The 109,465-nt window shown below is 43.1% G+C and overlaps 15 protein-coding genes and 1 pseudogene across 23 annotated transcripts; 9 read left to right on the forward strand and 7 right to left on the reverse strand.

The window, feature by feature from the left end:
- The first annotated feature begins 7,864 nt into the window (after positions 1–7,864).
- dock6 (dedicator of cytokinesis 6) lies at positions 7,865–40,599 on the forward strand. 5 transcript variants are annotated; one of them, XM_085783730.1, is made up of 50 exons: positions 7,865–8,120; positions 10,288–10,375; positions 11,303–11,481; positions 11,723–11,791; positions 11,928–12,054; positions 12,506–12,718; positions 13,671–13,756; positions 13,888–13,954; positions 14,228–14,377; positions 14,532–14,612; positions 14,834–14,990; positions 15,113–15,243; positions 15,355–15,448; positions 16,038–16,200; positions 20,566–20,683; positions 21,569–21,639; positions 21,735–21,873; positions 22,026–22,127; positions 22,230–22,316; positions 23,488–23,719; positions 23,897–24,061; positions 24,746–24,921; positions 25,663–25,764; positions 26,204–26,290; positions 26,769–26,864; positions 26,962–27,102; positions 27,852–27,965; positions 28,080–28,247; positions 28,347–28,486; positions 29,767–29,936; positions 30,066–30,217; positions 30,552–30,734; positions 30,945–31,071; positions 31,204–31,288; positions 31,778–31,874; positions 31,995–32,129; positions 32,704–32,856; positions 32,979–33,137; positions 33,225–33,325; positions 33,946–34,138; positions 34,446–34,589; positions 34,736–34,867; positions 34,989–35,003; positions 35,495–35,620; positions 35,708–35,797; positions 35,893–36,129; positions 36,839–36,982; positions 37,163–37,269; positions 37,386–37,559; positions 38,447–40,599. In XM_085783730.1, the coding sequence occupies exons 1-50, from the start codon at positions 8,071–8,073 to the stop codon at positions 38,487–38,489; spliced, it is 6,360 nt and encodes a 2,119-aa protein (XP_085639856.1). In that variant the 5' UTR covers positions 7,865–8,070; the 3' UTR covers positions 38,490–40,599. The 5 variants fall into 5 exon arrangements, with proteins under 5 accessions (XP_085639856.1, XP_085639855.1, XP_085639857.1 ...); XM_085783729.1 differs by having other exon boundaries at positions 7,872–8,120; positions 28,077–28,247; XM_085783731.1 differs by lacking the exon at positions 26,204–26,290 and having other exon boundaries at positions 7,872–8,120; positions 28,077–28,247.
- Positions 17,244–19,747, reverse strand: angptl8 (angiopoietin like 8). The gene is made up of 4 exons (XM_085783759.1): positions 19,293–19,747; positions 18,643–18,792; positions 17,961–18,071; positions 17,244–17,865 (listed from the first exon to the last, which is right to left on the reverse strand). Exons 1-4 carry the CDS (start codon positions 19,572–19,574, stop codon positions 17,848–17,850), a joined length of 561 nt encoding a protein of 186 aa, XP_085639885.1. The 5' UTR covers positions 19,575–19,747; the 3' UTR covers positions 17,244–17,847.
- A 1,684-nt stretch (positions 40,600–42,283) lies between the features above and the next one.
- kank2 (KN motif and ankyrin repeat domains 2) lies at positions 42,284–64,920 on the forward strand. Of its 3 annotated transcripts, none has more exons than XM_085783760.1 (13): positions 42,284–42,345; positions 49,482–49,569; positions 52,564–52,646; positions 52,965–54,401; positions 55,674–55,883; positions 56,309–56,414; positions 56,670–57,338; positions 58,432–58,519; positions 59,580–59,799; positions 60,940–61,082; positions 62,136–62,336; positions 62,427–62,525; positions 63,303–64,920. In XM_085783760.1, the coding sequence occupies exons 3-13, from the start codon at positions 52,610–52,612 to the stop codon at positions 63,357–63,359; spliced, it is 3,267 nt and encodes a 1,088-aa protein (XP_085639886.1). In that variant the 5' UTR covers positions 42,284–42,345; positions 49,482–49,569; positions 52,564–52,609; the 3' UTR covers positions 63,360–64,920. The 3 variants fall into 3 exon arrangements, with proteins under 3 accessions (XP_085639886.1, XP_085639887.1, XP_085639888.1); XM_085783761.1 differs by having other exon boundaries at positions 52,965–54,356; XM_085783762.1 differs by having other exon boundaries at positions 52,965–54,341.
- An 11,215-nt stretch (positions 64,921–76,135) lies between these two features.
- Positions 76,136–76,908, forward strand: LOC146982665 (hemoglobin subunit alpha-1 pseudogene; annotated as a pseudogene). The gene is made up of 3 exons (XR_015036375.1): positions 76,136–76,155; positions 76,304–76,519; positions 76,745–76,908. The product of XR_015036375.1 is annotated as a hemoglobin subunit alpha-1 pseudogene (transcript).
- A 1,898-nt stretch (positions 76,909–78,806) lies between these two features.
- LOC146982666 (hemoglobin subunit beta-2-like) lies at positions 78,807–79,626 on the reverse strand. Its single transcript, XM_085783768.1, has 3 exons — positions 79,479–79,626; positions 79,098–79,320; positions 78,807–79,001 (listed from the first exon to the last, which is right to left on the reverse strand). The coding sequence occupies exons 1-3, from the start codon at positions 79,568–79,570 to the stop codon at positions 78,873–78,875; spliced, it is 444 nt and encodes a 147-aa protein (XP_085639894.1). The 5' UTR covers positions 79,571–79,626; the 3' UTR covers positions 78,807–78,872.
- Positions 79,627–81,222: 1,596 nt separating this feature from the next.
- Positions 81,223–82,066, forward strand: LOC146982667 (hemoglobin subunit alpha-1-like). The gene is made up of 3 exons (XM_085783777.1): positions 81,223–81,356; positions 81,442–81,649; positions 81,891–82,066. Exons 1-3 carry the CDS (start codon positions 81,259–81,261, stop codon positions 82,017–82,019), a joined length of 435 nt encoding a protein of 144 aa, XP_085639903.1. The 5' UTR covers positions 81,223–81,258; the 3' UTR covers positions 82,020–82,066.
- A 922-nt stretch (positions 82,067–82,988) lies between these two features.
- LOC146982668 (hemoglobin subunit beta-2-like) lies at positions 82,989–83,756 on the reverse strand. The gene is made up of 3 exons (XM_085783771.1): positions 83,610–83,756; positions 83,270–83,492; positions 82,989–83,142 (listed from the first exon to the last, which is right to left on the reverse strand). The coding sequence occupies exons 1-3, from the start codon at positions 83,699–83,701 to the stop codon at positions 83,014–83,016; spliced, it is 444 nt and encodes a 147-aa protein (XP_085639897.1). The 5' UTR covers positions 83,702–83,756; the 3' UTR covers positions 82,989–83,013.
- A 2,075-nt stretch (positions 83,757–85,831) lies between these two features.
- Positions 85,832–86,770, forward strand: LOC146982669 (hemoglobin subunit alpha-1-like). Its single transcript, XM_085783763.1, has 3 exons — positions 85,832–85,961; positions 86,047–86,254; positions 86,608–86,770. The coding sequence occupies exons 1-3, from the start codon at positions 85,864–85,866 to the stop codon at positions 86,734–86,736; spliced, it is 435 nt and encodes a 144-aa protein (XP_085639889.1). The 5' UTR covers positions 85,832–85,863; the 3' UTR covers positions 86,737–86,770.
- A 1,154-nt stretch (positions 86,771–87,924) lies between these two features.
- LOC146982670 (hemoglobin subunit beta-2-like) lies at positions 87,925–88,756 on the reverse strand. Its single transcript, XM_085783774.1, has 3 exons — positions 88,611–88,756; positions 88,230–88,452; positions 87,925–88,090 (listed from the first exon to the last, which is right to left on the reverse strand). Exons 1-3 carry the CDS (start codon positions 88,700–88,702, stop codon positions 87,962–87,964), a joined length of 444 nt encoding a protein of 147 aa, XP_085639900.1. The 5' UTR covers positions 88,703–88,756; the 3' UTR covers positions 87,925–87,961.
- A 1,793-nt stretch (positions 88,757–90,549) lies between these two features.
- Positions 90,550–91,458, forward strand: LOC146982671 (hemoglobin subunit alpha-1-like). The gene is made up of 3 exons (XM_085783764.1): positions 90,550–90,662; positions 90,748–90,955; positions 91,306–91,458. Exons 1-3 carry the CDS (start codon positions 90,565–90,567, stop codon positions 91,432–91,434), a joined length of 435 nt encoding a protein of 144 aa, XP_085639890.1. The 5' UTR covers positions 90,550–90,564; the 3' UTR covers positions 91,435–91,458.
- Positions 91,459–92,599: 1,141 nt separating this feature from the next.
- On the reverse strand, positions 92,600–93,420 carry LOC146982672 (hemoglobin subunit beta-2-like). The gene is made up of 3 exons (XM_085783765.1): positions 93,273–93,420; positions 92,892–93,114; positions 92,600–92,759 (listed from the first exon to the last, which is right to left on the reverse strand). Exons 1-3 carry the CDS (start codon positions 93,362–93,364, stop codon positions 92,631–92,633), a joined length of 444 nt encoding a protein of 147 aa, XP_085639891.1. The 5' UTR covers positions 93,365–93,420; the 3' UTR covers positions 92,600–92,630.
- Positions 93,421–95,213: 1,793 nt separating this feature from the next.
- LOC146982673 (hemoglobin subunit alpha-1-like) lies at positions 95,214–96,170 on the forward strand. The gene is made up of 3 exons (XM_085783778.1): positions 95,214–95,330; positions 95,416–95,623; positions 95,977–96,170. The coding sequence occupies exons 1-3, from the start codon at positions 95,233–95,235 to the stop codon at positions 96,103–96,105; spliced, it is 435 nt and encodes a 144-aa protein (XP_085639904.1). The 5' UTR covers positions 95,214–95,232; the 3' UTR covers positions 96,106–96,170.
- Positions 96,171–97,347: 1,177 nt separating this feature from the next.
- Positions 97,348–98,160, reverse strand: LOC146982674 (hemoglobin subunit beta-2-like). Its single transcript, XM_085783766.1, has 3 exons — positions 98,043–98,160; positions 97,662–97,884; positions 97,348–97,514 (listed from the first exon to the last, which is right to left on the reverse strand). Exons 1-3 carry the CDS (start codon positions 98,132–98,134, stop codon positions 97,386–97,388), a joined length of 444 nt encoding a protein of 147 aa, XP_085639892.1. The 5' UTR covers positions 98,135–98,160; the 3' UTR covers positions 97,348–97,385.
- Positions 98,161–101,699: 3,539 nt separating this feature from the next.
- On the reverse strand, positions 101,700–102,660 carry LOC146982675 (hemoglobin subunit alpha-B-like). Its single transcript, XM_085783776.1, has 3 exons — positions 102,426–102,660; positions 102,115–102,325; positions 101,700–101,929 (listed from the first exon to the last, which is right to left on the reverse strand). Exons 1-3 carry the CDS (start codon positions 102,518–102,520, stop codon positions 101,801–101,803), a joined length of 435 nt encoding a protein of 144 aa, XP_085639902.1. The 5' UTR covers positions 102,521–102,660; the 3' UTR covers positions 101,700–101,800.
- Positions 102,661–103,272: 612 nt separating this feature from the next.
- On the forward strand, positions 103,273–104,205 carry LOC146982676 (hemoglobin subunit beta-like). The gene is made up of 3 exons (XM_085783770.1): positions 103,273–103,428; positions 103,629–103,851; positions 103,950–104,205. The coding sequence occupies exons 1-3, from the start codon at positions 103,337–103,339 to the stop codon at positions 104,079–104,081; spliced, it is 447 nt and encodes a 148-aa protein (XP_085639896.1). The 5' UTR covers positions 103,273–103,336; the 3' UTR covers positions 104,082–104,205.
- A 996-nt stretch (positions 104,206–105,201) lies between these two features.
- LOC146982677 (hemoglobin cathodic subunit beta-like) lies at positions 105,202–106,228 on the forward strand. 2 transcript variants are annotated; one of them, XM_085783773.1, is made up of 3 exons: positions 105,202–105,463; positions 105,748–105,949; positions 106,071–106,228. In XM_085783773.1, the coding sequence occupies exons 1-3, from the start codon at positions 105,372–105,374 to the stop codon at positions 106,197–106,199; spliced, it is 423 nt and encodes a 140-aa protein (XP_085639899.1). In that variant the 5' UTR covers positions 105,202–105,371; the 3' UTR covers positions 106,200–106,228. The 2 variants fall into 2 exon arrangements, with proteins under 2 accessions (XP_085639899.1, XP_085639898.1); XM_085783772.1 differs by having other exon boundaries at positions 105,203–105,463; positions 105,748–105,970.
- The last annotated feature ends 3,237 nt before the right edge of the window (positions 106,229–109,465 follow it).

The following is a 109,465-nucleotide window of genomic DNA, read 5'->3' on the forward strand; positions in this document are numbered from 1 at the left end:
GCAGTGTGTTGTTTTGTCTCACTTTTTATGACATCCCAGGACCCAGTGTATCCTCTTCCTGAGGAGTTCTCATCCCTCTCTGCCCACCTCCTGCTGCTGCCTCCTGTGTGCCTAGCTGTGTGGTGAGTGCTCACTGAGACATGCTGTTTGGGCTCATCTATAATGCATCCCCTGCCCCGGGACATCATGTGTGACAAATGACCTATTTCTGTGCAGACCCCCATAGGGCCTTGACCTGAGGGGAGGGGGGGGGGCTGGAGGAGGTAGAGAGGTGGAGTTGGGGTGGGGGGGGTGCGATGGGCGTGCGTGCAAGTGTGCGTAAATCAGTGTATGTTTGTTTATTTGCGTATGTTTGTCTGGGGCTGCCGAAAGGAGGGAAGGAAGGAAGAGGTGGTGAAGTGTTTTTGTTTGTTTATTTATTTATTTATTTAGCTCTGTATAGGATGAAAGCCTCATGTCTGTGTGTTTTTCATCTGTTGAAGAGTGGACAAGTGGTGCTGATGCTAGTCCTCCTCCTCTCCCCGCAACAAACAAATCAGCTGCTCCGCTCCCCCCCGACTGACCTTGACGAGTCCTCAGATGTCTCGGGCGGGCTGGAAGGAGTGATGGTGCGAGGGAGGAAAGTGTTTGCATTATTGACACCGAGCACTTGCCTTTTTGAAGGATGTTGGCCTATAATCAGATGAAGACACAGCACAGGACACCGAAGTAACCAATTTCCTCGTCCTGTGTGTCTGTGTGTTGGTGTCTTATTGTTTCTCCCACCGGCCAATCACTCCTGTAAAACCCCCTCGTCTCCTTTTCTGTCATTGTCCTGCAGTTCTTTTCTAGTCAGAATCTGAACATGGGCCCTGTCTGATATTTTACATAATTGCCTTACATAAGTAGCGAGCTCAACTCGGAGCTTGGATGATATTAGTAGAGATGAATATTGCATGAGGAAAGCACTCGTTAAGCGTTAATAAGAGGATAGAGATGGAGCCCCACTGTCAGTCTGTCTTAACCCCGCCCCCACCGTTCTGTCAAGCGGTGACTCAACTGAGCTTGGATGCGTTGGAGCCTTTGAGTCAGTTTGTTAGAGAGGGAGGAATAGTGTGTCCGTGTGCAATGCATGCGTACATGTGTGTTTGAGTGTATGTGTGTGTGTGTGCGCCGCTGCTGTGTTTGGATGTCTGAGAAGAGACGGTGAGATTCGGTCATTAGGTGCTTGTGTTTTTTCCGTCTTTGTTTGCCGGATAAAAGCGGCTCTTGTAACACAAAGGCACCCAGGTCCGTCAACTGACTGCAGCCCCACTCACAGTTCACACTTAATGTGAATAAATGGGCTTAATTGTGGCCCCTCATTAGAGCCCTGGTTAGTAGCACGGCAGCTGAATCCTCCCTGTGTGTAAGAGGGCATTTGAAGCGCCAATTGTACATTACTGAATCAAAAGGATCAAGCATTGGTTTTGCTTAAAAGCCTTTTTGTTATTCTACTGATTATTTTCTTATTGTCAAAGGTTCCTCCACTAGTGGTGATTAGGAGTCTTGTTGCAGTGGCCCTTTTCTTTTCGCCGTATCGTGGAATGCTCCTTGGTGCCAGAGGGCATCGAACCCACAGAGGAAACGCACTACCTGTACACTTCCACTACAAGACACGGTAGAAATGCATAGGTTCAACACGGCCCCTCTTGGTTTTAATTGTACAATTTTATCTATAAAGCATTTCCATAAAATCCATATGCCAGTAGGGTGTGAATTTCTAATTTATTATGTATTTGAACTCGGGCTAGTGCGAGCTATAATGATACAAAACCTCGTAAATTGCAAAACCCCTTTAGGTCTGAATTCCTTAGCCTCATCTCCATTATTCTCGTAGTCTCACATCAAAATGAATGCCTGTTGCCATTGCCCTGCGGTAAGTTAGTGGCCTGTGAGTGTGTGAGGGAGAGAGGGGGTAGAGAGAGAGAGAGAGACGGAGAGTGAGAGAGTGACACTATGACAGTGTATCTGGGGGATGGGGAGGATGAATCAGCCTCAGGTCTGGTTAATTCAGTGGTCTCTCTCTCTCTCTCTCTCTCTCTGTCTCTGTCTCTGTCTCTCTCTCTCTGCACTGGGCCTGGCTCTCGGCGGTTCAGGGTTTTGTGGCAGCAGCAGTGAAGCAGTTATTGCTTTCAGGAAGAGATCCAAAATTAAATTAGCCTCTTTTTAAAAGGACATTTGTTGATAATGGCAACTGGCCTAATTCAACCCCCTTTATGTACAATTTTGGCAATTTTCTTGTGGTCTCCCTCATGGGCTCACTCTTGCACTTTCTCTCCGTCTCTCTCCTCTCTCTTTCTCTCTATATCTTTCTCTCCCTCTGTCTGCCTGGATGTGTTGTCTCAGGGCTATTATTAGAGTAGACAGGCTGGTGGGAGGAAGTCTCTGAAGTAGACGCTCTTGTCATCTTTTTATTTATGGATTATATTTTGCTTTCCGTGTGCCTGTTTAATTCTTTGTGTACGTTAACGTGTCTTTTTTTTTTGTGTTCGTTTTGTTTGTATGTATTCGTCGCAGAACGGGATGTTTAAACTTTCAGGCAGGAGCGCTCCACATTTTTATTATTTAAAATAAAGGTAAACACACCACGCGCGTGCTGAGTCGTATTAATACGTTGTGTTAACGATAAGATTATCTCTGCCACATCGTGTGGCTCTGAGGTGCGGTGACGTGGGACTATAGCCTCCTTTTCAGAGACCATGTTTTACTTAAAACCTTTTTAAATATAAAGCCGCGGTTATTAATCTTTCATTTTGTCCTGTCTGAGTTGGTATCTAGGGAGAGACCTTAAATACACAAAAGCTCTTAGACATTCTCTTTGTTTTTCCTCTCGCTCCTTTTTCCTGCCGCTCTCTTTCTATCTGACATGAAAAAAACACACAAGTGAAGTGACAGACACAAAACGAACACATGAGGTGCAAGTGTGCTTGTTCCTGTTAAGCTGAGCTGTTTTTAGCTTCACGATTCGAACTCCGCTCGACTTTTAATGAACAACAAATAATGTAAAAACACATTTCCTGCCCGAGCCTGAAACGCTCCTATTGTACTGTCATGTACAGTGGAACGTCCCTTATTAACCGGGCAGAGGGAAAGTGGATTATTAGACAGATAACGCCGGCCGTCCAAAGGGGATATGATAATGTTTCCTCGAAAAACTCTGGTTTATCCATTACACTCTATTTTATCCCCCTCCATCTTCCTCCTTCCTCCTCTCCTCTTTCAATCTCTTGCTCTCTCTCCCTGTAGTCCACCCCCCCCCCCCCCCCCCCCATGGCCCTCCCCTGCTTCAGTAATAGGAGACTTGAAATCAATAGCACATTAGTCTGGCCGGAAACTCTTGTGGAATTAAATATGAATGACTGAGATTGCAGCTCTACCTGCTGCTGAGAGAGATGCATGATGGCTCTTGGGGGATATGGGATTTTTTTTTTTTTTTTCTTCTTCTTCTTCTTCGTTCCTCCCTCCAGTAAATAGTCAGGCCATTTTGTGCTTTTCCTTACAGCTTTCTGGATCACTGGGTTACCTTGTTTTGTCGGAGACCAGTGCATGCGGCGCTATACGGCCTCTGATAGGTGCTGCTGTCGGTGTGCCGTTGTCATTTTCGTCTTCGGCACCGCCGGAGAGAGTGACCAGTCCGATATGAGCATAATTCGATAGAGCAAATGCGATGGTGGACGTCACAAAGCCGCGACAGCTCAGGAGGCAAGAAGAATCAAGCGGCCACACCCATCCTCCTAACACAGCAGCAGCAGCAGCAGCAGCAGCAGCAGCAGCAGCAGCAGCAGCAGCATTTGAATATGAAAGAGCTCTCTGGTTATTAGCAGATTGCATCTTACTTTTTCACTATTTCCTCCGAATACACTGTGCGTCTTCTCTTTCATTGAGCGTTCATACTCCACGCTCTGTACTACATTCAATCTGGAACTTTTTACATGCAAATTTCGTTACTTGGTCTCCCTACCATTTTCATTTACTGGTTCACTGTGTAAAGTGGAATGATTTCTTTTAACGTGCTCTTCGGCTTAAAAGCGTAATTTGCAAGGTGGTTGGAGAGTGCTGGCTTGGTGGGAGGGAAGGTAATACGAGACAAAAAGCCACTGCGTATGCTTCTGGGAATTGGCGGAGGCTTGGGCAGCCAGTAAGCTAATACACGTAGATGATATAGAGGTAGATGTATTTGCGAGCTATATTTCATCCCATCAGAGATGAAACGGTTTGTGACAGATGGAGTGATATTGTTCCCCTGTACGGCCCGTGAGTGCAGCCCCTCCTGCTTTCCCTCCCTGACAGATGTAGGGGGAGGACCACACTGCACTCTTCTTTCTTTCAATTGATTTGGGTGCTTGAACCCTTAGGGACTGCAGGGTGGTGTTAGGATGGGGGTGGTAGTAATGGTGATGGGGGGTTTTAGTCATTTCCTGAAGCACAGAACCTGTAAAAAAAAAAAAAAAGTCTCCTGCAAGTGCCGTAAAGAACTCATAAACATATTATATGCATATATCTGCATATACTCTGCTGGTGGAGCACACTAATGGCAGAGTGTGAGTGGAGCTTGAAGGGAATATTTCCATAAATCTTGGTTAGTGAGTGGCAGCGAAAGCAGGCATCCATGCATGTAATGTAGGCAGAGGAGAAAGTGTGGTGGTTTTTTTGTTTTGTTTGATTAGCTGAAACTGTTTCAAGGACGGCGGAGAGGTGAATGCTAAGAGCTGTAGCTCGCCGTGCAATTAAGGCAGACTTTTAGTGATTCAGCAAAGATCACTATTAACCCCCCCCCCCCAAAAACCCTAACCCCAACCCCAACCCCCACCTCACCCCTTGTCTCCCAAAAATCTGACTGTAGGAGCAACATTAAGAGACTAAAGCAGCTGTCTTCTCTTGTAGCAGATGTGTCCTGTTGCTGCTGCAGCTCGCTCTCTGTCCCGGGAGGGGAAAGGTCAAACCCGGGGTGGAAGGTGAAGCTGAGATTCTCCTGAAGAAGCTACGTGTTGATGCTTTGAGGGAAACAAACAAATGAGCATCTGCTTGCCCCCTTCTGTACAGCGCGCCACCACAGGACACAGATTACAATCAGCATTATTGATTACAATTCTCATTCTGGTGTAATTCCTCCATTGTGCTTTAAGAGCAGCTAAACACGCAACATTGAGAAAAACCTATGCAATTTTTTTTTTTTACCATTAAAGTTTTATACACATTATTTACCAGGGAGAAACATTATGTTTTATCTTGCGTTTAAGTAATAATTGCATGTGTCGTTTCCCTCCCCTTGTTTTGGTAATTGTTTTTTTTCTCCTTCTGTGGAAGATAAATTGTGGGTTTGTGCTTCCTTTTTTTTTTTTTTAGACTTAATGTGGTTAAAGTTTGCACTGCTGGCGGAGTAATATCCTGGAAGCAGACCCCAGTAAAAAGTGGTTAATGATTTTAATAGGACTCCCTGGTGGGGTGGGATAGAGAGGGGACGTGCCCTGGCCACGGGCGCGTGGCGGTGGAGCAGGTGGATGACGGGCAGCTGAGTAGTGGGCTCCGGGGGGGAGGGGAGGGGAGGGGAGTGGGGGAGTGGGGGTGCATCCATTTTGGAGGACTCTTGGGGTTGAGAGAAACCCTGAAAAAAAAAAAAGGCAACCCCATCTGGAACTGAGGTGGGGGCTCTGGTGTGAAAGAGATCTAGTGGGTGGTGTCTGACACTCTCTCTTTTGTTCTTTGGTAACACAGCAGTGATGGTGGTGGTGGTGGGTGAGGAGGAGGAGGTGGAGGAGGAGGTGGGGAGGGGGGCTCTGGCTGCCGTGGGGGCTGGGCGCTCAAACAATAGTGCCGAATCTAGGAATTGAAAGCCTTCGATGAACAGAAAGGCAAAGGAAGCAGGCAGGGAAGGTGCGGACAGAAGGATAAAGCCAGCATGGGTTCAGCCCACTTATAGTACATGGGCTTTCCAAGTATGCAAGGACACTGCAATGTCACACAAACACCCAGCGTATCTCCTCTCTAGATTTATACTCAAATGTTTAAATGACAAATATTTAGACTTATATAGTATATCTTCAGGTTGGTTCGATGACATAATGTCTGAGATGAATGTGCAATATGAATGCAGAGAGAAGAAAAATATTATATTTCATTACTAAGCGAATCAATTATAGAAAGCACCACCACCACGGCCGCAATGAATTAGAATTTGCTGAACCTTGGAGCAGCGGAGAAAGAACGATGAGTTTTGGCATTATGGTGGAAGAGTGCCTGTATGGCTTCATTTATTTTCATTAGCAGCGTCTATAGGCCTCCAAGACCCACGCCCGCTCTGATGCTGCTGCTGCTGCTCTGACTGCTGCTGCTGCTGCTGCTGCTCCATGCATAAACATATATCCCCGAGACGTCTGTCCTTGCTCTGCTTCAGCCAAGCCTCTGTCACGCAAGGTTAATTTTTCCTCCATCTCTCCCCTCCCTCCATTTTTCATATCCCCCCCCCACCCCACCCTCCCCTATACAATTCATGCCATTCATCAGCCGTCTCACAGAGGACGGGCCGAGTACCTGCAGCAGCTCTCCAGGGTGCTGAATAGGACGACTGTGGGCTAGCAGGAGTGAGCGGTGGGAGGAAGGGAGGGCTGCAGCACTGAGAATGGCTATATTAATTCTTCTTAGTAGGAATGGGGGGGTTATATAGTGTGATTTCAGGCTTCAGGCAGGGAGGAGGGAGATGTAGTCATGCCATTACAATTAACTGACAAGTCCTCCATCAGCGATATGGGAGTCACTGACGATGTCATTCTCATCTGGTCAAACAGGACAGAGAGAGGACACTGGGAAATGTAGCATAGTGTCATTTCAGATGTATTTGTTTTATCCACCTTAAAGAATCCACAGCATCCATTTATAATTGTTTATTTGTCTGAGAAATGTATGATATTTCTGCATGTGTAGGCTCACAAATGTGACTTTTCCCTCACTGTTGACCAGAAGACAGCTGTAGCTATTCCTCATCTCCTTGTAGAGGTCAAATTTGAAGACTGAATCTTAAACAATCAGTCATGAGGCAAGGCTTTCTTTCTTCTCCAATCACGGTGAACAGCCCCACCTGCTGGTGTGATTACAGTGCAACACGCACTGTGTTGTCTACTTCGAGCCATGACACAGTGCCAACAGTCCTCTAGATGCTGCTATTGTGCGCTTTTACTTATTATCCTTATGAGATTAAAAACTTGGCAGCAACAACAGGATCGCCCTTGGGAAAAGAAAGTAGCGGATTAAGCGTGGATCAGACAAATATCAAATCATGTTCCTCTCAGATAGGACAGATCATGCTACTAAGTAGTTATATGACTCATGAAATCAAAGCAAAAGAAAAAAAATCTATAAAGAAAAACATTGTGAGAATATTTGTGCTCTTTAAACTCCTTTGTCCTGCTTCCTAAATTTTATAGAGAAGTGAAACCTTAAACTGAGGTGGTGGAGGGGGGGATATGTGCCATTATCAGGTCTCTGTAAACCGGTCAGGTGAGATTTCTGCATGAACAGATGGCAGATACAGTCACCTAGGACAAGCTGGTTACATTAGTGAGGACAAACAAAAAGACCGGAAGTGAAGTGATAGTAGCTCTGAGGGTGTTAGAAATTAGAAAAGGATTACAATCACTGTATGAAACAAGTGTAAATATATCAAATTGGAGTATGGGTGAGATATTTTTGAAGAAATTGTGTGGTATTGAGATAGGGGAGGGGGGTCGTAATTTTTTTTTAAGGATACTTTTATTTTGAAAAGTCACCGGAAGTAGCGCCGCGTTTCTTCATCCGACTTGACAGTAATGGCCGCCGCGGCGCGGTTCAGCTCCCGGCCGCTAGGAGGAAACAAGGAGGGATCCCTGCTCCGCTCCGCTGCCCCGGTCCCAGCGTGGAGAAGGAAGCAGCAAGAGTGTCCGCATCTCCCTACACACAAGACGGGACAGAGGAGCCGAAGAGGAGGAGGAGGAGGAGGGACAGATAGAGAGAGAGAGAGTGAGCTTTCAGTTTGGCTTCTTCTCCGAGGAGTTTCTTTTACATGGCGACGAGAGAATGACATCCACGGCCAGCGAGAGGAGGGCGTTCGCTCACAAAATCAACCGGTGAGTTGAGGGCGAAGTTATTGTTTAACGGCTGTGGCGGTTGGTTGTGTGTATGTGTGTGTGTGTGTGTGTGTGTGTGTGAGTGACTTGCTGGACACACGGTCCATATAGCAAGTAAGCTAGTAACGTTATTTCTAACGTATCTCTTATAACCATTAACTTGTTAATATCTAAACATATTTAAAGTTAACGGAAGATTTTTGTTAACAGTTCACACTTTGAAGAGTTTATTAGCTTCAGCGTAGCATCGTAGGTAGGAGCATTATTGTGTTATCACCGACAATGGTTATTGAGCTACTTATGAAGCTGCTGTGCTGTGCTGTGCTGGGGGCTAATCTAGTAGTTGTTGTGACTGACTGACTGACTGACTGACTGACTGGGATGTGTCATTTATTTAGGGAGTGTTATAGTTTGATTCATAAACACCCAAATGGCATCTAATGACACAAGGATATGTGTGTGTGTGTTTTTTTTTGTGTGTCGTGTGAACGCCTTGCAGCATTAGCAGTTAATGAATTGACCTGTTTCCACATGTTGTAAACTGGTTCTCCCTCCCTATCACAACAAGGCAAGCTGTGGCTCTGCATAGGAAATCCTAACATACTTAACTAACCAGTAGAAGTGTGGGACAATTTGCAGACAAGTCTTTCCCCTTGTTCAACATTGTGTTTAACTGTTTTCCTGCAACATCTTTTGCAGCATCTATCCCTGAGATTTCTCATTTTTTTCCCCTGTTAAAATGGTTTTCTTGGGAGTTTTTCCTCAGTTGATGTGAGGGTCTAAGGGCAGAGGAGGTTGGCATGATGCTTTGAGACAAACTGTTTGTAAAAATGGGCTATACAAATAAAATAGCCTTGCCTTGACCTTTATTTTTGTCTACAGCTGTGGTGCTGCTAGTACTGCAACTACACTACACTGAATCATCACCCTCATCTTCACAGTTCATTTGACTGTCAAGAAACTGCTTAGCCTTGCAACTCCAGAAGCCTGTGAGAGAAAACAAACAGGACCACAGATTCTTATCACTGACCCCGCCACAAGTGGATATCTCTCCCACTTTCACTTAAGCATGCCTGGATTGTGCTGTTTTGGAAACTTTGGACTATGCTCCAAACCCAAAGTCATCTTCTTCTTTCTTTTTTTTTAAAGATTTAATTATATGTATGTTCATCAGCATTAATATGTGACAGCCCCCTCTCTCTTGCAGCATTCCCCAAGTCCTGCCTCTCCTCTCCTAAGAGGGACCCAGACCATTGTTTAGTGCCGGATGCAGGAAGGGGTGGGAAGGGGAGTTCTAGCTATGGCAGTCGATAGCTTTCCTTTTTCCTGTTTGAAATACACTAGAGGTGTATAGAGCTGCAGAAACATTTCATCATTGCCTAAGGATATGGTATAAAGTTAGAGTCAGCATGCACAAACAGGCAACTTTCCATTAAGGCTGTGTAACTATATGTTTGGGATGGGTAGTAGAGAGAGGACATCAGTCTTTATGCACTGCTGTAATCATGACAGATATTGTTTGGGAAACGTTAAAGCTTCTGCAGCTGTGTATATGAAAGAAACAGACATTTTGTGGTTGTAGAGCAGCAGCTGCTTGCTTGTTTCTGTGAGAGAATTGTTTTGTTTTTTTCCCCCCCTCTTCATTGTCTCACTTTAAGCCTCCCCATTTGCCGTTAGTCCATAAAGGCCACGGACAGAGCTCTGGCTCGGTGCCTGCTCCCTGGAGCCAGCTCGCCACCTCTCTGTGGGATCCGCTCAAGTCCCTATTCAGAACAGCTGCTGGCCTTCAGCATCACTACCAGCACCAGTAGCTGAACACTGCGACAGGGGGAGGGCTTTGTAGATTGTAAAGGCATCTCTCTGAAACGTCGAAAGCTGAACTGTGACGGTGCAGTTGAACTTTGTGCTTCTGCAAACTGAAAAACTAGATGAGCAGGAGAGAGACTGTGTGACAGAATTAGAACGGTTTTGTTTATACACATTTCTCTTGTATGTTTAGAGTGATTATCGTTTTGGGATTTGCATTTAAATGGAATTAAACACCCATAAAATAAAGTACTTTTTATTTTAGTTATCTTAATCCTCCTCCCTCTTGTTATGGGCTTTGCAGCCAGTTTTCACAGAGTTGTCTCGCTAATATCTTTTATTATCTTTCTCTCTCTCTCAGGACGGTTGCTGCCGAAGTCCGAAAACAAGTGTCCAGAGATTATGGCTCTCCTCAGCTGTCAAAGAAGAGAGGAGGCGCGCACCACCCTGTGAGTCACCCTGTGTTTAGCCTTCCTAGGTTTTTAAATCCTCACTTCACAAAGTGGGTCTAAATATGTGAGAAAGATCCAAGTTTAGATATAAATAAAGTTAGGCGAGTGCAGCTTTAATTTGTGTTGACAACTGGCACAAAGGGAGCTGGTTCTGAAACATGATATACCTGCTCTTGATCACCTGTGTAGTTTGACTGCCAGGAAGTTCCTGCTTTGATGTTCATCAAGTTGTCAGTGTCCATACAAGAGATATTACATTTACTACATGTCTGTCACATTACAGTAAAGACAACTGAATTTACAAATACTCTGGACTCTGCTGAGGAACAGAAATCCCCTGGGAAACCACACATAGGTTGTGGGACAGAGTCTGTTTACTCATTGTTCTTTAAAAGTTCCTCATATGGGCAAAAGAGACGAGCGAAAAAGAGGTTTTAGGTTACAAATAATGAGGCTGTTTATTGAACTTAAATTCATGTAAAACTTCAGTGTTTTTACAAACAGTGTGTGACTGCGTGGCTGTGGCTGTGGCTTATTCTGGTTTGGTTGTAACCCAAACAAAGGGAAAGAAAGTTGAATATGAAGAAGTGAGAACTGAAAATGAAATGTTATCAACTCTCACTCAACATTTAAACACAACATTAACCTTTAGTAACTTGTGAGAGTGGAAGTTTCTGTCAGCTGATGCAGTAGTTCTTCAGTTTAGTGAGAAATGCCCATACTGAAATGACTAACACATGTTCTCAAGAAGGACCTGTAATAAATAGATATATATACATCTACCGTACTTTAAGTCTTTTATATCATACATACATATCAGAAATCCCATATCACTCTGTTCTAATAACCTCCTGTCAAGCTAGGAGCTTTCATTATGGCCGTATAATAGTAATTGTAATATAATACTTTACTGTTGATTGACAGTTGCCCCTAACGGAGGTGGTGGAGCCGGTGGACTTTGAGGAGTATGTGAACAGTCATGCCCCCGCCGTGGAGCCTGGCCCTCTCCGACAGCTCACGGAGTTCCCCCAGGACGACCTGGAGCTCCTCCACCTGGACAAAGACTGCACTACACTGGAGCCCCCGCTGCCGGAGGAGGAGGAGTGAGTCCGTCCAGCTGCTAACGGCCAAACAACAACCCCTCATACTGTAGCACACACATCACTCTGTGTGGTTTTTTTTGCTCTGCCACACACACACAGGATTAATAATATTACTATAATGGAGGACAAACATCCCTACAGACAAGAACAAAGCCTTCCTCACTGTGACACGGAGTGAACATTAATATTAAAAAGCCAGTTTTGCTCAATTATTAATGTGTTTTTTTTTCTTTCTATGTAGCTCATTTGATCCCAGGGTGAGAGATGCATTGGCAGTCTACACAGATGACTGGCTTGTCATTCAGAGAAAGTAAGTGGTACCAGTTGAATTAACCCACTTCTTCAATATTCTTTAATAATGTGCACCACTTTCCCGTGTTCACGCTTCAGCTGATTGACAGTTACATTATCACTGAGACAACTTTTTTACCCTTTTTTTCTTGTAGGTATCAGCGCTACAGCACGATATACACCCCTCACAACTCGGAGCGGCAGAGGGAGAGGCAGCGAGGGCTGGTCAAACAGACCTTTGAACTGGACGTGGCCGCTGCCGCCGAGCGCCAGGATGACCAGGTAGCTGATGGTGACGGTGCTATTAAAAGGACTCGGTATCTCAAACTATAAAAGGCGCATGGTTTTCGGTTCATTAGACAGTTGTTCCTGATGTGTTGTGCATACAGCGTTGCCAGGAGTAAAAGCTTAAAAGTTTTATCACGCTCCTGAGACCCCATCGTTTACGGCCTTCTATAAAGAGATAGAGAGACCAGCCAGCCGATGAGGCGCCTATGAGTTATATGGTATATTATGCATACATCCCACTCAGCTAGGTCATCATATCCAGATTCAGTAATGGATAAATGGATATATCTTGTCGATTATGCGCTGCACATTCTCCATATGAATCATATTAAGTAGTTAATGGTAATAAGGGAGTAGGATCTATAATCCATTGTTCTCATCTTTCTAAAACATCTTGGCCTGGAGGGAAAAAATAACAGGTGACCTCACCGGTGTGTGTTTCCAGGATGACGCAAAGCGGCGGTCAGTGAGCCTCGATGAGACCCCTCGGGGCAGCTGGGCCTCCAGCATCTTCGACCTGAAGAACTCCTCCCCGGACGCCCTCCTGCCCTCCGTGCTGGAGCGCACAGCTGCAGAGGACATGGACCGCCGCAACACAGAGGCCCGCCAGCAGGGGCGCCACTGTGACCTGCTGGGCCTCTACCCTCCCCCTGACGAGGTCTGTGTTATATCACAGTCACACACTTCCCTCTGCTGTTAAAAGTGATAAACATGAGGATTTATAACATAGATACGTTTTCTATTGCAGTTCTAGATCATCAGTTTGTTTAATTTTTTTTTTTATTGTGCAAGTTGGCTGATTACCAAACAACACATATGACACAGGACAGGAGAAACAAGAGGAGCAACATAACAATAAAACAACATGGACAAAACCAAACACACAAACAAACAAACCAAAAAATAAATAAGTAAGAAATAATAATAGAATACAGTTCATCAAGCTTAACCCACTTAATCCAGGAGAGTATTTTGGCTCAGTCCAAAATCAATAGAGCTGATTACACTGTTATTGAATACAGATTTAATATGCTCGTGGGAAAATGAGCTGTGGCACTTTTTTACAAGTGAGGGAACTAATCCACTAACTACATTCACACTGAACTCTTATTGTACAGTGTACCAAGTATGGTACAGTCAGTGATCGATTTAAAACAAACAATGGTTCATTTCAAATAAGTTAAAGAACAACTTTGTAGCATTAATCACTAAATAAAAGATCACAGTCTGAAGGAAGCCAAACAGTTTCAGTCTTAGCTGCGCATTGATTGCAGCTTAATGCTATAGATCACTGTCTGCTTCACGCAGCAGCAGAGCACTCTGATGGAAATATAAGTACACGCAGCTGCCATTTGTTTCTACTCAGACGTGATGGTATTGAATGTTCCCATAAAGTGAACTTGCTGGATGCGTAGAAACGCTGAGGCCTCCTCCTCCCTGGAACTGTTTGCTTTTCCTTCCTCTGTGCTCTCCTTGTCTCGCTCTATCTCCTTTTCTTTCTGTCTGTGTGTACACACCATCACTTTCCGACCGCGCTGCTATGTTGCCATGGCATCTGTGTAATTGTTATTCTTGTGTGTGTGGCTTTTTTTTTTGTGTGTGTGTGGTAGGACGAAGCAGTAGAGAGGTGCTCGGTTCCTGAAGTGCCCAAAGATCATTGTGGCCAGAGGATCATGGTCAAGTGTCTGTCTCTGAAGTGAGAGCTGTTTTATTTATATACATGTATATAAATGTCACATTCATGTCTTCATGCACTGATTCATTTTTAGAAATGTCCCCTTATGTTTTCCTTATTTGAGAACCACTCTATATTTTTTATCTCCTCAGATTTGAAATAGAGATTGAGCCAATATTTGGATCTCTTGCCCTCTATGATGTCAAGGAAAAGAAAAAGGTATTTTATTTGATATTACAATAGGTCAGATTTTTTATTTGGAACAATGAGTAACTCTTCCATTGACTCTCACTGTGTAAAACCACTTACGTAATGCTGAGCTCATGCTCGACTAATTGAATTTCCCTCGTCTCAAAAAAGGTCTAAGTGGTCTTGCGGTTTAGATCACTGAGTCATAACTGAATTAAAATCCCTGGACGTGCATTTCCATTATCATCTTTCCTTTCCCCTCCCTCTCCCGCTTCCCGCCTATCTCAATCTTCCCTCCAACAGATCTCGGAGAATTTCTACTTTGACCTGAACTCGGATCAGATGAAAGGGCTGCTCAAACCCCACACACCTCACATAGCCATCTCCACACAGGCCCGCTCGGCCATTTTCTCCATCACATACCCGTCCGCCGATATCTTCCTAGTCATTAAGGTACCGACAAACTCCTATTTCACACTTGATTCATTCACTTTCCCTTTAATCCATTATTTTAAGTGCCACTTATACTGTATAATTACATTTAATCAAATGCCCAGTCTCTAGATAAATCAAGTATTAACACTAATGAGCGTTTTCTACTTTTCAGCTTGAGAAAGTCCTTCAACAAGGAGACATCGGAGAATGCTGCGAACCCTACATGGTTATGAAAGAGTCAGATTCCTCTAAGGTAATGGAGCCAAAATTTGTTTTAAACTGTTGCAACGCTCAGGGCTGTGAGCCAGCATGACATGGGACCTTTTTATAGTCACAAGCATTTCTCAACTCTGTCTGCAAACCTGCAATATTTACTATCCTCTTTCACCCCTTTAGATATGCTGGTGGTTGCAGATATTTTTTTTTGCAGATAATGTTCTTTATTACATCTTGTCTTGTCTTGTCCCACTGCAGCACAAGGAGAAGCTGGAGAAGCTGCGCCTGCAGGCAGAGCAGGCGTGCGGCCGTCTTGGTCAGTATCGCATGCCCTTTGCCTGGACGGCCATTCACCTCCTCAACATCGTCAGCAGTGTGGGAGGTCTGGATCGGTCAGACCCGGACTCGGACTCTGGTACTGCTGACTCCAGATGCACTCTCACCAGTGTACCGTTGGCAAATAAATGTGATATAATTGCATCGATAATATTCATACCCGTGCTTCTCTAACACAGTAGGATTTTGTCGTCCTTCCAGAGAGAAAAAGTCATGGAACATGGAATGAGAGGAAGAAGAAGGGCTTTGAGAGGATGAGCGTTGGGGACGACATGTGTAACTTTGCTACTTTCCGCCCTGCAACACTTACTGTCACCAACTTCTTCAAGCAGGTCAGACTCTTGTCATGGCCACAGCCTCTCATATTTATTGAACAATACATGATATACTGTAATAAGGAATAGAACTGGTATTGAGCTGCTCTCCTGCTTGTGTGCATGAAGGAGGGGGACAGACTGAGTGATGAGGACCTCTACAAGTTTCTGGCAGATATGCGCAGACCCTCGTCCGTTCTGCGCAGACTCAGACCTGTCACAGGTAAACACAACCTGCACACTCTGTTAAGACACTACAGGCGCATCTCAATGAATTAGAATATCATGTAGAAGTTAATTTATGTCAGTAATACAATTCAAAAATTGAAATTAATACATTATATAGATCAATTACACACAGAATGAAACATTTTATATCTTTATTTATTTAATTTCTTTAAATTGTAATGATTACAGCTTACATTTAATGAAGACCTATAATTCAGTATCTCAAAAAATTGAAAATGATAGAAGACCAATAAAAAAAAGAATAGAAGAAGCATTTTTAATATGGAAATGTCGGCCTTCTGAAAAATATGTCCATCTATATTATGCACTCAATACTTGGTTAGGGCTGTATAACTACTGCAAATTGACTTTTCCATGATATTCTAATTTATTGAGATGCACCTGTATATTCTGTTGAAAATCTGCCTTTTAAAGTGTGCAACACTAAAAACAGTGCAGCCCAAGTGAAACTCTTGTCGTCTTGTTCTGATTTATTGAGATGCATCTGTATTGTACTGTGTCTGTGAACATGAACTCATGTACATATGTGTATCATGACCATGACTCGTTTGTTTCTCCAACAGCCCAGTTGAAGATCGACATCTCTCCAGCTCCGGACCAGCCTCATTACTGTCTGTCCCCAGAGCTGCTGCACGTGAAGCCGTACCCTGACCTGCGTGTTCGCCCAACCAAAGAGGTGCAGGAGTTCCCTGCTCGCCATGTGTACACTCCACACACCACCTACAGGTGAGCGCTCATCCTCCAAACACACACACACGCACGCACACTGTGAGTTGACCTGTAGAACATGAGTTCAGCCTGTCACTGCACACATGGCTCGCTGTTTTTATTCTGGGTTTATTCTAGGTTGAAAGAAAAAGAGGAGAGCAGCATCTGAATTTTAAATTAAAACACATCACGTTCTTATTTTATAAAATGTATAAATTAGCGCTGATCTTTTGTCTTTATCGATATACAGTATATTAATGGGCAACTTCGGGCTTTTTCAACCTGGGCCGTGTTTTCATATGTTTTTCTGTATATGTGAGTGATGGATAATACTTTTATTGAGGTCGCTCCAGTATTGAGCCGGGCAGGCAGCCTGCAGCCCAGCTAACGCTCTTCCACGGGGCAAGTGGCTCCCGTCAAAGTTCGCCCTATAAACGGGCATTTGTTTCACACTGACAGGCTCAGATAGTTACAGTGAGTGTCCGACAACATACTAGAAAGGAGAAATTAACGTATGTCTCTACCTTTAGCACGTCTCTTCTTCTTCTGACTGGCAGTAGTCATCCCCGGTCAAAGTGGTCACAGCAGACCCTGTGGTCGGCACGGCGCAGTGCATCGACAGGAGTGTCAGCATCCATTAGCACAGCTAGCTGTTAGCCCTAACTTGTGAAAGCTCTGTGAAAGCTGCGCGGTCGTCTCTCTTCACCTCAGTCAGGTAACAGTATTCCCCACCGGTGTTTTGTCGCGAGTTATTGCGAGATTTCAGAACGAGATTTCTGGCGTGGTGAGATTTGGACACAGATCACAGCAAACAGCGACCTCCAGCTAAAGGTAGAGACTATTACGTTCATTTCTCCTTTCTAGTTTGTTGTCGGACACTCAATGTAACTATCCGAACCTGTCAGTTTGAAAGAAATGCCCGTTTATAGGGCAAACTTTGACGAGAGCCACTTGCCCCGTGGAAGAGCGTTAGCTGGGCTGCAGGCTGCCTGCCCGGCACATATGAAAACATGGCCCAGGTTGAAAAAAACCGAAGTTGCCCTTTAAGAAATAACCCATGATACTGATGATTCAATACATTTATTTGAAAACAAAATTTACAAAGCATATCAAAGTCAAGACAACAAATATTACATTAGAAATACACTCAGTTAGCACCTTATTAGGTACATGTAGCTAAAAGTAATACAGTACAGAAAACCTACAATAAATCCTCCATTCAGGAAGGTTATAATGTTCACATCTAGAATGTCGTCAAATCATTTGAGTGAGGTGTTGATTCAGCCGAATGGCCATTTTGGGGAATGTAGTTTGTGGTGCTGTTGAACTGTATCATCTGTTATTCAGCCACTTTCAACCATGTAACTCAGTTTGACATCCAGTCACAAACTACAGCCTACAACATGGCCATAAAGTTGAGTCAACACAAACTTGTAATTATTGCTGTCATGAGGCGAGAGCTTATTGCAGGACTGCTTCAGCTACATCCCACAAAAATATGGACACAATCATAAAGGTGTGAGCAAAAAAAAAAAGTATTTTCTTCCATATGAGTAGATCTGTTATATACATATCAGGGTTGGAAGGGAGTGCGGTGAGTCGAGATCTGGATGGACCCGTCTCGTTCAAAGAGCTGCATGGACTGGGAGCTGAATCTTAAAACAGCTATGTCATAGCTTCACTCTGGAGGAAGGAAATAGGATGAGGAAATTAATGAAAGAAAAACATGAAAAGGACAAAACCATCATCAAAAGGAGGTTAAAAAACAAGTACCTCACCTTGCTCAGCAGTTTGGAGAGCTGCTCATTTAGAGTCTCAATGTTGTCCTTGTGAAACCGGGTGAAATACTGTAAACCTCTCAAAACGCCAGAGTGCTCCGCTGCTCTCTCCTAACAGCAGGAAAAAGTCAGTAGACATTGGTCAGCCATCTCTATCAATGTCGAGACATCAGTGAGTGGTTTTCAGACATGTCAAGTTTTCAGGTGTCTTTGCTTTAAAGGGATAGTTCAACATTTTGGCAAATTGGCCCATTGCCATAATCCCTATAGTCATAGCAGTAGGTTTGTTACCTTAACTTGTCGGTGCAAGCTGTTTTTATAACGGTGGAGCAGAGCCACGAGCTGCTCAGAGCTACAACTTGTCCACCAGAGCGTTTTGGAGTTGTTGGATTGTGTGTTTGATGAGTTTGATGAGGGAACACCAATCCAACAACCCATGAGCCTCCGTGGACAGCGTAGCTCTGAGCAGCTTGCGGCTCTGCTCCGCCGTTCTAAAAATAGCTTGCACTGACAACTAAAGGTAACGAACCTACTCCTAAAACTATAGGGATTATGGCAATGGGCCAATTTGCCAAAATGTTGAACTATCCCTTTAACCAGCGGTAGATGAAGACAGACAGTGAGATACGGAGTGAGGGTGGTCTGGTCTGTATCTACACCGAGGCCTCGAGCTTCCTGTTACCTGCAGCTCTTTGATGCTGGTGGGTGCCGAGTTGTTGACGAGCATCTCCAACCTTCTCACTTTTGTCTCCAGCTCCGCCTCTTCCTGCTCCACGCCGGCCAGCCAGTCTTTAGTCATCTTGGTCTGAGCTTGTTGCTTTACCATCTGGTCCTGTCAAAAGAGCATCTGTCCAGATTATCCTCTTCCCCCTCACCAATGATCCCAGTGCAGCTGGCAGCAGCCTGCCCACAGTCCAACATGCAGCTTTCTAATGACACTCTCACTCTCTCATCTCAGATAAAAGAGTTTGATTTATCCATATACATCAGGAAAGTAAGTTAAAGAACCAGATGAGAACTTTTGGTCTTAGGAAAAAGACGATTAAAGTGCTTAAATAATAGAAGAGGTACTTAGGATTTTATGTAGACATAGTACAGGCTTTGTTATGTTGCTCGCTATTTTTTCAAATCACTAAAGACCTGCTTTGTTGTGTCTGCTGAGCTGTACACACAGATAAACACTGAAGTTTAATCTGATAAACTGCCTCCACGTTCCCCTGCTCCTCCGAGTTACAGCTTTAATCCTCAGTGGGTATCTCGCTTGTAACAACACAGCCATGCAACATCAAACGGGACTTCATTTGTTTGCATATTTCTTTGCTGTTTTCTTACCTGCAGCAGCTGCACGACTTCTTTTAGCTGTTTCTCCACCTCAGCAACCTGCTCGGTCTCCTCTCCCAGCTTTTGCAGAGTCCCCTCGCGGGTCTTCAGCGTTTTGCTGATCCTCGCTAACTTTGCATCGGTGGTTTCGTAAGCGTAGTTCAGGGATTCGCTGAACTGTATGACACCGAACATGAGCACGTTGACGTCCTCCTGTGGCGCCTTGGGCTTGATGAGCGGAGCTGCGTTGACTGCTCCGGCGGCCATACAGAGGAAACAAAGGCCCCAGATCATCTTGATAATGGCCGTTGCTTACAAACTGACTTGGAGTCTAGTCACGCGTTTACTTTTCAGCAATTTAGAAAGTTTGGACGAAAGTTTGTTTGATGCAAGACCACCAGAAAGAGGACGGAGAGCAGTCGAAATAGTATTTGTCTGTCACAGCTGTGCAGAGGCTGGTATCATCAGAATAGACTTGTAGGGCGGCCACTCTGCCTTATATTGGATGTGTACATGCAAACACCTTGGTAAAACATTAGCTCAGCCGTGGTTCGATCCCTGCTCCTCTCTGTGATCTCAGTGACCTTGCCTTGAAGTTTAACCTTAAATGACATTGTATGATTTAGGTCACAAACACATGTGACATACATAGGTATGTTATGTTGTGTCCTTGGCTTTGAACACGAGAGTTTTTGCTCTCCAACGAGCAGAAACACAACAATGTGAAGTAAATGCAATGTAATAACATGTAATTCTGCGGTGAATGGTGGATAAAAATCAGCTGTTTCAAAATTAATGAACAAATATTACCTCTGATGTTTGACTTGGAAGGCGTTGAGGTGACTTTTACCGTGCAAACCCAGACACCGGTCACATTTTTACCACATGCGCACGCACACACACGTTGATGTCTTCCCTGAGAAGATTTTTATCACTGTGTCCTTGTCTCTTTTTGTCTCATTTCCAAGCCAACTATGGTCACAGTGTAAAACATGATATGATGACATAGCATTTATCAAACAGTGACTAGTGGATGCAGCTACTGACTTGAAGTTGTTTTAGAAATGGTGACATCTTCTAAATGAAAAGAACATGGTTATTGTTTGTACTCAGCACCTGCCCCCGTTGGTGTGATGTGCGTGTCTAGTCTACTTTGGTTTTTTCTGTATCTTCCAAATGAATCACTAAGTGCACGGCTCACATATACTGTAGAGTTTAGAGAGTGTGCAGCTAACAGCCCTGTGAATGAGACATTTAATGTGCCTTACATCATTTTGCCTTCCAGGAATCTGCTATACATATACCCACAATCCCTGAACTTCAGCAGTCGTCAGGGCTCAGTGAGAAACATCGCCGTGAAGGTTCAGTACATGGCGGCAGAGGACCCCAGTCAAGCTTTGCCGGTGAGTCACTCACAGTCGAGGTCGATCCAGTGACACGACCGCAGCGAAAATGAAATTCCAGTCACAAAGAACAGCTTGAGGCGGTGAAACGTGATATGACATCTTCTTGGAAACGCACACTTCTTCAAAGCAGCGTTTGTTATGAGCAACAGCGTCGGCTAATCTGGTTTCACTTAGCGAGCTACAGTAAATAGTTGTCACGACTCTGATTTATTCTTTTGCATCAAATATTTGGCTTGGAGTTGGCTGATTTGCAGAATACGGTACTTGCTTAAAAGTGCCACTCCTGCTAAATTCACCTTTGTTGATACACACCACTCACCCTCCTGTTGACCTGAGGGGTCATGGTTTAGAAAGCTGAAGTTTGCTCCTTCACAGATAACAAGGCAGATTGAATTTACAGTAACAATGGATTAAAGCTGCAGAACTAGTGTCAAAATGTTCACAGAAACTTCTCAAACTACTTCTCCATTATGATCCATTTCTTATTCATTTATTATCTGCATGCCAAGTATAAAGCACCAGAACTGATATGAGTGCTGCGTCTCATTTTCTAACCATTGGCTCAGATAAACTGTAGTAATAGTGCTTAATATAATTGATGATATTGATTTAAATGTGCCTATGTAAATAGATTATTTAGTTTCATAGAAGATTGTATTAATGTAAGAAACACTTGGATGTCAAACAATAGGATTAGAAAAGTATTTTTGAAAGTTTTCCAGTATCAGTTAAGGTGTGGTGTCTTTGCAAAGACAACATGCAGGCTGTGAAATTCTTGGATGTAGTGGTGTGATTGTTTTCTCAGAGAGAGAGAGAGAGAGAAAGCGAATGCCTCCCATTAGTCATAGAGCGGTGTTGTTTGTACTCTGTCATCCTGACCAGGTCATCTTTGGAAAGTCGAGCTGCGCTGAGTTCATGAAAGAGGCCTACACCCCTGTCATCTACCACAACAAGTAAGGCTCCGTCAACCTGTCCACCCTCTGCTCAGCTCCACCCACTCTTTTCTTTTTTCTCTAAACGTTCTCTCTCTTCACCTCTTGACCCGAAGGTCTCCTGAGTTCTACGAGGAGATGAAATTGAAGATCCCTGCCAACCTGACAGACAACCACCACCTGCTGTTCACCTTCCACCACATCAGCTGCCAACCCAAACAGAACACTCCTCTGGAGACCCCTGTGGGCTACACTGTGAGCACACTCCTTCAGCTTGCACGCATTTAACACACCCACCCACACACATATACACAAACACACACGTTTGTTTGAAAGCTCCCTTTGTTGTCTTGCCATCGGTAAGAGATCACGCGTGTGTGTGTGTGTGTCTGTCTTTCTGCCTTCAGTGGATCCCTCTGATGCAGCATGGCCGACTGCGCACCGGCTCCTTCAGTCTGCCCGTCTCCGTGGAGAAACCTCCGCCCAGCTACTCGGTGCTCACCCCCGACGTGAGTGTGTTTCAAAGAGATTATGTGAATATCGGTTTTGCCTGCCATCACCTGCTCCTGCGTGTGCAAGTGTTAAACGAGTTGGTTGTCTCTCTGTGGCAGGTTCAGCTCCCAGGCATGAAGTGGGTGGATAATCACAAAGGGGTGTTCAACGTCGAGGTGACGGCGGCTTCCTCCGTTCACACTCAGGTACACACACACACATGTTTTCTACACCGAGCACCAGATAATTATGATAATTAACATCAGCATCCATAGCCGTCATTTAATGTGCAAACGCCCATAGCTGTTACTGTGGAGCATACTACAGACATACAGGTGCACCTCAGTGAATCAGAATATCATGGAAACGTTTATTCATGTCAGTAATTCAATTCAGAAAGTTAAACTAATACATTATATTGATTCATTACACATAGAATGTCTTTATTTATTTAATTTATTTTATTAGTAATAATTATGGTTTACATTTTATGAATACCTAAAAGTCAGTATCTCAAAAAATGTAAATATTACAAAAGACCAATTTAAAAAAGCATTTTTAATATGGAAATGTTGGCTTTCTCAAAAGTATGTCCATCTATATGCACTCAATACTTGGCAGGGGCGATTTGACTTGAACTACTGAAAATAGATTTTTCTATGATATTCTAATTTATTAAAGGGATATTTCACCCAAAATCAATAATTCACCAAATTTCTACTCACCGGAAGGGTTTTGAGAACTTTCTGAGTTATCAAAACACTTTTGGAGTTCCAGGGGGGTCCAGCTGGCAACGGATTTTCATATAATGGCAGTGGATAGAGCTCACTTTTGAATCATCCAAAACACACACTATGAAACATCCAGATACCTCCATACTGCTCGTCTGTACTGACCCAAGTGTCCTGAAGCCGCCACATGAAAAAGTTGTTCGGAAAAAATGTATTTGATGTTTGTGCGCATGCGTGAGATTTGCTGCGAGATGCATGTTTTCATCATACATCCAATTGTTTACAACGACGAACGAACATCTCGGCTTCAGGACACTTGGGTCAGTACAGACGAGCAGTATGGAGGTATCTGGATGTTTCATAGTGTGTGTTTTGGACGATTCAAAAGTGAGCTCTATCCGCCGCCATTATGTGAAAATCCGTTGCCAGCCGGACCCCCCCTGGAACTCCTAAAGCATTTTAATAACTCAAAGTTCTCCAAACCCTTCCTTGGCATGACGGTGAGTAGAAAATTGGTGAATTATCAATTTTGGCTGAAATATCCCTTTAAGATGCACCTGTATATTCTGTTGAAAATCTGCCTTTTAAAATGTGCAACATTGAAACTAGTGCAGCCCAAGTGAAACTCTGGTCCTCGTGCCCCCAGGACCCCCACCTGGATAAGTTCTTCACTCTGGTGTATGTTCTGGAGGAGTACTCCTTCCCCTTCCGCCTGAAGGACGTCATCATAACGGAGTCAAACATGGAGGGGGAGCTGAAGGCCAGCATGGCGGCGCTGAGAGGGGCTCTGCTCGACACCTGTGTCCGCTTTTTACACCAGCTGCTCAACAAGCTCATCCAGCTGATCATCTACCCGCCGGTCATTTCTGGTCAGATCGGTGAGTGAGTTCTGAAACGGAGACTATTGAGTCTGGAACAAGGCCATTCGCTGCTGTTGTGATGTTTTGGTTTGGCCAAACATCACAAATACATTCTCAAGCTTAAATCTACCACACATAAATCAATTCACAGTTATGTCTGATAGAATATATGACTCATGTGGCTCTCCTCGACAGTGAACCTGGGCCGTCATGCTTTTGAAGCGATGGCGTTGTTGGTCAACCAGATGCACAAGAACCTGGAGGGGAACCAGGATCAGCATGGCCGCAACAACCTCCTGGCATCCTACATCCACTACTGCTTCCGCCTGCCCACCGCCGAACCTACAATACCTCCGTCAGGTGAGTCACCGGACTTCACCGTACTACTATCAACACATATCGATAAACAGACAGATAGACTTTCATTTCTGTTGATTTACCGTAAAATTTGGAATATAAATCGCACTGGAATATAAGTCGCAGTCTATTTTTGAGGGTCTCAAACTGGGAAAACGTTAAGTTATTCCACAACTCTACAACATGAAGTTTCTGTGCTGCATTGTAGCTCTTTCTTGTTATTTTAAATTTAAAAAAAAGAAAAAAGAGATCAGGGTATTTTGAATACTGTACATTTACCGCAATATAGTGTGAGTATGCACGCGCGTTAGAGACTGAGTCCAGCAGAGAAGGGGCTGACTGACAGAGATGAGGAAACGCTGTTAAAAAAATCATAACAATAAGATTATTTTCTGTGAGAGACAATGGCGGACCCAAACGAGTCTTGTTAATTAATGGGAAACACCATTTCGCCTGCGTAGTCGTATGCAGATACAGGACGCATCACCACCATTTACACTTGTGTTCAATGTGGTCACAACTTAAAAAAAAATCCTAGCGGAAACACTGAACGGGGTTGAAATTTACCTTGGTCTATAGGTTGCACCGGTGTATAACCCGCATCCAGCTTTTAAGATGAAAAAAAAAGTGCGACTTATACACCGAGTTTTACCGTACTAACATTTCTTTTACCTCCATCTCCATCAGGAGCGGCCGGCCAGTCCTATGAGATGCCCATGCAGTACGCCACCTTATCCAGGGCAACAGGCCGGCCGAGCAGCCTGCACCTGTCCCGCTCCAAGAGCATCAGCAACTCCAACCCCGACCTGGCCAGCACGCCGGTTTCTCCTGATGAAGAGGTGCAGAGGATCATAGGGAGCAAGGTGAGTCGTGCTTGTCTTTGGAAATCCGGAAATCCGTCGTACTGTATGTGTGATGTTACTGCAGTCAGTTTGTATGTATAAGACCTTTTGAAGGTTATGACAGAAGTTAAACACTGAAAAAGTTATGTTATCTAATTTTTTGTGTGTAATCTGTACCAATATTTCTGCACGTTATTTTAATTTGCTCATTTTTATTCTACGTGGCATTGAAAAGGTCTTGTAATTTAGTAAAAGAGTGATATTTGTTAATAGACGTGGATGATTTATCCCCTTGCCCTTACACAAGAAACAGCAGCACAAAAGTCTGTGTATTTACGGTTCCCCTTGTGCCATATTCCAACCTCTTTATCCAATATCAGTCTATTATTTTGTCGTAATGATACTGCTGCCCTCCCTTGTCTCATCTCTTCACAGCAGATTCAATAACCCAGGGTTGACTGAGAACTCTGTGCCAACATTTAATGATGCCGTCAGTCAAAAATGCAATTATGCTTTGTGCCGCTGTCCCTTGTTATTCATACTCTTCCTCCAGCCCTTCTTTTGTTCCCCTCTTTTCTGCTTTTTAGCTTTTTAGCTTCTCTTTTCACGTCCCTTATTTTTGTTTCCTGCCAAAAAAAAAAAAGATTCTCCTCTACGTAATCTCCTGTGTGGTAATTATCCTCTCCCTACTCACTGTGCCCTTGCCTCTTGCCGTCCTGTGTGTGTGTGTGTGTGTTTTGTGTCTCCGGTGGCTTATGGCAGGGCATTGACCGCTCCCACTCCTGGGTAAACTCTGCTTATGCCCCCGGGGGCGCCAGATCTGTGCTACGCAGGAACCCCAACTCCAGCTGTGAGCTCAAGCAGGTGCCAAATCCCTCCGTCCTCCTCTTCCTCCTCCTCTTCCTCCTCTTCACCTTCATCACCTCCATCCTGAACCATCTCTCTCTCGGTGCCCGTGGGTCAGCTCTTACGTGTGCGTGCTTCTTTCCGCCCGTCACTCTGCAAGCCATGTCTCCATCCTGTCGCATCTTTTCACCCGTAATATAACACACTGTCCGTCCTCTACGGTTCATCCTCCTCATCCTCTTCATCACCGCCGCTTCACAGACCGTAGCTGTTTTTGTCCGAATGACGCACACTCTGCCTGGGGCTCGTCAGATCCCTTACCAGCCCCTCCGCGCTCGTCAGAGTTCATAGAGAGTTCTCTGGCCACTCGTCCATTTCCATTCATCCATTTTCACATCACTTTGTCCCTCATGTCTGTGTGTGTGTGTGTGTTCACTTCACCGTCACTCCATGTCAGGCAAACGACCGCGGCTGCAATCGCATGTCTGCCTTTCTGGACAGCGTGGCCTTGTTTTCACATCCCACAAGGCAGATTACCAAGAAGGTAAAACTGGCATCTACTATAACAAACTCTAAAAAGTGGCAGTCGCCATCACGAGCTAACCCGTTTCAATGTCCTAACAGCCATCGTGTCATTATCATTAACACTCATCAACATTCACAGTTTTGTCTGTGTTGAATATTTTGTTTCTCAATGCACTTGAATGGTTTATAATCTGTATTTCTCTGGAGATATCAGGACTTAATCTGTGGCAGAGATATTGATTAATGGGTAAATGTATCTTTACTATTAATATTTACCTTAGAATAATCTTATTTAGATTCAGTTTGTATCAAGAATCTAAATAACTATGAAGCTACAGCTCAGTTATCTTTGACAAACCACAGTTAGTGTACACAGCGTGCTCTTTGCGACAGCAAACGCACACAGTTTTAATCTTAATAGCTCATCTCGTTTCTGATAATCGTTTCCTCGTGCAAGTTAAAACACGGTGTGTGTGTATGTGTTGGTTTATGCTCAGCTTCTCCACGAGGAGCTGGCGTTACAGTGGGTGGTCAGCACCAGCTCAGTGAGGGAAGCGGCGCTGCAGCAGGCCTGGTTTTTCTTCCAGCTCATGGTCAGTACGCCTTTTTTTTTTTTTAAAAGAGATCATAATTATAGCAGGGAAGGTCCAATTTTCACCAAGTGACGGTGTTTTTTCTTCTCTCCTCCAGACAAAGAGCATGGCCAATCACTTATTCCTAACCTCAAAATTAGACCTACCCAGACGTCAGCGTTTCCCAGACCGCTTTGTGGATGACATCGCTGCGCTGGTGTGTGCCATCAGCGCAGACATTGCCAGCCGATACCACAAGGTACAGACGAGCTTAAACAATAAAAGTCGCTGTATCTCTTCTGCACAGTGTCGTCTTTTTCCTTTTAGATTAAAGAGATAGTTCAACATTTTGGCAAATTGGCCCATTCCCATAATCCCTATAGTCATAGCAGTAGGTTCGTTACCTTTATTTGTCGGTGTAAGCTATTTTTAGAACGGCGGAGCAGAGCCTCATCAAATACACAGTCCAATAACTCCAAAGCGCTCTTGTGGACAAGTTGTGACCTGCACATTCACCACGCTATGAGATAATAACGGAACGCTATGAGACAGAGTTGTTTTTCGAGGCAAATTCATGCAAAACCATGCGCGTTCCCTTCAGGGACAGTTTTTGCATTTGCCTCAAAAACAACTCCATCTGGTAACGTTCTGTTATCTCATAGCGTGGTGAATGTGCAGGTCACAACTGGAGTTGGAGTTGTTGGATTGTGTATTTGGTGAGTTTGATGAGGGAAACCAAGAAATCCCATGAGCCCCCGTAGCGTAGCTCTGAGCAGCTCGCGGCTCTGCTCCGCCGTTCTAAAAATAGCTTGCACCGACAATTAAAGGTAACGAACCTACTGCTAAAACTATAGGGATTATGGCAATGGGCCAGTTTGCCACAATGTTGAACTATCCTTTTAAACAATAAAAGTCGCCATATCTCTTCTGCACAGTGTCGTATTTTTCCTTTTAGTTTAATTAGATCCACCTATTTCTCTGACATGACTGTCGCCCCCTCTCTCTCAGGATGTGGAGCTTGTGGAGAGGTTAAACAGCAGTCTGGCCTTCTTCCTGAACGACCTGCTGTCTCTCATGGACCGGGGCTTTGTGTTCAACCTCATCCGCTCCTACTACAAACAGGTGCCTCTCTCTTTCTCTCCTTCCTCTAATATCAAACACAGCTTCACTCCCAGCTCTCCCACGCATATTTTAAAACAGCTTTTACTGTCTCAAACAAACCTGTGTGCCGAGCAGATCAACAAGCTGCACTCGACGCAGAACCCCAGCTCCCTGAACGCGCTGAGGATGGATTTCACTCGAATAATCTGCAGCCACGAGCACTACGTCATCCTCAACCTGCCCTGCTCCACGCTCAGCCCCCCGGCCTCCCCCTCCCCCTCTACCTCCTCCACCACGTCACAGGTAACTGGAGAATGTAATCGAGCCTTTATGAATTTCCCCCGTTTCGATCTGCTGCCGCTGTCCCTCTTACCGTTTCATCCCGGTGCTCGCCATCCGTAGAGTTCAGCGTTTTCCAGCATGGTGCAGGACCAAGGCGTGGCCACCATGTTCGAGCTCTCCGTCCCGTTTCGCCAGCAGCACTTCCTGTCTGGTCTGCTGCTTTGTGAGCTCTCTCTTATTCTGGATCCTGAAGGAGAAGGGTGGGTTGTTGTCTGTTACACATGTACTGATTTTACCGTTAAAGGACAGTTGCGGGCAAATTCAACCTGGGGCTCTAGTTTCCTAACATCTTAGGTCAAAGATTTTCTTTTTAATGTCTCCTGTTCTTCAGTAGTTGTGTCTGTCCCCGCATCGCCACGGCAGTGTATAATGGGAGCAGATCTTAAGCTGTTTAGGCTGCTTACATCCCACAAAACCGCTTTTTTTTTTCCACAGACAACATTAGATGGTTATTAAAACACACACCAAGGGGTTTGTTTACTTCAAGAAAGCCGACATTTGTAAACGGAGCTGTAATACAAAGTCTCGCACGAGAGCCGAGTTGACCGTCTCAGTATGTTTACAGGTCGTCTGAAGCTCGACCGTTTTGTTTTATCAGCAAAGGAATATCAACTCAGAGGCACAACGGTTTTGTTGCAGTCAGAGTTAAGTCTTCAGATTGTGTATTCTGCCTGTAAACATACTTGACTCTTGCGCGCAAGACTTCACGAGACTTTGGATTACAGCTCTGTTTACAAACATGTTGGCTAAAAAGTAACCAAAAAACACACACATCCCCAGGCCCAAATGGGATGGGTGCTGGATCCAAAAAGGAGTATGAGAGGATAAAGAATAAAAAATCCACACACCAAGGCAGCTCCTGTAGAGAAAGAATTTATTAGCGTGACATTTCAAGCAAAGGCTCTTTTTCAATCTGCCATATATGGTGAAAAGATGAGGCTGAAACATATATAAACAAGTGCCTGCCCCCACCAGCAGGTGGTGAATCAGTACAGCTGGTATGAATCACCCTAATTTAGAAGATAATGCTGCAAAAGACACAATATATACATACGTTATCAAAATATTCACAGAGATATGTCTCAATCTAAACAGTAAACATAGGAAGACTTCTTCAGAGTATATCATTTACAAAAATCAAAAATATATGGAGAAAAAAGCTGGTTAGGAGAAAACTTGAAGTAAACAAACCCCTCGTTGTGTGTTTGAATAGTCATCTGACGTTGTCTGTGGAAAAAAATTGCGGTTTTGTGGGATGTAAGTAGCCTAAACATCGTAAGATCGGTCCGCTCCCATTATACGCTGCTGTGGCGATGCAGGGACAGACACAACTACTGCAGAACTCCAGAAAGATTCATTCTTTTAGCCCTAAAATATTAGGAAACTAGAGCCCCAGGTTGAATTTGCCCGGACTTGTCCTTTAAGTACGAATGCAGAGTGTGAGACGCAGTGATACATGTGTGTGTTATTTCACCTACAGGGTTTTCTTCCTTCATAAAAAGGCCATTAGTGCAGTTCACGCCCTGCTCTGCAGCCACGATGCCGACCCCCGCTACAGCGAATCTCAGGTCAGAGCGCACGTCGCTCAGCTCTACCTGCCCCTCATCCCCATCGTCATGGAGACGTTGCATCAGCTCCACGACTTCTCCGGTCAGAACAACACACACACCTGCACTTCACAGACGTTGTTTCCCACCTCCTCGGGGTCCTTGAGGTTTTTTATTCGCAGCATAATTGCACCTGAAAACGCTTTCTCTTTCTCTCATTCTCCTTCTGCAGACTCCTCGCCCGCGCGGGTCCGCCATGCCTCAGCCCACGCCGACGACGCTGACCCAGACGGTAGCAACACTATCAGTCAGTCTGTTGCCATGGCGATTGCCGGCTCCCCTCTGCCACATGCCAAAGCCAACGCATTCGTGCTGCCCACAGTGGTGAGTGATGGTGGGCAGGGGTCAGGCTGTTTCCCCCGGGGGCCTCACACACACACAGAGACGGGCAGGACGCAGGTTGGCGTCTGTGTGGGCGGCCGCCGCCTCAGTTTGACAGACGACCACTCTGGCCTTTCTGTAACTCCACACAAACACTCATTCAAAGAGCATTTGCATTCTTTCCATGTCGCTCCTCTATCCTAAAGTACAGCTGCTCCTCTCCGCCTGTAGGTGGCTCTCTGTCCTTTTTTATTTATGAATCCCTTCTTCAAACAGCCATTTTGTTCTGAAGCAGATTTTAAAGACTGGCACTGTTCTGTATGTTTGTCTTCGTCAGGCCGGGCGCCAGTCCAGCGGTCTGTCCGCCGAGTGCAGCCGGACTCTGCTGGTGTGTTTCCTGTGGGTGCTGAAGAATGCAGATGCAGCTCTCCTGGAGCGCTGGGTGTCTGATTTGTCTGTGTTGCAAATCAACCGCCTGCTGGATCTGCTGCATCTCTGTGTCTCCTGCTTTGAATACAAGGTACAATTACCAGGCGCTGCTGCTGCCGCGACTATGAGCGTCTCTCATCACCGACACGCACAGTAGGAGTCAAACACAGAAACCAGAGCAACAGCATATCATTACAGATATATCGGAGTTCTTAATCAGCACATTATCAGTACCGTATCACCACTGATCCAGACGCAATTTCCTGTGAAAATGGACTGTTGTTTTATTAACGCCTGGCAGGGGAAGAAAGCTCTGGAGAGGATCAACAGCCTGACGTTCAAAAAGTCTCAGGACATGAAGGCCCGACTGGAGGAGGCCATACTGGGCACCATCGGGGCTCGTCAGGAGATGGTTCGCCGCTGCAGAGGTTTGTTGTGTGAGAGCACAGTGATTTGTATGTGGTGTGTGTGTGTGTGTGTCATTACATTAGCTGTTTTTGTCTGAGGCGTCGGTCTGTTTGACAGTGCTCATGGAAATTGTAATCTGTTTACTCTTCCAGAGCGGAGTCCCTACGGCAGCCAAGAGAACGTGAGGTGGAGGAAGAACGTCACACACTGGAGACAAAACACAGACAGAGTCGATAAGTATGTTGTTTACATGATTTACACCGATACACACCAAAACAGTAGAATTCTTACCCCTTATTAGATTATCAAAATTAAAATGTATGTTATTAACACATGAGCTGTCTGAGTTTGGTTTGATTTGATTTATTTGCACATGAGAGAAAATATACATATAAAACAGCACAATAACAACAACAAAAACAATGCAACATATAGAATAGATACAACATATCATAAATGTGCATTCAACATAAAAATAATATTTACAGTAATGTGAAGAACATCATAAAACAGTTCAGAAAAGTTCTGTTATGTAGTGATGTAGAAAAAGCAGATGGTTATGCATTGCTCAACTGAGCCAACAAAACATTAATGATTGTTTCTTGAATGAGTTTATACTTGTGCAGTTTCTAATGTGGACTGGTAATTTGTTCGGAAAGTGGTTTAATATATAAAAAAGAGTTTAATGCATAATAAATGATGATTGTAAAATCACATCTGTTCCAGGACTAAAGCTGAGATGGAGCAGGAGTCGGTGGTGGATGGAAACCTGGCTACCGAGGCCTCTCTGATAGTACTGGACACACTGGAGATTGTAGTCAAGGTGAAATGACGGAGACGGAAAAACAGCATCACCATGTCGACAGCTCTGGTCGGTACCAGCTGCTGTGACACTATTCCCCTGCTGTAATAATGTGTTTTGTTTTCTTCTGTCCTCTCCCAGACCGTGGTGGCGTCAGAGCTGAAGGAGAGTGTGTTAGGCGGGGTGCTCAGAGTGCTTCTCCACAGCATGGCAGGCAACCAGAGCGCCCTCTTCCTGCAGCACTGCTTCACTACACAGAGGGCTCTGGTTTTCAAGGCAAGCAGTTTGTAGGAGTCTGCCAAGTGTCTCCATTAGAGCTTTTTGTTTTGTTTATCCATTTTTAAACAATCTAACACAATCTAAGCTTGATTTATTAGTAACACACTTGTAATTTTTCTCCCTACCAGTAATCACCATTCCACATATCAAACCTCTGCATTGTTTGTTTTGGTAACACTTTATAACAAGTACACGCTATTAAGCATTAGTTAAGCATTAAATACTGAATTCATCATTTATAACACATGGATACTCATTAGTATTTAGTTTATAAACACAATTTAAAAAATTGTATTCATCATTGATAAGCACTAACTGTATTTATAAGCTACACACTAATGAATATTTATGCGAATTCAGTATTTATTAATGCTTAACTATTGCTTAATAGTGTGTACTGATAATAAAGTGTTACCTTTGTTTCCATTATTGCTAAATAAAAGGATTTCATATGTATCTTTTCTTCTAGGATGCTGGTTTTGTTTTTTTATTTAAAGAATGTCTTTTTACAGAAACAAATAGTAAATGTCATATAATGTAAAAATATAGTGAGAGTGTGTTTGTTGTGTAGTTCCCAGAGATGCTGTTTGAAGAGGACACTGAGCTCTGTGCGGACCTGTGCCTGCGTCTCCTTCGTCACTGCAGCAGCAGCGTGGGCTCGGTCCGAAGTCACGCCTCCGCCTCTCTTTACCTGCTCATGAGGCAGAACTTTGAGATCGGAAATGTGAGTGGTTTTGCATTTTGATGACAAATGGCAACAGAGCATAAAACAGGATGTGTGTGAACATGATTCTGTCATCTTTGTTGTGAGACATTTGAGTCTTTTTTTCTTTCCTTTTTGACCAGAACTTTGCACGAGTGAAGATGCAGGTCACCATGTCTCTGTCCTCACTGGTGGGGACGTCACAGAACTTCAACGAGGACCATCTTCGTCACTCACTGAAGACGATACTAACCTACGCCGAGGATGACTTGGAGCTGCGTGAGACACCGTTCCCAGAGCAGGTAGGTTACAGCCTTCGTACTGTCTGTGAAGCAGCTGCCATGCTTCATGCTTCACTAATATGCTCCGTTGCACTTCTGAAACTACAGGTCCAGGATCTGGTCTTCAACCTGCACATGATCCTGACTGACACTGTGAAGATGAAAGAGCATCAGCAGGACCCAGAGATGCTCATCGACTTAATGTACAGGTACTGTGACGCCCATCGGTGAGAAAACATCCAGTGTTTCCGCTAGGATTTTTTTAAGGAGTGGCGGTCCCCGGATTGAGACACTTTAGGCGGGTTATTATTTATGGCCCTTCTCTACTAGCGCGATTCGGCTTGACACATCTCTACTCTTTCTTTTGCTTTTCCACTAGCACTCAAGCGAGACGTACGACACGAGAATCAAACACGCTAATTTTAAAAACACACAGGCAGCGGCGCCCACTGATCTGGACTGTTGTTGTTCTTTGACCTGAGTTGAATGACTGCTGTGTGGAAAACCACACTGTGGTCCTTTAACAAGGTAGACAAATGAGTTTGGAGCTGGTGAGAAGATCGAAAAAAGAGAGCGAGACGACGCAACTGTAGCCGGCATGATATGATGACCCCGCCCCGCTGAGGAGGAACTGTGAAAAATTGTGGAAAAGAACCTAAACTGAGTCGAGCTGTAACTGTATAGTGGAAAGGGTTGCAAAGTAATAGTAACTGGTGGTGGAAAACCTGCTTTACATTGTTTTAACATATTCAAAAAAACGAAAATCCTGACTTCAAAACCAGAGTGTTACGACTAAAAGCTAAAATGTTCTCTCACGTTTTAACTTCAGGATTGCCAAAGGCTACCAGAACTCCCCAGACCTGCGTCTTACGTGGCTCCAGAACATGGCAGGAAAACACTCTGAGAGGGGGAACCATGCCGAGGCCGCCCACTGTCTGGTCCACAGCGCCGCACTGGTGGCAGAATACCTCAACATGCTGGAGGATTGCCGCTACCTGCCCATCGGTTGTGTCACATTTCAGGTAAGTGTGTTTGCTTTGGTGACTGTGGCAGAATGAGATGGATTTGTCCCAAAACTCAAGCATTTTATTGTTGAAAATTAGCAAATATAACCATTTTTTTAACTCAATTGCTTACTTTTGGTGTTTATCGGTCTCTTTATGTACGATTTTACTTTCCCCCTGATATTTTTGCACCCGTCTATAGGTCTTCATGTTCATTTTTTGATTGTTTGTTTATATACAAAATCAAAAATCACTAAAAAAGTAAATGACAAAAAAAAGAAAATGAGCAAATATAAAGAATGTATGTTTTTCATGTTCTCCTCAGCACATTTCCTCCAACGTACTGGAGGAGTCGGCGGTGTCTGATGACGTGCTGTCTCCAGAGGAGGAGGGGATTTGTGCTGGGAAGTACTTCAGCGAGTCTGGCCTGGTGGGCCTCCTGGAGCACGCAGCTGCTTCTTTTAACATGGTACGACTCACATTCCCCGACCGCAATGGTGACAGGCTGCATGTTAACGCGGCACAAGGTTACGGTATTAACGCGGCCCGGGGAGTGTTATGTGATCGAGCGGTATGCGTAGCCCCACTGACTTCTCCATTGTGCTGCAACCCCAGGCGGCCATGTACGAGGCCATAAACGAAGTGTACAAGATCCTGCTGCCCATCCACGAGGCCAACAGAGACTTCAAAAAGCTGGCGACCGTCCACGGAAAACTGCACGAAGCTTTCAACAAGGTCTACAACCAAGTGAGTTTTCCCCCCGTGTAATCTTCAAATCAAATCTCCAGGAATTAACTCGGCTGTTAGAGTTGATGAGAAAATGAACTTTGTCTAAATTTCCTTCTTGTCTTTTCTCAACTTTTTCCAGAGTTCGGGATGGGAGGTAATAAACTCATTTGTCATATCGAGTATAAACCACTTAAAACTGATTCTGTTATTTCTTTCATATTGTATTTACTATGTTTTTCTTTCTTCCCCGCTGCTTCTTCTCTTCCTCCCCTCTGCGTAAATGACATTTTACTGGTGAGTGATAAAAAAAACTTGTGTTCATACTCCTACTCAGTGAAGCTGCACCACTGTTACAAAACAGCTGCCATTCCTCTCTGCTGCTGTTCTACTGTGGTCAAACTACATTTCAGCCTAAATATATATTTTCCCTTTTTCCTACAAATGGTGTCCCGTTGCTAAACCAGTTTTCATTTTCCACAACCTCCACACACAGAACAAATGAAAAGTTTCAGCTCCATTGCACTCAAAGAAATCTCTTTTCTTTTTTGGTGCTGCTCTCCTGTTAACGCATAAATTGTATTTTTTTTTTTTTGCCTCTGTCCTGTTTTATAAATCTCATCTTTTCATCCTTCCTGTAGTGATCAGCGGATGTTTGGGACGTACTTCAGAGTTGGTTTCTACGGCTGCCGGTTCGGAGACCTGGATGAGCAGGAGTTCGTCTACAAGGAGCCGTCAATCACCAAGCTAGCTGAGATCTCCCACAGACTTGAGGCATGTTTGCTCTTCACTTGACTAACGCTGATAACTAAAGGTGTCTAGTGATCTAGCGTCTAAAGATGAATCTGTTTTGATGCTCAGGAGTTCTACTCTGAGAGGTTTGGAGATGATGTGGTTGAGATAATCAAGGACTCGAGCCCTGTGGACAAAAGCAAACTGGATACCAACAAGGTGACGTTATGTGATGTGTATCTGTGTGGCTCATAATATCCAACCATAGATGTTGAATTATTGTACCAACCAACGTGTGTTTGGTTTTGTTTCAGGCCTACCTCCAGATCACCTACGTCGAGCCGTACTTCGACACGTACGAGCTAAAGGAAAGAATCACCTACTTCGACAAGAACTACAACCTGCGAACCTTCATGTACTGCACCCCCTTCACACTGGACGGCCGAGCCCACGGCGACCTGCACGAGCAGTACAAACGCAAAACCATTCTGACAACATCTCACGCCTTCCCCTACATCAAGACGCGCATCAACGTCATCCACAAAGAGGAGGTGGGTGTCTCCCTTGGAATCCAAAAGGGAATAGGCTGGAGCTTGACTGGTGCACAATATTTTATTATTTGCCACGCACCATGAAACTAAAACACACATGAAAAGTTTGTTTAGATATTCTGTACAGTTTACAGCTCAGTATACTTAACAACTTATTTTCCGCACACAACCACATGTTCATCGTTATATTGCAGCCGCCAAACATTTTCCAACACATACCTCGCTTTGCCTACCAAGGGTGTAAATCTTCCTCATTCCACATGTGCCCTCCCCCCAATAAACAGTCGCATCCTGACCAACATACTCATAGTTTACATGCCATCATACTTCACTTCAAAAGAGTCTCTTATTAATGTGGATGAATCTGCATTACCCACACTTGTTTAATGTGTATCCATTTTCGATAAATATATCGTTTTATCTTTGTCGTTGTTTTGATATTATTATTTAGTGGTCGACTCGACATTTTATTTCCTCGGAAAGACAGAGCGATTTACTGCAACCGACTATGCGGAGACTAGCAGAGCAATTTGACAGAAGACCGAGATGGAGAGAAAAAGAAAACGAACGAGAACGAGTGAGAAGCTTCAGCCGAGGCAGGCGGAGCTAACCTCAGCGTGGTGGAGTCTGGTGCTCCATGTCTGTCTCACACTCCGCGACGGGCTTAGAAGAAGATGTGACTTCCTCTTCTCTCTCTGCTCTTCTCCAGATCATCCTCGTCCCCATGGAGGTGGCGATTGAGGACATGCAGAAGAAGACCCAGGAGCTCGCCTTCGCCACCAACCAAGACCCTGCCGACTCCAAGATGCTGCAGATGGTGCTGCAGGGCTGTGTGGGCACCACCGTCAACCAGGTGTCTGTGCTTATGTGCTTGAAAAAAAAACAATAACAACTGCCGCCGCCTGTTGCCTGCCCTCATTTCCCTCCTAGGAATATTAATCCCATCAGAACGGGGTTAAAAGTCTGGGTCAGTGTTTTAAGCAGTGACTGACATTCCTCAGCAGATATGTAACAGGTTGTCTCTCCCTCGCAGGGCCCCCTCGAGGTGGCGCAGGTCTTTCTTTCCGACATTCCTAATGACCCAAAGCTGTTTCGCCATCACAACAAACTGCGCCTCTGCTTTAAAGACTTCACTAAGAGGTGATGACACACTCCGCAGCCCAGACACACACACTGCTGTGAAACTAATAAAAACAAACCCCAACTCCCGGCGTGTTGTGTTATCTCCTCTCTGTCTCTCTCTGTCTCGCTCGCAGGTGTGAGGATGCCCTGAGGAAGAATAAAGCCCTGATTGGACCAGATCAGAAGGAGTACCACAGAGAGCTGGAGAGGAACTACAACAAGCTGAAAGAGGCTCTGGGTCCTCTCATCAACCGCAAGATCCCCCAGCTATACAGACCCCTGCCAGCCCAGACGCCGCAAACACAACGGTAACTTGAGACATTAAACACACATACACACACACGCCCACGCACAGAGACACACAAAATGAGCTCATGCTGCTTTCTCCAAACCCCATCAAACCAACAAAAGAGCAACATAAAACCAAACTTTATGACAGTCCAGGTCACAGATTAGCAAAGATGTGCACTCGGATCTTATCATCCAATTACTCTGTTTACTTTTTACACATTAATTAATGAAAAAAAAAAGAAGAAAAAAAGCAAAAGTAGATGCTTCCCCTTGAAGTGTGTCGGCCTCTTTGACTACAGAGACCATCACCATGTGTTTTTTGTTTTCATCCCCTTTTCTTGGCACCAGCTCCGTGTTTGCATGTGAGCGTCTGTGGACTGCTGGGCCGTAATCAAAAACAGAGCAACAGTCATCTGCACCTGCCACAGTGTCGATCAGTACTGAGCAAACCAAGGGAGTTTGATCTTTTTCCTTTCAAAGGAATAAAAATATTAAAACAAATACTGTAGGGAAAAAAAACAAAACAAAAACTCTGGAGTTACTTCAGTTGCTTTGTGAACCGCCGAAAAGTAAAACAGAACAGTGCAGAATAAAATAATGAGGCGGTTCTACCTCACTCTTGCTCTTTGAAAGAAGATACTCATTCAAAGTCGTGTCGCCTCATAGCGGGACACTGCAAAAAAAAAAAAAAAACATTATCTCACAGCTCTGCAGCTCCTTCTCCCCAGGGACAGATTTTCAACATCACAAATTATTCATATCTCACAAAAATCCGATGTTACGCTCGCAGCGACCTCGGTTTACTTCTCAGACTTTTTAGGAAATGAAACCAGAACACACACAACACACACACACACGGGCGTTAAAGGGTTCTTCATGGTTCTGCTTCTCTCTCTTCCCTCAGGAACTCCTACAGTAGGTCCAGTCTCCGCAGAGTCGACTGTTGAGCCGCAGAAAAAACTGGAAAACACCACAGACCAACAAGCTTTAGAAATTAGCACCATCTCTGTCCGTCTGTTCCCCCCCCCCCCCTCTGAACTGCACACCCAACTGTCACACACACACACACACACACACACCAGCCTCCTTTATCCCACCCGGCCTCTCCCTCCTCGGCCACCCAGCCATGCCATAATCCCCCCCCTCTGCTGCCACACACACGCAAACACACACTACTCACACACTTGTCACCTCTTTCCCATCGCCGCCCCGCTCACACCTCGGTAGGAGCAAACCCCCGGCTGTTTATGCTGGAAGGCCGTCTGCACTGTAAACATTGTCATTCTGGAGCGAGGCTCTGACATGTCAGCGTTTCCTCTCCGACAATCCAAAGTAATCTAGTAGGTTACAGTCTGAGCTGGTTTTAACTTCAGTTTTCACAGGGCTAGAGCTGCCAAACACATTTATTTTGTAACCAAATCATTCTGGTTGTTTGTTCATGAATGTGTCTGTTTTGCTTTTTTCTTCTGGTGTTTGCTTTTTGAAGAGGCTGTAGTTTGTCTTGCTCTTCTGTCGTGGCCTTATTTTCATATGAGGTTTTTTTTTTTTCTTCTCTTTTCTCCAAACTATGCCTGGTCAATGCCAGACTTCAGTTATTAAATAGTCCCAGGGAGTTTTCTTTTATTATCAACAGACCAAATAACTGACATTCCTTCTTCCTCAGGTCGTCACATTTATCTGCCCATCTCTCGTTGTTAGAGTTCATTATAGAGAGGAGGTGGGAGGACCACAGCGGGGAGGGGAGGAGGGGGGCATTACTGACCCTATAGCTGCAGTTTTAGAGGAACACATTACTGTGTTTCACAGGGGGTGGGAGGGGCAGGAACGGATGTTTAAATGTGTATTTTAAACTGTGAAATTCTCCTGTAATGCACTGCCGTCACATCAGATGTTTATCACAGAAGCGCTGCCCTCGGCCAGGCCGTCCCCCTTCACCCACACAAATATGTCCAAACTGTGACCCTTTACTCTTCTATCACCCCGCCGCTCACACTGATAACTGGATACATCATGTCTGTTTGTCTTGTAAGACGGACTATATTTGTGTTAAACAGCACTCCTAATGTCTTATACGTGTCCACCACCTTGGCTGTGGAAGGTTTGTACTCATCGTAGCCATTAACAACTACTGTATATCTATTATATTGCACTATTGTCGTACTACAAACTGCAGCACGTTAACACTGTAACTACTAAACTATCTGTCCCCTATGTTATGAGGCTGGAAATTGTTTTTTTAAACCAATTAGATTAACATTTTGTTATTTATTTTTACACTTTTTTTTTTTTTTTAACTGCGTTCTATTAAATTTCTCCTCCTACGCCACAGTTCAGCTTTTGTTTGTGGAGCCACAGAGCTGAAGAATAGACACTGTAAACACATGGACTAGTTTAAATGCTAATTTCAGTCACTGTGATACTTTTATAAAACTGTTTTTGAATGACAATTATTGAACATGTTAAGATTCCCATGTAGTCTTATGAGCTTCTCTCTTAGTATCACTGTAATGTGATAAGTCAGTTTTTTTAAAGGGATTTATTATCTTTCATTTTCATTGAACTACTTTGATTGTCTTTTTTTTTTTTTTTTTTGCAGAGCCAATTGTTATTGTCTTGGAAATATTTTTGTGAGTCTTTTTTTTTTTTGTAAATTGAAACACAGAACAAACCAAAAAATAAAAGATTTGATAAATTCAGACCAAACTCAACATGTGCATTGAGCAACTTTTTCAGGAACATTGATGCTAATGTCATTAATTCTCAATTTAAGGTTACGGAGTTATTGTCCAAGGTAAACAATACAATACACACGGACATGTCTGTCTGTGTGCGTGTGTGTTTGTACTTTTGGAAAATATTGAGATTTTCCACTGGAGTTTGCTGTGTTTTTGTTTTCTGGCTGTAATGGAGCTCTGTAATCAGGAACACCTGGGTCATCTGTACTCAGTCTAATTAGCTGCAGTTCACTCTGTGGCACAACAGGTGAAAGTGGTTTCGCTGATTAGTTCGCCTACTGTTGCCTTCAGTAAATATGACAACATGCAACTGTAAAAAAAACCTCAGCACTTTGAACCCCCCGACGCTGAATCATGTTACAACACCAGCAGCACTACACTTTTTATACTGTTTGACTAATTATTTTACTTTATAACAACTCACAGTGGCTCAGCCAATCAGCGAACTACATCACTCGGTAACCGTTTTTCTACAGATTAACCTAAAACAGGTGCTCGGTATCAGCTGTTATGATCGAGAAAGTCCTGAAAGGTCCAATGTATATCTGACATTAACACCATATGTACAAGTTTCACAGCTGTCATGGTTGTATATATTAAGTTTCCAATTGTGAATCTCGCAAATTAAAAAGTATTTATAAAAAAAGAAAGAAAAAGAAACTAAATATTTTGTGGTTATTCCTCTTTTAAATCATAATTACACAGTAACAAACGTCTTTTTTTACACCTGTGTGTTTGAGTTCTGTCTCTTTTGTCCTTGAAGGTGCTTGGCAGTTTTTTGGGATGTTGTCTTAAATACCATCCAAGGCTCTTTAGAAGATCCATCACTGGTACTTGAGGAACCTTGAATTGCTCTTGAAGGTGCTTGTTAGTCCTTGAATGCTTCAGGTTGGACCTTGAGAGAGAACAGTAAAGTCCTACTACGGTCTCTGAAAGATGTCGATTCTTCATGGAGATCCTTGGAGATGCTCTATGTAAGTACAGTTTCAAGTATTTCTACTGAAGTATTTCTATTTTAAGCCTTTTCATAGTTTTCCTACAACAACTGTGGTAAGAAAAAACATGATGCACTGCCATAGATCAAACAGTATGATAAAAGCTAAGTTAAATATTTGAATACTTTTACCACTATTTATACTTGTTTGGATGAAGCTGTGTAGACATTGTGTTATGTACTGGCACTCCCAAAATGGTCAGTTTCTCTGGTTTTACCATTTATAGGTATGTGTTTGAGTAAAATTAAATTTAAAAAATGTTGTTTTATTCTATCAACTACCAACAACATTTCTCCCAAAATTGAAATAAAAATATTGGCATTTGGAGCTTTTATTGGCTGAAAATGACTAAACTAGTCTAAATAACAAAAAATATCAAGTCTTTTCAGATCTTGAATAATAATAATAATGCAAAGAAAACATGTTCATATTTATTCCTAAACAACACAGCAAGAATATTTTAACTCGGGAAGACTTTATAAATCAGTTTTTGTGGGATAATGTCAATGTTTAATCCCAGCAGTGGTTTTCATAATCTTCCTATAAAATCTGATCAAATCAAATCAAAAATCAAATGAACTTTATTTGTCCCACGAAGGGAAATTTGTCTTGGGCAAGTGGCGTAACAGCTGCCTTGTATACATGCAATACATACACTAAAACAGTAACAAAGGCAAACATATCTAAGAAAAGAGAAAGAAGGAAAGTGCGGGGTGCAATAAATAGTTTAAAATACTTATAATACAAAAATAAAAACATACTAAACACTAAAAGAAAAAGCAAGGGATGTTGGTATAAGCCAGTTGTGGTTCAGGTGATGACCTCATCAGTGTCTCATTAAGTAGAATGAGTTGTGTTTGACTGTCATACATGTAGAGATGCTTTTAAGAAACATTTGTGACTTATTTTTTTCCAGAGCTGTGGCCTCGTGGCCGCTGGCCCTTTAAGAGGAGCGGGGCGCGAGGGAGGGGGGCGCGCGGAGCATCTTGGCTGCGGTGTTTTTGTGTGTGTGTGTCAGTGAGCGCTCCTGGGCCGAGGCAGGCGGCTGAAAGGATTTCCATACAGAGGGGCAGGTAAGAAGACCAGCAGTCAGCAGCAGCGGGAAAAATAAATAAAAACAGAACAAACACAAACTTGCAATAGCGGTGTTAGGACTCGGTGCTAAAACGGCGTGTTTTGTTTTTTTTATTTTAAAGCGCTTCTTCTCACGAGGCGCCTTCTTCTGAACGTATACGCGACTTCTTTTGTGAAGCGTCGGTCCTGCCCAGTCCTCCGGTCCTCTAACGGCCAACTAGCGGCGCCTTTATCCCCCTCAACCCGCTGTCTCCCTCCTCTCCCTCTTCTCCTTGCATGGTCCGACTATAATTTCTCTCCGGTAATGTCTTGGTTGTATGGTTGTGTGTGTGTGTGTTGTAGTTTGGGAGGAATGTGCAGCTCAGTCTCGCCGTGTCTTTTTGTTCAGAGCATCACCGGAGGCTCGGTGAGGCTGCACGGCGGAGAGGAGAGGAGAGGAGCGCCCGTCACCCCCCACCACCACCCCCCCCCTCAAAATAAACCTTTTATTATCATCATTATTATGTTAAATCCGTCGCAACAGCAGGTTTAGCCTATTTATCACATTTAAGTGCATACTAACTAGCCTGCTACTAATTATTTCCACTGGGTTTAATTCTCATTGTGTCGTTAATTATCCGTGCACGCTTTGCTCTACACACACACACACACACACACACACACACACACACACACGCACACACACACAGTCTCCCTGTAAAATTCCCACCACCAGCATCCAGTTATTTCCATTAGTTGTGATTCAGAGAATTTCAGTGTCGCGCCCTGTGCTGTTCACGTTGCTGCTGCTCTTAAATCTTATCCCACACCTCGTTTCTCAACCCACAGCAGCGACACATTAATGCGTTTGTTTTCTCTTTGCCCTTCATTATGAAACTTTTCCTCGCGCCTCACACATGATCTGTCGCAACAAACCGACTTTTTTATTTTTATTTAGTTGGAATAAAAACACACACACACACATATATACACAGAAAGAAAGAAAAGCAGAGTGCAGCTCAGTGCGGGCTCAGGGGAGAGGGTGGGTCTCTGTGCATTCTGCAAGTTTTTTCATTAGTTCCAGATGTTCATCAGTTTCTCGTCGCTGCTTCTCGGTTTCTCACGTTTTTTGCTCATCATCATCATCATCATCTCCATCTCCTCCTCCTCCTCCTCCTTGCCGCCTGCAGCAGCCGCTCACAGGTCACGGGCGGTATCACCGGGAGATGGATGAGGTCTGATCGGAGCTGTGTGTGTCAGCAGGGCAAGAGGTAAACAGGAAGGGGAGACAGGAGGACTGAGTCACATCTGGGTCTGGGTGGGCCTGCATGTGCAACTTTTGCTTTTCTTTTTAAACATCCTGAGTATCAGGATCTCAACAGGCATTAAAAAAAGAGATAAAAAGGAAAAAAGTTTTACCTTAAATAATCCCATTGGTTGTTTAATAGCCTAATAACCGAGTTTTAGTGTGACGGGATGTCTTGTGACGTGTGTGGCAGACTGTCAGTGAACACATCAGATGTTGTTGTGATGAAGGACATGCAGAACTTGGCAGGATGAGGGGGTGGTGTGTGTGTGTCTGTGTGTAGTCATCATCGGCCTGTTACACTGTCTGCATCATACAGTACAATACACACCACTGTCCTGCTGCTGTTGTTGTGTAATGGGGCTGCTGAGCTGAGTTGAGACCATGTTGAATCACCTACTGGCAGCTGCACCATTCGTCCTGAGACTCTGGGCTCTGCTGTGTCCTGTCATTCATACTCTACTGCTTGGTTGGTGCTTGTCCTCATGTTACAGTAGAGTTGCATCAGAGCCTCAGTCTCAACAATTAACATCAGGGTCGGATATGTTGCAGACTTGTCGCTAAGTGGACCTAATGACCTGCCAGCTGTGTATTTCCTTATGGTTTTTGAGATCTAGTGTAATAACGGTGTAATCTGACCCTTCCTCTCCTTGCTCGGGGACCCCCTGGATTCCCATCAGAGGCCCCTGGGAGCCCCCCACCACTACCACCACCACCCTCCTAAGGCTGCACGTTTGGGAGATGCTGGTCAGGTTTCTGTACAGATGGAGTTTCCTTCGGTATTTCAGGATTTTTTTTTTTTTTTTGCTGTCTGAGCTGGAATGTGATTGTCTCATTGCAGCATTTAGACGCAGGGGAGCTGTGCAGGAATGCGGAGGGTTATAAACCCCATTTGCACACTGGGCCACACGCCGGGCATTTAAATGGTTTAGCGAGGCTAATGAAATTACACCCTGAACCTGCATGAGACTGTCTGTCACTGTCCGCTGAGCTCTGTTTGCTGCTTGGACACTTTTAGAGCATGATGAATTATCTGTTCTTTATACTTAATCTCTTTAGATGAGGTTAGTCTAACTTATGAGGGTCAGTGATGTCGCTTAAGGGCTTTTTCACTACACACACACACAGTCAAGTTGTGTTTACTTTGTATTGTGTGTTAAAAATAAGTGGAAAACTGAAATGAGTTGTTAGTTTACACCTAAATCAGACAATAAACTCACTTTTCCACTTCATTTGAAGACTTAAGGTTCTACTGAAAGAGTTGGATTAGTTTATAAAGTATGGATAAACAGTGTTATCACAGTAATTGGTTGGGACAGTGAAGGGGTTAATGCTCCTACTTAACTGTATTGACTGTTTTCAGTGAACATATGGTCTAATCTGGCTTTTGAGGTACTGGAGATGGTAATTCCTTATCTGCCTGAATAATCTGACTTGATCTGCTTTAATAAATGAATCACTTTGGAAAAAGCACAGCGACTGGACTGTGGTGTCCAGCAGAGTCGTGTCAGTGCTGTGCGTGCAGTTTTTTACATCCAGGGGGTCTCTGTGTAAGAAAAAGAAGAAGTCTGTGAAGGTTCGAAGTCATCCAGGTCATCTTATTCTTGTGGAGTTGTAGTAAAAAAGCAACTGGAAGAAGAGAAGAGGAGAAGTCCAGTTGTTTTTTTTTTACTACAACTCCACAAGAAAAAGAAAAAGCGTTTCTTGAGGAAGTCATTGATAAGATCCCTGTGAGGGAGCCACTTAAGTCGATCACCGCCTCAGTCAGATGACTTCCTCTGCTGCTGTGCTGTGCCATCCGCCCGGCACCGCAGCAGCACACGCTGACCTGAGCCTTTAACCCCCGAACTCCTGGTGCTCTGGGCCGTCCGACCGCAGTCTGGACTTTGTCTTCCTCCCCTGCAGACCCCCATATCTTCCTCCCCTCTCTGCTCGGCATCACTCTTAATCCCCACCTCCACAACTTGCACAGGAATTTTCTCCCAAATGCCTTTTTCTTTTTTTTCCCTTCTTCTTTTTCTCCCTTAGTCTCTTTTTTCCGGTGCCGCTCCTTGCCGGCGCTCAGTCCCACCCTTGCTTAGTTTCCTGTTGGAGGTCAGCACAATGACCAATGGCAGACTGGCGGGTGTTTACTCTGCTCCTGTTCCAGGGGTAATGTGAGCTCCGCGGCCCCTCCCTTTGGCCGTACTCTCGCTGTAGCCAGACTGTTCCAGCCCAGTGCCGTCTGCTGCTGCTGCTGCTGCTCCACACCACCGCTCCTTAATGTCAAAAACAGGGATTTTGGCTAAAGGGCAGCCAGGCAGGGGGACCACTGGGTAATGATTTCACTGTCCGGAGTTAAAAGGCCCAAAGTGACCCAAAAGAAAAAAGAAAAAAAAACCCACATGTAGACGAGGAGCAACACAAGCCTCACACTGTATTTCCATGCTGATATGAGATCATCTGGCCCCCGTCACGCTCGATGAAGGCCCCATCTTGTCAGGCGATGACGTCGTACACCCTTCAGCCTGTTGTTCAAGCTCAGTGACAAATGGCTGTTGTGTCGTTAACTTTCTGTAGCTCTTCAGGAGGGAAATTAGTTTTGGATTTTTTTTTATTATTACTGATTTATTATTCATTCAGGACCAGTTGGTTGAATGAAGCCATCTGTGCTGCAGAGTGAGGAGGAGGAGGAGGAGGAGGACAAAGACGCCTCAGTAGATACATCAACAACCGTGTCTCCTCTTGTGATCTTCATGTAACATTTAAAGCTCTGCAGCAGGTCTCTGTTGAGGTCTTTGCGGTCTGAAAAAAGCCAAAAACTCTGAACAACAGTCAGCTTTATATAGTCGGAGAAAGTGCAGCTTCTCATAGGGATTCTCTATTGTGGCTCTATTTTTAGGGGGAGGAATGCACAAATGATGGTAATCTTCTAGGCGGAGCCATTTAAAGATTATGAGGAAAGGTCCTTTGAAAACTTTATTTACCCATTGTGAGCACAAGTGGCCGCGGCTCTGTGGGATCGCTCTCTCTTTCTCTCTTTCTCTCTCTCTTGCGCTGCGTTAACGGGACCAGACTATGCTCTGGTGTCAGCTGCAGAGATTTGTGTTGGTGGTGATTCATACTGGTGGAGCTCAAAAGCTTGAGAACGAGTCATGGTCTCCTCATTCGAGAAGTTTCCATCTAAAACAGTCAGCAGCAACAACAGCTTCTCCCCCTCTTACCCCCGTCCCCCTCTTCTGCAGTTTTGCCTTTTCTCTCCCCACATTCCCACTCTTTCTCTCCCACCCTCCCTCCTTCACACATACTGTACTGCTCTCCTCTGCTTTCTCCCTCTCTTATTTTTTCCCTCTCTCTTTCTCATTTACGCTCTCCCTCTCCTTGTTACTCTCTCTCCTGGGCTGGGAGGAAGTGACTGAGTTGTTTCTGGATCCTCTGGGAATAGAGGAGATGGAGCTCCCTTTCCTGTAACCCTTTCTTCATGCAGCTTCAGACTGTTGGCCGTGCCGTCACATCATCATCATCCCTAGCTGTTTTTCCAGCCAACCTACAGTACCTAGCCTCGGCTTGATGTGATGTGATGTGTGTAATACTGGGCTGTTGCTTAATCGTATCGTCACGCTGTCAGACTTATCATCCCGAAGACAGACGGGCGAATTAAAAACAGCCAAATCATCCAGCTTTCATATCAGCGATGCCCTTATACCTGAGGAGGGCAATTTTTTTTTAAAAGCTGCTGCTGCTGTGTTTGTTTGTAGATCTGTGGGAGTCTGAAAGTTTGAGACAGTGTTGGCGTGTGAGGGGTGTGTGTGTATGTGTATTTGTGTGTGTGTGTTTTCTCATCTGTGCTGTGTGGGAGTCAATGGGAGTTCAAGTTGTCTCCTGTAATGTTTGGTATTTGTCTTACACATGTATTTGCCATCTGCACTGTAAAAACTAAAGAGGCCCACAGTCTTTAATCCTTTCCTCATCTTTTGCATTTGATATACAAGTTCAGTAATCAGACAGCGGTGTGTGTGCATGTGTGTGTGTGTGTCCTGAGCGTGTGTGTGTTTTGTTCTCTATCTTACATAATTAGTAGCACAAACTGCGAGTGGTTTATGAGCCTCCGGCACTTGTAGATCCAGACATCAATCACGTCGTCCTGCTCCTTGTATTTCCAGCCTCTTGTCAGTGTGTGGGTCCGTAACACCACTTCATCAACTGTTTGTTTGTTTTGAGGCAAATTTCCTCGCCGCACACTCACACACACACACACTGTTTCCCTGTGTCTCTGCCTCTCGGAGATGCCCCTCCTCGCTTTATATTAGAACCAGCTGTGGAACCAGAGGCTGAATGAATGGCTCTTTGTGATTTTGGCTGTCGTTCCAGTCTAAAAGGTCTGTTTCTCCTCCCCACCTCCTCCTCCACCTCCTCCTCCACCCCTCTGCGCTATTGGCATGACAACAATATGAAACAATGGGCCCACGAACAACAGCGCGTCTTGTTATGATATTATGCAAAGGTCACCTATCAGTGTTTTTTAAGGGGGCTGCAGGAGGCTCAGACAAAATGTCGTCCACATGCAGCAGTAATAGCTGAGGCGTGAGAACGAGCAGACACAGTCAAGCAGCTGATGTGGCGGCGGACACAGAAGTTACAGCAGCCAGTAGTGGAAAGTAACGGAGTAAATTTACTTGAGTACTGTACTTAAGTACATATCCAGAGGATTTGTACTTTACCTGAGTATTAGATTTCTTTGGTACTTATTACTCTTACTTGAATACATTTCCAAGACAAATATTTTTACTTTTACTCGAGTTAATTTCTAGGAAGGCTGAAAAGTACTCGTTACTTTCAGGTCTGCTCTTTTTTTTTCTAAAATACTATTGGACACAAGCTGTGTTTGTCACATCAGTGCAGGTGGTTTCAAAGAGTTAATTCTCAGAAACAAGAGTTAAAAGATCCTTAAATTCATTTTGAAAAAATTATAGTAATTCATTGATGTGAAAAATAAGAAATGTACTCTTACTCTTACTTTTACTTAAAGTAAATTTAAAAGCATGTACTTTTGGATACTTAAGTACCTTTAAAAGCAAGTACTTTTTTTACTCTTACTTGAGTAACATGTCGACTGAACTACTCTTACTCAAGTACTGTCGGTCGAGTACTCTGTCCATCTCTGACAGCAGCCAAAGCCTCAAGTCTTTAAAGGTGATCGCTGGTCCCACCATCCAAAACAAAACTGGAGGGTGTGTGTGTGTGTCTGTGTGTGTGTGTGTGTGCAAGAGCCATTGGATCAGGGAGTGTTATTAGTCAGAGAGGCAAGAAAACAGAAAACGTTGCCCAATCACATGGCAGGGAGGCTCCCGTCCCGGCCTTGAATTGATTAGAGAGGCTTGAACTGGAGCAGGGAATGAGGTGAAGGGAGACAGAGAGGAAGAAGAGGAGGAGGGTGGAGGGTGGTGGGGGGGGGGATTGTTTCTAGAAAGCTTGGAGAGGAGCAGAGTTGCTGTGTGCATGGATCATCCAGGCTGCACCACAAGCAGGTCAGAGAGTGATTGGCATCTCATGGGGGTGCGTTGTTCACATCCGACTTGTCCGTCAAAACCACTGGAATGTTTGGGAATGTTTTCTCTGGCGGTGCAACCTGGTGTTTATAGTCTTGCGGGAGCCGCTCTTTTGTAACCTGTCATAAGTCTGTTTTTATCTTTGTGTCAACACAGCTACACACCTTCTAATGGGAGATTTACCAACGTCCCCTGATGACTAACTTGTCGAGATATTTCCTTTTTTGTTTCCGTGCGGTTTCACATTTTTTTGTTAGAACCAGAATCGGCGACGGCCAAAAGTTCACGTTTCTTTTTCTTCTTGTCCCCCTCCCCTCCACAGGTGCAGAGTGTGAGAGTGCAAGAAAAGGAAGGGAGAGAGCGAGGAGCCTGGGGAGGAGAGATCCCGTCCTTGCAGCGCAAAGCAGCTGGTATGAAGTGGAAAATAAATCCCCCTTTTCCTAATTCACAAACCATTCCCAAGCTGGAGCAGAATAGCAATCAGCAGCGGCTGAGAGAGTCCGTTTAGGCAGCGGAAAAATCCATAAAGATCGTCTCTGGGTGGTGGGAAGAATGGTATTTCTGACTTTGCAATACTGAGGTTTTAATCCTTTGTAATGGCAATAATAATAAGATGACTCCATGAATGAAAGAAACGGGTTTGAGAAACGTGGGAGAGCTGACCTCGAGACGAGGCCTGGCGTTTTGGATTCGCTCCTCGGGGTGGTCTCAGCCCTCAGATACAGCGAAGACACAGGAATCTATACACACGCTGTAAATCAAACCCAATTTCTAATCCTCCAGATACGAGCGTGCAAAACTCTGTGTGTGTGTAGTTGTGAATAAATGGACCTAAAGCCTCCTTGTATGTACAAACACCAGCTTCTGTTCAGTTGTAGCGAGGGGCGGGGGGGTTGTATAATGCACTTATTCTCGTGACATCTTACAGGACAGACGTGTAATTTGTGCTGGATGACCTGCATCGTGCCCCCCCCACCTCCCTCCCTCAGGGTTGTCCTAATCTTAATAGCAGGAGGAATGGGGGGGAGTCGACGAGGCGATGTTAACTTCCTTTAGTGTGGTATGCAGCTGTATGGGGAGGAGGATGGTGGGAGTGGGGGGTTGGAGGGGGCAAAATGGGGGCAAGGAGGCATTTGTCCTGGATGAAGCCGGCCAGGGAGAGAGAGAGAGAGTGGTTATGAAGAATGGTTGGTGTGGCGCTGCTGGGGCAGGGCGCACACTGGTTTCTGTTCACATGTCATCTCAAAGGAACTCTGTTTGGGAGCTGTGAGAGAGAGAAGGAGAGAGGGAGGGAGGTCAGCCGCTACACACACACACACATACACATGCACACATATATACACACACTCAGGGGGGAATACATTGCTAACACATCTGAAACACCCAATGAGCCAGGGTTGGAGAAGCAGATGTGGAGGCCCGGTGGCGTGGGCGTTTAGAGAGGAGGAGGAGGGGGAGGAATGGCACCCGGAGAAGCAATAAGGAAGCAAAGAATAATGTGAGAGCGAGGATTGAATGTGAATGTGAATGTGAAGGAGCAGAAAAGTGCATTTTGTGGAGTGCAGCGAGTGGCAGAGTGGACCATGTCGTCTGTCATGTCTCCTCTGCTGCTTGTTTAACCGCAGACTCTAATTATATCTCATCAACTGTCCCCTGTCATCGCTGTCCTCCACCCTCCTCCTCCTCCTCCTCCTCCTGTACGTCCTGCTCGCACTTTCTCACACATGCAGTCATGCCCACTCTGTGCAGTGTACAGCGTGCAGCACATAATCAATCTAACACTTTCATTCCTTACTTGAGATAAACAAGACTCTCACGCTGCGTTAGGAAGGGAAGGGCACGCAGCCAGAGCCAAGCCCGTCTCTGCTGCTGTAAATTCTTCTTCAATGTTTCATGAAATTATTCCACATTACTGAAAACATTTTTTTTTTAAATCTGCGATGAAAAGGCACTTTTGTTATCTTATATTTAGTGGATCCATCAGGGCTGCAGCAGCACGCCTTATGCTCTTTTCTTTTTTCTTTTTTCTTCAGCAAGTCTCTGGGGTTTAACACTGTAATATAAGGCCGCCTTAAAATGTACATCTGATAAATTCTTTATATGTGAGCTGAAATACATTTGGCTCAGCATTGTGGCTCTATCGTTGCAATGTGGGTGGGTCAGTATGCGCACACACACAGTGTTTGACACTGTGTGACACTGTGTGTGTGTGTGGCCGACTTGGTATGAGAGGGTGATGAAGGGACACTGATAAGGGAAATCACACAGAGACATTAAAGTGACTGCAGGACTTCAGAAATACCAAGTCAATTTAGTCAGTGTTTCCAAGTGTCCTACTTTTCACAAACGAGCAAGCACCAGAGTCACAAGATAGCGAGAGAGAGAGAGAGAGGGAGAGACGGAGAGAAAGAGAGAGAGGAGACTGAAGAAAGAGTAGACCAGGGTTAAACTGTCTGAAGTGAACTGAGTCTTTCCTCAAACAACAAAGTGGAGGTTTGGAGTTCAAACTTTTGATCTCAGTAATATAACGATGTTCAACTGGTTAAATCTGTGCATGGCTTAAACATTACATCCCCGGTTCCCACAAAGTGATGACCTAGAAAGTTAATCTTTTCCAAGCAGACACAAACTCAGAGGCTCGGGCCGTTGGTTGTGGACTCCACAAACGCTGCTCTCTCTCTGTGGGAGGAAAAGGCACAATCTTTTGTTTATAAAGAGCGGAGATGCATTACCTCTGGTATGAAAAACGCATTGAAATTCACTGTGCTCCCTGTGTGGAAAGTAATGAGCAAGTGAAGGGAGAGAGAGAGACGGAGAAAACCTCCTGATCGTCAGCTGACGTGGAGAGTGGGAGAAAAACAGCAGAAAAGGCATAAAGAGGGAACAAATAGAGAAGGCAGAAGAGGGGGATGGAGAAAGAGGAGAGAGTGTCTGTAAACCCTAATTTGAGAAGCGAAGGTTAGCGTGCACAGATGATTCCTAATAAGGTTGTAACTGGCAGACTCCAACCTCTGTCCTGGACTTAGCTGCCAGGAAACTTTCCCCCTGTAACTCCTCTTCTCCGAGCGCTATGAACAGAAACAAACACACAATCGACTGTGACCCGCTACGCTCTCCGAAAAATGGACGGATAAATTTAGATGTAAGGGGAGGCACGAGGGTGACGTCGCGAAAGAAACAGTGAAACTATTTCTGACCCTGACACGAAAAGATAAACAATACGGCATTGATTTTATGGCTGCAGTACAAACCATATATCGGTTTGGTGTCGGTATAGACACTAACCCTGTCAGGTTTCTGTTTAAAATCATATATTATTAACATTTTACTTGTTTGTTTATGATATATTGAATTATTCATCATGTGCTCGTTTGTTTTGTCTACCTGTGTCTGTGTCTCTACAGGTGAGAGTTGGTGGGTGACTGTTTGAAAACCAGCCACAGGCTCATTATGGCTCAGGTGCTGCACATGGACCCCGGCTTCCCAGGTGCAGCTGCTGCTTATTTACACCAATAACACTCAATATAATAATAATAATGAAGGTATTTTAGAATAATTAGTTGTTTTTGTGAGGATTGAAACTGTCAGATACTCGTAAGTAACGTAACAGCAGTGATATCCCGGCACTTAGAGGGTCAGGTTATAAAGTGGACTGCTCTGTCCCACTTTGAGCCTCATTTAGTGATTGTTTCAGAGCACGTACGTAAATACACAGTCACCCAGAGTCAGTGCTATTTTCTAAAGTCTGAGCCCAAGATTAGACGCAGATTTCCGTTTGTTTAAAGTTGATTTCCTTCCCCCTCAGGGAAACTCAACCCGCCTGCTCCCCCTTCCCTGCACGGCAAAGAACAGGAGGCGCCCTACTCAGTGGAGACCCCCTACGGCTACCGTCTGGACCTCGACTTCCTCAAATATGTAAACGACATAGAGAAGGGAAACACTATTAAGAAGGTGCCGATACAACGCCGACCGCGCTACGGCTCCCTGCCCCGCGGTTATGGCTACGCCGGCTCCTGGTGGACGTCCACGGAGTCTCTGTGCTCCAACACCAGCATGGACAGCCGGCACTCCTCCTTCTCCTACTGCGCGCCGGGCTACCACACGTCACAGAGGCCCAACTTCAGCACGGCGCGGGTGGAGAAGACGCTGCTGGACGCGCGCAGGAAGCTGGAAGAGGAGAAAGAGGGGCGCAGATTCTCCAACCTGGGCAGCATGCACAGCAGCGTGGCCGGCTCCAACACCTCCATCAGCAGCGCACACAGCTACAACAGGGCCCACGGCGGCGGAGGATCCTTCACCCCCATGAGCTCCGGCCTTTCCACCCCGGTGACGCCGACCCCGGCCCACCTGCAGCACGTCAGGGAGCAGATGGCGGCGGCGCTCAGGAAGATAAAGGAGCTGGAGGAGCAGGTGAAGACCATCCCGGTGCTGCAGGTGAAGATCTCGGTGCTGCAGGAGGAGAAACGGCAGCTCAGCGTCCAGCTGAAGAGCCAGAAGTTCCTCGGCCACACTCTGGGTTTCAGCCGAGGTCGTCCCCGCGGGGAGCTCTACATCGACATCCCCGAAGAGGAGCTGAGCGCCGGAGCCAAGAGCAGCAACAAGTCACCGGGTCCGCTGTCTCCCACCACCCCCGAGGGCAATAAACAAGACTCGGGGTGTGAGATTGAGGACACGGTGATCGTGGGTGGAGCTCGGCCGGACGCGAAGCGGGAGGTGCGCACCATCGGCGTGGGGCCAGAGGACTCGAGGGGCAGCCGTCAGGTGGGAGTCGGGGTCCGGGAGGAGGATCTGGGGCTGGTGCCAGAGACACAGGCCCTCAAGAACCAAGTGGGTCAACTGGAGGGGAAGCTACAGAGGACAATGCAGGAGCTGCAGGCCGCCCAGCAGCAGCAGCAGCAGGCCACCGCCGTCCAGAACGCTCCTCAGCCGGTGCATCCGGTCATGGCCACCAGCATGGGCTGGCAGGAGCCGCAGGGCTGCAGCCTGCACACGCTGGTCAGCTTCACGCAGCAGCCGCAGCAGAGGGAGCAGAGGACTGTGGGGATCCAGGTGTACACGTCGGAGCAGCCCACCATGGTGGAGGTGGGCACGCTGCTCCGAGCAGAGACCTGCAGCTCCCCCTCCCTTCAGCCGGGGGGCGCAGCAGCGTTGGAGGGGCAACAACACAGACGACAAGCTGAAGGTCGGGATTCGTCCGGTAGAGACGCCGGTTTATCACCTTTACCTGAACAGTCTGATGCAGGTCAATGCACCAGGACTCTGTGTGAAGAATATCATGCTCAGTAGGCTCTATGCACAGCTCCACTACTTCCTGATCTTAAACCAGCTCCTTTATTTCCTGTCTTACATTATTGGACAAACTAACTAATCCAGGTGTGTCTGACCTCACAACAATGGTCAGACACACCTGGATTAATCAGTTTGTCCAATAATGTAAGACAGGAAATAAAGGAGCTGGTTTAAAGCAGAAGTGAGTGATCTGGTCGTTTTCGCTAATGCTGCGTTCTTTTGAAATCATAAATTACAGCTTCAAGTCACAACTTACGACTTTGTAGCGTTCCAGGCAACCCACTCGTGTTTTTCCGACCTGTTTTACCGGTGAAAGTCACTATAACGGCCACTCGTAACTTCCGACCGGTGAAATCGTACCAGTACGTCTTTTTGTACAGTCTATGTACCAGATCGAACTGGTACGACTTCACAGGTCGGAAAAAAACGAGTTTCCTTGAACGCACCATAACAGTCCTCGTCCCTACGTCGCCACATTCAAGGCGTCCCTTGGCTGCACACACAGCCCTGCATGCCGTTCTCTCTCCTCATTGGATAAAAACTGTAGGATACGATAAAAGTTTTCTCCTCGACTCAGAGCAGAGCAGAGTGACTGACAGACCTGTGTTTCAGACCAAACACTCTATGTAAGTGATTGCTGTCGGAAGATATAACTATTTAAGACTTATATTAACACAAATATATCACTTACTTCTGCTTTAAGATCAGGAACTAGTGGAGCTGTGCATAAAGCCAGTTGTTGTTGATTTTCACTTGAAAGAAGTTAAAGGCCCAGCACTCGCACAATGTCCTTTGGTAGCTTTAATGTAACATTAGTCTTCTTCAGACTACTGTTGAAACGTTTGTACCTCGCGACCTGTTACATTAAAGCTACCTAAAGGACATTTTGCGAGTGCTGCCCCTTTAACTTCTTTCAAGCCTGTTCGAGCCATGCACCCATCATATTATTACCTGGGAGAGTACTTGCCGATTCCCTTCCTTTCATTTTCACTTCAGCCTTTAAAATATACCACTTAATTAACTGAATCAGCACCTTTTAACGAATATAAACCAGGATGTTCTCCAGGTGACCCTTAGTGCATAGGATTGCATGAGACTGCACAGGTGTAACCAATAAACTGAGCAGTAAACTTGTAATTTAATTTGTTCACTGTCTGCTTCATATCATATTAATATGTTCAATAAGTCCAGGTTGGAAACTTGAAGTCCTCTCTCCGTCTCTCAGATGCTCTGCTTGAGTTGCCGATCGCCGTCAGCTCCAAGCAGGTACGGGACGTCCTGAGGAGCGAGCTGTCCACCTCAGTACCTGTGGCCAACTCCGCCATCGTCGTCGGCACGTCTGATAACCACGTTGGTTTGATGCTTTCCAAAGACGGAGAGACTCAGCTGCAGGCAAACGCAGAGACCCTCCAGTCACAAGAAGGCCCCAAGACAGGTAACCGTTCAATACACGCTTGTTTACTGACCATATTTACAGCGTTGCCATCTTTCCTTACGTCATCACTCGGGGTGGGTAAGCCGTACAAACGTTGGGAGTCTGATAAACGGCTTTCCTTTCATCGCGTCCCTGTTGATACAGATTTAAGGAAGGCATGGTTTGTTAATGTCTGAAGGGACACAATAAAACGACATTTGGGTTAAACTGATTTGAATTTAGTTAGCCGGCATTGGCTGCAACTGCTAACGTTAACGGTAACATTATGTGGCGGCGTTGAATCTTCCCACCTTGAGTGATGGCGTAAGCAAAGATGGAGACTCTGTGAATATGGCTTATTGCACCAAAATAAAAACTGACTTGCTTTAATGTAACCATACGACATGGTCTGGCTCTATGTGTGATGACTGTTGTCTTTGTACCAGCCTCATCTCCTCAGTCTCTGAGGTCCATCATGAAGCGGAAAGCAGACGGTGAACCAGGCTCTCCCTCCACTAAGAAGAACCTACAGTTCATTGGAGTCAATGGAGGGTAAGTGACCACCCGTCGGTCATTTCCTACCACTGAATGCTCTGGCGCCAGTGTTTGGTCCCAGATGTGCGGTGTGGTGTGAGTTTCTCTGTAGTTGGAAAAAGAAGAGTGTCTGTTGCAGCCAAAAGGTCTGAGTTACAAAGCAGAAATGTGTTTGTGTTCCCTGTTCGTGCACAATGATAAAGCAGGTGTGAGTTTCAAAGAGTTGGAGCTGTTTTGATAATAAATTCTTCTTTTTTCTTTTTTTTTTCGCAGTTATGAATCCACATCATCGGACGACAGCAGCAGCGAGAGTTCAGACGAGGCGAGCGACTCCAGCGAATATCACGAAGCCAGGGAAAAACTGCCAGACTCTGCATCGACAGGCCAGCACCAGCAAACATCCCATAACATCAGCAGCAGCAGCAAGGCTCCTCAGCCCCGAGAAAGCAACAGCGTACCTCAGCAGGCCACTGCCAAACTACCAGCCGTCGTTCCAGAAACACAGCAGCAGAGTCCCAGCCAGTCCGCAGCTGCAGAGAGTCAGACAAGACTGCCAGACGGCCACCCCCAGTCACCAGCAACAGACACAGCTGTGCAGAAATGTGCCTCGCAGCCACCAGCGTCGGGCGTCGCCTCGACTCCGACTCCTCCACGTCCAGCAAACGAGTCTACCGCCTCGACTGAGCCCGTCAGCCAGACGTCGCACACAGTCACACGGGAGATCGCCTCCGATGCCTCTGAACCCTCCAGGGTCGTCGTAACACCAGCTACATGTTCTCCCTCGCTGTGTGTCACCAAAACCACTGAGATCATCACCACCAAGCAGCAGTGCACCGCCGCCGTCCAATCAGAAACAGCCGTCGTGTCCAGCCAGTCGGAGTCCAAGCCGGCAGCTGAGAGCGACACCAACGACAGCACCGCAGCATCGGCCATACAAGTCAGGTAAACACACACACACACACACACACACACACACACACACACCTGAAAACCTGGAAAATGGTTGATTAATTTTCCAGTCATGGAAAACACATGGAAAATGAGAAAAAAAAAAGTCAGATTTCCTGCAAAAGCTTGAGCTGTCCTGGAAAATTATTTATCTCATGGTGACATCAGCTACCAGTAGACTTGTAGTCAAGACCGCCTGAACCGAGACCAAGACACTACCAAGACCAGAGAGTATCAAGACCAAGACAGACCAAGTCAAGACTAAGACCAGTTGAGCTCAAGACCGAGAACGAGACCAAAAAAAACCCAACTAGTTACACCATATTTTGCTATTCCGCATGAGTTGTAGAACGCGAGAGGACGAGTGCCAACTTGAAGGGGGCGTATAAATAATGATATCCAAATAAAAAGCATGCCGGCCTGAATATTGTAGGCTATAAATCCCTTCGAGACCGTTCTGCAAGTCCGAGACATTGCGAGACCAAGACAAGGCCGAGACCAAACACTGTTGAGACCGAGACAAGACCAAGACCACAAAAAAGTGGTCTTGAGAACAAGACCGATCTCAAGAACTACATGTCTAGCCACCAGAGCTCTATTTGACTTTTTCTCTAGTGATAAAACTAGAGACTTTTAGTTGATGAGTGTTACCGATATTGGACCGTGAGAGCACAAGGTTTTCTCTCTGCTGAGTGACAGATAGAGGAGCAGCAGTGGGTGTGTGTGTTAAAAACAAAAACGTTGTTCTACGATGAATTTGTCGTCATTTCTAAGCATGTAAGAGATTATTTCATAGATAAGTTAGAGCCATAGACTGCACATCTTTAAATCAGACTTCTGGGGGTGAGAGAGCAATAAACATAGAAACAATTCTTTACTAAATAAGGGACAACTTTATTTCTCCAAAGCATGAATGGTACGAGGGATGTATTAGTATATGGCGTAATAATGTCTGTCGTACTGTAGCAGCTTGAAATGTCCTGAAAAATGATTTCAAGAAAAGAGTGGGAACCCCGAGAGTGGTCAACAATGAGCATCACCCCTCGTATCTATGACTGACAGCGTGTTGTCTCCTGCTCTGTCTCAGACTGGAGCTCAGCGACAGCCTGATGTCGGCGCTCTGCGTCCTGCAGAAAGCCCTCGGGGAGCCCAACGCCTTCAGCCAACAAGCAGCGGTAAGAGTTCAATTTAATTCACTTTGTTCAACCAAGATAATCCACTCAGTGTCAGGGCTGCTCTCCAGGAACAAGCAGCAGTGTCCTGTTTAAAAAATGACACTGACAAGCTCAAGGATTTATCTTGTTGCTCAGTCAAGAACTGTCAGTCCGACTGATGCGGGATATTTGGGGCCGACCATGACACCAATACTGAGAGAAAACACATTTTTGCAATGATCCCTCATTTATGGTTCAAACACTTGTGACAAATTTGAACTAGAGGTTCATCATTTTACTTTTTAACAGTGAATAACTTCTATTATTCAACATAGCCTCGGTGCAGCACTGCAGCAAACTGTTGAAAATGTTGAAATGTAAATAAATATTACTATGAAATGACAAAAGCCTGTAACGAATGAATGAATTCTCATTTGTCCAGGTTAAAGGCATGTCTAGGTAATTGAATCAGGTCAACTAGACTTATCTTTTGTCTTTGAAGACGTTTCGGCCCTTATCCAAGTGGCTTGATTTGATGAAGCCACGTGAAACGTCTTCAAAGACAAATGCTAAGTCAAGTTGACGTGATTCAATTACCTAGACTGATACCTGTAATGAGTTTTTACACTGTCCTACAGTTGTAAGTTGTGATGAGCAAACCTATAGAAATGAGCGCACCACAGACAACCCAAACTTTATTTTCCCCTCGTGGATCGACTTATGCAAGGACATATTTTTCTAATTTAAACCCAGACAGTTTAAAAATAAGTTTTTAAAAAAACCCAGACAGTTTGCCTGCAAAGTTTGAATCAATCTCTGTCATGCTAATACTGATTGACTTGGTCGGCCCTAATTTTAAGAGGCCTGCTCATCTGTAAATACTTGAATCAGTCAAAAAACAAACTTCAAACTCCAGGAAGTTTAAAGCTTACAGCTACTAGAGGAGCAACACAGAGAACAATACGTTTACCTCGTGCTCAGTCTGTGTGGCTGCGCTCCTACACTTCCTACGTTTCCTCAGCGACCTAGTGTCCAGTGTGTCCATGCGTCTCTAAAGTGTCCTCATTGTGTCTGGTCTCAGCGGGCGGCCTACACCAGCGTGCTGCAGGAGTGGCTGCGCGTGTCCTGTCACAAAGCTGCGGACACAGCTGTTGTCAAGGCCTACATGGACGCCTTCGCCTCGGTCTCCCCTCAGCTGCTGGAGTTTGTGATCAACATGGCAGACGGCAACGGGAACACAGCGCTCCACTACACCGTCTCCCACTCCAACTTCCCCGTGGTCAAACTGTTGCTGGACACTGGTGAGCTGTGTGTGTGTGTTTTTGTCACATGCTTTGTTTGTTTTGTCAATTTAAATCTATTGACATTTAAGTAAGATATGAATTGCAACATTCATTATTATTAGGGCTGTCAAACGATTAATTTTTTTAATCGCGATTAATCGCATTTTTTCCATAGTTAACTCGCGATTAATCTCTATTAAAAATATTATATATGGCGCTTTGGACTTTCAACCCTCCAAAGTGTTATAATCTCTAGACAAACAACTTTTAGACCAGACCTAGCAGGCCTAGTACCTAATCATAACACATGATGCATGAAACTCACACAGAATTGAAACGAATTGCATCCAGTGGAAATTGCCCTTTACTTTGCTACGCCTCTGCCTGGCCATGTGCATTTGTTGACAACAGAAGCCGTCAAAAAATCAATACATCGCCACGTGCATTTGTTGACAACAAAGCCGTCAAAAAATCAATGGATAGAGCTGTGTATATATGTTAGACTGTGTATATTTGTGTAGCAACCAACTTGAAGGTGCCTTACCGCCACCTACTGGACTGGAGGTCCCACACTCCAGTCCTCCAGTCCAGCAGACAGAGGACAAAATGGGCCGCGATTAACCGCGATTAAAAAATTTAATCGCGTTAATTTTTTTAATTAATCTAATCGCGATTAACGCGTTAACTCTGACAGCCCTAATTATTATATATTATTATTAAATTGTTATTATTCTGTCTGTGTATATATATGTTCACATTTGAATAACTGCTATAACCACATTAGTATATTATCATATATTCATTATTTATATTATAACAATATTATTATTATTCTTGTATCTGATAACAAACACATACACACCTATGAAATCTCATTATATCTACACTCTATCACTCATCTATGTTGTTGTTTATGTTTAATTGTCATGACAGAAACTCAAAAAGTACTAATACCGGTAATAATTAAGACAATATGTCACCTTGAAAAACAGTAAACAAATCTGCACTCATTAAAACTGAAATATTTGATCTCAGATGGATTTGTTAAATGATTTTACTTGATATTTCTACTTCTGCTGTGCCGTGTCATGAGCGTCGGTGCCTCCCTGTCGTTGTCTCTCCTCCCGTCACACTGATCCCGTCTCATCCACCTGACAGGCCTGTGTAACGCTGACAAACAGAACAAGGCGGGATACACGGCCATCATGCTGACGGCTCTGGCTGCTTTCCACTCCGACACTGACCTTCAGACCGTCCTGCAGCTGCTGCGCACAGGGGACGTCAACGCTAAGGCCAGCCAGGTGCGCCCTCTACTGGTCACTAGGTGTCACTGCAGCTCCAAACACATGTCGGAGCTGGACTGGTGTTTACAATGTGCTGTTGTCACATCTCAGGGTTTCCACTACATGTAATTGATCGTGGCGCACTGCCACAGCAAAATAAAAGCAGCCACACCTTCAGAATGATGTTTTTTTTTTTTAGATGTTAAAGCAGAAGTAAGCAGAATATTTGTGTTAATATAAGTCTTAAATAGTTATATCTTCCAACAGCAATCACTTATATAGAGTGTTTGGTCTGAAACACGGGTCTGTCAGTCACTCTGCTCTGCTGTAAGCCGAGGAGAAAACTTTCCTTGTATCCTACAACCTTTATCCAATGAGGAGAGAGAACGGCATAAAGGGGCGGTCCTCTCTGTGTGTGCAGCCAAGGGATGCGCGTGAATGTGGTGACGTAGGGACGAGGGCGGGGACTGCTAACTCCATCGGCTGACAGGAAGTTAGCCAAAACCACCGGATCGCTTACTTCTGCTTTAAAATAATGTAAAGCAGGGTTTCCACTACCAGTTACTATTAGAAAAGCCAAAGACTAGGAGTGCTGCCTGGAACTATGAGTTTCTTTTGTTAAGATGGTGCTCTTTGGTGAAGGGCTGGGTCAGTAGAGTGTCAGACTACACTTCCTGAAGAAGTCAGCCGAAACGCATCAAAGCGTCCCTTTTTTTTTAACTATGTTTGGCCCTTATTACAATGAAGGCATTTAAAATGTTTGATACAAGATGAGTGCCTTAGCCTTTTCTCTTTTTTCTACCAGTTACTATTACTTTTCACCCCTTTTCACTACACAGTTATAGCTCTACTCGACTCAGTTTAGGTGCTTTTCCCTTACAGCTAAGTCCTTCATAGTTCCTCCTCGCTCTCTTTTTTCTCTCCTCTACTCAGCCTCCAAACTCGCCTCGTTAACGGACCACAGTCTGGTTTTTTCCACACAGCAGTCAGTGAACTCAGGTCGCTGCCACTACTTCAAAAAATCCTAGCAGAAACATGAGGTTAAAATGTTGCATTGTGGGTGTTTTGCAGGCCGGTCAGACGGCGTTGATGCTGGCGGTCAGCCACGGTCGAGGGGACATGGTGCGGGCGCTGCTGTCCTGTGGGGCGCAGGTCAACATCCGCGACGACGACGGCTCCACTGCGCTCATGTGTGCCTGCGAACACGGCCATGTGGATATTGTGCGTCAGCTACTGTCTGTGCCGGGCTGTGATGCCACTCTCACCGATAACGTAAGCCTAATCCATCCCCTCTTTTTTTTTAAAAAGTCGTTTCTATTTCCCTCTTTCTTGACAAACTCGTCATGTCGTGTGTTGTTGCAGGACGGCAGCACAGCGCTGTCCATCGCCCTGGAGGCCAGCCAGAACGACATCGCTGTGCTTCTGTACGCTCACCTCAACTTTGCAAAGCCTCCTTCCCCCGTGAGTCCTCTCATACACTGCAAACACACACTGACTGTTGTCGTGAGCTACAACAGTCAGTCCCTTTGTGCTTATCCTGGATGTGTGACCTTGACTACTCACTAACACAGACCAAACTAATGTGGTTGATTAAACACCTCACCAGGATTCTGAAGCATTTCACAGTGAGATGGTGAGAATTGAAGATAACGCTGTAGGCAGACGCTCAGAAACCATGTATACAGAGATGTGAAGAACCAGGGTGTTCATCTTTTCATGTGTCATAAACACTATATCATCAAAAAACAGCATAAAGCTTGAAACCAGGACACTAATGCACCTGAGTCATGAAAGAGGAAGATGTTTTACTACAGATTTGTCCACTTTCAGTCTCCTCAGTACTGCAATGCAGCCATATGTGACTTATTCTGCTTCTGAGTGAACATTATGGGTTATTCCTGTAAATCAAAGGAATCCACACACCTCCCTTTTTTTTGTTTTTTTGCTAGTGTTTTTAGATCCAGCACCCTACTAGACGTTTTTTGGGAAGTGCTTGCCGTGTCATCCACCTTTTGTCACATTATTCCTGTAGATAATGACAAACTGAAGAAAATGTAAATGAAGGAGATTGAATGTGTCACAAAATAAAAATGGTTAAAGTACTTTTTGCTATGAAGCAGCAACAAAATCTAGATGAAGAGAAACGTCAAAATTCACCCACACTCATGAATGACATAAACGTTCCCCTTTCTAATACCTGTTTCTTTCTTCTTCTTCTTTTTTTTTAACTCTGTCTAGGTTTCACCCAAGTCTCCTCTCTTGGGTTCCTCTCCTCCGTCTGGTGAAACAAAATAAACCACAGCCCCTCTGTAGCTGACAGCTGCTCTACAGCCCATCCACCACCACTGCTCCCATTACAGCGTGATGATTTTGTTGTTGTTTTTTCATAGTGTAATTAGGAAATACGTTGAGTTTGTTCGTGTGTATGTGTGCGTGTGTGTGTGTGTTCGTTTTCACCCTCCATAATTTAAGTAGATCATAATAATGTGCGGATTATTAGGTGACAGCTTGCACCATTGTTATCCGTTGCTTTCTGTACACATTTCATCACCATGGTGGTTGAAAACGTGGATTTCTTGTGTGGTACAATCTGAAACAAGCAAACATCTACAGAGGCTGTGTAATCATCAGTCTCACTATAATCCATTTGTCAACACTGTTTTTTTTTTTTTAGTGGCACTTACCAGTCAAAACTGTTCACCATGATTACATTATACAGGTCATTATTATACACTTGTTTTTATTTCATACGGATCTCATTAGCTCCTTTTCATAGAGCAATACTTTGTCATTGTAACATGTACAATAGCTGCTCCACAGTAGCATCATTATGTGTGCGACCATCACAGTCATTTGGAATAACAAAAGCCACCCCCTCTCATGGATAAGTGTCCTTTGCATCAACAAGCTCATTGGTGCTACGCAAATATAGAACAGAAAACACCATTTCAACAGTCTATCAATATTTATACACAAGATTTATTTACGGTAGAGTATTTTTGATATTGATTTTTTTTAAATTCCGACTGAATTCATGATCAACAAGGATCATGATTTTTTTATTTCCCAGGCCATTGTTTACCAATGACACCTTTTTAACCAGAGGACAAAATTTATTTTATGTGTCGACCACGTTTTCCCCAAATTAAACCCAAAGATGTGTCTCTCCTGTGAGCTCCGTGGCACTGTATATGGTAGTGATGATGTAACACAAGGCCAGCATCAGTGTGGTAGCAGATCGTCTCTAAAGGCTTCGGTACTGTGGTCTCTTGTATTTTTTTAATAGGTGAAGGCATCGTGGACGGTTGTAAGGAAGGATTAGAGTGTGTCTGTGTTTGTAATTTTTCTGTGCTTCAAAGATTTAACAAGATTGGGTAGAGAAACGACTGAAGGCACCAGTGGAGCCGCCCTCTGCTGTGGCCACACCGGTGAGATTTGTCAGGGAACCAGAAAGTGACTGATTGCGGTCTTAAAAAAGGAAGTGCCGTGTAAGATATGAATTTCAAAATAATATATGTCGATATAAACTTTTATGCCTAAAATCAAATTTTCCTTGAACAAAAAGTGCACAGGCTATTGATGTCAAAAATTTCTATTACTTTTTACATTTTTTTTTCTCAATTTTCATACTCACTTTTAAGCAACTGAATTTTATAAACTTTCAACTTTTTAATTTAAGTATCTATCTTTTTATACATGTAGAATTTTTAAGCTCACACCCACTTAATGTAACCGAACAGCTCTTTAGTTTATGTTTTATGAAGGTTAATCTAAAATCTGAGATTGTGTTTCTGCTCTTCTACTTTGTGCGTTCTTGGAAAAAACAATGAATTAATAATAAATGTGGACCACACTGTTTCTATTGCATTTATTGTATTCTATAAGTACTGCTTTATTGTTTGTGTATAAATTCACTTAAGTGACGTGAAACATGGCTGATGTGCTACAGAAAAAGAGACCTACTTTTGTATATACTTGTTTAGTTTTTTTTACAGATTGAAAGTATTAAGGTAAGTTGGTATTTAATATTCTGTCACTTGCAGGGCATAATGTAGAAAGTCCACTAGAGGGCGCTCAGACAAACACTCACAGTCCTTGCCTCAGTCTCCCTGGTGAAGAACAACACTGAGCACTGTTTACTCTTTTGAAGATCCACTCCCCTCACTGTTCACAGCTGCACAAACTTGTTCTGTTGTACATTTTGAACCTTTTTACTCTCTGTTGTAGCCTACAGTTCAACCTGATCATCACTAGAAATTTGATTTATCATGTATATATTTCCCCACAATGCTGCCAACACAACACAAAAAGGCCAAACTTCAGTATTCCTCTGCCATAGCCTATTAAAGGCATGTTTTCTACACCAGTGCTTCTCAAACTTTTTTATATCCAGGACCCCTAAATAGACACAAATTAGACCACGGACCATTGGACAAAATTTTGAAGCAAACGGCAGAAATAAATTGTTATGAGACTGATGAATATTACTTTTTTTAGTCAGTGTAGGGGCCTATACATTCAAATTAGGGCCAATGGTGTGAATTTTTGGAAATATTGTAGAGATTTTTTTGGAAAAAAGTGGTACAATATCTCCAAAAATGTTTAATCAATGGAAAAAAGTTAAAGAAAAAATATCTAGAAAAAGTGGTGAAATTTCTAAAAAAAAAAAAAAATTAAAAAAAAGTGGTACAATTTCAAGAAAAAGTTGGGGACCCCCTTGGACCCTCTCAAGAACCCCATTTTGAGAACCGCTGCTCTACACTAAGCTTTTTTTCTGTTCACATGGTGGTTTAGTTTGAGTATAATCCCTGTTTGTCAAAGTGGCTCCACAGGTTGATGTTGATGTCTCCTCCTTAACCATGGAGGTTGTGGTCAACAAACGTATCTTGAAGCCACTTTGAACCTTCTCAAGCAAGTGCTACAAGAAAGGTAAGAACTTCTTACAGGGCTCATCAGCAAATTGGAGAATCAAGCCAATCAATGGCCAAAAAACAAATAAAATCAATGTCACTGCCTTGACTGATGATGGTGACCACAATTTAAGGATAGCTCACTGGTTCTTGACATTGTAGCTTTTTATGAGATGTGCAATGATGTTGAGCAGAAATCAAACAAAGAAGTTGTGTAGCCTGATTTTCATCCAGTTTGGAGTGGTGTTTCTCTTATGACCTCTAATCAACAACTATCTGAGTTTATACTGTACATTGGGATGTCTGTTTGTCTAAAACAATAGCATAAGACATTTTTTGAGTCGGCAATAGACTCCACCTCCCAAAACAACACCGTCACATCTCCAGCTGGTTTCCACAGACAGCTGCTTGTCTTAAGGAGGAGTCACTGAGATAACATATCAAGGTTAGGAAGTGTTGTCAGCAAGAAAAAATGTAATTCACTGCAGCTTTGACAAACTTGCTCATTCTACTGTGTATTCAGTATTTGTGTTTGTTTCTGGTTTGACAGTGTGTATCCAAGTCTTAAATCATAATTTCAGTCATTTTTTTCTCATATTATCCTTATTCTCAGTTCTGATTATGACTGATGCAGCTACATGAAGCTGAACTAGAGCACAACATTAAATTGAATTATTATGTTTGGCAAATAAATTTGAGACAGCAGATGGTCTTATATACAGTAACCACATTTTATAAAATAACACAGGATCACTGGTTGTTTTTATTATACAATACAATAAAATTAAAATACATCGTAGTGTGTATATATAAAAAGAAAAAAGACTTAAACAAAAGAAAGGTGTTTCATTAAAATATCCCTTTTCCATTGGTTCCAGGTGCCTTGAATTTAAATTGCTGAAGCCTCATTATAAAAGTGACAAATACATCGTGAATGATGTACCATTCGTCAATAGATGATGGGATGTCTGGCCTAAGTCATTTCTTTGTAATTGCTTTTCTAGCAGCGAAACTCAGTATTCCAAATAAGTATTTGTTTTTCACACTTATAGTAGCTGAGCATACAAGCCCAAAAAGAAGTTCATCCCAACTAAATATAATGTCAGTTCCACATATAGTCACTAGTTCTGAATAAACCTTACCAAACCAAACATCAGACTCTTCTTGCAAAACCAAACAATCGCCTCAAAACAGTTCCGTCTCTGCTCAAAACCAGACGATGTTGTCAGATCATACCGCTGCAGTCAAAATGACAAACACCACTGAGCAGTCATTGCTCACTACATGAAATGAATGGAAGACAGAATGCTCAGGACACAAAGCTGTAGAAATAGGCTAATGTTTATTGTGCATTTTGGGGGATAAGGGGATTTAAAGAAAATTATGAAAAAAAATAATCTTCTGTGAATTTAGCACTTATGTACAGTAAACAAAATAAATAATCATATTACAGGGTAAACTACAAAACCAAAACTCAAGTGCTTACAGTATGTACAACCATTCAGCCACAGGACTTTATCCACCTCCATCCTTGTTGCGCTCAAAAGGCTCGACCAATGGTGGAAAGGCTGACACTGCTGATTACTTCAAAATTCACATGGTCTTCAACGACTTTCAGCTGCATTTCACGTCACCTGACGGACAATGAGGGTCTCTTGGTGTAGGGGAAAACAAAAGGGTTCCTCCCATCTTCATGTGGCAGTATTGAAATTCTACAAAGAGATAACATGTGGTTACAAAAATACAGTACATGCAATACTTTGTCTACAAAAAGTGATAGACTTTCCCCTAAGCCTCTTTTACAGCACAAGGCTATATTTGCAAAGTGATGTACTGTAGGCTACTGAACATCTGAAACATCTGTTTGTATACTGTAAACATTTATGTAATCACACACAAAAAAAGGATTTGTTCTGTTTTCTACTCTGAATCTCTTGATCATGGTGGACACACTGAATCTGCTGATGCTTCTCTCTTTGTCAATCCATGGAAAATACACATGGTCTATCACAGGAGCTTTGATTTCATCAGAAAGTCCTGTTCTCTCTCCCCTCATCTTCCTCCTGGACCAACTCTCACATGCACTCTTCCTCTTCCTCTCAGTTTATTTCTGTTTGTTTATACAACCTTGAAAACAACCAGTGCTCTCTGACCTGGATTACATTGATGTTGTCACATCATTAGCCACAAGTCTGATCAATTTTGAATCATTGTGTTGAAGCTGTGACAACATGTGCTTTAATTGAGTTTAACCTTTGTGCAACAATGGTGCATCATTATGCGAATTGTGTTTTAGAGAGTGAGAAGGTGTTGTGTCTATAACTTTGCAGGTGACAAATGGTCATGGTTTCCCCAAATAAGTGACCGATTCAATAAATTGGTTCAGTTCACTGAGCATTTGGCTCAAACAACAGGGTTCAGTGTTTCAGCAGTTCAGAAATACGGTAGAATACAGCAGCTCACAACTTCTAGGTATCAGGCAAAGACGGCTTATCTAGTGCTTGTGTTGCGTGGACCCACCCTTGCAGCTGTGGTGTAGTGGGTTAGATAAGCCTCGGTCATAAAAACAACCAAGGCATTGGCAAGAAAACACACAATTACATTTAATCCTCACATTGGAAGATTTCCAACTGATAAACAAAATCAATAATTTCCCCTGCTAACTGGGCTTAGATTTAAAAAGAAATCGGCATTACACCAGTTTGGCCTGTGCTAGTTAGAGAAGTCTGGACAGAGAAAAGTCTTTTGATAGTGAATAGTCCACTTTATTGTTCAGGATCATGACCATTGTATGGAGAAAGTTATTTTAGGAGATCTGATGATACAATACACGACCCTCCTCACCATCCATCTGATATATTCTCACATCAATTCACTATTATTATTATTATTTTTTAACCTGGTGTCATTAAGTTTTGACAATTACACTTGAAGGTTTGGTTCCCACTTTGGGAAGATCTTTGTTTATCTCTTGCGAGCTGCATCATTCAAGACCGTCTTACGCACGCAGCCTGTATCTTGTGGGTGGTCTTGGGTGTGCCCGCGCTCTGTTTCAAGCAGGGCCGGCCCAAGCCTCCATGGGGCCCTAAGCAAAATCTTTATTTTGGTGCCCTCTATTACTACCAATAATACTATTTCATTCTTTACTCTGTCATTATAATCATCATAACCTGGCAGGTTTTTACCCATCAATGGTTTTTATTCTGAAATGGCACCAAATTCAGCTGAAAGTTGCAGCCTGGGGTTGATTTACATTTAATCTTTCATAATTGATATAGTACTGGGATGACTGAATGTCGCACCTAGGCTTCGGACTAAAAAGTAGAAAAAAACTAAAAAAGAAAAAGATAAGACAGGACCAATGCATTTACTGTAAAAATACAGAAATCATCAGCCTTTTTTAAAATTTTTGGTTTTAAATGTACTGCAACAGAACAGTGCACAACAACTTTGACAATGCTGAAATGCAACAGTGCTATAATTAAAGTTGCTTTTGTAGTTAGTGTATTTGCAGTGTTTCTCAAAGGAATTGACAATGTTTTTTTTTTTAAAGTTACCTGCCTTTTGGGGGCCCTCCCAACAAAGTACACGGGGCCCCAAGCTGGTTTTTGTTCCTCATTATGCCTTGGGCCGGCTCTGGTTTCAAGTATAAATTCACCACGTTTTGCTCGTGGAAAAATGCAGCAAAAAATATTAAGAAAAACATGTCGGAAATAAAAGTGAAAAAAAAAAATACAAACAACGACAATTGAAAAAAAAAAAAAAAAAAAATCAAAGAAACGAAAAAAAAAAAAAAAAAAAAAAAAAAGAAAACCCCGCGCGCCAAACGCAAAAAAATAAAAAAAAAAAAAAAAAAAAAAAAATAAAACACAAAAAAGACCAAGGCAAAAAAAAAAAAATTACATACTGTTAAAAGCCACTTATGTAGCTTTGGAGCCAAAATTTAACCCCAAAAAAAAAAAAAAGGCGATGAAAAAAATTAAAAAAAAAAAAACTAAAACAAAATAAAAAAAAAAAAAAAAATACAAAAAATAAAAAAAAAAAACAACAAAAAAAAAAAAAAAAACTAGTGCGCCCCCAAAATTCGGCCACTGAGAAAAAAAGATCACGTTCCCAGGCGGGATGACATATATCAGCACACACATGATCCCACTTGTTCCGGACAACCTGTCCACCTAAAGAGCTTCCGACAATAAACATGAGCGGACATCACCCTGACATTCCTCACAGGGCCATCTCGGTGAATCTTCTGGTCACAAGAATTCCTTTGTTGCTGGTGGTCTACCTGTCAGACCATGTACTCTGGATTCGCTTTCCACTGGACAATCTCACCGGAGCCCCGACATCTACGGACCATGGGGAAGAAAGCAACCTCAGTACAAGTATTCGACTGAGCATTGGCTCAACAACACTGGGTGGAATGACCTCAGCCGTTCAGACATGCTAGGTAGAATACCACGATTCGACGACCATGAATTCTAGAGGTATCTGCAACATCGACGGACCTGATATCAAGCTTGTCTGAGCTGACCCTCATCACCTTGCACGCCTTCACCCTGAGGGTGGACCCTGCTAACTTCAAGGTAGAGGTCACCAACACAACTAGGTTTACTGTTTGTCTTTTCTTTGAAGGCCACTTCAGCACTTGTACATGTCAGATTAAGTTGTCCAATGTCATAAAGCGTCTGTCAAGGTGACCATCATCACCAGCAGCCTTTAGTTTCTACACGAAGTAAGGAAACTGAAGGCGCAGCATTTAGGGTAAACACTATGGGGTGGGATGTGGTTGGAAGACGACCTGTTTGGTTGTTAAGGTTGGAGGACTTTTTTATTTTTTATTTTTTTATGTGAACCACCTGTGATCACCAATACCACCAGCCTTTAATTTCTAGTAGGGATATTGAAATGCCTTTCAGTTAGGAGTTAAAAGCATCACGCACTTAACACGTGTTTGTCGTTTCTCCACAGATCCTCTCCCACAACATGCTCGTGGTCTTGGCCATCATGTTCCCTGTTGACTTCACCCCTGAGGTCCATGTGTCCATGGACAAGTTCCTGGCGTCTCTGGCTCTGGCCCTTGCTGAGAAATACAGATAAATAACAGGAGATGAAGCAGACTGCAGCATGAGTTCACTCTGCATGATGAGAACTAAATGCATGAAAGCAAAACAGTGTTTTTCATCTAGTTTTGACAATTATTTAAGGCCAAAACTCCATTTGTAGCATGAGTTCACTCATGCTGAGAATAAATGCATGGGTACAAAAATGCAAAACGATTTCACTGCTATTTTGTTCTTTCTAGACAGAGTCTGTCCAGTAGGTACGACAAACACTTTACTAAGAAAATCCGATTTAAGGCTTGATATTAGCACTGCAACGGTCAAGTGGTTAATCGATCAATTGTTGAACCACCTATTGCGATGATCAGTTTTCAGTTGTTAATCTTTAAGGCCAAAACTCTGAACATGAAAACAAAGTTTGGGTCAAAGTGTTTGAAGAAAACAAACACTGAATTCCCTTAATTCTCAAAAGTCTCTGAGACTCGTCCATGTCTTTACACAGATCTCAATTGTCTTCCATCAACATACTGACATGTTTCTCTTATAGGTATATACCTATAAGAGAAACATGTCGGCATTATCCCAACATGATGTTGGGATAATACTCTTTCCCCAGTGGCTCAAAAAACTACTCTGGTAGGCTAAATACTGCACATTAGCCTTTGCCTTGGGCTTTAGTTAGTGTGCATTTACCATGTTTTGTGATGTGATGCTCTCTGGGGGTAACTGTTGGGTAGGTTAGCCTACCTAAGCGGATACATCAAGATAATATAGAGATAATAGGATATAGCCTAGTTTGTTGTTCCTGGCAGCTGATCCCCTTTGCAAAGTGTCTTTATTCCTTCCTGTCTGGTTGTCTTTGCAGGTCTTTGATTATCACAAGCTCTGCACTGTGTCGCTAACTTAAAATGGCATGGAAATTTGATTTATCATATTCACCAAGCCCCAAAAGCCTGAGACCAGGAAGAAAACTTTGTCAGACTGGGTTAGGCTTCATCCAAAAGACTGTTCTGTTTTGTTTTTTCCAAGTACATTGATCATTTTTATGAACCTTTGCTGAAATACTGCACCTACAATTTCTAATAGCTACCACAATAAACATAGCGACTGCCACTGATCATCGCCATGGTTGCTACAATAATTGCCATGTCTTTATTTGGCCTAATAGTAGGCTAGAGTTGGTTAGGTTTAGAATTAGAGCATACTGTTGATTAAAATCCCCATATAAACATGTTTCATCATAGTAGGCTATTGAACATCCTTCTCCTATCTGATTGATCTGTAAAACCAACCCATCCCCCCCCCCTCCGCCCACACTTTGGCGCCCTTTAGCTCTCATACCCGCGTCACTCTGATTGCCGCTGTCGTACCCAATCACGACCACTAGATGTCGCCAGAGTAAAAAAACAAAAACGCCAATAAGACGCTGAACAAACATGAAAGCTAAACACTCATTTCATTATGCTTGAGGAGACAGTCCTCTTTACTCCGCATGAATTCACTTACTCTCGAGTTCCTTTCGTTGCATGCATACAATGCCCTTTCAAAATAAACTTCCGTTCACAACGGAAACTACGAAATAATCAACTCAAATTCAAACTTTACACATGGACACGACGACAATGTGCAGTGTTTAGGCCTACAGTTCCAATAATTTCTTTAGCCTATTTGAAATGACCAACATAAAAACTAATTTATGAAGTGATAAGATAATGAAAAAGTTACAAATTAAGAATTTACACACTAACCCACAATATGCGTAGCTATGTGACAGAGAGACCCATTGCTGTTAGAGGGGATCCCATGATTTTCTTTGAATGTAGGTAGCCTATTATTTTTTATAAACATGGAACTGAAGAGCAGTTGGGAAATAGAATGTTCACCAACAGGTAGCGCGCGCGTGTAACTGTCATGGTTACCAGAGTTCTTTTCTTGTTGCTATGGTAGCCTAGTTCCTGTGAGACGGGAGAGCGAAAAAGAGAAACTTTGTAACGCCGTAGTTTTTGACATAGATATATAAATATATATCTATGGTTTTTGAGACGGAAACGAGAAAGAAACATTAAGTTATAGCGCAAGACAGTTCCTGTGAAAGAGCAAAAAGGATCCAGCACGTGTGAACTTTGATATCACGTGAGTAGGCTATGCCTGTGTGTGACTGCTGCAACAATTAGCCTATAATTAACCTATTTGGATTTTCCTCCATTGTTCTCATATAGTCCAGTAATTTTAGGCCAAAAAAGGGGTCAACGTTAAACAAATTGCAACAGAAGCAAACTCAACTGATTTTGTTTCTCCCAACATGTACTGATCAGAGGGAAAAAAAGCCCCGAAGAATCCCAATTTCTAGGGGAAAGTTTACGATAAAAACACCCGAACATAATCGCCATTTATACGCATATACAAAAAAATGTCTTTATTTTCACGTGTAAGGCTAGTGGTAAAATTTTTAACATCCTATAGATTAACTCCCATGTAAATTACTGAGTTGATTTACTATACATTAAGACAAAACCAAAAATGTATTATACAAGTTTTTTTGAAAATTCTTTGTTAACATGAGCAAATTTGCATTAAATTTGATTATTAAATTTGTCAATAAAATTCCACACCGTCTTTGGACGGCACTCATGTTTATTTGAAGGTTTGCTGGAGGTGGTACCTGGCATGTAAACTGGTGGAATGAGTTGACTCCATCGGTCATGCACCTACAGTATGACCATTTCACAAATCAACTTTAAAAAAACTACAAGAATGACTGCAATTTTTCAAGACAAGCTTACATCCTTAGTATGAGCAGTGTATGACATGCTTTTCTCCTGTCTCTATTAATGCTCCATGGGCCTAAAATTGAGTTTCCCATACCTTTTTTTAACTGTAATATGCGTAGCTATTTACAGTATAAAAAATGGATCTTGTTCTTAATATGTAACATATTATTTGGTAACAGATTTGAACTGAAGAGACATATTTCACCTGCTCTACCCATATGTGTTAGATCAGAGCTGACTGTATGCAAATTAGCCATATCGTAATTGGATTATGCTACTGTTTGGCCTCATGTCATTACCTGCTCTACTATAGGATGTAGCTGTCCTTGAGACGGAAACTGCAGTTCATCTTGAAATTTTAAAGTGGTCATACTTTGGTTCGGTATGCTATGCCGATGTGAGTCAACTCATTTTCCCATATTTTCATTGTTTCCTTTAGTCCGGTAAACCCACCACAGCAACTTCATATACATGTTGCCCGTCAAAACGGTGGGATTTTAATGCAAATTTATACAACATTTTTGCAAATTTGGCTCATGTTAACAAAGAATTTCAAAAAATTTTTGTAAATACATTTTTTGTGTTTGTCGTAAAATTGTAAGTAAATCAAAACTCAGTATATTTTCATGAGACATATCTAAAAGGTTAAAAATTTTATCCCTATACACGTGAAAATTTTTTTTTATATGGGTATAAATGGGATATGTTCGGGTGTGTTTCGGATAAACTTTCCCCTAAGGGGATTCTTCGGGGCATGTATTTTTCCCCAGGGGGGGGGGGGGGGGGGGGGGGGGGGGGGGGGGGGGGGGGGGGGGGGGGGGGGGTCACTCAGGACAGTGTTGAGGATACTAAAATCAGTTGAGTTTGCCCTCTGTGTGGGCATTTCTGTTTTAACCTTTTCCTCATAAAAATGGACTGGACTAAATAGCTACATCCGTAGGGACGGCTATGTCATTTTAAGAACGGGTGCAAGTTGTTTTATGACGAAACAGCCTAATTAAATAAACAAATATCAAACGACATTCAGTTTACAGTAATAAAACAAACCAGCTTTTACTCAAAACCATCCAAATGTGTAGTGAGTTGTCACCTGGTAAGAGCCGCAAGGACCCACGACCTCATCGTCCATCTTGGAGAAAATGTCCTGCTGGATGGTGGCGCGCTCGAAATCTGTCTATTCAACCATTGTTTTGGTGTCTTACCAAAGTAGGCTACTTATGACACCGGCTTCAGAGTCTCTTATGTCAGAAGATCCTGTGCTCACCGGCCCCATGTGCAACTTTTAAAGCCTCCCACTGTCCTGCTGGGATGGGCGGGGGATCAGACAAGTGTTGTTCCGGATTTGAAACAGTGATAAGAGTGTCTGCTCTGACGAGATTGCGTACCAAAAATAGAAACTGGACAATTGTCTCTTTGTTTATATGCTACATAATACATGCTTCATGATCTACTATAGGCTAATAATAAGAATAATAACTCTGAAAATACTCACATCATAGGTTTTACAATCCACCTGTGGATTTCTTGACCGTGGGCTTGTTTTTTTCCTGGTGAGAGGTTAGGGTTATACCATTTGTAGGACTAGCTACAACTGGTTGCTCCAAATATAGACAACCTTTCTCATAAAAATAAAAAAAGGCTATTCTTATCCATGAGTTGAGTGGATCCGCCCTTCCAGCTGTAGTGTAGTGGGTTAGATAAGCCCCGGAAACAAACAACACATTGGCAAGAAAACACTGAATTTGACTTCCCCCCTCACATTGGAATATTTCAAATTCAATCTTTATTTATAAAATACATTCCATGCACAAGGCAGCCTCAATTATCAACAAATCCAATAATATTTCCAGGTGACTGAGCTCAGATTTACACCTGTTTGTCCTGTGCTTGTTTGAAAAGTCAGGACAGAGGAAAATCTTCGATCCGTCCAACCTGACAACATTAACTGCAGATATAACTACACTCCATCAACTCAATTCATTCACTCATTTTGACGTAGTGATTGAACTTTTTTTGTTCTGGAGTCATTTATGAAGGAGTTCATTTTCCAAACCCGGTGATCAAATTAAAGAAATATAGGCTTTTTTTTTTTTTGATAATTTTTATATAATGATGATCACCATTATGAGTCTAGGTCTGATTCTCGGGAAGAGCTTTGTTTATCGCAATCTGCAGCCACTGGGACCGCCTTCCTCGGAGGTGGTCCCGGGTGTGTCCACGCTCCCTTTCAAGTCGCCTATAAATTCCCCACGGTTTGTGCGCAGATCTCGACATTCAAACGATAGTCAAAGAAAAAAGACAAGATGACCACACTTCACTGCTAAGGGGACATGGCCACCTTCAGCCCATCGTAGGGGCCAAGTCCTCTGGAAAGGCTGAGGGACCATCGGCAGTGACGCTCTGTCCAGTGAATATCAAATCACAATAAACTTGCTGCTGTTGACCCCTCTGGACATTGGACCTCACTGACAATTAACCTTCTCCATCTTCTCCTGCAGGATGATTGCTGTATACCCCTCAGACCAAAGACCTACTTCGCCCAATGGAGTGGACGTGAGCCCCACTAACCTTCCCATGTGACAGAAGCACGGTGTCACCATACTGGGTGGAGTCCTCGTATGGCTATGACCAAAATCGACGACCTGAAAGGAGGTCTGCTGACCCTCAGCGAGCTGCACGCCTTCACCCTGAGGGTGGACCCTGCTAACTTCAAGGTAGATGCCACTAACACCAACTAGGTTTACTCCTTTTTCTTTGAAGCACGTACAGTACCTATGTCATTTTACTTATCCAATGTCTTTCTGGGTCTCTAACACGGAGAACACACAAGCGTCTTCATTCACTGTCCATGGTGCTGAAGTCAAACAACCTTTATTTGGAGCAACTAAATTTACGGTTAAAGTTAACGTCTTAATGCACTGTTTGTCGTTTCTCCACAGATCCTCTCCCACTGCATCCTCGTGGTCATGGCCATCATGTTCCCCGATGAATTCACCCCTGAGGTCCATGTGTCCATGGACAAGTTCCTGGCTGCTCTGGCTTTTTGTGGCCCTGCCGCGAACAATACAGACTAAAACAGCAGAAGATGGAGCAGACTGCATGAGTTCACTCTGCATGATGAGAAATAAATGCATGAAAGCAAAACAGTGTTTTCTGGCTCTTTTGTGATGATCTGAGGAGTTGTTAAGTCTGTAGCCTACAGTAGATAGGCTACTTCGCGGTTTTGACGATTATTAAGGCCAAAACTCCAAACATAATTTGCGATAGTGAGAGAACTATCTGCTCAACATTCAACTGATTTTTTTCCTACATTACATACAATTATCGATTAATAAGCAAAAACAAAAATAAAACACATAAAACAGTAACAATGACCACTTATTTAATTATTATATTTCATTTTATTTTGTTACACCAGTCTTAACATTTACTTTAAGTGGAATTAATTAACACCTAATCTGTCAATAGTTTTGTTACACTTTGGGCAATACAACTAAGTAACTAATATTAATGATGATATTGATGACGATAGTAATAATAATAATAATAATAATAATCTTAATAATAATAATAATAATAATAATACTTTATATTATTATTATTAGTTTGTGACACTTTGGGCAATACTAAATAATAATAATAATAATTTATTATTATTATTATTATTAGTTTTGTGACACTTTGGGCAATACTACTATTAGGCTACTACTGTCATAAGTTCAGGTGCAAATTGTTATTTATTGTTGCATTGATCTTGTTGACTTGTCAACCTAAAAAAAACATACACTTTAACAATGATATAAAACTTTACAGAGCCTGAACCAAATAATGCTCGGAATTTTTAAAAATTACTTTAAAAAAATCATTTGATAAAGATAATTGTTTTAAAGAATAATAATAATAATAATCTTAATAATAAAATAATAATATAATAAAAAAAAATTGGGAAATACAAATAAAATAATAATAATTTATTATAATTATTCAGTCATGATTTGCCTGGAACTGTCACTACTATTTTGATGGTCAGACATTAAATGAGTAATTTAGGGACAAAAAATCCATCTCCTCTGGAGCTTCCACCTACAGCCTGTAAACGTATTTGCAAAATCCAACGCGCCCGTCGATTCTCCACCTAGTCAGGTAGGGGAGCAGGATGAGCAGCCAAACGCCCTCTCCAAATACAAGTGCGTTGCTATGGATTCGTGTAAAATTACTTTATCATTTTTTTTTTTTTTTTTCTCTGTGGTGCGATTTATGGCTACTTTGTGTGTGTCGGTGGTGTATTCGGGTGTGGGGGTCGCTTGGCAGAGGTTCATAAAGGGACCTGACGGAGATTGTCTTGAAATTAACCGACCGAAGTCGCGGGAGTTTACCTTTCACTTTCTCGGTCAACTTACCAACTGAGCTTTAAAGGGGACATATTAAGGAAATTTACATCTTTCTTGTGAAGGCTCTCTTTACCATATTTTTGGGAATTGAATGTGAATATGTGGGGAATCTACCCCATAAATGACCTGAGAATTGTCTTGACAAAAAAAATCCTGTAATGTGCAGCACACTTTCACCCAGGTTGAAATCCACGTGGTTTTAATGAGCGGTTTCCCACAGTATGTATTCCAGTGATGTGTAAACTATAGGATTCTTTAGCCTAATTTAGCCTTAACCATAAATACCTGGACCGGAAGAAAGGGTCTGGGGCAAGCAGTGCTTCATTTGCATTTAAAACAGCAGTTGCCTGCAGCTGATTCCTTGCTAATCAGGGCGTTTTGAGAGTATGAAAAGAGCTGTGATGTTTGATCCTTGGGATATTTTGACCAAAGTATGTCACAGATATGTCTTTAAGACACCCGGGAACTATTTTAATATGTGGAAAGTGGGCATAATATGTCTCCTTTAAATCATTTGTGTCCATCCTCTGAATAGACCTGAACATCTGTTCTGACAATAAAACACAGGCAGAGAAACAACACGAACAACATTAATTTGATGAATCTGCTTTTTTCTTTATTTGCTTTAGAGACACGGTACAAACAGAGACTCTGTCTTCTCCTCTGCTGCAGCTCTCTAGTGGTACTGCCTTCCCAGGGAGGACACCACCACGGACAGGAACTTCTGGAAAGCGGCCTGCACATCACCGGTGAAAGCGGAACCCAAACGAGCGGCGACCACGATGGTGAGGCAGTCGGACAGCAGCTGCATCACAAAACAACACAGAGAGAATCAGAAACACGGCGACAAACACGCAAGGTGAGACAGCTGCAGCTACGGAGGCTCCACGGCCTCATATACCTTGAAGTTATCGGGGTCAACGTGCAGTTTCTCGGAGTGCAGCACGCTCAGCTCGGCGTAGGTCTCCTTGATGTTGTCCATGTTCTTCACAGCCCGGTCCAGACCGTGCAGGATGGTTGTTCCGTGCTTTCGGATCAAAGGGTTTGCGCTGATGGCAGCGGCGTTGTAGAGGTTTCCAAAACCACCAAAATACCTCTGGGTCCAGGGGTAGACGATCAGACACCTGCAGCAAACATGTCACATACACATCATCAGGCCCATGATCGACACCCAACACTGCAGGGCGGTTTACTCAGACTTTGCTCTGCAAAAATAATGTCAAATCATCATGCAAGCTTCTAATCAAATCCATGCAAATGTGGATAGGCTACAAGTTGTCACCTGGTGAGAGCAGCAGGACCCACGATCTCATACTCCATCTTGGAGAAGATGTCCTGGATGGTGGCGCGCTCGAAGTCTGTCCATTCAACCATTGTTGCGGCTTTAGGTTTGTCTTTGCGGGTCAGAAGAACCTGTGCTCACTGGCTGCAGATGCAACTTTTAAAGCCTCCCAGAGACCTGCGATGGGATGGGCGGGGAATCAGACAAGTGTTGTTCTACATAATGAAACAGTGATAAGACTGTCTGCTCTGATGAGATTGCGTACGTGCGAAAAATAGAAACAAAGCCATCTCCTCTCTGTACTGATAAGAGGTGTTTCCACAACATCTGTAATTGTGACCTAGAAGTTTCAGGGGTGCAGATCCGATGCCAGGATTGGGGGGGACACAAAAGAGATTTTTTTTTTTTTTTGCCCATATGCAACTCATACCATGCCGCCATAAATCACAACTCCGCAGAGGCTCGTCATATCATTCAAATAGGCTAGTACTGCACAGGGAATCATTTATTGTGCTTACCTTTCTTGTTTATTTGTCCTAAACAGCCAACAGCGAGTATCACTGCTGTTATATCAGTAAATTATAATTTAAAGGGTCTCGGACATGTCTACTCACGTTCTTACCTTTCGCCTCCCACCGACCCTCCCAGATCCCCAATTTTTCTCACCATCTTCCTTTTCTTCCAGTGTATGGAACTTTATGCATGATTCATTGATATGGATGAATATCAAAATATGAAGCCCTAAGATTGAGGGGGTCGTTTTTCTAAAGCCTGCTGATATCATAAGCGTCTGTGTAAGACACTACCCATTAATCTGCATCGTAGTGGAGGAGACCAGAGATGGAATGTGGAGTCAGAAATATTTTTGTCAAACATTATTTGTTCCACCATTTCAATAATTTATTTTTAGATGTGAAGAATGTGAAGTCTGAAAATACATTTGTTAAATTTTGAATAGTTTGGAGTATTTTTATTGGGGGGGGCAATTCATGTTTTTCGGAAATTGGCGCTCGCCCCCCCCGGGATCTGCACCCATGATAAGTTTACAATTACCTGTGTTCATACTGCCATGCGATTTGTCTAAGTGAATGACCCACAGTGAGAATTAGGTCCATCATAGTCTATAAATTACAACAGCTCTAAACCTCTAGACGTCATCAATTCTTATCCATGTGTTGAGTGGATCCGCCCTTCCAGCTGTGGTGTCGTGGGTTAGATAAGCCCCCGAAACAAACAAACAAACAAACACTTATTGGCAAGAAAACACAGAATTAGACTTCCCTCCTTACATTGGAAGATTTCCAACTGATAAACCAAATCAATATTTCCTGGTGACTGAGCTCAGATTTACACCTGCTTGTCCTTATGCTTGTGTGAAATGTCTGGACAGAGGAAAGTCTTCAATCTATCAAACCTGACAACATTAACTGCAGATATAGGACTCGATTTCGAAAATTTGAGTAGCCTATTACTGAAGATTTTTATTCTGGAGTCATTTTGAAGGTGTTCATTTTACAAATCCTGTGATCAAATTAAAGAAATATAGGCTTTTTTTTTTTTTGATAATTTCAACCTGTGCTCGTTGATTATATCAGCCTTATGTCATAGCCCGATTATTGGAAAGAGCTTTGTTTATCGCAATCTGCAGCCCATCGCTGGGACCGCCTTCCTCGGAGGTGATCCCGGGTGTGTCCACGCTCCCTTTCAAGTCGCCTATAAATTCCCCACGGTTTGTGCGCAGATCTCGACATTCAAACGATAGTCAAAGAAAAAAGACAAGATGACCACTCTCACTGCTAAGGACAAGGCCACCATCAGGGCCTTCTGGGGCCAAGTCTCTGGAAAGGCTGAGACCATCGGCAGTGACGCTCTGTCCAGGTGAATATCAACATCACAATAACTTGCTGCTGTGACCCGCTCTGACGGACTCACTGACATTTAACCATCTCTATCTTCTCCGCAGGATGATTGCTGTCTACCCTCAGACCAAGACCTACTTCGCCCACTGGAATGACGTGAGCCCCGACTCTCCCATGGTGAAGAAGCACGGAGTCACCATAATGGGTGGAGTCGCCGATGCTATGACCAAAATCGACGACCTGAAAGGAGGTCTGCTGACCCTCAGCGAGCTGCACGCCTTCACCCTGAGGGTGGACCCTGCTAACTTCAAGGTAGATGCCACTAACACCAACTGGGTTTACTGCTTTTTTCTTTGAAGGCAACTTCAGCATTTGTAATTTTTATTCTTTCTGGGTCTCTAATACGGAGAACACAAGCGCCTTCACATTCACTGTCCATGGTGCTGAAGTCAAACACCCTTTATTTGGAGCAGCTAGACTGAAATTTTACTTTGGCCTACATTTAAAGTTAACATCTTCATGCCCTTAACACGTGTTTGTCGTTTCTCCACAGATCCTCTCCCACTGCATCCTCGTGGTCATGGCCATCATGTTCCCCGTTGACTTCACCCCTGAGGTCCATGTGTCCTTGGACAAGTTCCTGGCTGCTCTGGCTCTGGCCCTCGCCGAGAAATACAGATAAACAGCAGAAGATGGAACAGACTGCATGAGTTCACTCTGCATGATGAGAAATAAATGCATGAAAGCAAAACAATCTCTTCTTTCCCTTTTGTCTCTTTTGTGATGATCGGAGTGAAGATGAGATGTCAGAGGAGTTTGTAAGCAAGTCAACTTTCACTCCTGACAGAGATATCGATCAGTATATGAATTGGCTATTTTGGTAATCAGTTTACAATTCTGATGATTCGTTTTAAGGGCAAAACTCATGATCTGATTCCTGTCTGCTTCACATTCACCTTGGACAGTTGATCTGACAAGAGATTTCATGGGGCTTCTCTTTGTCATTATTGATACAACTAAATAAACAAATTACTAAATAATAGATTTACTGGTTAACATAAGACAACAACAGAACTGTCTCTGTTTTTGAAAACAAAACAAAGTAAAACACATAAAACACTGACAGAGACGCTTTAAAAGTTTTATTTATTATGTTGCATTTTATCTTCTGTTGTGTTTTCTATAAAGTTTAGTAAACGTGGAATGCTATTTATCGTTAGTTTTGTTACACTTAGGACAACAATAACCAACCAGGAGACTGAGTATAATAATAATAATAATGACAACAATAATAATAATAATAACAATATTATTGTTATTATTATTTTTTGATGATGAGTCTAAACCAAATAATGTTTGGAATTTTAGAAAATAACTTAAAAATATCAACAATCGTTAAATAATTTCATCACTTACATTATTCGTCATTTTTTCTGTGTGTGTGTGTGTTGCTATTCATGTTTATTTGTCTCTCATTTTTCGTTTATTATTTATTATGAGCAGGCACAGTGTGTTGTCCAATGTGTGTGCACAGACCTGAAAAACAGTTGTTGATTTAGTAATAATAATAGGCCTAAGTGTAATCACAGACAAGCATTTTTTGCAATGTGCTTTCTTTATTTGGTTTCGAGACACGGTACAAACAGAGACTCTGTCTTCTCCTCTGCTGCAGCTCTCTAGTGGTACTGCCTTCCCAGGGAGTTCACCACCACGGCCAGGAACTTCTGGAAAGCGGCCTGCACATCACCGGTGAAAGCGTTTCCCAAACGAGCGGCAACCACGATGGTGAGGCAGTCGGACAGCAGCTGCATCACAAAACAACACAGAGAGAGAGTCAGAAACACAGCAACAAAGGTGCATGGAGTTTTTTTTGGATGGAGAATGTCTGAATACGGACAAAAATTCAAACTCGTTTGTTTCACTTCGTCTTACCCTGAAGTTATCGGGGTCAACGTGCAGTTTCTCGGAGTGCAACACGCTCAGCTCGGCGTAGGCCTCCTTGATGTTGTCCATGTTCTTCACAGCCCGGTCCAGACCGTGCAGGATGGTTATTCCGTGCTTTCGGATCAAAGGGTTTGCGGAAATGGCAGTGGCGTTGTAGAGGTTTCCAAAACCACCAAAATACCTCTGGGTCCAGGGGTAGACGATCAGACACCTGCAGCAAACATGTCACATACATCAATTATATAATCAACACCAGACTTTATGTATCTCTGCAAAAGAATGACAAATTATCATGCAAGTTTGAAAATGAAAACCATCAAGTTGTCACCTGGTGAGAGCAGCAGCACCAACGGACTCATAGTCCATCTGGGCGAAGATGTCCTGGATGGTGGCGCGCTCGAAGTCTGTCCATTCAACCATTGTTCCGGCTTTAGGTTTGTCTTTGCGGGTCAGAAGAACCTGTGCTCACTGGCTGCAGATGCAACTTTTAAAGCCTCCCAGAGACCTGCGATAGGATGGGCGGGGAATCAGACAAGTGTTGTTCTGCATATGAAACAGTGATAAGAGTGTCTGCTCTGATGAGATTGCGTACGTGCGAAAAATAGAAACAAAGCCATCATCTCTCTGTCCTGATGTACAGTAAGCTACATGACCAACATCATGCTCCAACATAACAATTACTTTGAAACAACTCATATAGGCATATAGGGTATTGTGGGTCGTAATCCTGCACCTGAATCACAACTGATCTCCACACTTGACACTGTAGCTGGTTAGAATGATGTTAAAGCAGAGATGAAACAAAAAAGTTGCATTCTCATCTTTTGTTGGTACTGTAAGAGGTGTTTCCACAACATCTGTTCTGACCTCTGGAGGTTTACAATCACCTTCATACTGTATCTTCTCAATTTGAGTGGATTTGTCTTTGTGAATGACCCACAGTGAGAATTAGGTCCATCATACCCAACATTACAACAGCTCCGGAGACTTATCCGTGTGTTGAGTGGATCCGCCCTTCCAGCTGTGATGTTGTGGGTTAGATAAGCCCCCGAAACAAACAAACACTTAGTGGCAAGAAAACACAGAATTTGAGTTTCCTCCTCACATTGGAATATTTCCAACTGATAAACCAAATCAATAATATTTCCTGGTGACTGAGCTCAGATTTACACCTGTTTGTCCTGCTTGTTTGGAAAGTCAGGAGCAGAGGAAAGTCTTCAACCTGCCAAACCTGACTGCAGTCAGGTACAACTGCAGTTGTACACTCCATCAACTCAATTAATTTCGAAATTTGGATGTAGGCTATTATTAGGGCCACCAGGGCCGGCCCAAGCCTCCATGGGGTCCTAAGCAAAATCTTTATTTTGGTGCCCTCTATTACTACCAATAATACTATTTCATTCTTTACTCTGTCATTATAATCATCATAACCTGGCAGGTTTTTACCCATCAATGGTTTTTATTCTGAAATGGCACCAAATTCAGCTGAAAGTGCAGCCTGGGGTTGATTTACATTTAATCTTCAAATTGATATAGTACTGGGATACTGAATGTCACCTAGGTTGACTAAAAGTTAAAAAAAAAAGAAGACAGACAATGCATTTACTGTAAAAACATCATCTGCTTTTTAAAATTTTTGGTTTTAAATGTACTGCAACAGAAAAGTGCAACAACAATTTGAAATGCAACAATAATTAAAGTTTTTTGTAATTATGCAGTGTTTCTCTAAGGATTGACAATTTTTTTTTAAAGTTACCTGCCTTTTGGGGGCCCTCCCAATAGTCACGGGGCCCCAAGCAGGTGCTTAGTTCGCTTATGCCTTGGGCCGGCTCTGAGGGCCACGGGGCAAACACACCGAAGCACTGGCCCCTACAGGTATGATATAACTGCAGATGCGCGGACCCCCCCCGTAACTCCAAAAAGGCACGGATGACTCTGAAACTTCTCCCAACCCTTAGTCGACATGAGGGTGAGCAGAAAATTAGAAAAAATTTGAATTTGGGGTGAACTATCCCTTTAACGTTATGTGATTACAGTACACACACACACACACAGTAGCCCCCGTGGCCCTATTAAGCATTAATTAACTGTTTACAGATATATTAACAATCATTATTATGTATTACTTAGGATTAGGAAACACATTAATTAATGTAGCCTATTAGTAAGCAGTTAATTAATGTTTACTACTCAAAGTTAGTTAATAAATTATTAAGTAGGAATAAAAGTTGAATAATGTAATTAGTTATCATTATGTATGCATTACTCAGCATTAATTAACCCATTAGTTTATATAATGCTTAATAATGTACTAACTAACGTTAATTAAGGGACCCTTATTGTAAAGTGTTACCTTCATTTAAAAAATACATATAATTTCAACCTGTGCTCGTTGATTATATCACCCATATGTCGCAGCCTGATTCTTGGAAGAGCTTTGTTTATCGCAATCTGCAGCCCATCACTGGGACCGCCCTCCTCGGAGGTGGTCCCGGGTGTGTCCACGCTCCCTTTCAAGTATAAATTCCCCACGGTTTGCGCAGATCTCGACAGTCAACCGAAAGTCAAAGAAAAAAGACAAGATGACCACTCTCACTGCTAAGGACAAGGCCACCGTCAGGGCCTTCTGGGGCAAAGTCTCTGGAAAGACTGAGACCATCGGCAGTGGCGCTCTGTCCAGGTGAATATCAACATCACAATAACTTGCTGCTGTGACCCGCTCTGACGGACTCACTGACATTTAACCTTCTCCATCTTCTCCGCAGGATGATTGCTGTCTACCCTCAGACCAAGACCTACTTCGCCCACTGGAATGACGTGAGCCCCGACTCTCCCATGGTGAAGAAGCACGGAGTCACCATAATGAATGGAGTCGCCGATGCTATGACCAAAATCGACGACCTGAAAGGAGGTCTGCTGACCCTCAGCGAGCTGCACGCCTTCACCCTGAGGGTGGACCCTGCTAACTTCAAGGTAGATAGGCTATCACTAACACAAACTGGGTTTAGCCCACTGCTTTTTTCTTCTTCTTTGAAGCCCACTTCAGCACTTGCACATGTCATTTTTACTTGTCCAATGTCTTTCTGGGTCTCTAACACGGAGAACACACAAGCGCCTTCGCATTCACTGTCCATGGTGCTGAAGTCAAACAACCTTTAGCTACTTGGAGCAACTAGACTAAAATTGACCTTGTCGTTTATTTAAGCATTTGTCGAAGTGATCATCATCCCCAGCAGCCTTAGCCTACACGTGGAGTAAGGAAACTGAAATACCTTGAAGTTTGAACATCTCCATGAACTTAACACGTGTTTGTCGTTTCTCCACAGATCCTCTCCCACTGCATCCTCGTGGTCATGGCCATCATGTTCCCCGATGAATTCACCCCTGAGGTCCATGTGTCCTTGGACAAGTTCCTGGCTGCTCTGGCTCTGGCCCTCGCCGAGAAATACAGATAAACAGCAGGAGATGGAACAGACTGCATGAGTTCACTCTGCATGATGAGAAATAAATGCATGAAAGCAAAACAACGTTTTCTTTCTCTTTTGTGATGATCTGTGTGAAGATGAAATGTCAGAGGAGTTTATGTGACAAACTAAGCAAGTCAACTTTCACTCCTGACAGAAATGTCGATCAGTATATTAATTGGCTATTTTGGTAATCAGTTTACAATTCTGATGATTCGTTTTAAGGGCAAAACTCCAAACATGATCTGATTCCTGTCTGCTTCACATTCACATTGGACAGTTGATCTGACAAAACATTTTAAGAGGTTTCATGGGGCTTTTCTTTATTATTATCACGGTTGATTAGCAAAATAAATAAACAAATTACCAAAAAATAGATTTACTGGTTCGAAACATAAAACAACAGAACTGTCTCTGTTTTTGAAAACAAAACAGAGTTACATAAAACACTGACAGAGACGCTTTTAAAGTTTTATTTATTATGTTGCATTTTATCTTCTGTTGTGTTTACCTTAAAATTTAGTAAACGTGGAATGCTATAGTTTTGTTACACTTAGGACAACAATAACCTACCAGGAGACCGAGTATAATAATAATAATAATAATAATAATAATAATAATAATAATAATAATAATAATAATATTCGTTATTGTTATTATTTTTGACGATGTTCTTTGATGATGAGTCTAAACCAAATAATGTTTGGAACTTTAGAAAATAACTTAAAATGATCAACAATCGTTAAATCATTTTTTCACTTATTTGATTAGCTATTCATCAATTTTTCTATTCACTAATAGTGTAATATGTGTTCGTGTCCCCTACTCCTGTTTATTTAGCAGGACTATGTGTTGTCCACTTTGTGTGGAAGTACAATAAAGACTATTCTATTCTATTCTATTCGAAAACAGACCTGAAAAACATCTGTTTGGCATAAACACAAGTAGAGATGGTCAGTGTGTTTGGTCAGTGGACGAGCAGAGACATGTTTCTATTAGAAAAACAGGGATAGTTAGAGTGCCGTTGGACCTATATTCTGCAGTAAGACACTGACTGTTTTATCAGCTCTATTTATCTTCTCGAAACTTTTCAGACCACAGTTTTAATAAGTGTAATCACAGACAAGCATTTCTTTTGTTTTTGAATGTGCTTTCTTTATTTGCTTTCGAGACACGGTACAAACAGAGACTCTGTCTTCTCCTCTGCTGCAGCTCTCTAGTGGTACTGCCTTCCCAGGGAGGTCACCACCACGGACAGGAACTTCTGGAAAGCGGCCTGCACATCACCGGTGAAAGCGTCTCCCAAACGAGCGGCGACCACGATGGTGAGGCAGTCGGACAGCAGCTGCATCACAAAACAACACAGAGAGAGTCAGAAACACGGCAACAAAGGTGCATGGAGGTTTTTTTTTTTTTTTGGGGGGGGGGGGGGGATGGCTGAATACGGACAAAAATTCAAACTCGTTTGTTTCACTTCGTCTTACCCTGAAGTTATCGGGGTCAACGTGCAGTTTCTCGGAGTGCAGCACGCTCAGCTCGGCGTAGGTCTCCTTGATGTTGTCCATGTTCTTCACAGCCCGGTCCAGACCGTGCAGGATGGTTGTTCCGTGCTTTCGGATCAAAGGGTTTGCGCTGATGGCAGCGGCGTTGTAGAGGTTTCCAAAACCACCAAAATACCTCTGGGTCCAGGGGTAGACGATCAGACACCTGCAGCAAACATGTCACATACACATCAATCAGGCCCATGATCGACACCAACACTGCAGGGCGGTTTACTCAGACTTTGCTCTGCAAAAATAATGTCAAATCATCATGCAAGCTTCTAATCAAATCCATCCAAATGTGGATAGGCTACAAGTTGTCACCTGGTGAGAGCAGCAGGACCCACGATCTCATACTCCATCTTGGCGAAGATGTCCTGGATGGTGGCGCGCTCGAAGTCTGTCCATTCAACCATTGTTCCGGCTTTAGGTTTGTCTTTGCGGGTCAGAAGAACCTGTGCTCACTGGCTGCAGATGCAACTTTTAAAGCCTCACAGAGACCTGCGATGGGATGGGCGGGGAATCAGACAAGTGTTGTTTTGCATAATGAAACAGTGATAAGAGTGTCTGCTCTGATGAGATTGTGTACGTGCGAAAAATAGAAACAAAGCCATCATCTCTCTTTCCTGATGTACAGTAAGCTACATGACCAACATCATGCTCCAACAGAAAAAAAAACTACTTTGAAACAACTCATGGGTCGTGATCCTGCACCTGAATCACAACTGATCTCCACACTTGACACTGTAGCTGGTGATTAGTTAGAATGATGTTAAAGCAGAGATGAAACAAAAAAGTTGCATTCTCATCTTTTGTTGGTACTGTAAGAGGTGTTTCCACAACATCTGTTCTGACCTCTGGAGGTTTACAATCACATCACCTCTGTTCATATACGATTTGAGTGGTTTTGTTTTTATGAATGACTCATAGTGAGAATTAGGGTCATCATAACCTACAACAACAAACCTCTAGACTTCACTGTTCTTATCCATGTGTTGAGTGGATCCGCCCTTCCAGCTGTGGTGTTGTGGGTTAGATAAGCCCCCCAGACAAACACTTATTGGCAAGAAAACACAGAATTTGACTTTCCTCCTCACATTGGAAGATTTCCAACTGATAAACCAAATCAATAATATTTACTGGTGACTGAGCTCAGACATACACTGGTTTGCTTGTTTGGAAAGTTAGGACAGAGGAAAGTCTTCAATCTACCAAACCTGACAACATAAACTGCAGTTGTACCAACTTAATTAATTTCAAAATTTGGACTTAGCTTATTATTTGGGCCACGGGGCAAACACACTGGCCCCTACAGCTATGAAATAGCTGCGGAGGCCAGCCTCGAGGCCCTATTGTGTGGATGTTTTCTTCTCCTTTTTGTCTTTCTCCTGCACACACACAGCTAACTTAATGTGATTAGGCCACAGCTCCTCAGTACCAGTGCTCAGTGAAAGATGATAATGTCTGATAAGCTTTGTCTTGACCTTAAAGGTGTTCTGAAATGGCCATTTGCCCTGTTGTCTGTCGCGCCGAGGTTCCACGAGTTTACCCGCGGAAAACGAATTTGATTGGTCGTTATCGAGTGGACGGGATATTCAATGCGTGGGGCGAGACCGAGCTCGGTGTGTCTGTGTGTCTCAGGTGTTTGATTGACGGATGACAGATCCAATATCAGTGGCTGATCAATCGTGAGCAGGGTGACGTATAATTTGTACGCCTGCATTATCCAATGTGAAAAAAATACCACACTTTCATCCCGGATTTACTCGAAAATAGAATTTTGCACAAAGTTTGGGCTACATCGTCTGATAGATGAGTTATTACACAGTGGGCTCAAATTCAATTTTCTTTTCTGTACAGCTTTAAGGTCGTGGGTTTGATTCCCATGTTGACAGAGATGGCAACCCCGGCAGTAGCCCCCGTGGCCCTATCAAACTTTCCCAGAGGAAATCTTCTAGTTGAACATTTTTGTTCTGGAGTGATTCATGAAGGAGTTCGTCTTACAAACCCTGTGGTCAAATTAAGAAAATACAGCCTTATAGCAGAAAGAAATATTTTTAAAATTATATAATTTCAACCTGTGCTCGTTGATTATATCACCCATATGTCGCAGCCTGATTCTTGGAAGAGCTTTGTTTATCGCAATCATGCAGCCCATCACTGGGACCGCCCTCCTCGGAGGTGGTCCCGGGTGTGTCCACGCTCCCTTTCAAGTATAAATTCCCCACGGTTTGCGCAGATCTCGGCATTCAACCGAAAGTCAAAGAAAAAAGACAAGATGACCACTCTCACTGCTAAGGACAAGGCCACCATCAGGGCCTTCTGGGGCAAAGTCTCTGGAAAGACTGAGACCATCGGCAGTGGCGCTCTGTCCAGGTGAATATCAACATCACAATAACTTGCTGCTGTGACCCGCTCTGACGGACTCACTGACATTTAACTATCTCCATCTTCTCCGCAGGATGATTGCTGTCTACCCTCAGACCAAGACCTACTTCGCCCACTGGAGTGACGTGAGCCCCGACTCTCCCATGGTGAAGAAGCACGGAGTCACCATAATGAATGGAGTCGCCGATGCTATTACCAAAATCGACGACCTGAAAGGAGGTCTGCTGACCCTCAGCGAGCTGCACGCCTTCACCCTGAGGGTGGACCCTGCTAACTTCAAGGTAGATAGGCTATCACTAACACCAACTGGGTTTAGCCCACTGCTTTTTTCTTCTTCTTTGAAGCCCACTTCAGCACTTGCACATGTCATTTTTACTTGTCCAATGTCTTTCTGGGTCTCTAACACGGAGAACACACAAGCGCCTTCGCATTCACTGTCCATGGTGCTGAAGTCAAACGACCTTTAGCTACTTGGAGCAACTAGACTAAAATTGATGTCGTTTATTTAAGCATTTGTCGAAGTGATCATCATCCCCAGCAGCCTTAGCCTACATGTGGAGTAAGGAAACTGAAATACCTTGAAGTTTGAACATCTCCATGAACTTAACACGTGTTTGTCGTTTCTCCACAGATCCTCTCCCACTGCATCCTCGTGGTCATGGCCATCATGTTCCCCGATGAATTCACCCCTGAGGTCCATGTGTCCTTGGACAAGTTCCTGGCTGCTCTGGCTCTGGCCCTCGCCGAGAAATACAGATAAACAGCAGGAGATGGAACAGACTGCATGAGTTCACTCTGCATGATGAGAAATAAATGCATGAAAGCAAAACAACGTTTTCTTTCTCTTTTGTGATGATCTGTGTGAAGATGAAATGTCAGAGGAGTTTATGTGACAAACTAAGCAAGTCAACTTTCACTCCTGACAGAAATGTCGATCAGTATATTAATTGGCTATTTTGGTAATCAGTTTACAATTCTGATGATTCGTTTTAAGGGCAAAACTCCAAACATGATCTGATTCCTGTCTGCTTCACATTCACATTGGACAGTTGATCTGACAAAACATTTTAAGAGGTTTCATGGGGCTTTTCTTTATTATTATCACGGTTGATTAGCAAAATAAATAAACAAATTACCAAAAAATAGATTTACTGGTTCGAAACATAAAACAACAGAACTGTCTCTGTTTTTGAAAACAAAACAGAGTTACATAAAACACTGACAGAGATCCTTTTAAAGTTTTATTTATTATGTTGCATTTTATCTTCTGTTGTGTTTACCTTAAAATTTAGTAAACGTGGAATGCTATAGTTTTGTTACACTTAGGACAACAATAACCTACCAGGAGACCGAGTATAATAATAATAATAATAATAATAATAATAATATTCGTTATTGTTATTATTTTTGACGATGTTCTTTGATGATGAGTCTAAACCAAATAATGTTTGGAACTTTAGAAAATAACTTAAAATGATCAACAATCGTTAAATCATTTTTTCACTTATTTGATTAGCTATTCATCAATTTTTCTATTCACTAATAGTGTAATATGTGTTCGTGTCCCCTACTCCTGTTTATTTAGCAGGACTATGTGTTGTCCACTTTGTGTGGAAGTACAATAAAGACTATTCTATTTTATTCGAAAACAGACCTGAAAAACATCTGTTTGGCATAAACACAAGTAGAGATGGTCAGTGTGTTTGGTCAGTGGACGAGCAGAGACATGTTTCTATTAGAAAAACAGGGATAGTTAGAGTGCCGTTGGACCTATATTCTGCAGTAAGACACTGACTGTTTTATCAGCTCTATTTATCTTCTCGAAACTTTTCAGACCACAGTTTTAATAAGTGTAATCACAGACAAGCATGTCTTTTGTTTTTGAATGTGCTTTCTTTATTTGCTTTCGAGACACGGTACAAACAGAGACTCTGTCTTCTCCTCTGCTGCAGCTCTCTAGTGGTACTGCCTTCCCAGGGAGGTCACCACCACGGACAGGAACTTCTGGAAAGCGGCCTGCACATCACCGGTGAAAGCGTCTCCCAAACGAGCGGCGACCACGATGGTGAGGCAGTCGGACAGCAGCTTCATCACAAAACAACACAGAGAGAGAGTCAGAAACACGGCAACAAAGGTGCATGGAGGTTTTTTTTTTTTTGGGGGGGGGGGGCTGAATACGGACAAAAATTCAAACTCGTTTGTTTCACTTCGTCTTACCCTGAAGTTATCGGGGTCAACGTGCAGTTTCTCGGAGTGCAGCACGCTCAGCTCGGCGTAGGTCTCCTTGATGTTGTCCATGTTCTTCACAGCCCGGTCCAGACCGTGCAGGATGGTTGTTCCGTGCTTTCGGATCAAAGGGTTTGCGCTGATGGCAGCGGCGTTGTAGAGGTTTCCAAAACCACCAAAATACCTCTGGGTCCAGGGGTAGACGATCAGACACCTGCAGCAAACATGACACCCACACATCAATCAGGCCCATGATCGACACCAACACTGCAGGGCGGTTTACTCAGACTTTGCTCTGCAAAAATAATGTCAAATCATCATGCAAGCTTCTAATCAAATCCATGCAAATGTGGATAGGCTACAAGTTGTCACCTGGTGAGAGCAGCAGGACCCACGATCTCATACTCCATCTTGGAGAAGATGTCCTGGATGGTGGCGCGCTCGAAGTCTGTCCATTCAACCATTGTTGCGGCTTTAGGTTTGTCTTTGCGGGTCAGAAGAACCTGTGCTCACTGGCTGCAGATGCAACTTTTAAAGCCTCCCAGAGACCTGCGATGGGATGGGCGGGGAATCAGACAAGTGTTGTTTTGCATAATGAAACAGTGATAAGACTGTCTGCTCTGATGAGATTGTGTACGTGCGAAAAATAGAAACAAAGCCATCATCTCTCTTTCCTGATGTACAGTAAGCTACATGACCAACATCATGCTCCACCAGAAAAAAAAAACTACTTTGAAACAACTCATGGGTCGTGATCCTGCACCTGAATCACAACTGATCTCCACACTTGACACTGTAGCTGATGATTAGTTAGAATGATGTTAAAGCAGAGATGAAACAAAAAAGTTGCATTCTCATCTTTTGTTGGTACTGTAAGAGGTGTTTCCACAACATCTGTTCTGACCTCTGGAGGTTTACAATCACATCACCTCTGTTCATATACGATTCGAGTGGTTTTGTTTTTATGAATGACTCATAGTGAGAATTAGGGTCATCATAACCTACAACAACAAACCTCTAGACTTCACTGTTCTTATCCATGTGTTGAGTGGATCCGCCCTTCCAGCTGTGGTGTTGTGGGTTAGATAAGCCCCCCAGACAAACACTTATTGGCAAGAAAACACAGAATTTGACTTTCCTCCTCACATTAGAAGATTTCCAACTGATAAACCAAATCAATAATATTTACTGGTGACTGAGCTCAGACTTACACTGGTTTGCTTGTTTGGAAAGTTAGGACAGAGGAAAGTCTTCAATCTACCAAACCTGACAACATAAACTGCAGTTGTACCAACTTAATTAATTTCAAAATTTGGACTTAGCTTATTATTTGGGCCACGGGGCAAACACACTGGCCCCTACAGCTATGAAATAGCTGCGGAGGCCAGCCCCGAGGCCCTATTGTGTGGATGTTTTCTTCTCCTTTTTGTCTTTCTCCTGCACACACACAGCTAACTTAATGTGATTAGGCCACAGCTCCTCTGTACCAGTGCTCAGTGAAAGATGATAATGTCTGATAAGCTTTGTCTTGACCTTAAAGGTGTTCTGAAATGGCCATTTGCCCTGCTGTCTGTCGCGCCGAGGTTCCATGAGAGTTTACCCGAGTAAGGAAAACGAATTTGATTGGTCGTTATCGAGTGGACGGGATATTCAATGCGTGGGGCGAGACCGAGCTCGGTGTGTGTCTGTGTGTCTCAGGTGTTTGACGGATGACAGATCCAATATCAGTGGCTGATCAATCGTGAGCAGGGTGACGTATAATTTGTACGCCTGCATTATCCAATGTGAAAAAAAATACCACACTTTCATCCCGGATTTACTCGAAAATAGAATTTTGCACAAAGTTTGGGCTACATCGTCTGATAGATGAGTTATTACACAGTGGGCTCAAATTCAATTTTCTTTTCTGTACAGCTTTAAGGTCGTGGGTTTGATTCCCATGTTGACAGAGATGGCAACCCCGGCAGTAGCCCCCGTGGCCCTATCAAACTTTCCCAGAGGAAATCTTCTAGTTGAACATTTTTGTTCTGGAGTGATTTATGAAGGAGTTCATCTTACAAACCCTGTGGTCAAATTAAGAAAATACAGCCTTATAGCAGAAAGAAATATTTTTAAAATTATATAATTTCAACCTGTGCTCGTTGATTATATCACCCATATGTCGCAGCCTGATTCTTGGAAGAGCTTTGTTTATCGCAATCATGCAGCCCATCACTGGGACCGCCCTCCTCGGAGGTGGTACCGGGTGTGTCCACGCTCCCTTTCAAGTATAAATTCCCCACGGTTTGCGCAGATCTCGACAGTCAACCGAAAGTCAAAGAAAAAAGACAAGATGACCACTCTCACTGCTAAGGACAAGGCCACCATCAGGGCCTTCTGGGGCAAAGTCTCTGGAAAGACTGAGACCATCGGCAGTGGCGCTCTGTCCAGGTGAATATCAACATCACAATAACTTGCTGCTGTGACCCGCTCTGACGGACTCACTGACATTTAACCATCTCCATCTTCTCCGCAGGATGATTGCTGTCTACCCTCAGACCAAGACCTACTTCGCCCACTGGAATGACGTGAGCCCCGACTCTCCCATGGTGAAGAAGCACGGAGTCACCATAATGAATGGAGTCGCCGATGCTATTACCAAAATCGACGACCTGAAAGGAGGTCTGCTGACCCTCAGCGAGCTGCACGCCTTCACCCTGAGGGTGGACCCTGCTAACTTCAAGGTAGATAGGCTATCACTAACACAAACTGGGTTTAGCCCACTGCTTTTTTCTTCTTCTTTGAAGCCCACTTCAGCACTTGCACATGTCATTTTTACTTGTCCAATGTCTTTCTGGGTCTCTAACACGGAGAACACACAAGCGCCTTCGCATTCACTGTCCATGGTGCTGAAGTCAAACAACCTTTAGCTACTTGGAGCAACTAGACTAAAATTGACCCTGTCGTTTATTTAAGCATTTGTCGAAGTGATCATCATCCCCAGCAGCCTTAGCCTACATGTGGAGTAAGGAAACTGAAATACCTTGAAGTTTGAACATCTCCATGAACTTAACACGTGTTTGTCGTTTCTCCACAGATCCTCTCCCACTGCATCCTCGTGGTCATGGCCATCATGTTCCCCGATGAATTCACCCCTGAGGTCCATGTGTCCTTGGACAAGTTCCTGGCTGCTCTGGCTCTGGCCCTCGCCGAGAAATACAGATAAACAGCAGGAGATGGAGCAGACTGCATGAGTTCACTCTGCATGATGAGAAATAAATGCATGAAAGCAAAACAACGTTTTCTTTCTCTTTTGTGATGATCTGTGTGAAGATGAAATGTCAGAGGAGTTTATGTGACAAACTAAGCAAGTCAACTTTCACTCCTGACAGAAATGTCGATCAGTATATTAATTGGCTATTTTGGTAATCAGTTTACAATTCTGATGATTCGTTTTAAGGGCAAAACTCCAAACATGATCTGATTCCTGTCTGCTTCACATTCACATTGGACAGTTGATCTGACAAAACATTTTAAGAGGTTTCATGGGGCTTTTCTTTATTATTATCACGGTTGATTAGCAAAATAAATAAACAAATTACCAAAAAATAGATTTACTGGTTCGAAACATAAAACAACAGAACTGTCTCTGTTTTTGAAAACAAAACAGAGTTACATAAAACACTGACAGAGATCCTTTTAAAGTTTTATTTATTATGTTGCATTTTATCTTCTGTTGTGTTTACCTTAAAATTTAGTAAACGTGGAATGCTATAGTTTTGTTACACTTAGGACAACAATAACCTACCAGGAGACTGAGTATAATAATAATAATAATAATAATAATAATAATAATAATAATAATAATAATAATAATAATAATAATTATTATTATTATTATAATAATATGCGTTATTGTTATTATTTTTGACGATGTTCTTTGATGATGAGTCTAAACCAAATAATGTTTGGAACTTTAGAAAATAACTTAAAATGATCAACAATCGTTAAATCATTTTTTCACTTATTTGATTAGCTATTCATCAATTTTTCTATTCACTAATAGTGTAATATGTGTTCGTGTCCCCTACTCCTGTTTATTTAGCAGGACTATGTGTTGTCCACTTTGTGTGGAAGTACAATAAAGAGTATTCTATTCTATTCTATTCTATTCTATTCTATTCTATTCTATTCGAAAACAGACCTGAAAAACATCTGTTTGGCATAAACACAAGTAGAGATGGTCAGTGTGTTTGGTCAGTGGACGAGCAGAGACATGTTTCTATTAGAAAAACAGGGATAGTTAGAGTGCCGTTGGACCTATATTCTGCAGTAAGACACTGACTGTTTTATCAGCTCTATTTATCTTCTCGAAACTTTTCAGACCACAGTTTTAATAAGTGTAATCACAGACAAGCATTTCTTTTGTTTTTGAATGTGCTTTCTTTATTTGCTTTCGAGACACGGTACAAACAGAGACTCTGTCTTCTCCTCTGCTGCAGCTCTCTAGTGGTACTGCCTTCCCAGGGAGGTCACCACCACGGACAGGAACTTCTGGAAAGCGGCCTGCACATCACCGGTGAAAGCGTCTCCCAAACGAGCGGCGACCACGATGGTGAGGCAGTCGGACAGCAGCTGCATCACAAAACAACACAGAGAGAGAGTCAGAAACACGGCAACAAAGGTGCATGGAGGTTTTTTTTTTTTGGGGTGGGGGGGGGGGGGGGGGGGGTGGCTGAATACGGACAAAAATTCAAACTCGTTTGTTTCACTTCGTCTTACCCTGAAGTTATCGGGGTCAACGTGCAGTTTCTCGGAGTGCAGCACGCTCAGCTCGGCGTAGGTCTCCTTGATGTTGTCCATGTTCTTCACAGCCCGGTCCAGACCGTGCAGGATGGTTGTTCCGTGCTTTCGGATCAAAGGGTTTGCGCTGATGGCAGCGGCGTTGTAGAGGTTTCCAAAACCACCAAAATACCTCTGGGTCCAGGGGTAGACGATCAGACACCTGCAGCAAACATGACACCCACACATCAATCAGGCCCATGATCGACACCAACACTGCAGGGCGGTTTACTCAGACTTTGCTCTGCAAAAATAATGTCAAATCATCATGCAAGCTTCTAATCAAATCCATCCAAATGTGGATAGGCTACAAATTGTCACCTGGTGAGAGCAGCAGGACCCACGATCTCATACTCCATCTTGGCGAAGATGTCCTGGATGGTGGCGCGCTCGAAGTCTGTCCATTCAACCATTGTTCCGGTGTCTTTAGTTTTTTCTCTGCGGGTCAGAAGAACCTGTGCTCACTGGCTGCAGATGCAACTTTTAAAGCAACCCCAACTCCCCTCCCACTGGGTGTGAGGCGTGGGGGGTGGGGGGTAGAGATCAGACAAGTGTTGTGTTGTGGATATGAAACAATGATAAAAGTATCTGCAGCTGCAAGATTGTTTCCGTGCCAGAAATAGAAACAGGACCATCACTATCTCCGTTTTCAGATAGAAGCTATGCTCATTTTCTTTGAATGTTGTAGTTTTGTCTTTGCCCTTGATGATGTACGTTCAAATTATAATGAAAACAGTTGTGACGTGAATATGACAAAACCTTATCTGCTTTGTTTTATTATCTATACCTTATACAGGGCCTTGCAGAGAACCTTTGAGGGCAAGAGGGCAAAAAAAAGAAAGAAAAGAAAAAAGAAAAATACCAGAACAATTGCTCAAAAAAGCAGATCAATTGCATAAATCTGATCCAATTTGCACAAACAAGTAAACATGCAAAATACAAAAAAACAACAAAAAACAAAACAAAACAAAAAACACTAGGGGTTGGAGCCTCTAGATCGCCCCCCCCCCCCCCCGCGCGCTTGGGTGAGGCTACATCTAAACCCAAACTTTATATAAATTCACCAGTAGAGGGCGCTTCAGTCTGTCTCTAAATCACAAGTGGTCCACACACAGTGATCTGTGTGTGTGTGTGTGTGTGTGTGTTAGTTCTCCGTAGACTCTATGGAAGTATGATTTATGTTTTTTTTAAATCCTAAACCACGTTTTCAACTGTGATGGATGTTATAGTGATTTTCTCTTTTCTGACTCCCAATCCTTACCTCATGTGTCCATCCACATATACTTACCTAGAGAGACTGGTCAGACATGAGAGTCCAGTATAAGAGCGGAGGGCTTGTGATTGGTGCAGCAGAAACATATTCTGGCTGAGCATACTCTGAGAGCCTCAGTGTGGAACCTGACACCCTAAACACATTCTGTTTAATTGCACACTAAAAACAGTTGGGTTAAAAGATAACCCAATTTTAACCCAACTGCTGGTTCAAATAAGGACGAACCCCTTTTTTGGGTTATTTTAACCCAACGGGTTGGGTTAATCTTTTTGACCCAACTTTTGGGTTGAATATTCAACCCAAGAGTTGGGTTATGCTTAACTACAACGTTGGGTCAAAAATAACCCAACTATTGGGTCGTGTATAAAGCACTTGCTTGACCCAATAGTTGGGTTAAAAATAACCCAATGTTTTAGTGCGCGGACAGCATTTTTCAAATGAACCGGCCAGTTAAGTCAAAGATATTCAATAAATGGAAAGATACTCCATGAGCGGCTGCTCCAATGATATGAAATGGTATACACTTCCTGTCTCTCTAAATGGGCGTGGCCAACCGTCACCCCACCTCGTCTGTGAACGTGTGTGTGGATTTATACAATTTTTAGGTAGATGAAAGTGAGATATTTATATTTTCTTATGATAACATTAAATATTTACACTACTAACAGTAATATTTAGCATGCCAAAAATAATTTAAATCATTTTCACGGGAGTTCGCGGGCGTTTGTTTGACGTTGCCTAGGAGATCTGTGCCAAATTTCGCGAGAGTGTGTCGTAGAGACAGAGACAGGTCTTGAACAAAGTGGATTTTCTCCGGATCTCTCCGTCTGAAAATTACCATTTTGGTGTCAAACTGTTCAGAAGAGATGTGGCTTGTGAAAAATGAGTCCAAAATTTGCTTCAGTGACCGCGGGGAGAAAGGCCCGATCATAATCGGTGTTCACATTAAATTGTCCCATAGGAATCAATACACTCCAAACTGCCTCTGGTCTCTCTAAAGGGGCGTGGCCGTGCAGAAGCCCACGTGACATGCATACAGGAAGCTGACTCGTCATGAAAGGTCTTGGTTTATAAACCGTCTTTGGTTAAGTCACAGAATTACCCAACCCAAACCAACAAATGGGTTACTCACTGAAAAATAACCCAATTACTTGCACAACCCAGTAATTGGGTTAAATTCAAAGCCCTATAACCCTGAAAATGGGTTACACTCAAGGGGGCAGTTGTCGGTCTGAGAAGTGAAGCTCACTTCCGCGTTCAAAAAACTGCAATCCCCTCGGATTCCTCTGGGGGCTGGTGTCAGAAGGGAGCATTCCCCATAGACCCCCATGTTAAAATCGCCGACTTTACATCCTCAGTAAACATGTTAAAAGCCTGGTGTCAGAACGTTTTTTCGTCTCAATCGATAGTTTCTACCCCCGCACACACTCTGAGGGGGGTGAATTTTTTTTTAAGTCTATAGTTTTACTGTTATTAGGTTAAAATTCTGGCCAATCAGGGCGCGGAAACGTTGAGTGACAGGTCCAAGCAGCTCCGTGGACCGCTGCTTCGAGGCCAGTGGGCGGGTTCTCGGCCGGCCAATCCAACATGGCGCTGTTCAGGCCGCCATATTTGAGTCACAAAAACGACTCCCCAAAACCAATGGGTGACGTCACGGACGCTACGTCCATTCTTTTTACAGTCTATGGTTACACTCTGGAAAAACAACCCACAAATTTAACTCAACACCAATAACTCAGAAATTGGGTTACAGAGATGACCCAACATTTTTTAGTGTGTGTTTATTAAGGATCCCCATTAGCTGGTAGCTACCTTAGTAGCCAGCTAGTCTTCCTGGGGTCCACAAGGAACAACACAGAATATACACAAGAACGTCACATCCTCAGCGTATCATTTACAGTCAATCACAATATACTAAATGTTAAAAAGTTAAAACAAACATTTGCAAATTTCCACAAATCTTAAACAGAGTTTTTCTTAGACAGCAAAATGGAACCACTTTTACTCGTTTACAGCTCGTATAAAATAGGATTTCTATTTCTTTTTAAATACCTGTTTACTTTCAGAACAGAGGTAGTGAGGTAGATTATTCCACAGAGTTAAAAAGATCGTGATAAGGCCTTTGTTCTTGGGTGAGGCACTTCCAGCTGACCACTGCTGGACCCTTTAGTGCTTTTGCACAGTGTTTCTAAAAACAATTTGAGTAAATAAAAAGTCAGGTGCTTTACTGATCAAGACTGACTGAAACATTACAGCAGTGCTTGATGCTAACCTGTTATCTACCATCAGCCATGAGAGGGAATCATGCATGCAGTTAACTATACCTATACCTTGTTGACCATAAACAAACAGATCACCAATGGGTAAGAGGTTGTCCCAAATCAGGTAATTCATTCTCTTAATTGATTTTTGTCTACTCAGGACGGGAGTATGCCCCACTAAAGTCAAGTGCAGAAAAAGCAGAGTTCCCTTACTGGTGTTAGTTGGTGCATATTTGTGTTTACAACAAGGAAGCTAGCTAGAGCCCCCTGTGGATTAATACAACCATATAGCAACATACTGTATGTTAAACCAGCAATGCAGTAATTTAAAAGATTTCACAGAAGACTATGGTTTGACTTTATGAAATAGGGCTACATGAAGCATCATGGTTACATCATAATGACCCAGGGAAATTAATAAAAATAAACTGACACGTGGACATCTTTTTATTTCTTTATTTATTGAACAAGCCCATGTATGTGGACAGGGTTGTTGGGTTGTTGACGCCTGTGGGCAGCCAATGCTCCTGGATCGCTGCTGGGGTTTAGCGGTATCTCTCGGACAGAGCCAAAGCCAATCTTGCCAGGAACTTGTCAACGGAAACATGGACCTCTGGAGTTAAGTCAGCAGGGAAGTACAAGGCAACTGTCAGGATGAGGTTGTGAGCCAGAATCTGTGATCAACCAAGAAACACAGGTCAGTTTAAGACATTTAAATGCATCTTTTGAGACAGACTGAACTCAAACAGACGTGTGCAGTTGTCAAATTTAAGGTTTAAGTAACATCATCTTTTTTATTTTATTTTATTTATCCCAGTTCAAGTAGAATTGTTTGAACAACCTCCTATCCTGATCTTACCTTGAAGTTGGCAGGATCCACCCGGATCTTGAAGGCATGCAGCTCACTGAGTTTGCGCAAACCACGGGTAAGATCATCAATGCAGTCGACGGCCTTGCCCACACCTGCCATGATGGTTGCGCCATGCTTCCTCACCTGTGGGTGCTGAGCATTGAGATCAGTCCCCCAGTGGGCAAAGTAGATCTTGGTCTGAGGGCTGGCAACCAACATCCTGAACAAAGAAAGAGAATGGATTTGAGTAAGTATTTCAAACCCAATGCACCCAATGAGTTCATTTGGGATGAATTACAGCAGCTTTGCATTTAGCTTACCTGCCCAGAGCCTCAGCACCAATATCTCCGGCCTTGCTCCCAACTTTTTCCCAGAGCTTCCGCACCGCGGCCTTGTCTTTATCGGAGAGACTCATGGCTGCTTTAGAGTTTTCAGTAATGGCAAGAGAATATGGATCAAAAGATGCTTTTGGGGTGGACTTATCATCAGTGTCTTTATATCAAACCAAATGGCAACCACACCCATGTATCGAATCCAAACCACGCCCTTCACCCGATAAAGACACATCTAGAAGTTTTCATTGCCAGTTTATATTTGATAAAAGTTACCACTCCCCATATATCACATACTGCCAGCTTGTTTATCTGGATGTTATGCTACAACTTTTAGAGGTTGTTTTTATGGATATTGCAAGGTCATCAAATTGACTGGTATTGGTCTAAAGGTGTAACATGCCACTGTGGGGCTGGCAAGTCACATTTCCACATCCAAGTGGTACTAGCACCATCTCTTTAAATATAGAAACATGAGTGGGTCAAACATGCTATGGACCCAGAGTCCGAAATAAAGAAATATATATATATTGGTTTGAGACAGGTATAAACAACTTACATGCCATGCACCTCTCTGTATAAAGTTTGAAACAACATTAAGCAGAATTTATTCCATGGCTCATGTTTTTTTGTTGTTGATGTTCTTCTTATCTAAACCACATGGGCAAAAGGACATCTTAATCAAAAAAAAAAAAAAAACGTCTTTGGCACCGATGCCAATTTGGTCGACGAACGTCATTTGGGGGATGCAACTAGTCCAATCAGATCGCTCCCGGGCTGAAAGGCGGGGCCTTCGGAAATCAATAAAAATTTGAAATGTCGCACATTGGTGTTCAGATAAAAAAAAGACTTCTGATCAGAAAACCAGTTTTGTCAGACAAGACTTTCACACCGTCATCATGGTCGATTGGACAGATGCTGAGCGCTCCGCCATCTCTGCCCTGTGGGGCAAGATCGATGTGGGAGAGATTGGACCCCAGGCTCTGGCCAGGTGACCTCACTGTTTATTTGGATTCATTTGCTATATAATATTATTATAATGTATTTGATTGATTTGACAATGGCTGGTTTGATTGAATTATTGTTCCCCACGCGATCACCTGTTATACCTTATTATTATTATTATTATTATTATTATTATTATTATTATTTAACTTTTACTCAAACTTTGTGTGTCTTGTGTCATTTCAGGCTTCTGATCGTGTACCCCTGGACTCAGAGACACTTCTCCACATTTGGAAACCTGTCCACCAACGCCGCCATTCTCGGAAACCCCAAGGTTGCCGCGCATGGTAAGACAGTGATGGGTGGACTGGAGCTTGCCATCAAGAACATGGACAACATCAAGGGCGCCTACAAAAAACTGAGCGAGAAGCACTCTCAGGTGATCCACGTGGATCCTGATAACTTCAGGGTAAGTTGACCTCCTTGTCTGCTTCTATACATGCATCGTTTATCACTGACAACCCCCTTAATGTGATCTTTATATGTTGTTTTCCTCATTTTTTTTAGCTGCTTGCTGAGATCACCACCATTTGCTTGGCTGCCAAGTTTGGACCCTCCGTCTTCACCCCTGATTTCCAGGAGGCCTGGCAGAAGTTTGAGAATGCGGTGGTCTCCGCCCTGGCCAGACAGTACTACTGAGAAGCTGGAGATGACCCCTTCAAGTTCAAACAATGTGCAGCAGTCCTACAAAAGATTTAAGAAACCGCTCACATGCCTTGTAGCTGTTGCTAAATCCATGAAATAAAACTCAAATGAAATGCAACTTCTTTGTGATTTGTGATAATTTATAAAAGTAAAAAAAAAAGTAGCTTTCATTCTTACTTTTTATTTAATATTAGAGCTGCAACAATATTCCTCCACCAAATTAGCCATTTTACCACCTGTGTCCAATCTGCATTAAAATAGCAAAATAACGGTCTAGTCGTAGTGCTAGTGAAACCCATAGGTAAAAACACAATTTTGCATTTGCATAAGCAAGCGTTGGTGTATTTGACTTATTTTACCACATATGACTTCAGTTCATCCATGGAGGAAAATTTCACTTTATGAAATGATATCCTAAATGATAATGATATCATGTCATTAAACATTAGATTTCCCCACTGTGTTGTGGTGACGGTTATGAAAAATCAAGTTGTGTCAAACTCATTATAGGCATAATAATGTGACTTTATATGAGCTAAGGAAAAAGCCCTGACTGGTACTATTTCTGGTTGGTGGTCTGAAGGGGTGCAGTCATCTTAATGTGACGATAACGCTATGAAATATTTGTGGAACTGATAATAAAATATTGACGTCAATGAAATAAAAAAAAGGGAAATACGGATTAATTGAACACTGAAAACCAAGTCTGCACTGCTGCCTATGTTGATATATGCCTATGAGTGTTTATTCTGCGTTTCATCTAAAAATCCTATACCTGACTTTTCCAAACCTATGATGTGCTTCCTCCAAACAAGGATTGTACCTTGGGCTGTAGGGTTGCTACTGAAACTTAAAAAGAAAAAGAAAAAAAAAAGTATTAAATTCCTATCTAATTTTATATTTGCAGTTGCATGGACGTGTTTTTTTTTTTGCAGTTAAAAACAACAACAAATGTTGCCACATCAGGTCACTTTAGGACACGTCTATCACGAAACGAGTGACGACAGCTTGATATTAAATATTGGACCGGTAGATAATTTATTTGGGCGGAGGAAGGGAGCCTGAATGTTCAGATAATGAAGGCCGAGAATAATCTGAGGTCAACAGCTTCTGGCACTAAGTACAGCAGAGCCAAGGGGAATGAGAAAGTTGAGTGTAAATTAATGAGAGAAAAAAAAAGTGTATGTGTTTTTGTCAGGCACTGAAATAAGGCTCATTTTCATGTTAAAAAACTGAAGAACTGATCAGTCCACCGTTTGATGTATTGATCCTAACACTGATGTCATGGTGAAGTGGACAGACAAGGAGCGCAGCACGGTCAAAGCTGTTTGGGAAAAGATCAATATCAACGAGGTTGGACCAGAAGCTTTGGCAAGGTATAGAGCATATAACTTTGAACTATTTTATGTCATTTTTCAAGCATGTAATATTATGTGGTTGATAAGAAGCCTACTAAAAGGCTTGTTTGGATATAGCCTATCTATTCATTTTTTATTGGCTACTATTTGTTTATATAAACCTCTTATTTACTTTTGGTCTTTTTCCGAAACATAACCATGATTAGCCTATTGATCTTCATTTGTGTTTGAGATAATGATCCCCATGCAGGATTGAAGAGTTTTAAGTGCGATTACTAACATGTGGTTTTGTTTTCTAAAAGGGTTTTGATCGTCTACCCTTGGACTGAGCGGCACTTCGGCAGGTTTGGAGACATCTTCACTGCCGCTGTTGTGCTGAGTAACCCCAAAGTAGCCGAGCACGGCAGGGTGGTGCTGAGGGCGCTGGACACCGCGGTGAAAAACATGGACAATATCAAGGGAACATACGCTGCTCTGAGCCGGCTGCACTGCGAGGAGCTCCAGGTGGACCCGGATAACTTCCGGGTATGTTCACATTGAGACCAATAAACAAACCAACCAACCAAGCACGTCCAAACATCACAGCATATAGACTGTAATATAGATGTGTGCGTTTTGTCCGCAGCTGTTGGCCGACTGCATCACCATTGCCATCGCCTGCAAACTCAAGAGCGCCCTGAATCCTCAGGTCCAAGCCACCTGGCAGAAGTTTCTGTCTGCTGTGGTGGATGCAATGAGCAGTGAATACAACTGAGGAGGAAAAATAAAAAAATAAAACTTTAATTTAAACCATGTGCCCCTATGTCTTTACTCACCCTGTGACCTAAAATACAAGGCATAGCTACCAGACACGAAACTCTTCCAACCTCCACACTGCCTTCTTTAGAACTGCTCTTGGTCAATTTTCAATTCGTTATCAAGGTCCACGTCTCTGGAATCAGCTACCTGACTATCTGAAAAAAATTATTAACTTAACATCATTTAAAAAGGCTCTCAAAAAGTACCTCATCAGTCAAACCATGTATCATCAAACATAAGATAATTATTGTTGTGTTTTTCCTCTCTCTCTCTCTCTCTCTCTCTCTCTCTCTCTCTCTCTCTCTCTCTCTCTCTCTCGCCCCTCTCTCTCTCTCTCTCTCCTTATGAGCTTATTCATTATTTTTGTTTTGTATTATTCATCTATGTACGTATTCTTATTTATTTATTTTTTTCCTTATATTTTACTGTTTAATCTCTACACTTTTCTACTTATTTCTCATTATTGTTCAATTATTTTCCTATGTTGTTTTTAAACTGTAACAAATTTGATATTAGAATATGTTGGGTGAGGTTTTCATATAAGCCCTCTTGGGTTTCATACCTCCCCTTTGCACATCCCAGTAATGTTGATTGTTCATGTTGTTTATTTATATGATATTGTTTGTGCTAAATAAATAAAAAAAATAAAAATAAAAAAAAGGCAGCCAATTTCCCAGCAATCAAAGTATTGCTTCCTGAAGAGGTTCTCAACTATCCCTAAACCTAACCCGAACCCGAACCCCTATAGTGATCTATCAATATTTCTATCAATTTCTCAAGGAGTAACAATGTAGCCTACCTGTGCTTGGGTTCATTTATATTTCATCGCCAGTGTCCTCTGTATGTATTTACTTGTTGTTTGTCAGTCTATACAGAGTCCAGCATCATGCCAGGAGGCCTACAGTTTGACCCAGGATGTCGTTTGAGACAGAATGGCTTTTGGCACATCTGGTCCTGAACTCCAGGGAGATGATGGTTATTGTGAGGTTTTCACTTCAGGTAGGTCATGTTGCAGCAGGAGGTTGTCTTGTTTCCCACCCACAGTTAAGTGTATTGTGATGTTTGATGAGAAGACTGTTAACTTCAGAGCCCTGACTCCCAAAGCAGGACAAGCACCTGGGTAAGGGTTCAACCAGGTGCTTGTCCTGCTAAGGCCTACATTACCCACTATATCCACTGAGAAACAATGCTCTGTGGTATTTACATTGTTCAGACATTCAGGGAAGAATTGGAAAGAATTCCTAAGGACTTGATACATTAACACTCACAATTTTATGACTGAATTGAAAAACATATGTGAGATGTGGGGCTCTTGAAGAGGGAAATGGAGTGGACTTTACTGATCAAGGTCCTATGATCTGATTCATACAAAACCAAATACAGAGCTGTCCTTACACCATGCACTTGGTGAACTTTTGACATTTTAGATGACTGCATGTTCTACTATACTGAGTAGAAACAGTACAGCTTGACAGCTATGAGGTTGGTCCATATGGACTGTAGCTGCAGGTGCAGTAAAAGGAAGCACAAGACAGACAGTTGGGTTCAGAGGTTTATTGGTTTGTAAAAGAAAAGGACATGCACGCTTTATTTCTATTAGAGCAGGCATGTCCAAACTATTCCACGAAGGGCCGGTGTGGCTGCAGGTTTTTGTTCCAACCAAGTGATCTCAGTCTTCAGAGAGTTGATTGATCAAACTGTGTGCTCTTGGTTGGTTGGAACAAAAAAACATCAGCCACAGGCCCTTTGAGGAAAAGTTTGGACATGCCTGTAGCTATTAGATGGGCTTGAGCTGCCCTCTAGCGGTGGTTGTTGATACCTGCACGGGCAGGGAGGAGAGCACCTCGGACAGCTCCCCGCGGCCTCCGCTGCATCAACTGCTCCTTTCACGTCCTCTAATCGATACTCTGTTGATCTGAATCATCACTTATTCATACAAATGTCTACGGAAGAGGCAAATCTCAGAAATCTTAGATTAGAGGTTAAATTGAATACTAAAACACATTTTCCCGGTAGCCTACATGTAAAACTGTCAAAATACAAAAGGTGCATGTAGGACTTTTAAATGACCACTAGATGTCGCCCTAACACTAGGTATACGTCCGCGCTTAGACTTCTGTGATCCTACTGGACTTGGCATTTAAAACTATCTTCTTAAACATGGTTTTCCACAAAAAGTACCCACATGATTTAAAAATAAATGAAATTTAGGCTATTAAATAGAAACTTAATAGGCTACAAGCGGGCGACATCAGACCGATGTGTGAAACGTCCTAAGAATTCACATTTTTCAGTTTAATTATAAAAACATAGGCTAATTGATATAAACTTAATAGCCTACAATACGATTAAACACAACAAGCCTAAATGTAGAAGTCTAGGGGAATCTTTTGTATAGAAGTAGCCTACCCGCTCATCACTTGGGCGGTTATACTGGGACTTCGGCCAATTTTTACTGGTCGTACTGGTCGAATCAGAGCGCGAGGGTTTTCTGGGTCAGTGCCAAGACTAGGCCACTAACGTCATTAAGAGAAATCAGAAATTTTGCATGGTATGCCTGATAACAAGAAGAGCACAGCACCCTACAGGTCAAATTTATAGCCTAGGCCTATGCATGCTATAGGCCTATATAGGAGGCTATGTCGACTATTTATAACATTTTGTTGTTTCTTGAGCAGGAACTATAAAAACAAAAAGTGGTTAACAAACGCTAATTTAATGTCAAACATCAACAGAATGGATAGACTAATGTAGGTTATTTTACCTCATGTCTCTGCAGCAACGCATACGTCCATGCAACCCTGGTGTGTGTGACTGTGTGAGTGTGTTTCCAGATGTGACTGCTGCTGCCGATTGTTTTCTTTCACGCCCTCACCCCTCAGTTCTCCGCCCAAAGGCCTAAACGTCTGCAACTGGCCCGAAACAGCTGACGCATTGTAAGGACTTGAATGAATGGCTATGAGTAACCTATAGCTTCTACTGGAATGTATGGAGCAACGTAGTATCAGTAGAGTCAATTACAATTCGACAACAACAAACTGTCAGCTGTGGTTGCCAGAATTTTATTATGATAAGTATCCAAATGTTATTTCAATATTTACTGTCTATAAAAATGCTATAAAAAATCTTCACCATAAAATTGCTTTTATACCATACAACAGACTATAATAAAAATTAAAAAAAAAAAATCACCAGGAAGAGCAGCGATAACACCTATGATAG

The sequence above is a fragment of the Trachurus japonicus genome, chromosome 8, assembly GCF_045865225.1.
Source record: "Trachurus japonicus isolate A0001 chromosome 8, Traja_1.0".
Taxonomy (NCBI): domain Eukaryota; kingdom Metazoa; phylum Chordata; class Actinopteri; order Carangiformes; family Carangidae; genus Trachurus; species Trachurus japonicus.

What these genes read in the sequence shown, in the direction of transcription:
- dock6 (XM_085783729.1), top strand. Translation starts at nt 8,071, where the DNA reads ATGACATCCACGGCCAGCGAGAGGAGGGCGTTCGCTCACAAAATCAAC. An exon ending in CTGGATCCTGAAGGAGAAGG is followed by an intron (nt 28,487 to 29,766) that starts GTGGGTTGTTGT and finishes TTTCACCTACAG; the next exon opens with GGTTTTCTTCCTTCATAAAA. An exon ending in AACACAGACAGAGTCGATAA is followed by an intron (nt 31,289 to 31,777) that starts GTATGTTGTTTA and finishes CATCTGTTCCAG; the next exon opens with GACTAAAGCTGAGATGGAGC.
- angptl8 (XM_085783759.1), bottom strand. Translation starts at nt 19,574, where the DNA reads ATGATCTGGGGCCTTTGTTTCCTCTGTATGGCCGCCGGAGCAGTCAAC. An exon ending in AAGTCGTGCAGCTGCTGCAG is followed by an intron (nt 18,793 to 19,292) that starts GTAAGAAAACAG and finishes CTCTTTTGACAG; the next exon opens with GACCAGATGGTAAAGCAACA. An exon ending in CCAGCATCAAAGAGCTGCAG is followed by an intron (nt 18,072 to 18,642) that starts GTAACAGGAAGC and finishes TCCTGCTGTTAG; the next exon opens with GAGAGAGCAGCGGAGCACTC.
- kank2 (XM_085783760.1), top strand. Translation starts at nt 52,610, where the DNA reads ATGGCTCAGGTGCTGCACATGGACCCCGGCTTCCCAG. An exon ending in TTCATTGGAGTCAATGGAGG is followed by an intron (nt 56,415 to 56,669) that starts GTAAGTGACCAC and finishes TTTTTTTCGCAG; the next exon opens with TTATGAATCCACATCATCGG. An exon ending in CCTTCAGCCAACAAGCAGCG is followed by an intron (nt 58,520 to 59,579) that starts GTAAGAGTTCAA and finishes GTCTGGTCTCAG; the next exon opens with CGGGCGGCCTACACCAGCGT.
- LOC146982666 (XM_085783768.1), bottom strand. Translation starts at nt 79,570, where the DNA reads ATGGTTGAATGGACAGACTTCGAGCGCGCCACCATCCAGGACATCTTC. An exon ending in GGTCCTGCTGCTCTCACCAG is followed by an intron (nt 79,321 to 79,478) that starts GTGACAACTTGT and finishes TGTTTGCTGCAG; the next exon opens with GTGTCTGATCGTCTACCCCT. An exon ending in TTGACCCCGATAACTTCAAG is followed by an intron (nt 79,002 to 79,097) that starts GTATATGAGGCC and finishes TTTGTGATGCAG; the next exon opens with CTGCTGTCCGACTGCCTCAC.
- LOC146982667 (XM_085783777.1), top strand. Translation starts at nt 81,259, where the DNA reads ATGACCACTCTCACTGCTAAGGACAAGGCCACCATCAGGGCCTTCTGG. An exon ending in GGCAGTGACGCTCTGTCCAG is followed by an intron (nt 81,357 to 81,441) that starts GTGAATATCAAC and finishes TCTTCTCCGCAG; the next exon opens with GATGATTGCTGTCTACCCTC. An exon ending in TGGACCCTGCTAACTTCAAG is followed by an intron (nt 81,650 to 81,890) that starts GTAGATGCCACT and finishes GTTTCTCCACAG; the next exon opens with ATCCTCTCCCACTGCATCCT.
- LOC146982668 (XM_085783771.1), bottom strand. Translation starts at nt 83,701, where the DNA reads ATGGTTGAATGGACAGACTTCGAGCGCGCCACCATCCAGGACATCTTC. An exon ending in GGTGCTGCTGCTCTCACCAG is followed by an intron (nt 83,493 to 83,609) that starts GTGACAACTTGA and finishes TGTTTGCTGCAG; the next exon opens with GTGTCTGATCGTCTACCCCT. An exon ending in TTGACCCCGATAACTTCAGG is followed by an intron (nt 83,143 to 83,269) that starts GTAAGACGAAGT and finishes TTTGTGATGCAG; the next exon opens with CTGCTGTCCGACTGCCTCAC.
- LOC146982669 (XM_085783763.1), top strand. Translation starts at nt 85,864, where the DNA reads ATGACCACTCTCACTGCTAAGGACAAGGCCACCGTCAGGGCCTTCTGG. An exon ending in GGCAGTGGCGCTCTGTCCAG is followed by an intron (nt 85,962 to 86,046) that starts GTGAATATCAAC and finishes TCTTCTCCGCAG; the next exon opens with GATGATTGCTGTCTACCCTC. An exon ending in TGGACCCTGCTAACTTCAAG is followed by an intron (nt 86,255 to 86,607) that starts GTAGATAGGCTA and finishes GTTTCTCCACAG; the next exon opens with ATCCTCTCCCACTGCATCCT.
- LOC146982670 (XM_085783774.1), bottom strand. Translation starts at nt 88,702, where the DNA reads ATGGTTGAATGGACAGACTTCGAGCGCGCCACCATCCAGGACATCTTC. An exon ending in GGTCCTGCTGCTCTCACCAG is followed by an intron (nt 88,453 to 88,610) that starts GTGACAACTTGT and finishes TGTTTGCTGCAG; the next exon opens with GTGTCTGATCGTCTACCCCT. An exon ending in TTGACCCCGATAACTTCAGG is followed by an intron (nt 88,091 to 88,229) that starts GTAAGACGAAGT and finishes TTTGTGATGCAG; the next exon opens with CTGCTGTCCGACTGCCTCAC.
- LOC146982671 (XM_085783764.1), top strand. Translation starts at nt 90,565, where the DNA reads ATGACCACTCTCACTGCTAAGGACAAGGCCACCATCAGGGCCTTCTGG. An exon ending in GGCAGTGGCGCTCTGTCCAG is followed by an intron (nt 90,663 to 90,747) that starts GTGAATATCAAC and finishes TCTTCTCCGCAG; the next exon opens with GATGATTGCTGTCTACCCTC. An exon ending in TGGACCCTGCTAACTTCAAG is followed by an intron (nt 90,956 to 91,305) that starts GTAGATAGGCTA and finishes GTTTCTCCACAG; the next exon opens with ATCCTCTCCCACTGCATCCT.
- LOC146982672 (XM_085783765.1), bottom strand. Translation starts at nt 93,364, where the DNA reads ATGGTTGAATGGACAGACTTCGAGCGCGCCACCATCCAGGACATCTTC. An exon ending in GGTCCTGCTGCTCTCACCAG is followed by an intron (nt 93,115 to 93,272) that starts GTGACAACTTGT and finishes TGTTTGCTGCAG; the next exon opens with GTGTCTGATCGTCTACCCCT. An exon ending in TTGACCCCGATAACTTCAGG is followed by an intron (nt 92,760 to 92,891) that starts GTAAGACGAAGT and finishes TTTGTGATGAAG; the next exon opens with CTGCTGTCCGACTGCCTCAC.
- LOC146982673 (XM_085783778.1), top strand. Translation starts at nt 95,233, where the DNA reads ATGACCACTCTCACTGCTAAGGACAAGGCCACCATCAGGGCCTTCTGG. An exon ending in GGCAGTGGCGCTCTGTCCAG is followed by an intron (nt 95,331 to 95,415) that starts GTGAATATCAAC and finishes TCTTCTCCGCAG; the next exon opens with GATGATTGCTGTCTACCCTC. An exon ending in TGGACCCTGCTAACTTCAAG is followed by an intron (nt 95,624 to 95,976) that starts GTAGATAGGCTA and finishes GTTTCTCCACAG; the next exon opens with ATCCTCTCCCACTGCATCCT.
- LOC146982674 (XM_085783766.1), bottom strand. Translation starts at nt 98,134, where the DNA reads ATGGTTGAATGGACAGACTTCGAGCGCGCCACCATCCAGGACATCTTC. An exon ending in GGTCCTGCTGCTCTCACCAG is followed by an intron (nt 97,885 to 98,042) that starts GTGACAATTTGT and finishes TGTTTGCTGCAG; the next exon opens with GTGTCTGATCGTCTACCCCT. An exon ending in TTGACCCCGATAACTTCAGG is followed by an intron (nt 97,515 to 97,661) that starts GTAAGACGAAGT and finishes TTTGTGATGCAG; the next exon opens with CTGCTGTCCGACTGCCTCAC.
- LOC146982675 (XM_085783776.1), bottom strand. Translation starts at nt 102,520, where the DNA reads ATGAGTCTCTCCGATAAAGACAAGGCCGCGGTGCGGAAGCTCTGGGAA. An exon ending in GGTGCTGAGGCTCTGGGCAG is followed by an intron (nt 102,326 to 102,425) that starts GTAAGCTAAATG and finishes TTCTTTGTTCAG; the next exon opens with GATGTTGGTTGCCAGCCCTC. An exon ending in TGGATCCTGCCAACTTCAAG is followed by an intron (nt 101,930 to 102,114) that starts GTAAGATCAGGA and finishes GGTTGATCACAG; the next exon opens with ATTCTGGCTCACAACCTCAT.
- LOC146982676 (XM_085783770.1), top strand. Translation starts at nt 103,337, where the DNA reads ATGGTCGATTGGACAGATGCTGAGCGCTCCGCCATCTCTGCCCTGTGG. An exon ending in GGACCCCAGGCTCTGGCCAG is followed by an intron (nt 103,429 to 103,628) that starts GTGACCTCACTG and finishes GTGTCATTTCAG; the next exon opens with GCTTCTGATCGTGTACCCCT. An exon ending in TGGATCCTGATAACTTCAGG is followed by an intron (nt 103,852 to 103,949) that starts GTAAGTTGACCT and finishes CATTTTTTTTAG; the next exon opens with CTGCTTGCTGAGATCACCAC.
- LOC146982677 (XM_085783772.1), top strand. Translation starts at nt 105,372, where the DNA reads ATGGTGAAGTGGACAGACAAGGAGCGCAGCACGGTCAAAGCTGTTTGG. An exon ending in GGACCAGAAGCTTTGGCAAG is followed by an intron (nt 105,464 to 105,747) that starts GTATAGAGCATA and finishes GTTTTCTAAAAG; the next exon opens with GGTTTTGATCGTCTACCCTT. An exon ending in TGGACCCGGATAACTTCCGG is followed by an intron (nt 105,971 to 106,070) that starts GTATGTTCACAT and finishes TTTTGTCCGCAG; the next exon opens with CTGTTGGCCGACTGCATCAC.